We start from the raw sequence: 139,971 nt of genomic DNA on the forward strand, positions 1-139,971 counted from the left end.
TGTTTATATGCTATTAGACCACATATGAATTTAGGAGTGTTTTTTTCATTTTTCAATGATGGTAAGTAGGAAGATATCTATTATCGATAAGCACCACTTAAGTTTTATCCAATAAATATTTAAACGTACAATAATATAATACCTAAACCCACACTATAGGACCAGTGCGACATGTGCAATGGATTGCATTGTGTGAGTATGGACTAGATTATCGTAAGTCTAAGTAAATTTATTTCTCTCTTTTTGGGGCATGGACAATGTGAAACACGCGCGTTCATGTGTGTAATTGAGGGAGAGTCGTGTGAAGAGGTAACAAATTTTTGGTACTAACAGTATAGATATTCCTTCCATTCACTACTTGTCACGTCAGCATCGTATTAAAAATGATGTACGATTCACAGACATTAAAAATCATTAATAAAAACAAAACCATAGTGTGAACAAAGTATGCTACTCCCATAGTAGTAGAACTTCTCTGTGGGGGAGTGAGTTTGAGAAAGTGTGTATGGTGTGCGTGAGAGTGAGAAAGATAGAGAGTGTATGTATATGTGTATGAGAGTGAGAGCGAGAACGAGAACGAGAACGAGAGAGTGTGCGTGTGAGAGAGCCAGTGAGAGAATGTGTGTGCGCACGTGCGCGTGTCAGTGATCGAGAAAGAGAGAGGGAGAGATCGGAGAGAGCGTGTGTGAGATGGGGAGAATGCGTGCGAGTGAGAGAGAAATGTGTTCGGGGAGATGGAGAGAGAGAGATTCGCTAGAAACTTATATTAGAAAAGAAACTTGATGTTTTCTACATATCCATGCAGAAATATATGCAATTCTACAACTTTTTTTTTTAATCTTTTCACAATAACCTGCAGCGATTGCATCAAAATTTGGCAGCTGACACGCAAGCAGTAGTCAGCAAATATTAACTTACTGTGTATCTCTGTGTAAGGATTGAGTCAAGGCACAGGAGGAGGCCCCATCTTGACACCTTATTTCCCATGAAGCTTGCAATAGGCATATAAGCCAGATCCCATAAAGCTAAGTGACTGGCCAAGAATATTAAACTAAAAAAACCACAAAAAAATAAAAAAGAAAAGTTAACAACATTAAAAAAAAGAACAACAACAAACTGTGGATCAAAGCTTTTAAAGTAAAGAGATTGCCTCACCAAATCAAAGGGAAGCCCGCCGAACAGAAACCAGCCAAGCCCGATGCTGAAAACATCCTATTATATTACAGAGCATTCAGAAGTCAGAAAAACAAGCATAATCTCCTCAGCAAGTGCAGATTTCCTTAAACACTCATATTTCTGGTAAGTAAACAGAGGAAAGCCCCAAAAACTTGGTTTATCCAAAGCCAAGAAGCACTTGCCTAGATGTGTTCGCATACCAACTAACTAATTCAGCATCAATAAGATCTTGACAAACAGTTTGAACCAAGCCACTGAGTTTTCAAATTAGTACTCCCACATCATTGATGAAACTTGGTGAAAATGTTGGGTCAAATAAATCCTCTGCATCCATTCAAGGAATACACCCTTCATTCAGGAAGCTCTTTTCCAGGAAGCAGGTATTTGCGCTTTTTCATACAAATTAGGTATGAACTTCTAATTAAAGAATATCATGGCCTTCCACGAGGTGAAGGAAAGATTTCCTCCATGGAGGAAGGAAATCCTGTATTGATAGTTGTCCTCCAAAGAAAGAGAGGGACTTATGCCTAACCCTTGGAAAGCCAGTGTCTTATTATTAGCTCTTTTAACGGTTTTACTGTTGAAGCACTCGGAAGGAAAAAATTCAAATCTTAGATATTAAAATTAGCCATACGAATGGAACATAATATTCTAGTCAGGAGGCGGGTATGTACTTATTTTAATGCTTATTACGACAAACATAACCATGTACTGATCGATAATCGATTTAGTGCAAAATTTAACCACATCAAGATTCATCCAGCTAGCAGCATTTAGTATGCATCTGCAGATTTACATGGAGAAGGAAACAAAACCAAAAAAATATTGGCCATGTCATCTTTACGACTCTGAAAACTAGAGCAGATTAATTGTGAGGAAGACTCCAACTAGTTGGTCCAGATAGACTGTACCCCACATCGCAGTATTGTAGGAAGAAATTCACATCAAAATTTTAAAATCAAAATAGATTCACATGGAACAAAGCAATGCTCACCTTCAAATTACCACAGACTGTTTGTGTCAGTGCTGAATTGAGAGTTGTATTCAGAAATACAAAGTAGTTGATCAAGAAAGCCATTATACAGGAGAGAAACATCACACACTGCAAGCATGAATAAAGGTAAGAAATTAAGAACAAAAACAAGCATGAATCGCTTCGCCCATAAAATCTACAAGCAAGCAATTATTGAGTTCAGAAGTTCAGAATACCAAAAATTTCAAACGAGATTTTGATGGTACAGAAAAATATTAATCATTGTAACTCTTTTAAGGGTACATTAATAGTAGAAAAGAGGAAGAAGAAAGCCATTCATACATATTACATAAATGAAAGAACAGACACATTAGATAGTTTTGCGATATATATTGGAATGGACAAAAACCACTGTCTATAGCTGCTTGTTCTGTAAATTGGTTGACGTAATCCATTTATTTAACAACGAAGGTTTAATACAGTTAACTCAGTTTTAGAGAAAAGAAGATTGCGAGTAAACTCATGTTTCTTCACCAAGTTATGAATTATTATTATTGTTCAAGTGGCCAAGGCATGACTAAAGCAGAGCTTCTGAACAATACAATACGCGAAGCAGGTACCTGGAAGCCCAAGGAATATAGGTAACGAAAATTTAAGGTTGTTTCAATGTCTCCCTTGATTGATATCCAGATTAGCAAAATAGGCCCACATACTAACCCTACAAATATAAGAAAAACCTCTTTGTAGTCAGTTCAGATAAGATGAATCCAAAAGCTTCACAACATTGAGATCATTGTTCAAAAATAAATAAATAAAGACCCTCTTAGTTCTTACCATTGCACCACATTAGGCCAAAGGTAGTCAGTCCACTGGATTTCCCTGGAAATACTTAGAAGTGTCATATAAATATGTCACAACTTCAACGCTAGGTAAATGAGAAAAAAGGAGTTAATCATTATTACCGATACGAGCAATAAAAGCAAGATATATAGCGGTACATATATTTGCAATGAACACCACAGCATAGGAATAGGTGTCAAATGACAAATCCCTGGCTCCAGCCACAACTGCACCAAGAATAATCATCCCCACACTGATGAATCCTTGGATTTATCAAGTAGGAAACCAATTAGCATTGCATATGTGTAAAACTTATGGACGTGAGAGTTTGAGTTCATTACTGTTACTAAAGCATCTAAGATTTTTAAAAGAAAGAAAGAAATCAACTTCTTCAATTGTAGAGAATAAAATAGCTGTAAGAACTCAATATCTCAAAATTTGAGACACTCGTGTCAGATAAAAGCAGCTGACAGTAATGGGAGGACAGAGAAACATTAGAGCATACCAAAGGCATCAACAATAGAGCATCTAATGAATTTTAAAAAAATAATAATAATAAAGCAAGGATGACATGTAAAATATTTTGTAGACTAAAATATGGTTAGACTACACACACACACACAAAATCAAGACACTGCCTAAAAAGTATGGAAGTCTAAAAGAAAGAAAATAGAGCACAAAATCAACAAGGAAAAAGCAAAACTTGAAATTAAAAGAGTCCAACATAATTAGAAGGATAAATTTCTTAGGAAAGAGAATTGGATAATCACCAAATTCACACAGAAAAGGGATCTATACATCATGCTTGCTTACCTGCCAACAACAATAGGTGAATGAGTCTGCCCTGTCAACAAGTACTCAGCAATCATTGTAAATGCTACAGTAGTCCTCCTCAATGTTGTATACATGGGAACATTGATCCCACGCACAGATTCCATAGTGACAATCTTTATCAGGAAAAGAATTGTTAGCAGATTTTACAAGGTTGCAATTTTGCTTGGAATAAATAAAATGGAAAATAGTATACCATAATATACATACCATGTAGAGCAAATATGACATAGCAAGGGGAAGTGTTTGAACCAGAGTCTTATAAGGTACAAGGATTGACTGTCCAGCACTGATGTTGTGCGATTCACCCACTGTGAAAGAAATAATCTTCCAGCGCCGCAGTGCATAGAGAAGTGTGCATGAACACAGAATCTGAAGAAATTTTTTGGAGCAATTAACTAAATGTACAAGGAAAGAAAACCAGATTCTACTCGCAACAATGGCTTTGTCATTTAAAAAATTGGAGGTACGAGAAGTCCAAATAAAAACCTTTGGGGAGAAAAATGAAGTTGCTAGTTATGATATCAAATACAAATATTTTTATATATTAAGCAACTGTCAATAGCAAAAAATTATCACCAATATTAGTATCTAAATTACTTAGAATATAAGGGAATATAAGCTAGTCCATTAGATCAGTTCGGCAGATTTTCTACCTGGAAAAAAGTGATGACATTGGCGCATGGGAAATTGTAAGAAGAAAGAGCTGCTTTGTTGAACATTAGCAACAGAACTGCAGGATCGATGACAACATAAGATAATAGTAATTAAATGCAAACAATCTTATCTCTTATAAAACTACTTTCAAAAGTCGACAACTGGGGGAACAGAAATTTTAAGAAGCACTGAAATCAGTGTTCAAGGCTCCAGGATAGTACAAGCGTGCATCAATTTATAAAAAAGTAAGACTAAAAATCAAAGATAAGAAACTCAAGAACCTAGGGTATGGTAATAATTATTAGTCCATGGAAAGAATGCATACAATGATTATCTTATCTCTATCTAACAATAGGTATTGTTACTCCGACACCGCAACACCCGTGCCCAAAAACAATTGTGATTCCTGGGCGGCAGATTGAAGTCAAAAAGTGATGAAAAGTGTATCACAAATTCACGATCAACAATATCAAATAGACTTCCTATGTTTTTCTCTTAATTGCAATTGCTAGAAATAATATGATCATTGAAATGTCAATCCATTAGCTAGTTTAGACTTCACAGGGATATGAACGGAGAACGATAGAAAAGCTTGGAAGATTAAGAGGCTGCTCAGTATTTAACCCACCCGGTTGGGAAACAAGAGATAGTAGTAATAATTCTTTTTTCTTGAAAACGTGCTTTCCATGCTTTCCACGTTTTCAAATCCAATATTTTACAGAAACATGAGAGAAATTTTATGAGAAATGGAAGGTGACACGGTGTCTTCTTGGATATTTCCCGAAAAATGAATTACAGTCACCAGTAACCGTATTTCTAATCTCCAGTAATATTTAACAACTCCCCACACTTAAAATTTAAGCATGTGTCATACACTTATGCCAATGAATAACTTTCGCTACAGTATGATGTCGAAAACTGCTAATTTAGTCGTGATGCGTAACAAAGTAAGAAAGGAACTTGCATATTTTTCTGGAAGCTTTCAACCTTTTTAAGCGTGGAGTGGGCAGCCTCCACCACTATTCAATTTTGCCATCTCACAAACATTCAAGATTTGATCACACTGGTATTCCACTAAATATTCCTTTCATTTTCCAAGTCCCACCATGCACTCTCTCTCTCTCTTTTTTCTTCCTTAAAGACCCACCACTTGCTCGCTCGCTCTCTGTCACTCGTCCCATCATATGCATATAGTGAGCCTATAAGTACTTTACACATAACTTTATTCTCTAGACCTCTATAGGCACTTCAAAAGTCTTTTGGCACTAAAAGTTGTGAAACTAAATGAAACTAAATGAAGATAATCTCAAATAATTTGGTGTTTCTCTCGCACAGTAAGTCTCACGATCTCCGGTGAAAGTCATCCTCTCCCCGGTTTCTAACATAATCGTAATCAAACCAGTGTGAAGCTACTCGAATCGGAGTAAAGATTTGTCCGAGTGTTCTTCAAAGATCAAACCAAAAATTTAAGAAACCGAAACACACATTGTCGTCCAAACATCGGTCCCACGAGTATGGGAGGCCTTTTACTTTCTAAATACTCTCATTAACAGAGATGTCGATATCTTTCTGTCTTTCTTCCTCCTTCAGACTCGCGCGCATGCCATTGGAAAAGAGACAAACCAGTAGCAGTTATTGCAGTACACAGAACAGAACAAAAATCCAGAGACGATTTCCAGTTTTCATGCAAAGAAAGCACAGCAAAAACTTCCCTAACAAATATCGCACCAGTAATGTAAAATTCAAACTAACAAATCAGATATCGAATCGTGCGTGAGAAAACGGTATACACAAGAAAACAACGAAAACTACTTGATCGACGCTATGAAAGTGAAAGACGAACCAGCACAGGCCATATAAGAAATGGCCGCGTAAGCTCCTCTCTTAGTCATGTCGGATCCTTTCCGCTCGCCTCCCTCCTTCTGCAGCACTGGCAGCGTCTCTGCTCTCTCGGACGCCATAGCTTTCTACCTCCCACGTTCTCAGTCGCCACTGAAATGGCGTCTTTAAATCGGTTTTGACAGAGGAGAGAGAGAGAGAGTGAGAGTGTGGCGGAGTCAGAATGCGCTGGTACAGAACACGTGGCGAACATTGTAGGGAGTGGGGTCCACTCTAACTCGTCCCCCGACTCAGGTATTTCGCGCGTGATTCGTTTTCCTCGGCGCTTTCTGATTTTTTTAATATATATTTCTCTTCCAATTTCGATGCGATTTGATCTTCACCTTTTATGAGCGTTTCCCGTATTTTATCTATTACAAAATAAATCAAAATGGTTAAAATGGTTAGGAGAAAAATAAATTTAACATAAATTATTTTTATTTTTTATATTTTTAATACAAACAAGTATAGGGACGAGGAATGAAGGTTGATATACCAACGATATATTTATAAATGTTTGTATATCAATAATATATATGATAATATTTATTTTCTTTACTGTGCAAGTAATTTATAATCTAAATGTCTCTATGGTATATATGATATGAATGTGCTTTTTTTAGTACAACATGTGGGTGGGATTCGAACTCATGACCCTGAGATCAAAGATATGTGACTTAATAATTTGAGCTACATGTGAGAGATAGATACCTTAATCATTTGAGCTATGCTCGGTTCGACAGGTTGATATATCAATTAGAGACTAAAATGATAATTTAACCATAATATTCAAGGGAAAGTTTATATTATAAAACATAACAAAAAATGGAAGGATACAAAATAAAACATTAAAAATTTAGAAATTAATTCCTTTGAAAAAAAAGAAATTAATTAAAGAAACCACAGAGGCCACGTGTCGAAAGAAAAACTCCTAATAAAAGAAAAAGAGATCAACGCTTGGAAGTGGGTCCCATCGGAACTACTCCGCTCTGAAATCGTAGATACCGCTACAGGGTCCTACCGTCGACACCTTAGCCTCTAAGGAAGCGAGAGAAATAAGAAGGAAAAGCAAGATAGAAGGAAGGAAAATAAAGAACAAGCAAAGAAGTGCCAGCCAGCCAGCGTTTCTCTGAAAGTCGATGCAACAGCAACTGCGGCTCCGACGGCGATGCTAGAAACCGACCTTCACGATTTGTCCGACGATGCCGATTACGCAGCTTCACAGCAACAAGTACGTCGGAGTTTATTGTTTCTCTTAATTTTACGGTTCAATTTCCCGCGCACGAGGCTACACTCTGTTAATTATCTTGCATCGACGAATTGAATTCAGCCGATTGTGTCATTTCTCTCTTTGATGTTGTTTTCTGGATTCTAGGGTTCCGCAAGCATGATGCGGAGCGATAGCGGTCGGGGAAGCTCATCTAGCGAACCTGAAGGTGCTGAGGTTGTTTATTCTAAAGAAAATGTGACAATTCATCCTACGCAGTTTGCGTCTGAAAGGATTAGTGGAAGATTGAGGTTGACCAAGCAAGGATCGGGCCTATTTATTGTAAGTACGACTGATTACAACTTCTTGTTTATTTCAAAAAAGAAATGTGTATTTTGTTTTCATGTGTTTCTGGATATGTGCCATTTCGTGCCTTGTGTTCTGTTGACTCGGAATCTGTTTTGTTGTGTTTAATGGTAGACATGGATTCCTTACAAGGGACAAAACTCGAATGCGAGATTATCGGAGAGAGGTAGCCGTCTTTGGTATTTTAATTGAAATGATGCATTCTCTTATGTCTATGAATTTACTCGATTGCCTACTTCTTAAATGTAGATAGAAATCTTTACACAATAAGAGCAGTACCATTCACGGAAGTGAGGTCTATCCGTCGGCATACTCCAGCATTTGGTTGGCAGTACGTTATTGTGGTATTGTCGTCAGGTACACATATTTTTACTCTCCTTTCTTTTTTCTAAGTGCCTTCCCTTCAGATCTTCTGTCGAATTACCAATTTTACTAGAAAGTAAATGTTAAGTGTTCTTGAATTGCAGTTTAATGTGCTTCATGTAATTTTCTCTTTGGGTCTTTTGTTATCACTTTTGTAATCAATGAAATTGTTTCTTTCACAAAAAAAAAAAAAAAAAAAAAAAGAATTGCGGTGTAATGTTTGGATGCAGTAAGCTCAGATGCCTTCTAAAGTTATACATGTTCAAGTCTCAACTGTCACCTGTCTATTTTTTCTATAAAAAGAGTTCAGAGCGTCTTACAATATTTTAAGGTTAAAGACTTGTATGAGATTGGGTGACCTATGTTCTTCCTTCTTTTTGGGTTTGCAGTGGTGTGTGCTTTGCAGGAGGATCTTGACCACATTTTTGTGGTCTTGTCAGTTTGCACGGGATCTATAGGATCATTCTTTTAAGTGATTTGGGGTGTCATTGACTCATAATAGGGATTGCCGGACGATGTTGGAGGAGGTGTTGTTGTCCTCTCTTTTTAGGATAGGGGAAGATTTTTGTGGTAGACTTATTTTCTTACCACTTTGTTGTAATTTGGCAGGAGAGAAACAAGAGAATTTTTAGGGGTGGAGTGATTCAATAGAATTTTTAAGGGGTGGAGTGATCCAGGGAGTAAGATTGGGAGCTTATTAGGTTTAATACTTCCATATGGGTGACAGTTTTTAAGAGTTCTTTTTTTTTTTGGTATGCCCTTATATATTTTTTCATTTCTCTCCATGAGAGGTTGGTTTCTTATTAAAAAATGTGTTCTCCAAATATTATTGGGTTCATTTTGTCAGAACATTGTGCTGCCAATAAAGTTCTTTACTCTTCTGACATTGGCTTATAATTTTCCATAAAGTTTGTTTTATGCTGCATTCTTGAATGTTGTTTGAATGTTTCAATGAATGAAAAATGCTGCTACTCTTTTACGTTATTCAATTAATTGTTAATCACCTTTCATCTTTTGTCTCCCAATTCTGTTGTCACGGTATAATGCTGTCCGCTTATGTTTGGAATGATTTGCAGGACTTGCATTTCCATCTCTTTATTTTTACAATGGAGGAGTTCGGGAGTTCCTTGCTACTATAAAGCAACATGTTTTCCTTGTGAGGTTTGTTATTTTTATTTGTATAATCTCTTTCTTTCTTTTGTTCTGTCTTCTTCTTCTTTTCCTTCTTCATTTTATCCTCTTAAAAAGAATGCTGCAGAAACATGGCACTTATGAAGTTAAATCTAAGAGCTCATACAATAAATAACTTATGCATGTATGCAAATTTGCATGTGTTTTTAAATAATTAACATTGGATTAACAGACAAAAAGTCACAAGAAGGTTAAAGGAGAATCAGGCATCTTTCTTATTCCTAAGCCCTTGGACAATTAGAAAACTCTCTTAACTGACCCAAAAAAAAAAAAAGTTCCTTTGCTGCTCTGTGGATAGTCCAAGACTGGTCGAATATAAGTCTTTAAACTTGCTGCTGTATTGACAATAAAGAACTCATGGTCTTGTTTTTCCTTTACCTTCCTACAGAGTATGCATCACAAAGTTATAAGGAAAAGAGTCTTTTACCTCGTAAAAGAGGATTTTGGTCAAAAGCATTTCTTCTTTAGTCAGCTGTGATATTGTTATTCTTTAGGAGATTAAGCTTACTTCAACTTAGGGAACTTTCAGCATATGTATTTGACGTTTTTTCACATTTGGAGCCTTGAATTTTGTAGGTGCCTTTGGGGGTGGGGTTTCGACAAAACAAAATTACAAGTAAGATCCTTAACTTGTGGTAATAAAAAATAATGGTTAACTAATGAAAACCTTTAGAATTAGCCTAAAGGTTAATTTAAATGCGCCAATTACCACACTTCTTCAATGACCTATCTTACCCATAACATTATCACGTTTCTGTCCTACCAAACAAGCCACAAGATGGTGAATAATCTAGCTTGTCAAAGCACACGAAACAAAGGATCCAAAATAACTTCCTTCATTATCTGTCAAATGCTCGACCTCTATACAAGAGAGATTCCAAAACTCTTCCAAGAGACAACCCCGTGCTTTGGTAGTAAAAGGACCCCAAAAGATAATTGTATCCTTTGTTCCTCACTTGCACAAGACACACCAGTTTGGCCCAACGACAAAAGTGGATGGGTGCTCTCTAGTCTCTGCTTAAAGTCTATAATGTTAATTCTCCTTGGGGCTTTGAGCCAAGAAAATGTGTAACGCCCCAGGCCCAGGATTCGGATCAGATCCTGGTCCTGGGGCGTTACAAAATGACTCAATCTTCTTCTAGATTTCAATCTTCCACAATGAAGAGAAAAAGGAACCATCGGGAGGAAGAGAAAAAGGAACCAAATGAAAGTAAAAATATTCACAAGAAAACACTTGTGCTTAGAAGTGTCTAACATGTGTCCGGCAAGTATCAGAGTGTATGAGTGTTTGATACACTTCAAAAAATGAACACATTACCCGAGCTGAAGTGTCCGTACCTCATAGGGTGAAGCTATCTCGAAAGAAAAGTTGGATTGCATCTTTAGAAGAATTATTTATACAGGTGGTGGCATTCAGAGAAAATCCCACTTATATTTCTTAAGGATTTTTTTTTGCCTTAAGATATGTGGTCTGCAATTGAAGAGTTCAAACTTTGAATTGGGGTGGTCTGGATCTTTGCGCTCAACAAAATCTTTCATGTTACTATTGCTGTGCTTTGCTTTTTATTTTTTGCTGGTTGGAGTTGTAAATTTTACTTTAAAATGTAATTTAGTTATATCCTTATCCAGTTTTTATTTTCATTTTAAGCTTCTTTATGATTAAATTATATCTGTATTCTTTGTCCATCTCTATTTTTCCAAGTGATCTAATTTTCAGCACGTATGCAGGTCTGAAGAAGATGCAAATACATTCCTTGTTAATGATTTTCAGAATCCCCTTCAGGTATCCGTTGCCTGGCTCACTTTTGACAATTTCCATGGATTGTTTCTTTGTTTCCTTTTTATTTAACAGTATATTTCGGTCTTATCACTTGGATTTCTTCAGATTTTCAACCTTTTTGTGGCATTGCCTTTCTTTGTATTATATCTTTACTACAGCCCTGCCATGCAAGGATACTAATTCACTTTGCTCTCATCTGTAGAGAACTCTATCTTCTTTGGAGATGCCAGGGGCTGTTCCCGGTGCCAGTGGACCAGTTTCATCCATTTCAGTTGATGAGTCTCCATCAAACGCAGACAAGAGGGCTGGTGGGGATTCTCATGATGAAAGGTCCAGTGTTTCTCGGTACAGTGGGAAGCAAAGACAAAAGGTTCATGATCCAGCACGTGACCTCCCAATTCAAATTCTGGAAAAATTTTCTCTTGTCACCAAATTTGCAAGAGAAACAACTTCACAACTATTCCGTGAAAATCATAATAATGGATTTAGTGCTGTAGAGATGGGAAACCAAAATGAATCTTCTCTTGATTCCCCTCAGATACCATCCAAGGGTTTAGAAAAAGTTCCTAATGACAGTCCGGTTGTCCAAGATCCTATCGAGGTGAGGAGCTTTTATTTCAACTGTAATTGCATTTGAACTTTTTTTCTTTCTTTCCATGGATTGCTTTCAGAATGCTAACAAGTAATGGATGACCTGAGGGCCATTTGTTACTTGGGGAGATCCTACTCATAAATCCTGCAGATCATCATGAATAGATAGATATCCACGTCATATTACAAGTAATGCATTCCCCCCGCTGTGGCGTCTGCCTGACTTTCTTGAAGTCAGGTGTTTCCCCAAAGGCTGCAGGAGTTACAAAAAAACCTTCCACTTCGGCCGAAAGAATGTTAGGACTGTAGTCAGAGAAAGAAGATTCCACAGAGGTATTGAAAATGTGGCTGTTCCTTTCTAACCACAGCTTCCAGACCAAAAGAACACCCGGTTGATGTTGACCTGTAGGTCTTTTTTCTCCTCAAATCTGTGATCCACAAAAACTTTAGCTAGGATGAGCCATGGTTCAGTTGAAAGTGCCCAGCATGAAGGACCAATATTTTTTAGCAAATGAGCAGGCTAAAAACAAGTTGGTTTGCAATTCTATATCTTTGTTTTATATGCAGCACCAATTTGGAGATAGAGGGAGGTGAGTGGCTCTCTTCTGAACTATTTTTATTTGTTTCTTCTAAATAAGGAACTGAGCTTTCATTGAGAAGGAGGCTGATTGAGAAAGCTTCACGTGAGAGTTCCCAAAAGAAAGCATTTAACCTTTTCTGGGTATATGCCTTACCAAACAAATTTGGACAAGGGAATGTCCTTGGATATCATGCTGGTCTTGAGAGAGATGTAAAGTGATCATACCATGAAAGTCTGGGAGGATTCTCACTACTCAACAATACCGGCAAGAGGAGATGAGATAGATTAACCCATTTCATAATCTCAACATTCTTCAAGTTATACAAGATAATGCTAATATAAGATGCAGGCAGTGGCAACTGCTGACATGATAATGTTAATATGGATCAGATGTAGCAAGGTTTGACATGATGTGTCCATGGGTTGGTGTAGTGTAGTGGCCACTGGGGCCAATGAAAAAGGTTAAGGGTTTGGAAGGAAGGAGTTAGATTTGTCATGGTGTTGGCTGGTTTAGACACTCACGGATATCAGAAAAAGAAAAAAAAAAAGAAATGGTTAATAATCGATTAAATGCAGCAAGTGTCAATATTAGTGTCTTTGTCATGTGGACTATGGTTTATCACTTATTGTAGTTAATCAAACCAATTACCTTTTTATGGTGAGAAAGTAAGTACAAAGTAATGATATTTTAGGGATACTATCCAAACTCTAAAGAACGAACTTTTCTTTTCTAGAAGTTCTACTCTTTAGTCTGCCTTAGCGATTTATATATTATGATTAAAATTCTGCATATTGATTCAGCAATGAAGCTGAGAGGGGTTCTCTGGCTAGATGAGTTTAGTATGGCTTCTTTTTTTTTTTTTTCTTCCCAGTCGCCTAAGATGAGGAGTTGTATGTGTAATTGAATTGGAGATCTTCCAACCATTCTTTTAGTTTATGGCTACTACATTAGTTGAAAGTTTGTGAAAATCCAGTTGAAGCTACATGAAGGATGGTTGCCATTTTGACAGAACCCTCAGTAATGACCATTTATGTTTTTAGGCATTAACTTGGAATTAAGAAACTCCTAAATCTATGTAAATGAACTTTCTTAGTTTAAACAAGCAAATCCATATAGTTACCAGTCCATTGATGAATAAGGGTCATTATGATTTTTTTAACCACCATGACTTTTCCTGATAGTGTTTTTATATTTTTTCGGATAAGAAATAAAGAATGATGATTAACAATAAGAAAATCTATGAAAGGGGGATGTTGCGGGTCCATGGCTTTTTATGTAATGGACATAAGTTTTATTCCTTGAATATTAATATTTTATAAATTTTATGATTTCAGATGTTATAAGGTCAGGTTTGTCTTGTGGGTTTAGTTAAGATGGTTAAGTTATTGATATCATATCTTTTGGCTTTGTCTTCGTGTAAAAATGAATCTCCTTACTGCAACTATAGTTTGACTCCTCTATATCCAATTGGAGTAGTTGTTTGTAACTTCATCGGATTGGATGGGATCTTTTTGTTAAATTTCATAGCATCATTGAAATTGTTAACTATCCAAGAAAAGAAAATAGTTAAGTTACCCTAAACATCCGTAATTATAAGAGAATGATGTTGCTTTTACCTGATTGTTTTTATTCTAGTGTGACTTCTGTGCCTCGTAAAATAGTTAAGATATAGAAGATAGGCAAGTCTATATATATACAGGTTTCTTATTAGGAAAAAAAGAAAAGTTAGGTAAATTAATCTGAACATCCACAATTATATGAAAATATTTTTGCTTTCATTTATCTTCTAGTTCGACTTCTGGGCTTCAAAATATTTTCCTATCTCATGCATCTTAAATGATTAACTTTTTTTTGTCTTGGGCAGTTCGATAAAATGACCCTAGTGTGGGGAAAGCCACGACAACCACCTTTGGGGTTTGAAGAGGTAAACATATACTATTTTTCTATTTTTTTTAATTCTTTTTATATGAAACTGGGATAAATTTCATTATCAAAAGAAGCTCAAGCTCACACAAAAAGGGAATGAGCTACCGCAAAAAAGAATTCCAGTTGGCAGTAATATGCACAAAGTTATAGAAACAAAAATCTTTAGATAATGGGCACCATGTAGAAGCAAAGATGTTGACATGATCCGAAGAAACTCTCAGTGGTAGCCACTATCCCTTTGAAAACTCTTTGATTCCTTTCCAACCAAAGCCTCCATAAAGATATTATTTACCTTCTGTTGTTAAAGATGAGTAGTATTGCTGTTACTATCGTCTAGTATTTTGTATTTCTGGTTTGTATTCTTTCATTTGTTTTAAACAAAGTTTAATTTTTCATTTTAAAAGAACATTATGCTAAACAAGGACAATAAGGTTTGTATTTGATAGTTCCTCTTGAAACAGGTAGATGTTAGCTAGCACCTATCAGAGTTTGGAATACCACAAAATCATGGCTATATATGACCCAAACAGTGTTATGTACTTGAGTTGAAGTCTTAGATCAAGAATTGGATCAGAATTGATTTCAAGAATACATTGGCTATCATCATCATTGTTCTCTTAAAATGATGGATTGCACAGTAACCTAATTGTGCAACCCTATGGGCTTAACACTAGAATCTCCTTTAACATAAGAAATTTCTTTGTTTAGAATGCGACATAGAAAGTAGGAAAAACTCTGAAATCTAGCAAATGGAGTTATAAGGCTCTCAAATTTGCTTAGCAGCATGCTGTTTGCAGAGTTCCTTCAGCATTGTCCCTTGGTTCTAAATGTTATTTATCTTTGTTGTGATTGTATTGCTCACGTCGAGCTTTTCCTAAGGATTACTGTTATTTCTTTTTTTCTTTCACCTCTTTGGTATCATTGAAAATTTGTTTCTTGTAAAAAAAAAAAAAAGTTCTCAAATTTGCAATTATTGCAGAAATGGAATAATATAAAAAATATTTGGACAAAAATCACCAAGAGGAGATTGCATAAATAATGAGACCACAAGCCTTCCCCCCTTGCCTCATTGATATTTGGAATTTCCTGTTCCTTTCAACCCAAATTTTTATAGCAAATATACCACAAAATCAGAAGCCCTTTTTTATCTTTAGACTTGTGGCCTAGAAACTGCATTCTGAGCTCGTTATTACTTCTTGGAAAAGCCATGAGAGCCAAAAAAGTCGAGGAAACTCCAACATAGATTCAAATAAAAGGTGGACTGAAGGAAGAAGTTGTCTGGACTCTGCACGGTCATCCTTTTTATTTAATTCCATACCTTTCATTTTAACTGTATCATTTTTCTTCATGAACGTACTATACATTATGTTGCATCCATGTGCTTTCAACAAAATATGTTCATGCCTTGTTTTTAATTTTTAGTGGGCCACTTTCTTGGATACTGAAGGACGAGTTCTGGATTCACAATCCTTGAGAAAGAGAATCTTTTATGGGGGAGTAGAGCATAGTCTACGAAAAGAGGTATGTCTTCTAGAACCTCCTTACATAACGAGTGTATTCATAATAAATATTCTGTATATCCTATGTATTTTTCCTACTAATTATAGTTGAAACCATCATGAATTGGCCTAGTGGTCAATAAGGACCGATGTAAATAGTAAAGGGGCTTAGAGGGAATGAGTTCAAATTATGATGGCTTCCTATCTAGATTTTAATATCCTATGAGTTTCCTTGGAACTAAATATAGTAGGGTCAAGCGGTTATCTTGTGAAGTCAAGATTCACGCAAGCTAAAGAAATATATATATATATATAGTTGGAATTAATTTTGGTCTATGGTCAATGTTTGGTGGAATTGATAGTTATGAGTTTCCTTGGAACTAAATATAGTAGGGTCAAGCGGTTATCTTGTGAAGTCAAGATTCACGCAAGCTAAAGAAATATATATATATATAGTTGGAATTAATTTTGGTCTATGGTCAATGTTTGGAGGAATTGATAGTTCTGCGTTGATTTTTTTTTTCCTTTTTATGAAGTTTTGTTTCTTGTAAATAATATGTATGATGTGTAGGTATGGGCTTTCTTGTTGGGATACCATGCATATGATTCCACATATGCTGAGAGGGAATATCTTAAATCCATCAAAAGGTCCGAGTATTTGACAATAAAGAACCAGTGGCAGGTTTATCATCAATCCTCCCCTACATTTCTTTCTTCCTGTTTTCTTCTGAAGCTTAACGGCTACATGATAATTGATAACTGTATTGTGCACAGTTTTGAATTTTCTTATTCATGTTCTATCATATATTTTGCCTTCATGTTGACTTTATACTCTAGATGGTACTCCCAGAGATTGTTAAAGTGTTGAATGAACGATTGTTAGCTTTCTGATTAAGGTGAAAAAGAAGGGGAAGGGAACGGCACATATAAGAAGAGTTGATGGCTGCTGAACCTATAAATATCGGTTCAATTTTAACTAGACAAAAAATGCCATTTTTCTTTGCTGATTTTGTTTCTGAAATTTTTTTAAACAAAAGTGAAGTTTTCACTGATATGGCGGTGAGAGGGGAATAGTGTTTTTTAGGAACCACCAGATTGAGAGGAATGGTAGGATTTTTGGAGGGGTGTAGAAGTCCTGGAAAGAGTTGTGGGAGGTTGCTAGATTTAATACCAATGGGCTTTATTACTAAACCATTTTGCAATTATTAGTTAGGCTTTATTATTTTGGATTTGAGTCGATTTGTTAGTTCACACTCCTTTTAATGGGCTGGTACTTTTTTGTATGTCTTTAGTTTCTTTCAGCTTTCTTGAGAAAGCTTGGCTTCTCATAAAAAAAACATGGCATAAAACTAAACTCCAATCAAATACCTCAAAACTTCCCCAGCTATGACAATAGAATAAGAATAACTACCAAACTTCTTATCTTAAGTACCCCGATAAAGAACATTATACCACCTCCGCCATATCCCTAGCTCTAGCTACCTCATCAAACCATGACTTTACAACATTAGCCCAAATCTTTCTTGCTTTCCCTTTGAGGAAGGTACTGCCAAACAGTTGCTTCACATTCTCTTGTTGGAAGATGACAAACCTACAAAAGTCAAACCAATTGTAAATTTGTAATAAATAATTCTAAATTTTCTGGGAGGAGTATTAGTAGGAAAATATTGGAGATATTATTAAGATATTAGTAGGATATAGTTGTCTGCAAAATTTGGAAGCATTTGTTTTTTTGGGAGTTCAGCCTCTTGAAGTACTTGGATATTGTAATATTTCTTTATCATTTCAATACTATCTTTCTACATTTCTATCAATTTCTATTGCAATTCCTGGTTCTGGTTCCTATCTTCTTATTGTTGAAGAAACAATAAAAAATGAATGCAGACATATGTTCACAGTTCAGTTAATTTAACGAACACTGAGAGGATGATATTGTATACTTCATTCGAGATATCCTAGTGAATAGTCCATACAATCACATTATGTAATAAAATTCCTTTTAAATTTTGATGTAGTGGAACCTGGGTTCCTCGGCATTCTTCGTAGGTTCTCTTGAATTTGTACTAGGTGTAGGTTTGTAAATTATCGTTTCTCCCTTGACCCCAGGTGTAGGTTTGTAAATTATCCTTTCTCACTTGACCCCCTTTTAAGATGTTTAAATCAGGCTTATCTCCTCTCTATCTTTTCTTGCAGAGTATCTCTCCAGAGCAGGCAAAAAGATTTACAAAGTTTAAAGAGAGGAAAGGCCTTATTGAGAAAGATGTGGTAGGTGTATCAAAATGATATACTTTGTTTTCCTTGATTGATCTTTAAATAAATTTGATTTTGTTTCCCATTTCTAAATAGTTTATTTTAATCTTCTTATAAGGTGAGGACGGACCGATCACTTTCTTTTTTTGATGGGGATGAAAACCCGAATGTGAAGCTTCTGCATGATATCTTATTGACCTATTCATTTTATAACTTTGATCTTGGATATTGTCAGGTAAACTTTTTTTGTATGGCTTATAGTTCAGGCATCGAGGACATAACTCATGCTTGAGTGGTTCAATTTGCTAGGGTTTCAGGGAGATTTTAAGTTTTATTTGAAGTTAATTCTCAGTTAAGGGATACCTGAAGTTTTTGTAATTTAAGCTGCTGCCTAATTGTAATGTCGAGATATAGTCAGATCTAGATATGAATTCTTTATGTCAGCAAGGATATAACTTAACTTAGATGTTTGAATTCCTAGCTGCCTACTAAATGCTATGTGGCTATTGTGATATAGGATGATTAGCAGACCAAGACTAATTGGCAAACTATTTTTGCAGAGTATTTTGTATTAGTGTCCATGTTTGAAAGCTTTTGGTAAATTGTATATCGGCTGATTAAAATCCATTGGTTCATCTAGTTTAACTCTGGCTGATTTTACTGCAATAATTTACAGGGTATGAGCGATTTTCTTTCACCTATATTGTTCGTAATGGGTGATGAGTCAGAGTCGTTTTGGTGTTTTGTTGCTCTGATGGAACGCCTTGGACCAAATTTTAATCGTGATCAGACTGGCATGCATTGTCAACTTTTTGCAATTTCCAAGGTTCGCACCCCCCCCTGTGTACCTCTTCATTGCATGCACATGCACATAGAAATTGCGTCATTCTACAATATATATATATATATATAAATAATGGTTAGGTACAAAATTATGCAATGAAGTTGCTTGATTTTAACTTATCGTTTTAAATTTTAAGTAACAGTTATTCTTTGTTTTAATGGAGTTTGATGTCTTGCAATTGTATTTTGCTCTTATTTTTCTTCATAGGCTCTTCCGTTTGATCATGAATTAAACTAGATCTTTCAGTTTATGATCATATTTAATGAATTAAATGAAATTAACATGACCTGAGGCTGACTTAGATCCTGTGGCTGTAGAATTTATTTTGTTCAGCCTTAATCTTTATTAAAGGAGGACATGTTTCAAAGTTATCTTCACCCAGTTAGAGTTTCATGGGCAAAGGGGATCCAGAATCTCAATTCATCTCTTTCTCACCTGTCCTTTTGCTGAAAAGATTTAGAACATCCTCCTCCCCTGCGGCTGGTCCATAGTTCTCCATGCTAATAAGAAGGCTCTTATCACCTATGTGCTCAATGGCCATCCTTTAAAAAAGGAGACAGACTCAATGGTGCAATACCACTGGAGCTTTCTTTTTGTCTTTCTTGGTTTCCTACCAAAAAACAGTGTATTTTATTTCTTTTTGAGATGTTTATTTGCTTAATTTATTTCAATATCTGGTCATGTTATTGTTAAAAATTAAATAGAAAAACAATCAAATAAGCCTAATAATCTTTTGACTCATTTTTTATCTAATGAGATTGACATTCCTAATGAAATTATACCACATAATCTACTCATTCATCATTATTTTTTATATAATACATCTTATTTGTTTATTTTTAAATTTTTATTTATTAATATTTAATTTAATTTAATAAAAAATGTTATAATTTTAAAAAATATATATTTACGTTGTTGCAAGGATTTCCCTATTACAAGGTGTGATTTTCTTTCCTAATCTATTCTTCTGCTATGTTTTTGGCAGCTGGTAGAGTTGTTAGACACCCCATTGCATAACTACTTCAGTCAGCATGATTGCTTGAATTATTTCTTCTGCTTCCGCTGGGTTCTCATACAGTTCAAAAGGTCAGGCTGATATTACCTGTTTTTACATTTTTTCCCTTTTAGACTGGAAGGTTGGGCATATATTTTTTCCCCGGATCAGATTCCTTCTAAATAGTTTGTACAGTTTTTTCTTCATTCCCCTGGATCTGTTTCTTCTCCATATATTCGAGGTATCAATATTTCTTTTAGTTATTTGGGAATTACCATTTAGCATGGGTACTTAGGGATAACTTCCTACGTGTAGTTTATCTGGCTTTCCTCCTATAGAAGAGCCAAGCCACCGCTTTGTATCAGAGGCTAATTTCATACTTACTAAATTTTTCTTCGAGTTGTACCACATGCTAATGTTGTATTATCATTTTAATTTGTTACATGTCTCATTTTATGCCAAAAGACAACTTCTGATAGTAAATTAGTTTTTCGACTGTTCTCTCTCTTAATTGTCTTGCTGTTATTTTCTTCGATCACGTACAGAGAATTTGAATATGAAAAGGTTATGCACCTATGGGAGGTCTTATGGACTCATTATCTGTCTGAACATCTGCATCTGTACCTTTGTGTTGCGATCTTGAAGCGCTACCGTAACAAGATAATGGGGGAGCAGATGGACTTTGACACGCTCTTGAAGTTTATCAATGAGTTGAGTGGCCACATCAACCTTGACGCTGCCATCAGGGATGCAGAGGCTTTATGTGTGTGCGCTGGAGAGAATGGTGCTGCTAACATCCCTCCTGGAACCCCACCCTCGTTGCCACTGGATGATGGTTCATATTACATTCAACAAGATGAAGTCTTGTAAAGATATGCATTCTATACCTTGTTGACTAGCCAGCCATGGAGGTCCAATATTTTGGGAAACTGAATCGCTTCTGTTAAATAGCTTAATTTTGTAGAAAAGTGTGGATTTTTTTAATTTTGCATGGTATTAATCTGTCGTATTATAAAAATGTTCCATGATATCTGATGGGCATTTAGGCTTTCATTTTATTGTTCATTCAACTCCCGCAAGGAAATGCACCAAAGCGTTTCACCTGAACAGGATAAGTCGTTCTGTGCTCCCCAACATTTACCATTTTGTTTATTTGTACATCTAACTGGATATCATCTAATAGAAATATTGATACCTGGAATATAAAGATTCATGTTCAACTACGAACGACCTTGCTGTAATATTCAGTTGATTCCAAGTACCTGTGTTTGTAAATGTTGTTTGGAAAGTGCATTTCTGATTGATAGATAGCAATGTGTTGTGACAAGTAGCTCTAAAGTGCAGGAAAAAAGTACTGTGGAAGTTTAAGCTTTGGCACAATTTACCATCTTACTGGGCGGAAAAGAATAAGGATTTTGACAATAAAGCCTACCTGAAAGTGGGGGTTTCTCAAAACCCTAAAAAATTACATGTCACATTTTCTCTAGTGATGCATTAACACCACTGCATCCAAATGCTTCATACAGGAAGAAGGGATCAAAGAAAGGCTCGTCATCAAAGTTAAATGTCGTGTTATTTGCAGGTACCATTGGAGAGTTCATATAATAGTGAGAACTTGTTATGTCGTCCATATTCCAAGGATCTGTAACTATTCTTTTCTCTTCCTGGTTCCCTCTCTCTGTATCATGAGCCACATTTTTCCCGTTGTTGCTGCATATTGGTGGTTGAGGATAACAAGTCTGATTGATCACTTTCTTCTGTTTCTTATTATTCGCATCATCATCGTCGTCATCATTTTTCTTGTGGTCTTTTGAGTCGTTAGCTTTTCTTTTGTCTTGCAGGCCATTCTTGTTCAAATGGGTATTCCAGTAGTTCTTCACCTCATTATCGGTTCGACCGGGAAGCCGGCCAGCAATCAGTGACCATCTGAATGGAAGAAATATCCAAACATTCAGTCAGTTTACTCTCTTTACAACTGTAAGTATTGATTAAGCTTAAAAGATTAATTCAATATAAACTTACCTGTTGCCTAAAAGTTTATGCATACGGATAATTAGGTCTTCTTCTTCTTTGGACATGCCCCCGCGCTTTATATTAGGCCTGAGGTAATTCTTCCATCTTAGTCTGCAGCTTTTCCCACCTCGCATCAAACCTGATATATATGTAATATTTTCTAAAAAGTCGGTCCACCATTGTCTGTTATTGTATCTCTCTTCGCTATAGAGTTCTGAGAAGGATGAATAAGTTTTATATAGATTATTAGAGATAGTTTTGGGTGAAATTATTTTACCTGATTCCTGGGAGACGGTTGCCCAATTCCCTTCTCCATGAGTTTCCACGTAGTTTCTAAGGATCATATCTTCTTCTGGTTTCCACAAATTTTTCTTAGGCTGTTGCTTCATTGCTTTGCTCTCCTCCTCCATCACTCTTTTTTCCTCTTTCAGGTTGGTGATGATGTAATGTTCTCACAGGGCGTGTAATGATAGCCACTATGATTGGATTCCTATATATGACAGCAAAATGGGCACCCAACAGTGGCACTGTCATATATTACTCGCAGAATGTTGCAACGTTGGCTCGTGCATGCATCATCATTACTCTCTTTGCGCTGGTGGATTGACGCGAGGGCCCTGTTTTGCTAAAAGCATATCTGCCCGCCTCTCAATCAAGACAGGTATCTCTCTCTCTCTCTCTCTCTCTCTCTCTCTCTCTCTATTCTTCAGAGATAGATTATTAAGCCCAGTTTCTAAATATTAAATAATAATAATAATGTTGAAGAGAATCATAGTCGTTTAGTTCGAAATGAAATGGTTAAGAATGGATTTGATTGTTAGTTTGCTTTTAATTTTCTGTTTCTGAAAATGAGGATTGTTTTAATTTGAAACGAATTATTGCCTGATTTTCAACTAGATTTTTCAAAACTTGTTTGTAAGTTTTAGATTTGACTATGATTTGTGAGGGATTTTTTTTTTAAATAAAAATTTAAAACTTAATGGTTGTCGAAGGGAAGCACCATTGCTAAAAAAAAATATTTTTGTTGTTTTTATTAAATGGGCATTTTTCCCCTAGCTTTTAGGTTTAACAAATTTAAGGAAACGTGAAAATTTGAAAATAGGAGGTGAAAAAAGTTGCTATATATACACAGACATTTCCTTTTCATAATAGTTTTAAATTTTTGTTTTATTAGAACTATTAAAAAAATTTATTGTAGTTCTTATATGCATAATATTGATTTACTGTGCAGTTGATATCGCAGTTGATATCATTGTTCACCAGCCTTGCTTTTCGTGAGAATAAAACGAATTATTTTTTAATGTTGTCATTTAGTAAACAAAAATTTATTTTAAAATTTGATGCTTGAACAAGAACTTAATTTGGCTTTCAATTTCCGTAGTTAAATGTGTTAAATTAAACTTTGGTTTTTGTAATTTTCATACTTACGTATTTATATTTTTATTGTTTTACTTTGATTTGAGAACTTTTATATCACATTATGGGGAAGGGAAATATAATATCAGGTTTGACAACAAATGGCCTTAGATGTTTGTTAAATGTAATTTAAAATTGTAATGACGTAAAAAAAACAAAAATTAAAGACGACAATAAGAATAAGTAATGAGGGGGGGAAAAGAAAAATGACGAGAATGCAATTTTAACCCTTTCATTTTTATTGTGGGTGATGTGAAGGAAGGTACTACCTACTACCCAAGAGGCTGAAGTATTTAACAAGCTTTGATGAGTGAGCACTCAAAGAAAAAACAATGCAGCAGCTTTTGGAGGTACAATTTGAAAACGAAAATAATTGAATTGTTGATTGGCATTGGCGTAGTGGTACAACGACAGAAGAGACTGATATGATTTCTCACATTTTTCTGCCATTTTTTCTATTGATTATCTGCCTCTGCCTGCAGGCAATAGTGATTAGTGCAGTGCAGGCTCTCGTAAAGATTCCATATCTGTGCTTTCCTCATCACTCTTATCATTTTTCCTTCTCCATCAGGTACACTACTCACTCCCTATACTGTACATTCACCCTTTGGTCTTGAATTTGAGGTGGGGATTATATGAACATTCACCCTTTTCTCCTCTCGGTGCGTTTTCGGTTTCATCTCTGGTCTTGTTTCTTGTTTCATCTCTGATAGGTTGTTGAACTTTCAATTTTATATATAATTGGTCTCAAGTCACTGAACTTTTAATCTCTCTGAGTTTTTGATTCGGTGTTTAAGGAATCTCTGGTTTGTTTGTTTTTACGTTGTTTAAAATTTACGAACTTATTAAATACAAAATTGAGTTTTTGATTATTAAAACCTGGTTTCTAAAGTTACTACATCTATCTAATAAGTTTTTAGACTCTCAATTTTATATCTTATTGGTCCCTAAGGAATTAATAAATTGAATTTTTAATCTTGTGTCTAATCAATGAGTGGACTTTGGAATTTTAAGTATTTTCCAACTTAATCTTTTAGAAACATAAAATCAAAAGCAAAATGATCATGAGGTAGGTTCTAACTCTTATAAAAATTATTATGACATTAAAATTAAAAGGCAAAAAAAATTATGAAACAACAAGTAATAAGGGATTTCTTTATAACCATTTTATTTATTATTATTATCTTCTGGTATTTGGCTTTATATTTTTTTAAATGATAACTGTCAGTTTTAAAACTGGAAGTAAATTCTAAAAGAAAAAAAAAAGTATGTGAAAATAATTTTTCATTTTTTAAAATCTCTCTTTTTTAAGTACATGCGCCATATATTCTCTCTACCCAACATATCTTTATTTTACTCCAAACATTCTTCTAACATGTCTTTCTCTTTCTTCCACACGTGTGCATACTCACACACATCTAATTTCTCTCTCTAGAGTTTGAAACTATATTTTGGACATGTAAATTATAGTGTAGTTCTATTATTAAAAAAAATGATAATGTGATATTTAAAAATTATATACGGAACAGAACCACTGGTAGTTGGTACTATGACCAAATATTGTTTTTCTATTACTTATTTTTACTTTTCCTTATTTTTCTGTCTTTTCCCACCATCTTTTGTCCCTCGCTTCTGCCAAACAGTGCCCTAAATTTCAACATTGTTATTGGGTCGAGGAAATAGTGTTTGTTGTGAGGGACAGGATTCCTTATTTTAAATTGCCAAAAGAAAAGAAAGAAGAAGAAAAAAAAATTGATTTTAATGTGTCGTAATACACTTAGGTTTGTTTACGTAGGTTTCGTTTGATTATCATTTCGTCCAAGAAAAATGTTTTCTGGAAAAGAATAAATTTGTGAGACTGCCTTTATTTCTAGATGTGCTTTAAATACATTTAAAGGTTTTTTTTTTCTTTTGTATTAACTGTGAATTGATAAATTACTTTTTATTGAACATCCATGAAATCAAGTATGATACTATATATACTATTCTTATTTATGTTTTGGAGCAAATGGAAAATTGGAACAAGAAAAAAGAAACTTGTTTGGGTTGTTTTCAAAATTTAAATTTTGGAAATGTTCCAAAAAAAAAATAAGGAACAATAAATATAGCTAGTTGCAAGATGCTTAGATTTTTTAAAGAAAATTAGAAACGAGAAATAGGAAACAGGAACGCTACCAAACGAGCCCTGAATGAACAATTCGGTCCACAGGATTAAACGAGATTGTCCAGAAGGAAGGCACGGGATGGTACCACGATTGCCAGATTCTTTACTCTATTCAGGGTGAGATCGACTTGTCGGCATGGAAAATTATAGCCAACGGACTGTAAAGCCCCACACACGAAGGGTTTCAACGAGGCATTGAGGGAGTTGGTGGATGAGACGCGAGTGAGGGCTGCCAACTCGCACGGTGAAGGGGAAGTAATGGAGAAGGCGGAGGAGGAGGGAAAAGGGAGAGAGAAGATAGAAAATGGGAAAATTTTGACATGTAAAATAAAAATAAAATGAAAATTATTAATATTGTCTAATCATCTAAAAATTACCAACTCACCAGTGCCACATCAACATTTCGTTAGTATCACTAAATGACCATTTAGAACTATTTTCTAGAAATCAATGACTAAACTGTCGTTTTTTGAAATTTAGGGACTAAATAAAAACCTAATCGCAGATTCAGAACAAGAAAATGTATTTTATCAAAAAAAAAATACTGATTCTTGGGATGGAATTTAGTGTTTGGCCACACCTACAATTCAACACCCAAGAGAAAAAAAAGTCACTAACTTTTAAGTTTTACCAAAAATTGGCACATATTCCAAAGGTTTAGAAATGAATGATTTGACACATTTGGGCCTCTCTTTGGGTGTGATTCCCTTTCACTTTTTCCCATGAATTCCACAATGACATACCCTTTTCTTTTTTCTAATTTTTTTTTTAATTTTTTTGTAAGTTTGAGATTCCCTCTGTGCAAAAAGTTGGAAGGCAAAAATTGCAATGATTCTAAAATCAAAGGTTCATCACAGCCCCACCTGTGATGCTTAAAGTGAGTGCAGTTGAGTCCCACTGCTTTTCTCTCTTCCCCTTCCTCTTCCTCTAACTTTATGTGACTCATTTTGTTTCTGTTTTCTGTCTCCTTGTTGCCTCTTGGATTTGGATTTGGAATTCATTCTCTTTTGATTTTGGGAATAAATCATTTTTTAGCTCTTTGAGTGAGTTTGCCCTCTTTATGCTACAATTGACCAAAGACTTTGATCTATATATGTCATAGTCTTATTATATATGGTTGGATCTTCCTGTGATTTTTTAAAGGATGTGTAGGTTTTTAAGTTCAAGTGACTCCTTTAGCTGTTATTTTGCAGGTTTTGGTTTACCTCTGATTGGAAGATCCTTTGACAACAGAATCGCCATTTCACCAAATATTAGTGTTCTTTTTGTTGGTCATAATCTTCCCAAGTTGAACTCTTTTTTTTTTTCTTTTTAGTACAACACGTGAGGTGAGAGATCGAATTTCCATCCTCTTGGATTAAGTTATATGTCAATTACGACTTATCTATATTTGCTTTGGTTGCCCCAAGTTCAAGTTGAGTCTAGCTCTCGTTTATGACAGAAAGAACTTGTATGTGTGAATGATGTGTCAAGTGGACCTTCCAATTGTCCTTTTCATCCCCATCTTTGTCTTCTTTTTCTTTCTCTCTCTCCCTTTTTTTTTTCCTTTCTTTCTTTTCCTTAACCCAAAGGATTAATGGATGTTTGATGGGAAATATAGACACATATGTTAATAAGGAAAAGAAAAAGGTATTAATTTAGTAAGAGAGAGGAAACAAATTAAATGCCACAAGTTAAGAGTAAGTTGATTCTTAAACAAATGTGAAAGGGACACAACATGGCCATGAAAGTCACAATTCACACCCACTTTGCTTATTTTCAAAGCAAATGTTTTTCTTTTATTTCCCTTTTTGTTTATATTCTTCTTTATTTATATATATTTTGTTATATAGTGAGAGTCAAGAGTCTTGACTTTCCCAACTCAGACAACAAAGGCAATGGTGATGTCAATACAACATTTTTGCATCAAATTTATGGGACAAGTTTTGGTTCTTAATGTAGCTAGAAATTTCATCACATACTTTTAATCAAATTTCCTATAATATAACGTAGGATGCATGTGACATTTGATAACTGGCTTTCTTTAAAATGTTATATTAATATTATTTTCGTCTTGTTAAGGATTCATGGTTAGTTCTTTTATTGTCAATTAGTTTTAAGATAAAATCACATAAATATTAAGATGCTCCAACAAGCTCAAACAAACATTCCGTCAAGAAAAAGAGAGAGATCCAGACAAAATTAACGAGTCTAAAATAACCACTATCTTGAAGGGTCATGGACTACTTCTTTCGTTGCGAATTAATTTTGAGAGGTAACCCAAGAGAGCATGTAATTGAAAAAAAAAAAGAAAAACCACACCAAGCTATGGGTGCAACGCAAGAAGCGGAGTTTATTTACTTTCTTTCGTCACAGTAGTTGGAAAAAGAAAAAGTAAAAGCAGCATTAATACGTCCTACCTAATTAAGTAGCGTAGTCACTATATCTAATAAAGATTCTGTCTTACTCAATTACTAAAAAAAATGGATATACATTTTTTAGAAATTTATCAATTTTCAAAATGTATGAATACAAAGACATAGTGGTTGTGAGAACAAGAAAATGGATTCGAGAATAGATATAGATAGAGAATGATTTTATGAACTAAGGAAATGTGCATGGTACATATTAGGGTTAATTTGTCTTGTTTGATAGCCTTCTCGTATCTTGTATCTTGTTCTTTGTTTTCAATTTTTTTTTAGAAATAGTGTTTAGTAACGGTCATATTTCTTGTTTTTCATTTCAAATAAAAATTTCTAAATTTCTAATTTTGGAAACAACAAAATCAAGTTTATTGCTTTTTATTCTATTTCAATTTTTTTTCAAAATATTGATAAAAACGATATTTAATCATTTTTATTTTTAAAATGCATAAGATATATATAACATGAAAATTTTGAAAATTTGAATTCCATATAAAACTTTTACATTTTTTAGTCTCAAATTTTAGAAACGAAGAAACAACAAAGGATTAACAAGAAAAAAAATAAGGAATATGGAATAATTACAAAATGTAGTTTTATTTTTCTTGATTGAAAATGAATGGACAAAGAAATAGAAACGTTTTAATTTAAGTAGTGTTTCTGTCCAAAAAAAAAAAATAGTGTTTCATGTTTAAATAGTATATGATTATAGAATATTTTTCCCAAGGATCATAAACTTCTTGGCAATACACTGGGATGAGTTTGATTTATTGAATAATTAATTATGCTACAGTAAATGGTACTAATTATAAATCTATTTACATTCATGGTTCAAAATTAACAATTTAAATTATTCGTCATAATAGATTATACTACAACAAACTAGATTTTATGTCATATAATTAGCAACTTTGCATCCTCGGGTGTATCCTCAGGTGTTGGCGTGGTGGCAAGAGACTTGGATCTTGACATCAAGATCCAAATTGAATCTTCTTGTGTTCGAAGGTAAAAAAATAAAAATAAATAAATAAATAATAATTTTAAATACGTTGTTTGACCTTGAAAACAATGTCAAACTAATCAGAAAATAATTAATTTCAATAAATTAAATTAAATGGTCCAATCAAGTTGCAATGTAATTATTATTCTCTTTCATTCTCTAAAAATAATTTTATTGAGATCAAGAACATAAAGTATTAAATTTTCGTGACATTTTTATATATCTATTGATTTGAATCTACACGTGGTCTAAATTGACATTTTCATAGTATCACATAAGAATGGACAAAATATAATTAAATTCAACATAATATCACTGATATGAACATAATATTAATATTAATGATTTTTTTACTTATTTGAAAAAAGTGAAATTACTAATTTAAATACTTGTTGATAATTTTTTATTTTTATAATTTTTCTACAAATACCTCTCAACATCATTATTTTCTCGTTCTTTTTTATATTTCTATAAAATTGAGAGTTAAAGATTTTGACATTTTCATTAGCATTGATATTTAAAAAGTAAAGAAAAAGAAAAAGAAAAAAAAATTAAGAAAGGATGGGTTTTGGACCTCTCTTCATGGGTCAATACATTTCATGAGGCTGATGGGCCCAAATGCATCACGTGCAACTCACGTGCTCTCCCTTTAAGACCTATTTTCTTTATTTTATTTGAAATTAAAAAGGGGTATTTTAACTAATAAAAATAATTTTAATTTTTAAATAAGAAAAAGATGAAACCAACTGAATCCACTCTCGTGACATGATTGAAGTCTGATCCACAAATCCTCACTCAGGTGAATTGGAATTATATGTGCAGATGTTTGTCTCGCTCCTCTATTGTCTCCCTGGATCGTAGTAATCAATACTTCACATACGAGAGATGAGATAACGATGATGTTTGGGAAGAAGCGGACCCACCTAAGGAGAAAGTTTTGCAACCGAAGTGAGCCGAGGAGCCGAACCAAAGAGAAGCTCTCCTTGCTTAGTACGGGCTATATTGGACCTCCTAAGTGAGAGTGCTTTCTTATTAAAGTAGATAGGTCGCCACATTACCCGCCCCATCTTGACCAGAAATTGTGACTTAGTGAGGTGGATTTTAATTGAAAGATTTTGATTTTCGGTGGGAAAAGCACCGCTAATAGAAAAATTGCTTGAACCAAAAAAATTTCTTAAATATGCCTCAAATTTTAGATTAGTTAAACAACAAAGTAAACGCTTGATAATTACTTCTTTTCTTATAAAACTTTTTTAGTTTTTGATGATAAATTATAGTTTTTGATGATAAATTTATTTTTTATATCATGTACATTTTACGGCAATTTTCTAGATAAAAGATAAAAATACTAAAACATCTTTTTGAAGGTATGGAAGGGCTTGAACATAAATTTTTCTCGTATAGAAGTTGAAATTCGAATTCATCACTTTTCTTATCGGAAATATATATCCTAATCAATTAAATTATATTCCAACTAATCCATTAAAAATAATAATGTGACATATTATAGTAACAATAATGATATAATGAGACATATTTGAAATAGTTTTTCTTTTTTTAGTGAAACAAAAAAAATATTTTGATTAAGAATTTTTGTTTTGATTAATGATTGGACAAGCTCCAATGTATAATAATTCTTCATCATTTACTATTTTAAATACAAAGTTGTTTGTTTTTTATAGTACAAGATGCGGGATGTGGATTCAAATTCATTAATTTTTTATCGAAAATATATATCTTAACTAATTGAGTTGTGTTTAAGTTAACATACAAAATTATTTATTAGTGACAAGCTTTACTTATGTATTTATAAAAAATGAGAGCATAAGAACTTATGCACGTTTGATCAACCCTTTGTATCAACAAAACTTTATCAATTTTGTTTTACTGATAAGTTGTATTGATGGTCAACATAAGCATAGTTCAACCGGTTTAAGTATATATCTTGGACTTAAAAGTTATAGGTTCGAATCCACTTCTCAACATATTGTTGTAATAAAAAAAATTTGTAATAATTCCTTTAACACGAACGTAAACTAAAAATACCCACTCATTTTTTTAAGTTCTAATTCCCACCCTAGTATTTATTTTACTAAAAAAAACTTTAATTATACCAACTCTACCGGTATGACTTAATAGTTAATCCACATCTACTTTTTTTTATTAATTCAACAAATGTAGGGATAAGATCGATCTTTAAAATCCATCATTGAAAATGAAGGTTCAATTCTCCCTCCCATATTTGTTGAACGAGAATATGAACCATGAAAATTTAATTAACAAAAGATAAATTGATACACACATTTATTTTTTATTAAAATATCTTATTGTTTAAGATAAATTAAGGTTTAAATATTGATTTCAGCTTTTGTTAGTTTTAGTAAGTCTAATTAAAAAAACGTTCATTTTGATTTCTATATTTTCAACATTTTTCTATTTTGATATTTATACTTTCAATGCGTTCATTTTTGTCATGTACTTTTAAAAAGTGCGTTTTTATCATTTTATTTTATTTTTCTATCCGATCTTTTAATCATAATTTCAACCTGATATTATATTCAATAGGGTTATAATTTTATATTAAATAATTTTTTTACCTAGAATTTGTGTTAAATATATGCATTTCTTTTTAGGAAAACAAAAATAGTATTTAAAAGCATAAACTAGTGGAAAGTTATTTTGCTTTATTCCTTTTAAGGAAGAAAATTAATTTGTAGTTAATAATGGTTGAATGTTGGAAAATGGGAAGTGAGGGAACTAAATAGGCAGAGATGGACCCCACCTAAGCTAGACTAGAGTTATACTAGCCTACGGACAGGCCCACAGAAAAAAACGTGTAGTTTCCTCATTTCTCAACCGCGTGGACACCACGTAATATTCTATTTTTATATATTTTCTTATGACAAAAAACAAAAGCATCACAATTATACACTATAATAATACTTTCTCGAAAAAGGGAAAAAAAATACACTATAATAATACAATTTTAATTCCTATTCTTTAACTTTTGGTTCCGAACATAAATCAACCCGACTGGTTAAAATACTTATTTTCAGTCAGAATGTCATGAGAATGAATCCAAATTTGAATCCCTACCTCACAGTATTGTTGTATTTGAAAGAAAAAAAAAACTTCTGACTTTGATTTGAATTTTGTACCTCGAAGAGTTTTTTCACATCTTTATAACTGCATGTTTATTTTAAATATGTTTCTTAAAATAATTATTGATAAAATTGCCTTTAATTATACATTGGCTGCGGGATACTTGGGGTCGGAAGATTTATCGGTCACGGAGAACCGTAGAACCAATTATTATCCTGCAGGCTAAGAGTTACAAAATTTTTTTATAAATACTTTCAATAATAAATTTGGTTAGTTCCATCGTTTCAAAATTGATTATACTAATTAAGTATGTGTTCTTTTATATTCTTGGAAGTAATTTTCACTCTACCGCTTTAAAGTTTTTTTTTTATTATTTCTCAAGAATTTCTTCAAAAATAATTTGTAAATCAAATGTTATTTATTTATTACAAAACACTGTAGATTTAAAAAAAAAACACTTGTAGTAATCTAAAATTACTCCAGAAGCTATATTAGATACCTTTTAAATTTGTAATTTTTCTTTAAAAAATACTAGTATAAATCATAGTTGCAATTTATTTTCAAAAGAAATTCCAAATACACACTAAATTTACTACTCCATCGTTTTTGTTAATGAGAAGTAACGAAAATATTTCTTGAAATCCAAATAAGTTATTTATGAGAAAAAAGTAATAAAAATAGGAATATCATTTATTAGGATTATCCTTAGTTCATTTTATGAAATTTTGACCAAAATATGACGTGTGCAAACTTGACCTAAATTCATTTTTTAATCAATTTGACCAATCCAACTATTCCTATGAAATTATAATAAAATGTAAAATGAACAAAAAAGAAATTAATAAATCATCTTTTTTCTCTTATCTAATATAATATTACTATTAAGATGTTGATGTATGAAATCACGTAACACTATTATGACACAATCGATGGCTTAAAATATATGTGGACTTTTAATTTCCTTTCAAAAAAAATGTAAAAATAATAGACAAATGGAATTGAAACATCGAAGAAACTTCTTGAAAGGGATTTTTGTTGGAAAAAATGCAAAACTAGACATTCTATGCCAAATGAATAGCCTTTTTTTTTATGTCAAAAGATGATGCTAAAGTGCAAATTGTTCATACTTTCTTGAAAAATTAAATGGTGCTTCTTCTCCCATATGGAAAAAAAAAATCTAAAATCTTAATTCATTATAAAGATCCGCCTAAGGTTTTTGACTTTTTCTATACTAAGTAGATATTGATCTTTTGATGCGTATAATGCCTTACGAGTTATAAAAATAATTTGTTGTGTGTGTCAATCTAATTGAAATGACCTATGATACTGTAATAATATATGATTAAGTTGATAATGGTAGTGCCAAACCGAACATAGTTCAAGTGGTTAAGGCACCTATCTTTATAGATGTTAATTATCGATTAGCTATATTCATGTTAACATTATAATTATTTATTTTAATTGACTGTAAATGTTTTTGGAGTTTAATTATTATAAAGCTGGATTTTAGTCCCACTCAATAATGTAATATAGGAGTCTACACCTTTTATGACAAAAAATAGGAATCGTTTCATATTAATCTCAAATTATTAAAACAAAATTCATAAAATTAAAATATAATTAATATCTAATTAATGAGTCCTTTTTCTTTCTGGGCCCACTATGCCAAAGATTTAGGGTTCTTTTTCCTGTATTTTTACATCATTTGAACAACCATTCATTAAAATGATGATGATTATAATAATAATGTAATAAAAAGTGACCTTTCTATTAATTGCTTCTAGTTCAAGTTTTACCTAAAAAAAAAAAAGGAGAAAAAAATATATTCTTTTTTTTTAATTCTTGTATTATCCCTTTTTTTATTTTTAAATTAACTATGATTTTAATCATACAATTTTCATTGACTTTCTAATTCAACCTCAAACTTAATTTGCTATGCTCCTTCATTTTTTATTCACACTTAATTTTAGTTGTTTAGTTTTTTAAATCTTGATTTCAATATTTCAAATTTATTAAGCTTTGCATGAAAATTTTATTATAAACTATTGAATTTGTTGTTCTAACACCATTTATTATTTGTTTTGTATGTCTAGATTATCACTTTTGTGACAGATACTACATTTGATAAAAGTTGAACAAAATGAGAAGTTAATATTTATGGGTCAAAAGAAATCTAAATCTTTCGGGACCATAATAGTAAATGCATATAAGGACCAAAAAGCTACATAACTTGATTTTTTTTTCATTCTTATATAATAGTTTGTCTAAAAAAATAATAAGTACAACATTATTGAAATTCTATTATTATTTATAATTATTCAATTGTTTTGGTCTCTTTCAACCAAAAAATAATATTTTCAAGCGGTCCAAATTATCAAGAGTGTGTATGAACTGCACAATTTATGAATTAAGTAACTACGTACACTTTGACTTTAATATCCAAACTTTATCAAGCAAATTTGAATTTATTGTCTTCAGGTATGTGGGGAGAAATCAAAAACAAAGCTGCTCATCGTCGAGCCTAGTACGCTTTAGAGTCACGTTCCCATTTTCTTTGGTTAAATGATTTTTGCTTGTACTGTCTAGCTATCTGACCAAGTCAAAAAGTGAGTATTGGGTAGCCTTGAAGCGTTTTTTTTTTAGGTTTATTCTAAGAATATATACATTTTGGAGGAAAAAATAACCTACTACTTCTAGGGAGATGATTTACAATTAAAAAAAAACAATATGAGAAATAAATGTCTAGAAATCTTTATAACCATGAAATTTCTACGCACTAAGTCCTAGTCCTAATTGAATTGACAAAATACTCCAATCACTATCTTCATTAAATTTCTAGTGTACCAAAACCAAATTTTGACTGAAAACTTCAAGCAACTTCCTCTATTTTCCTCCTCATTAAAACAATAAATTAAATTTGTAATTGTGAATATGATTGATAGTTAAATAGCAAATCAATTTTCTCTTTTTTGACTTTGGTAATTTCCAAAGACTTTAAAGACAAATTACCTCCCATATTAAATTAAATTAAATTAAATTAAAATCAATCCATATAATTATAAATATCAGAATTTCCTAGCTTCTCTCGAAGAGAAATTTCCAATTTATTTCATATCCGTTCGAGGAACATGAAACAAACTAGAAAGTATGACAATTGAAAACTCATTTTATCATTATTAGGGGTTGGAGAACTCGTTTCTTAAAAATTTTATCTGGAGATAGATCCAACCAACTTCGTCCATAAATTTATCGATCGTTGATATTCTACATATTAGAATTTTTCTAACAACTCAATTAAATAAAGATGATCCAACAACAAAACAAAGCACATCTAGTGCATCAAAGATGATAACATATTAAATTTTACTATTCAATCTTAGTTAAGATTTATTTTTCTCATGTTATAATAGTATTAAAAAAATAATCTATTTCTAAATAGGAAAAAGTCTTATCGGATTGGTTTAAGTCTTCATCATGGGAAACAAATATATTTAAAAAGTGAGAGAAATAGTTAATTTATTTTTTAATTTACTTACATTAAACTATTAAAAATTTATTTGGTCAAAACTATTTTAGAAATATTATTCGTAAGAACTACTTAATAGCAATCCTTCTCTTCTGATTGGCTGCGGCATTAATTCTCACCATTATTATAATGAACCCGCATGTAGAGGATTACAGTCTACCCTCGTTCTAGATAAATACGAAATGGTCTGATTAGAACCGTTTAAAATGTCTAGCGTCATGCGGAATAGACATATAGTTGTTTTCTCGCGATAAAATGACGAAAGGACAAAACTTACTCCCATGATACGATACGAGCTGATACGAGATGATACGCGAGGTGATGATATTTTGAAAAAGCCTGCTGCCTTATTTTAGCATACGTCTCTTACACGCTTGTTTAATGGGCAAAAAGTAATTGTCACAGAGAGAGAGGACTCTACTCGCGCGATTAGGGAAGTATTGTACTCGCCCGTTTTGCTGGTTGTACGTGTCAATTCATCAACCACAAGTGGGTTTGACTGAATTTGGTATTTCATTTTCATCTTATAATTATGATCTTTTTTCCTTTTTTTTCTTGACTTGTTAATTATGTGTTTTTTTAAAGGGGAAAGAAAAGTTAAAATTTAGCTTCAATATTTTGATTTTTTTAGTTTTTTTTTCTAATTAATTAGTTCTTAAACTTTGAAACAAAATGGTTAAATATCGATTTTTTAAGTCGTTGGAGGATAAAATTCAACATGACACATGCGACCCATCAATTCAACTTGATGAGAAGAAATTTGTATAACCAACTCAAGGGAGAAGATCGAGCTACCTGGAAACTGAGCTGAAGGTCATACCAAACCGAATAACTGTCTAAGTTCTCTTCAAACTAACTTAGAGGATATTGAGTCCAAGTTCAACAGCCTACCTCAAGCCCGACAGCCCGTAACTACCCCAACCTCCTACTAAAGCGGTTTCAGCGGACCTGCCACCCTCCATTTGCCTATAAAAGAGATATCACTCCAATTTCTATTATGAGCACGACCTACCATAGTTCGAATTCTTAATGACTTGAGCGTTGGGGTATTTGTTCCTTCTTATTGTAGGTTACTCATCATGCAGCTTGGTTCTCTGTAGCTCAACTGAGTTGAAAGCAGGTCGATCTATCCAACTCCGCATAATCCAACAGCAACATGAGTAAAGGTTATTAAATATCGTTGATGAGACATTGACATGATAGATCTATTAATTTATCTAACTAGTTCTTTTATAATATGTTGATTTCACTAAAATTTATCTAACAGATGTCACATTAATCATTTTAAAAATCATTATTAGGATTTTTATGTGTATTGTAACTTATTAAAGCGTGATCCAAAATTTGAATGTGTATAGTTGATGATTTGGAAAAAAACAAATAAAAATTATACTTTTTAATTAATGAATTAGATATAAATCGACAAGACATTGAAAAATATCTATTTTTTTTATGTACATCACTTTGATTCGACTTGATTCGATTTCCTCTATTAATTTTGTTTGAAGTGATAGAGAATCCAAGAAACCTACAAATTGATTAAAAACAAGCATCCTTAGCTACCATGGTGCTCGAGTCATTTTCAATTCAAATCTCGATCATTTTCATAAACAAAAGAGTTTCTTTAGAACAATTTGTATTTCTCTCACATTTAAAGTAAGATATTAATTCTTCCGGACATCGTTAATTACCAACTATGCCATTATTATATAGTCACTCTTATTTGTTTTTCAATATATAACCACTTACTAGGAATCTGATTCCACAATAGGACAGTGTAAAAAATAATGATTCCTTACTTTTTAATTTTCCTATGTTTTGAAACTTTATAAATATTTATCTTGCTTTTTTTTTAAATGACATATAAAATAGTGATCCGTAAAAGATGGAAAAGGAAAAAGAAATAAAGAGAATCCAAAATCAATGTATATTAAGAAAGCAAGTGCCCAACAGATTATTGGAAATTTTCTTTATGATATTGGTAAATTTAATATTTTATTTATCTTGTATGGGAGAGCAAAGCATATATTTGGGCCTTAGTTTGGATAGGTCAAAAGACGAAGTGGGATAGTTAAAGTTACTTGACTAATTCAATGTAAGCTTGCTCGATATATGTTGATGGAGATTCAAACTTCTGACTTGTTAGTTGAGAAAAAGTATATGCTAGTTAAACTATATTTAAATTAACTACTTTATATCTTGTTTGTTGTCTTTAATATTTATGATACACAAACATCCATTTAAATGGATAAATGAAGTATGTGTTTATTTTAAATTGTTATAAACAAAAAACCAAAAGTTAACACTAAATTCTAAAATATTTTACATTAAGTTTAAATACTATTTAGTCTCTCTACTTTTAAATTTTGTTTATTTTAGTCTTTATACTTTCAATATTTGTTCATTTTAGTAACAGTAACTTCAAAACTTTCAAAACCTTAGTTTTGGTCAGAAGTGATTGAAATTTTTAATACAATAGTTATATTTCAATAAATTTATTGAGTGAGAAAACAAAAAGATCCAAAACGGTTGATTCATAATTGTACAATGACCAAAATAAATATTTCCAAAGTAAAGAAGAAAGTAGTAAGACATGAAAAAAATAAAAGAATAAAAGTCAAACCAAGTAGGTTAAAATGAAGCGATTGAGCGTGAGTGGTGTTCAATACGACGCCGTTGGGGACGAGGAAGGAAAAAGATTAAGAAAGAGAAATGACTGCCACGTGGCGTAAACTGAGTGGAGAGTTTAAATATTTTTAGCGTCTTTTTCCGTGCCTTATATTTCAACCAAAGGTCCACGTTTCGCATGGCAAATTCTTCTACTCCAATCTTATCTTTCAGCGCGTCATCCACACGCTCCTCTCTCTCTCTCTCTCTCTCTCTCTCTCATCCTTTTTTTCCCTTTAAATTTATATTCAAACAAATCTTATTTGTTTTCCTTTTTTTTTTCATCACAAAATGTGTATTTTAAGATTTTAGTTTAAATATCATTCTGGGTTGATTTATTCCGTTTCGCTTTTGTACTTTTAAATTTATGCAATGATCTATCTTAATAATAGTGTTTATCTTCAATTTGAGGTTATTTATTTATTTATTTTTAAATATGATTGTAGATCCTCTTTAAATTTTAGAAAATATATATTCACATTGTGACATCGTTTTTAATGGAGATTATACTTTTTGAAATTTTAAATAAAAATTTACCTCGTAGTGATAATGGAAAACATTTTTACGATTTATTCAAGTACATAGTCTAAATTTATTTTTTTAATCATTTGATCTAAAATAGAATAGATCTCAAATTAAATGGGCAAATAACTGCATTTTAACCTAAATTTTTTCAATGAATTTATGAATCGGTGATTATTTTTTTTTTCATCAATAATGGGCAGGGTATCAATTTTACCAATTTTTTTTAATTCAATATGGGCGAGAAATCTAACCTCAAGAAATATTAAATATATATATATATATATATATATATATATATATTCTTATCCATTCAATTCCAACGTGCTATTTTTAAGAAGTTGAAGATTTATAACGCTCTAAAAAGAAATATCATTTAATTGATTATATTATATTGAACCTTAAAACTTAATAAATTATAAAGTTAACATATTTGGTGAATTTTTGGTTATGTTGACATTTTTATGGTTGGACGAGGTTATTTATTGGTATCTATATATATGTTGTTTTTTTGTTTTTAGTGTCCCTATCAAAGCTCTTTTGACCGATGGGGTTTGAGACTTTGATGGAGTGGTTTTAGGAACTTTGAATATGTATCCTCATTTCCTTCAATATTTGTAAACATGTGTTATCCAATATTTGTTATAAAAAAAAAAGTGTTATCCAATATTATTATTTTATTTAATTTTAGTACATCCAATATTTTTCTCCATCATATAATTTTTCAAAATTTAATATAAATTATATAATATTTGCACCTACCCGTGTTTTTATGGTAAAATATTGGCAAATTTAAGCTAGAATATGTTAAGAATCTCAGGACCTAACATGAATTTATAATAGATATGGACTACCCTCCTTATTATCAATTGGTTTGAGATGGACCTATAGATATTAATAAAATATAAAAAAATAATTAAAAGGTAAAAATTTGAAATAATTACAAAGTTGGGTATGAATTGTACCATATATCTCACATTTGAATTGATTTTAATAGCAAAATGAGAAAGGAAAATATATTTAATCAACTTGAATATGCGGCTAAAGGAAACCATATTTATAATGTTTTTCTTTTAGATTTTAATATGTCGGCAAGTATAAACAATAAATTGGTCATATTTGACCATTTTGTAATCAGAGGGAAAAAAGCCCATGTTACGTGACTCACGTTGTTTTTTTTTTTTTTCAACTCTCTGTGGGGCAACAACTTTAAATTATTTGGGTTACTCAAAAAAAAAAAAATAAATAAATAAATTATTTGGGAGTGCTTAAAATTCTCTAAAAACAACTTTTAATTTTTCTAATATATATGTATTTTTATCATGCTTGTTCCAATCAACTCAATATCAATCTGTATCTAAAGTAGAGTAGTAGTTTGGATAATAAAAAAAAAAAAAAGAAAAGAATGTCACAGATTAAAAACTTGTTCAAAGATATTTTTGAATTGGTCTATTCCAAAATATATTATTATGGATCGTAGTTGATGTTGAAGCAATATTTGAATTCGGGATGCAATGTCACAAATTTAGACAAACACCTTCACACAAAAATGTGGTATGCTAAGTCTAACATATTCTTAAGGTCTAAGTTAGACCATAAGTTCCCTTGAGTGGAGCAAGGACGGTGGTTGTAACAACATACACCGTACCTCATGCCTCTCTTCTGATTTATAGAGGAACTATCTGCATGTTGGTTCAAGTGAACCAACTCGATCAATTCGAGTTAGCTATGCCGGGTCGAATATAGTATATGATCGAGTGGTTCGACTCGATCTAATCAACTAGGATTTAGTTTGTGTCTCTTCTTTAGACTCACTTTTTAAAGTAAACTTAGTACATTCATCGTAACACATTCTTCTATGGAGATAATAAAATTGGGTCTAAAAAAGTCATGTCATACGACAGTTTAAAGAAATAATTGTAGGGACGGTTGCAAATATATAAAAAATATTTAGCAAAATAGCAACCACATTTAGCTTTTTCAATTATAGCACTTAAAAAAAACAAGGGTCCAATTTTAAAATGACAACTTTACTCAAATGATATTTATCTGTAATATATCTAACTACTAGTATATGTATATGATATATTACTGATATGAGTGTCTGTGCAATATGTATGCGATATACATCTAATATAATACTGGTATGAGTGTCTGATATACTACCAATATAATAAGTGCATTTTTGTTATATTTGACAATTTAAAAAAATAGTGACATATTTTCAAATATATAAAAGATTTTTGCTACCCACCGCAATTTCCCTTTATTGAAACTACAATTTTAATTGTAACTACACTGACAGAGAAATTAGACCATGTGACGATGATTTTAATTTTTGGGGTTTTCATTTATTATACATGTATGTAAACTAACGATTATTGTATAAAATAAAAATAGACTAATTATAATTATCATAGTAAATAAATAATTACTAACTTGAGTATAGTTTAACTGATTAAGAAACATATTTTTGACTAAAAATGTCGTGATAAGTTCGAATTTTCACTCCCACATGTTGTACTAAAAAATGTAATCAATAAATAATTAATTTTGTCAATCCGAGCATAGATTAGTAGATTAAATACCTATTACTATCTTGAAGTTTGATGGTTAGATTATTCATCCCCACGAATTAAAAAAAAAAATTAACAATTAAGATAATATTTTTATGTTTCTTTTTTTTTTTAAATTTACTTTTCTTAATAATACATGTTATCAAATATTTTGAAAAAGGAAACTACATTCAATTATATAGAAAATACCCAAATCACAGTATAAACTTAAATTAATTGTCCATGTATATTTATAAACGGAACAAATGTGCACGATTTTGTATTTTAATTGTTATAAAAATAAAATAACAACTACAATTTAAATTAATTAAAGGTAATAATAAATAGAATAAGAATGTAATCCTATTTAAAATTATTTGATAACTTTTGGATCATGTTATTTGAATCAAAAAGGAAAAGAAAATATATTTTTCAATTATAACCTTGTTGACAAAGTATTAGGAAACTTCTTGTCCATCCCACAATACAATAATATATAATTAACCAATTTTTAGAATCAAGAGTCAAATTTGATTTATGAACTAAAAAAAAAATCAAATTTGATTTTCCTACCAAATTAAAAGTCTCTATGTGCCACCATATATAATGCCATCAATAATTAGGGATTGAAATCTCATTTTAAAATATTTAAATTAACCTTTTCTTTTTAATGTATCAAGTGGTTCAATAAATTGCTTTAGTAAATAATTTTTCGTTTCCAAAATTAGCTTTTATTAATGGCAACAGGGAGGAAAAAGTGAAATTTTTGTTTGAACTGTAATTTGATAGAAAATATATTTGGTTTCCAAATTTAAATGTTGAAAAAACGTATCTGATTTAACATATTATCTCTCTAATCTCTATTTTTCTCAAACATATCTCTATTTTTCTCCAAGATTTATGCCTCTTCCCTAACATTTAAAATTTCATCCCGAGTGAAACATATATTTATTTTAGATTTAAATATTAGATTGATACCTCTACTTTATAAATAATTTTTGATATTTATATTTTTAATTTTATATATTTTAATTCGAATATTTCAAAACGTAAATTTTGGTTGTTGTATTTTTAAAACGTGTTTTTTTTGTGGGTGTGATGTTATGAGTCAAGTAAAGCAAGACTAAAGACGATAAAACTCCGACAAACCAAGTTTAGATATCAAGCGATCGCCTGAAAACTTAGAGGCTGTGACCTAAAAAGTGGACCTAGACCAAGAATCGAGAATAAAAACCCAACTTATGGGCCAGCTGTTTGGCTCGGCTAAGCTGGCTACAAGGTCGGCTCTGCCAAAACCATAGCACTCGGGCCTCGTGCCTCGACACTAAGTCGAGGTATAGCAGCCTAGATGTTTGATTGATCAACCTAGCTGATTCTCAATCTCCCTTTCAATCCATAAAAAAATGCTAAAACTAGATAAATCAAGGGAAAAAGGTTTAGAAAGCCCAACTATACGAAAATAAGAGGATATCCTAAAGAGAATATATCTTATTTTATCTTATCTAAGAAATTCAAAGAAGAGATCTCCGAGAGATTTAAGAAAAATATATCCCAATATCATTAGGACTTATCCTCTATAAAAATGTGAAAACACTCCTAATAAACGTATACTACAAGATCCTATTTTGGGTAAGCTTCACACAAAACTCCATTTTAACCTAGGCATCGGAGTGTGAGTGGATAGCACCAAAACGGTGTATTATTTTGTTTCTTTTGCATGCCATCCCTATTTTGGATTGGTACGGGTCTCTACAATTTAAGTTATCGAAGAAATTTGATGAATAAAATGTAATGCTAAAATTATGATAGAAATAAATGAGATAAAAATTAAAATAAGAAAAAAAAATGATTACCTTTTAAAAATACGATAATCGAAATAGATGTAAAAAATTAAGAGGAGATAAACTCAAATAAACATTTAAACATTTATTTAATTTATTAATATATACTTTTTTCTTAAAAGAAAAAAAAAGATAACGTGGATAAAGAAAAAGGAAAAGAAAAGAAAAAAAAAAGGTTAGATTACATGGTTGGTCTAGAAAAAGAGGGAGGCGATAAGGTTATTTTTGTCATTTAGTTGGGCAAGTGGGTTAAGTTAGAAATATTAGGTGGGCGAAATTACAGCGACTAGTCTTTGAAAATCCCGCAAAAGCAGCCGAAGATATACGCAAGTCCAAGGCTATTTAAGACAATATAAGTAGACTGACTTATCACCCTTTGTGTCTGAACGTATCAACTTATAAGCACACTCACTTATCACACTATTATATCTCATCTCGTTCTCGGTCACGGTATTTAATTTGTCCGATACCTCTGTTTCTTCGCTTCACACATTTTTCTCTCTCTCTTGCAAATCCCTAACCCTCTCTTCTTTCTCTGTATAAAAGCTTCAACCAGAGGAGCTTGAGAGAGAAAGTAGAGCGAGAAAGCACTGGAAAACTCTCCCATTCCTCAGTCTTCGTCGTATTCGTCTCCTTTTTCACGACTTCCGATCTGACTTGCCAATCTCGCGGAGGTATTACGCCTTTTTCCCCTCTTCTTTTGATGTATAATTCGTGATTTTCGACATCTTCGTTTTCGATTTCTCTTTCTGTTCTTTTTATAAAATTGTTGTTGTGAATTTTCGTTGTTTTCTGGGTGTTGTGTCGTTTGGTGTTGCTAATGTTGTTGATCTGCTTGGATAGATCGTTCGGGCGGTTTTTTTTAAAAATTGAAGACATAAATATGTCTTCGCTTAGCAGAGAGCTCGTGTTTCTCATACTCCAATTTCTTGACGAGGAGAAATTCAAGGAGACAGTTCATAAGTATGTTTCGTTGTCTTCGATTTTCCACGTTGTTTCGTTCTGTTTGTTGTCTTTGCTTTAATCTCAATCGCATGTCTGTTGTAATTTGCGCTGTGTTGCTAACTTTTTTTTTTTTTTTTTGGGTGTTGGTGGAGATTGGAGCAAGAGTCGGGGTTTTTCTTCAACATGAGATATTTTGAGGATATGGTTACGAATGGCGAGTGGGAAGAGGTGGAGAAGTATCTATCTGGTTTTACAAAGGTTGACGATAATAGATACTCCATGAAGATATTTTTTGAAATTCGGAAGCAGAAGTACCTTGAAGCTTTGGACAAGTAAACAAAAATTCTATGAATTTGATTTATGCTGCTATTTTTGTATGCCCTTGTAAATTATTTTATTAAACAATTTGTCTTAATGAAAGGTTGGTTTCTTATCAAAAAATCAAAAAGACGTTTAACAGTTTGCTTTCTTCACCTCAACTTTACTAAGGCTAGAATAAAATTGTAGGCGGGACCGAGCAAAAGCCGTGGATATTTTAGTTAAGGATTTGAAAGTGTTTGCAGCATTTAATGAAGAGCTTTTTAAGGAGATTACACAGTTATTGACTTTGGAGAACTTCAGGTATGGGTAACTTGGTTTTTGAGAATGTTCTTGCTCCGACAGCGGACCATTTATTCCTGAACTAAAAATTTATATTTTTCTCTGTTGGAACGTGTTTTCTTGCAGAGATAATGAACAGTTATCAAAGTATGGAGACACTAAGTCTGCTAGGGGTATAATGCTTGCTGAATTGAAAAAATTGATAGAGGCTAATCCACTTTTTCGTGATAAGCTTCAATTTCCAACCTTGAAAAACTCAAGGCTGCGCACTCTAATTAATCAGAGGTCTCTTGACTAATCCTTATTTTTTGTTCTCACTATTTCACGGTTTGGTTATTGCATTAATTTTAAAACCTGAATTTTCTACATTCCTTTTTTCAAATTGAGAATGCAGTTTAAATTGGCAGCACCAGCTCTGTAAGAATCCAAGACCAAACCCTGACATAAAGACCTTATTTGTCGACCATAGTTGCGGACAACCTAATGGTGCCAGGGCTCCATCTCCTGTGACTAACCCCTTAATGGGGGCTGTTCCTAAGGCTGCAGCCTTTCCTCCCTTAAGTGCGCATGGTGTAAGTTTAGGAGAGATTGTGTTGTTTAATAATTTATTAAGCTATCAGATTGTTTATTAGTTTGAATGTTGGCCTACTTTTTGTGTGCTTGTAGCCATTTCAACCTACACCAGCCGCTCTTCCTACTTTAGCTGGATGGATGGGAAATCCATCCCCTGTACCTCACCCATCAGCTTCTGCAGGACCTATTGGTCTTAATGCAGCAGCTAATAATGCGGGTAAGATGTCGATTTTCTTCTTCTTCCTTTTTCCACCACAGGGGGAGGGGTATAGATCCATTACATGCTTATGTTAGTTATTTGCTGCATATGAATGTGATGAATGCATGTAGTCTTTCATTTTTATTCAATAGCATAATATTTCAGTCGGAGAAACGAGGTGCCCTCAAGTCTCAAGTTCTTATCCTTATGATCTAATCTCACCTTGTGATTTCTGATGAAATTTGTTGCAGCTATTTTAAAGCGTCCTAGAACTCCTCCTACCAATAACCCTACTATGGACTATCAAACAGCTGATTCTGAACATGTGTTGAAAAGATCAAGGCCATTTGGATTATCTGAAGAGGTACTGATAACTTCTTTTTTGTATTTTATGTATCCCACAGCATGTAGTCTTTCTGGCTTTTACATTCTACATTTTAGATGGAATCCTAAGCTCTTATTTTCTGTACCCAAAAAAAAAAAAAAAAGAGAAAGGTAAAATTAATCTCACCTCATGGTCCTGATCTAGTTCTGGCTACATCTTCAATTCTTCTTATTTATTTATTTTGATAAAAAATAATACTTTCATTACTATCAAAAGAGATGCAAAAAGGAGGAGAAGGGAGAGGCATCATCCAATCTAAATGTCTTGCTGCATGCTTGAGGTTCTGTGTAAGACATTGTTTGATGCAGTTTACTGAACACAGTTGGTGGTTTCTCTATTGAGGTTGAATATTGCTTGGTTCTGACTCCTTAGATTCTTTGGCCACATGATGCTGAGAACATTTACTTCTTGAATTTTCCTAGGAATCATACTCAGTTCCAACATCAAAGTAGTAGCTCAATACGATTGATTTGGATAGGACAATCCTTAAGCCTGACGTGTACTCAAACACCTTAATTAGATTAAGAAGTTGGTTCATTTTTTCCATCTCCAAAATGGAGAAGAGAAGAACATCATCCACAAACTATGACTGTCTTGAAGGAACCGTCTTTATCAATCAAGAAGCTTTCTATAATTCTACCATCAATGTTTACACTCAGAAACTTACTAAGACATTTTGTAACAAGCACAAAAGGGAAGTTGAAGGGGGCGAGGACCTCCTTGTCTTTAACCTCTTGTAGAGGGGCAATTGAACTTGTAGGTTTGCCTGCCACTGACGATGATGGAGTAACAAGGCTAGAGACAACCTCTCATTCATGTTATTTGATCTACAAGAAAGCTTTTTTCTGAGTACCAGATCACTGGAGTAAAAAGCTGCATTAAGGGACACCTCTTCCCCAATGCCCCTTTGCCTATGGATATTAGACATGCATCCTTAATGCTTTAAATTGGCTTGCTGCTCTGCCAATGGACTCCCGTGACCTTTTTGCAACTATTTTTGTTCACACCCTTTCAATGAGGAGATGGAGATTTTTGGGACCATATCAACTACACATTCTGCGCTCCATTTTTTAGCCTATCTTTTCTTTGTGCCAAGTCCTCTTTGTAACTTCCTTGGCTTGGTTTTTTTGTTTGTTCCCCCCTCTCTTTTGTATTTTTGTATCATCAATAAAATTATTGTTTTATAATAAAATATTAAATAAAAATAGAAAAATAATGCATTCTAGCTTGATTTTCCTGATCTTTATCGCGTTTTAGCAAATGTCTGTTGTAGTGAAATGAACTGATGACACAAAGAACCTATCATTTCCTGCTATGCCCCAAAGATACCTTATGGTTGCCACATTGAAAATACCTTCTATAAGTGGCCCTATTACTTTCCTCATTGAAGTATTCGCTCAATTCATTATGACTCTGATACTATCATCCTTTGTTATTTCTTCCCAATACCTTTCACCACCTTTAGGAATGATTTTTCCTTTGCATGCGAGATAAGATATTGCGTATTACCACCATATCCTTTTTGTTAAGCATGTTCTCAATTAACACTGGACTCTATTCTCCTAAACAAATTTCTTTCCACTTGTCTAAAAATATATTTTTTTGCTAAATATTTTATGGTTGAGAAATTTATTTTTGTTGGTCCTTTGGGAATTGATGATGTATCTTGGGAGCTTTTGAGTTCCTTATCCAAGTAAGCTTTGCTTGCTATTCCAGAAGACAGAAAAATTAGGATCAAGGTTTTTGTTATTGCTTTTGAGCTTGCTTGGTTTATTGCAGGTCAATAATTTACCGGTAAATATTCTTCCTGTTGGGTATGCCAACCAGGGTCATGGACAGAGTTCCTATTCCTCTGATGACTTGCCTAAGAATGTTGTTACGACCTTGAGTCAAGGTTCAGTTGTCAAGAGTTTGGATTTCCATCCACTACAACAAATTTTACTTCTTGGTATATCCCCGTTTGTTTGAGGACAAATATCAATATTCTTCTGTTATTATGTTGTTAAGTTTACTAGGCTTGTAGATGTTGGATGGGAGTGCTTATCTCACATTTCTTTCAATTTATTTTTGAAATTCAGTTGGAACAAATGTGGGTGATGTCATGATCTGGGAGGTAGGTGGCCGTGAAAGGATTGCTATTAGAAATTTCAAAGTCTGGGATCTTTCGTCATGTTCAGTTCCGCTACAGGTTTGGTTTATGTTGCATTGGATTTCCATGAAACACCAAGTGTTAGATTTATGCCCAAGGATGCAATATTGTGGTACTTAGCTCTTTGGTTTTCTTCTAGGCATCTTTGGCCAGTGATTATACTGCATCAATCAATCGTGTAATGTGGAGCCCTGATGGAACGTATTTTGGTGAGTTCAGTCTGTTTTTTCCTTTGTGCTGATTATAGACTCTTGAGAAACTGTTGCTTCATTAGAGAGAATTATTTTCAGAACAAATTAGAAATTGACGAGTTTGGATTTCTCTTCCACATCCAGGTGTTGCATACTCGAAGCATATCGTTCACATATATTCCTATCAGGGTGGCGATGAATTAAGAAACCACTTGGAGGTTTGTGTTGGCAAGAAATCCTTATCAATTTTATGTTTGTACTTCCAAATAAACATTGTTTACAATTATAACGGGTTAATACTGAACCTTTTTTTAGGTAACTTTGGTGATTACATTTTTTCTTTCTTTTATAAATACAGATCGAGGCTCATGTCGGCAGTGTCAATGATCTTGCATTTTCATATCCAAACAAGCAGCTTTGCTTGGTTACTTGTGGGGAGGATAGGGTCATTAAGGTTTGTTTCTCGGTTACACTTAGATGATGTCCACATACAAGTTGGATGTTTCTTATGATTTTTTTCAAAACTTGTAGGTGTGGGATGCAGTCACTGGAGTTAAGCAGTTTACATTCGAGGGTCATGATGCACCTGTGTATTCTATATGTCCGCATCACAAGGAGAGTATTCAGGTATTACTAACGCTTGCCCCATTACATACAATTTATGACATTTTCTGTTAATTGGGACCATTATCTGATTTGTCACAGTTTGTCCATTTTCTTTCTGGAAAGAAGGCTTTCACATTGTTGGAATGATCTGAATATAACTTTCAATTCTAGAATTGGTTCAGGTTGTGAAACTCTGTGGGGTAGCTAGTGAGACCTGGACTCATTCAAGTGAAGCACAAAAAATAATTTCACAAACATTCTTGTAAAAGTGTGAATAAAGTTAGGAAATTTAACTTCCGTTGAAATGTATTTTCTGTTTGTAGTGTTTATTTTTTCAGAGTTTTCTAAAGTAACGGAAACCCCTTCAAACATAATTAAATGTAGAGTGATAGGTTTAAAGTTTAGTCTCCTTTTAATCAAATTTTTACCATGATAAGAAGACAGAAATGAAAAATATTGAATGTTTGTGTTGATTCTTTGGATTGTCCTTTTAACTTTGATAACTGTTCATTTTGTTTAGCACACTGAAAATGGACTCACAACCATATGTACAAGTATACCTTTTAATAGTTGTTTAGAACTTTATATTTCTCCGTATCATCTTAAGGAAGGAGCCTTTTTTTTTTGTTTCCTTGGGGTAGGAATATTTTAATACTGGAGTTCTTTTTCTTATCTTCTTCTCTTTCTAGTTTATCTTCTCAACAGCAACGGATGGCAAAATAAAGGCATGGTTATATGATAATATGGGCTCTAGAGTTGACTATGATGCACCGGGCCACTCATCTACTACAATGGCATATAGTGCTGATGGAACGAGGTTTATATGTTTATTATCATCGTTATGGACATTTTTTAATCTAAACAATACAATGTTATCTTTCCAACCGATAATTTTACTATAATATCTACCCATTTTTATTTTCAACCTATAGGTTGTTCTCTTGTGGGACAAATAAGGAAGGAGAATCATACTTGGTGGAGTGGAATGAAAGTGAAGGAGCTGTAAAGCGTACATATCAAGGCCTTGGCAAGCGATCAGTGGGTGTTGTCCAATTTGATACCACCAAAAATCGTTTCCTGGCTGCCGGTGATGATTTCTCTATCAAATTCTGGGATATGGACAGTGTTAATCTTTTAACAAGTATTGATGCAGAGGGTGGATTGCCGGTTAGTCATGATACAGGCATCATCATTGTCCTACTGATCCTAATAATATGCTTGCAATGATCTTATTATTTTAATTTCCATAATCTGCAGGCTTCCCCTTGTATAAGATTTAACAAGGAAGGGACACTCTTGGCTGTTTCAACGAATGATAATAGTGTCAAGATTCTAGCCAATGCAGATGGAATTAGGGTGCTCCGAACAGTTGAAAATCGTACATTTGATGCTTCTAGAGTTGCTTCTGCTGCTGTTGTGAAGGTATAACATTTCAAATATTTTGTATGCTTTGTTTTCTTGATATTTTCTGTAGCTGTGATTTTATTCAATTATTTTCCTTTAGGCTCCACCAATAGGTTCATTTGGCCCTACTGCTGTGACCGTTGGTATGAGCATTGGAGATCGGACTGCTCCAGTTGCAGCCATGGTTGGAATTGTAAGTGTCAGTGTCTCTATGGCGGATGATCTAGTTAAACAAATTCCATTTAGTTGGTATTACTCTTGTTCATAAGTTTAGTTGATAAATGCTGTTTCTTATGGTTCCATTTTGGCGGGACTATATAGATGCTTGACTATTCATAAGCAGTGTGATATTTGGCGACTTACCTTATCTTGTATTGATAATTTCAGAACAATGATAGTCGAGGTTTGGCTGATGTAAAACCCAGAATAGCTGATGAATCAGTGGATAAATCTAGGATCTGGAAACCTACAGAAATCAACGAACCAACTCAATGTCGTTCCTTGAGGCTTCCTGATAATCTAACAGCTACGAGGGTATGGTTTTTGCTCAGAAGTTTATTTCTTGGGTCAAATCATTTTTAATTGTTATATATTTGTCTGTGTAATATATGTAATTGATAGTAATCTTTAGCTTATATCTAGTGAAAAAGCCTTAAGGATTTCATAGATTCTCCTGGGCTTGTCCATTCAACATCTTTTCCTAATGAAATTAGTCTGTCAAACAGCAGTTGGTCTAAGGGAGGAAAGGAGACTCTTGCAATTATTTATTTCCACCGATTGTTTCTCTTTGTTGTGAATAGCTTGAAAAACTAGGTATCAGGGAAAGGAATGGTGCGGGATTTCAGTTCTTTTATATAATATATATATATATATAACCTCATATTATTTATATTCCTTTTGGACTCTTACGGAAGCTTTATTGGAAGGTTTCTTATATCATATGGGTTGAATCTTGTTTCCTTGAATATCATATCTATGAAATTGATTGGCTTGAAGGGATTTAGATTTCATTTTTAAATTCATATCAGTTACGCTGCATTAAATTGAACAATATAACAAAAAAATTCTTTCAATGGATTATAACTTTTGTGAAGCTCATTATCTCAATCTTCAATTTTGTTGTGATACATTCATAGTTATTTTTTCAGGTTTCTAGATTAATTTATACAAATTCGGGCCTTGCAATATTGGCATTAGCATCTAATGCTGTACATAAATTATGGAGATGGCAGAGAAATGATAGAAATTTGACAGGAAAGGTATAGGTTTCTCAATCATGCAAGATGTAATATTTGATTATTGATTCCCCGAATTTCACTATTTACGAAATAAATTGTTTTTGCAGGCTACAGCTAGCGTAGCACCACAACTATGGCAACCATCAAGTGGAATATTAATGACTAATGATATAAGCGATACGAATCCAGAAGATGCTGTTCCGTGCTTTGCACTTTCAAAGAATGACTCTTATGTTATGTCTGCCTCAGGGGGGAAAATATCCCTATTCAATATGATGACGTTTAAGGTAGCTCACTGCATCATGTACATTATTACCCACCAATCTCTCCCTGGAGGTTTGCGTACGGTCAGGACTGGGTCGTTGAATGCTATTTATACTAGATGCCGGTGTTTGAAGTATCATTGGCTTACAGAATGTCGAAAATAATATTTTCCATATTTATTTACATCTTATGCTGGGAGGAAATGCCTAATATTTCAAGTAATAAATGCAAATACGGCCAAGGTGGTTGTCTGATTGTCGAAGATTTCAACAGTTCTAACAATCTTGAGTTATCTACTGATTTTGCTTGGTCAATACTATGGTCGGGATTTAAAATATGTACTACCTTAGTGGAGCTGTGGAAAATATGGCATGATGTACAGATTTTTTATGTATTATATTTTTCATGTATTTCTATGTTTAAATTAAATGTGTTTCTCAATGCAGACAATGACAACATTCATGCCCCCACCACCAGCAGCAACATTTTTGGCATTCCATCCCCAGGATAACAATATTATTGCTATAGGCATGGAGGACTCTTCTATTCAAATTTATAATGTTCGAGTTGACGAGGTCAAAAACTGTGTTAGATTGGTTTTCTGATTTGCAAGTATAGCTTAGTTTGAAATTGGAGTTTGAGTCTCTGATAATTGTTAGCTCCATAATGCAGGTAAAAACTAAGTTGAAAGGTCACCAGAAAAGAATAACTGGGCTTGCCTTCTCAAATCATCTAAATGTGCTTGTATCTTCAGGAGCTGACTCGCAGGTATGTATTCTGTTCTTGGCTTTATTAGTTTCTGTATGGGGACTTCTGAGAAAGCCTTGTTCCAGAACTAAGCATAGAAGTCCTATGATGAATCACACAGTCCAAAGATATTTGAAAGGAATATCATGTTACTCCAATCTTTATCTTTCGCATGTGTGTATAGTTGACTTCGTAGTCGCATGATTTTTATTTTTTTTTCCCTCTCTATTTTCCCTTTTTTTCCTATATGGCTAAACCATCTATTTTGAGATGCACCCTCCTAGACATTCTCATTTGTCAATCTTATCCAAAAAAGGACATTTCATCTATCAAAAATTGTTTTTGAAATTGATGCAGCAGATTTAGATAAATGCCATTAATGTCCAAGAACAACCATAATTTCTAACCCGAACAAAGAACTCCCCAAAGTTGAATGAAAACCTCTACCCTATTCTATTCCATTTCAATGATATCCAAAATCTCTCTTATCACAATTGGAGGCTAAATATAGCCTTATAAGAAAGTAAAGTACTAATTAAATCTAAAATACTAATATTAGACTTCACACGTTGATGTTAGCATGTATTCATAGGACCGGACCGCATGCATCAGTAAATTATTGGATTTCTCTCTTTGATTTATATTTTGTTAGTTTCATCCATTTTTGCGTTTGGATCTCTTGTAAGCTGTATGACACCTGGTTTTATTTATTCTTTCGTAGTGTTTATTTATTATCATTAATTCATTATTATTTTCTGTAGCTGTGTGTCTGGAGCACTGATGGATGGGAAAAGCAGGTTAGCAAATTCTTGCAGTTTCCAAACGGGCGAACAGCTGCTCCTCTTGCCGATACCCGTGTTCAATTTCATGCCGACCAGGCACACTTGTTGGCTATTCATGAAACTCAGATAGCTATATACGAAGCACCGAAATTGGAATGCCTTAAACAGGTATAGTATGCAGAATGCTCATTATATTCAAGAATCCGGAGCATGCACATTCGATGAATTACATGTTTAGTCCTAAAACTTAGTGAAACATTCAAAATTCAAAAGTTCCCTTTAATATTTTGATGTGTATTGAATAGGTCTTCAACTTTAAAAATATTTCATAGGTCTTTAAATTTTCAATTTTGTATCCAATTAGATCCTTGACATATTAAGCATATTTAACCTATGAGACACAAAATTAGAGGTTCTGTTCAGGACCTATTTAATGCAAAAATTGTAAGTTTAAGAATTTATTAGATATTTTTTAAAGTTCAAAGCCTATTCTAGACACAACTCTGAAAGTTAGGGATTAAACATTTTTTAGTAGTTCATATGGTTAGATTCTAAAATATCATTTTGGCAACTAATTTCCTTCGAACAGTGGTTCCCACGAGAAGCCAGTGGTCCAATCACACATGCAACATATTCTTGTGATAGTCAATCAATCTATGTCAGTTTTGAAGACGGAGGAGTAGGTGTTCTTACTGCTTCAACTCTTCGATTAAGATGTCGAATAAACCCAAACGCTTACTTGCCTCCTAATCCAAGGTGTGTTTATTCATTTTAAAATCGAGATTACTAGACGTGCACCCAATGCAGCCGAGTGGTTATGCACATATTTTTTTATTCTGATGTATTCCATTGTTAATTTATGAGCAGCTTAAGAGTACATCCCCTGGTTATCGCGGCGCATCCATCTGAAGCAAATCAGTTTGCGTTGGGACTGTCAGATGGTGGCGTCCTTGTACTCGAGCCATCGGAGTCAGAAGGTAAATGGGGCACCTCTCCTCCAGTTGAAAATGGTGCTGGGCCAAGCACTGCTTCGGGCGCTGCTGGTCCCGATCAACCTCAACGGTGACATTGATCATAGGAGATGTTTATGATTAGAGAAAAGGCGAATTGCCGAATTAGATTATGTAGATGTAGAATTCTTGAATCAAGCGTGCTAGAGCTTGTCTTATGTGGCATCGTGGCCGACTTAGAGCGAGATGTGGCGTTGTGCAATTGGTTCTTGCCCACCACACTCGAGAGATGTCAAGCTAGTTCTGTGTTTGTAGGCTCAGAAGAACAGACAGAAGATGGGAGGGTTGATTGATGGCCGACAATCGAAGAAATCTGAGATAAACGATGAATTTTGTTGTATCGAATTCGGGCAGACTGTCGTGAAATTATTAATTTCGCCTTAGTTAATTTTTTAATTTTTTTTTTCTCTAGTCTTTTGTGAGAAAAGATATGGTAGATAACAACAATCTGATCTTAATTTTTCTCAGGCTTTCAGTTTTTGTAGCTATCTATTTCCACTGGCTAATTGACCATTTTGTACATTTTATGTGCTACATTAACATGATGACATCCTTTCATTCTCAAAGATATTGATTTACCAAATTTGTGCTCAACTTTTCTCTTCGTATGCATTATAGGTTACTGCTAAATTTGTGCTCAATACTCAATGGGATGAAGAATGCAGAGAGGCTCTTGGTAATGTTTTAACATCACCAAATACTTAACAACAATTCTCATTTTTTAGAAACATCTTCAAAATTGTATAATTGTTTTAGAAACATTATCAAAATTTTGACATTTTCAAAATTATATATAAAATTTGGAAACAAGTAAAGATGTTATTTTTTGTTCCCTTTTTATTTTAAGTTTCATGGTGTTTTATCATTAGTGACTTATAAAATGAGTAAGAAATATTAATAATTAATAATAATATTAAAATTTCAATATTTAATTTTAAAAATAATTTTCACACTTTTATTTTCTGAATTTATAATGTAATCGTTATCTTCCTTTTCTGATTAAAAAAATAAAGAATAAGAAATAATTATTCTTTTAGAAACAAGAAATTGAAATGTTATCAAATATGTCACAAAATTTTTCATTTTCAATTATTCAAAATAGAGTTGGTAGAGAGTGTTAAAGCATTTAGAGTGCGAGAAACAATCTAAATATTGAGATTGAACCAATATTTGAAAGGTTATCTATTCTAGGTAAAAAAATATAGGTTTTCTTTTTACCAAAAAAAAAAAAATTTAAAGATCTCATATATATTTACTAACACTTATAAACATATGCTTTTCAAGATTAAATCGAATAGATGATGCTTTTGTCTTTGAATAACACTTTTAAGGGATTAAGATAAGATGATGGTTTCAAAATTAATAGATGACGGCTTTAAATAGAATAGATGTCGATTTCAAAATAATTGATGACACTTATAAACATGCCATTTCTCAAGATTTAAAGGAATAGATGACGTTTTTGTCTTTGAATAACACTTTAGGATTTTAGATAAGATGACGGTTTAAAAAAACAGATGACGATTTAGAATTAATAGATAACGGTTATCGTATGATTTACCACTAGCACTATTATTATTAGATTAAGTGACTACTAATTTCTACTTAATTGCCATTTGGTTCTAATAAAATTGATTTGTTTTTTTAGTTAAATTACAAGTATAAATTCTAAATATTCAAATTTGTATCTAAAATTTAAAAAGTACAATAAATTATTGAACTTTTCATTTATGTTTAATAGGTCCCCACTCAGCCAAAAATATTGAATAGATTAAGAATACAAAATTGAAAGTTTAAACGTTAAACACTTGACTTATTAAATATAACCAAGAAAGTTTAAAGAATAAACTTATACTTAAACCTAATTTTTTGGGTGGCACGCTTTCCAAGACCCAATCTATCATATCTATCCTCCCACACATTCAAAGAAAACATGTCATTTTTGCCGAGCGAATCAATCACCTATGATAGTCACGTATGATGACGACTAACGTTCCGTAATGTCATGATGTCAGGACGTTTCTAGAAGATTTAACGTAACCATGAAGAACCAAATGAAACTCTTAGAAGTTTAGAGACTAAATTTGAAAAAAACCCGATGTTCCTATGTGGAGATAGTCTTAACAATTCTCCAACCCATTGACTTTGTGTCTAAATAGTAAATATGACTAAACCTAATAAAATGTCAACCAAAAAGCAACCTAGAAAAAATGGCAATTGTTAACTGCCAGAAAATTTTGACCAGTACCTAAAGTATATACCCTATAGTACAGCTATCATATACCTTCGCTTTACATGTGAAACAAATCAAAGATTTCAGTCGATCAAACTTTTTGTTGGGGATATGAACTAAATAGATAAATTCAAGCAAAATGTTTACAAGAAGAACCTGTGAGAATTCAAGAACATGCATCCGACCCGACCTGCATGTGTGTATTGTCATCTAATTCCGCCTTCGGCCGCCCTTTTTCTTTCTACTGTTGCCGGGGGAAGATTCTTTTGCAGGAACAGGCAAGAGCGTTCCTCCTTTTATGTCATCTGAATCTGTTATGTTATCGAGGGTCTTTTGGGCTCCAATGTAGACGGTAAGATCTCTAATCTGTAACATCATAACCAAAAAGAGATAAGTGCAACTAGTAAAACATTGTATGCGTACGAATTCTCTGCCTCGGAGGATGTGGTACCTGTTCTTCCAAATCATGTATTTTCTCGCTCCTTGACTTCAATGAAGCAAGTTCCCTGTCATACAAAGTGTAATCAGTTAGTCCAAGAGTAACTACTGAGGTGAGAACTTGACCCGTTTCTCTCCTTTAACAAAGGCATATTTGGTAGTAATTTTAGCAAAATGGACTAAATTATAAGTAATCTTGCAAAAAGTGTTCCATAATAAATCATAATGTTTATAGAAGTGATTTTGAATTATTAATATTTGATTACTGATTCTGGACTAAATAACACCTCTGCACACCCATGCTCACGTCATTCCTACTAAATATGCAACTGTGTATCCTAAAAGTTATTTAGAGGTTACATTTTCATTGACTCCTCTTGTAAACTCTCATTATTGGAGGCCTAACACATACATGATAAATTCAATGCCTTTACGTATCCTGCAAAATCAAAGGTTGCTGCAGCCGAGAAAAGAAAATTGTGGACTAGAAAAGATTTTCAATACACCAGCTTTATAACTTGAACTAAGTTCACAACAACTGATTGATTATGTATCTTCAAATCATACTATCGGGCAAGGCAATGCTTAAATCCTATAAACAAAAACTGCGAGATTATGTACCTTTCTTCAATTTGCTTTGCCTTAGTCTGCCACATTTCTTGGTTCTTGATGAGCTTGTGATTTACCTAGAGAGGGGAAGTATTTAGAAAAATACATAATTAGCTCAGATGGAAGAGAAAAAAGGATAAGATGGACATTGGCTATGAAAATATGTGATCATTTGAACCGTGAGAATGAGATATTTACAACGTACATCCATAACAGCATTTTTCTCCTTGACACATTTTTCAAATTTGTCTTGAATGTCCCGAGTCTTGGATATTAAAGCCTCTTCCACTGCTTCAGAAATGGAAAGTTCCCTTTTGCTTTTTGCCTCTGCCAGAAGAGATTCATAATGCTGTCAAAACAAAGGCCAAGTAATTGATCACTATATGCCTGCGTGTGTATGTAAATTCTTAATTAGAGCTGAAAAGAAAAACACAGGTCAAACCATGTACTGAAGTAATAAGAATAAAATTCCGTTTATTCCCTCTTTACTTCAAGCAACTAAGTAAGAATTTTTATGAAGATATCACGTGGATGTGCAAACTGTTGGTCTAGGATTACACTCAAACAATCATGCTAAAAAGTCTAAACCGTGATAACATTGTCCAGAGTGGAATGCTATTGATCATTGAATTGGAAGGTTTTGAGACACATTATTGTCCGATTTAAGGACAGCCATATCTGGCCAATGTTGAATCAAAATCCTGATTCTTAAATGTTCGGTATATTATCTGATCCAATGCTTACTTGCTCGAGTCAGCTGAGTTTGAAGTCTGAGATACTTATGTATCACTGGAGTCAGTCTGAGTTACAGATTCATATTTCAGCATTTGTGACACTTTTCGTTTTGTCTCGTCATATACTGAGATTATGTCTCCATGCATGGAAATATAAATAATGCCAAGAACTAGAATATCAATGCTGCCAAATATTTTAATTGTTACTTCAGAAAAATTCTCAGGAAATTTGAAATAATATATAAATGTCTTCCACAGTTCCACGTGAACTAATATTGTAGGCTAAAGATCATATTGAGAGCAGCAAGAGATATCGAACATAAATAAAAGCAATATCACAATAAGGTGGAAGAGAAATTAGAGAAGCAAAAAATCTAAATTAGGGAAGTTGGATTGCATACTTGTCTCTGAGTTTCCAGCTGGGTCGCAAGAAGGCGATTATACTCATCCACAATCTGTTTGGAAATATATGAATTAAGAATATATACTTGTTGAATGTCGAATGAATAATGTGATTACGTAAATGTAATAAATGCCAGTGCGAACAATTTGCATTATCCAATCTTTAGACCAACAAAATCACATGGATTAAACTTTATGATTTCTCCATACAAATCTCAGACCTCAATTACCTAATGGAAACATGTTTATAAACTAGTAAAAAAGAGAATTTGTGACATATATATGCCAAATAAAATGTCGGAAAAAACATACTGCTTCAACTTTACTGCTGTACAGGGCCTCATTGATTCCAGATTCTTCATCATATTCACAAGTCCCACAATCTCCTTCATGTGACACACAGTGCGAATTCATTTCTCCGAACTTACCATCAAGTTTTGACTGGTTCAAGCGATGAACATAAGTGTCACCAACATAATCCCAAATTTGTTGTGTTCTTAAATCAAGAGAATAACAGTGATGCATATTTTTCCAATGCCTGATTGCATGCCCTTCCTTATACCTAAGATCAACATGATGCAAAAAGGTGGTAAATAACATAATAACATCACAATTGTCATCTATTGTTATGACAAAAAAGTGAAGTATTTTCCAGACGGCACTCTTCTTGAATATGTCAACTTAAAATATATAAGAAGAGAAGTCAATATTAGCATGTACCTTCCACATCCTAGAAAGCCACATATCACGCACACCCAGAGATTTTCCATAGTTCCACAAATGAAGCAAGCTAGTTTCTCATCCTGTTGCTGACAGAATCGACAGACCTGATGACTTGCCAAAAATAGAAAGATGGTGTGATTCTCCAGTTTCAATTTAAAAAAAAATATATCGTTCAATTCCAAAAGGCTTCCCATAAATGTCACAACCAGATTGAACTCATACAAATGTAAATTTTTGTATTGCACATTAGTGTTCTATGTCATATCATGAGAAGGTGAAAAGTTCACGTAAAGATAAGTTCATTGACATTTAAATCAGGGTGTACTTTTGGATTTATAATTTAAGAATCTCATAAAAAACACACGAACTTCTACCTCAGCAGTAGTTTTCAGGTTTTTGCAGGAATTTTGCAATTATTTAAATTATAGAATGAGAAAAACAAGTTTCAATATCAAGGCTCCTTATCAGGTGAGGTTCAGAAGAAAGAAGACTAATACAAATACAAAGAGATCAAAGAAGATAACAGAGGATTTGCTCACCTGACAAGATAAGGAAGTCCATTTTGAAATGCAGGGGCAGTGAAATGAATGATCACATAGTGTGCGAATTATTCCGCTAGTATCAGGATCCAGTCTCTCTAACATTCAAAGGGGTTAGTTTAGAAGAATTTGACTATCAGGGCTCAAGCAAATTAAATCAAGCATCAGATGAAATGTGCAGACAAAGGAACTGAAACACTTGACTCACCCAGGCAAACAGGGCAAGTAGGCAATTCAGTACATCCTGCAGGAGGCGATCCAGCTACCTCTGCTGATTCTGTGTACTCGACAGATATCAGAAACAGAATATGACATACCTCAGCCTAAAAATGAATAATATATGCCGCAATATTATATAAGCAATGAGTTCATGAAATCAAATAAACGACTGAAATTGCAGTACTTGTACCTCAGCGGGAGAAAACTTCCTGCCATTCAAATTGCCAAAAAATCCATCGGCATCCATCTGATTTACAAGCTTGATCAAAACACTATATCGTTCTTCCACTCCATCGTTCCTAAAAATTCAATCAGGGGACATCAACCAAGAGCGGAGCATGTGAGAAACCGGAAAAGTAATCAAACTTCCACCAACCACCCTTCTACCACATGCACACTAAATTCCGACGATTCCATCGCCCCAATGTTCTCCTTAAACGTAGTGATTATGATAATTCACAATAAAAGTGAATTTTGTATTCTACTTAACAAGATATTACAATCACTGCCTTTTTCATAGTAGAGGCATTTAAACAGAAAAATACAAACTGAATAACAAATATTAACCGAATATATACCAGACTAACTATTCAGTTATATACATATAATAGTGATGGTCTCACCCAATGCATAGAAGAAGGACAAGCTATTTCCAAGAAACTTCCAACGTAACAGTTACAAAAAAAGTCAGAATCACCAGCTCAATTGTGCTTCATGTTTGCCGAAGAAAAACTCAAGGAGAGAAGCCTTGGAAATAAAAGATTTCAAGTCTTAATTGAGATTCATTAGCCAATTGCCTTAATTAGACGCGTTATTCATAATTCAACATCAAAAGAACCTTCTCTAAGTATGTTTGTGATCGGAAACCAAGAAACCAAGAACTCTCAGCTCCGAGTTGTCTTCAATCAGTAGCATTCGATTCATCGGTCAAAAAGACACAGACAAAAAGAAATGTACGAAAAGGCAAGCAATAGCAAGGGTTACCTAATGAAGAGAACCTCGGAGACATGGTTGATGCGAGAGCCACAGAAGCTGACGAAATCATCGTATGATAGATAGTTTGGAACAGCAACAACAAAGAGGATCGTGGATTGAGAGCTAGGGTTCGGCAACGATGAGTGCGAAACGCTTCGGAATAAGTGAACAACACCTCTTCGTTCGCTGAATTTCACGTCGGCAGAAGAAGCTGTATGGTTTCGTTGCCAAATCGTGCTGGTAGTTGAAGATTCGTCCGCCGAATTTCCGACGGTAAGAGGATGATCGGTGTCCACTGAATGAACTTGCAGGAAAAACATGGCGGAGGCTCCGTCGGAGTCGGTTACACAGAAGAGAGAGAATTTTAAAGGCGCGGTGGCCGGAGTTGTGTGAATTTATAAGCCACCAATAATGCATATTTTTTGTTTTGCAAAAAAAAAAAAGGCTAAATTACAAAAATACCCCTAAATTTACCACTTATTTGAATTATACTCTTGTCCCTTCAAAAAGTTTAAATACTCTTACTAGGGGTGTACATTGGAACCGACCAAATCGATCAAAATGACATCAGTTGGCCGGTTTCACCATCCCATCTATGAGCGGTCGGTTCTTTGCATTGTCGATTCGCCGTCCTCGATCGCGACCCTACCCTTGCTCACTACATAAACTGTTTAGAAAAAGAAAAATAGTCAGTCCATTGGAATCCGACTGTTTGGTCTATCGGTGGGAAGCCACCAAAATGGTCGATAGATTTCCAGACCTGAAAATCAATTAGAACACTGACATAGATTCCTAGCTCTCACCTTTCGTAAAGGTTTTCAAATATACCATTTCACCCAAATTTAGCTAATATTTTTAAGGAAAAATTGACATGGTAGAATATGAAATATTGTGACAACTAAAGTTTCAATTTTATCTTAAAAATTTTATTCCTCACTTTTTAAGACTACTTCCTAGTTTTTTCTTTAAACAACTTCCTCTGTATTTCTTCCTTTTTCAAACTTCATCTACACAAATTTTTACGTTCTTTTTCTAATCATTCTAGATTCTACCATATCAATTATCATTCAAAATATTAACAAAAATTTGTCGAGAGGAATTTTTAAAATATTTAGGGAGGTTTGAGGATAGTATTCACAAAACTACGTGAGTTTTTTTTAAAAAAGAAAAAGAAAAAGAACAAACCACAGTTTTGGGGATTTTTTTGTAATTTAGCAAAAAAAAAGTATTTTTTGATTGTATTTTAGTCTTTAAAATTCGGCAATAAAAGAAAAGAAGAAAGAAAAAGAAAAGCCACGTCATCACCATCAAGCTCGAGAGCTCACCAAGCTGTTGCTTGTACTGGACCCCCAGAAGCCTCTATCAGCGTTCTCATGTCGAACGTCGTCGTGTTAGACAATGGCGGCGGTCTCATCAAAGCCGGCCTCGCCGGCGACGTCGACCCCTCCGTCGTGATCCCCAACTGCCTCTACCGCCCTCTCTCCGCCAAGAAATGGCTCCACCCTTCTCCAATCTCCACTTCCTCCTCCTCCGCCGCCGCCGAAGTCTCCTCCGAGCTCGACCTCACGTCCGCCTCCGTTCGCCGTCCCATAGACCGAGGGTATCTGATAAATCCAGACCTCCAACGCGACATTTGGTCTCACCTCTTCACCTCTCTTCTTCACGTCAATCCCTCCAGTTCCTCCCTCCTCCTGACGGAACCGCTCTTCACTCTTCCTTCCATTCAACGCGCCACCGACGAGCTCGTCTTCGAGGACTTCAATTTTGCTTCTCTCTATGTTTCCGACGCGCCGTCCTTGGTCCACTTCTACGAGGCCAGCCGTCGTCCGACCAGCCTCCTATCCAGGGCACAGTGTAGCCTTGTTGTTGACTCTGGATTTTCCTTCACTCATGCTGCACCAGTGTTCCAGAACTTCAGCCTGAATTATGGAGTCAAACGGATCGACCTGGGAGGGAAGGCATTGACGAACTATTTGAAGGAGTTGGTGTCGTATCGCGCTTTGAATGTTATGGATGAGACCTTTATCATGGATGATGTCAAGGAGAAGCTCTGCTTTGTCTCCCTCAATGTCTCCCGGGACCTGCAGATCGCGAGGTTGTATATATTTTTCTTCTTTCCTAAATGATTTCTGTTGGGTTTGTTTCGAATTCCCCAGTCTGTTTGCTATTTTTATACCCTTTTTTTCCTGGGAAAATGTTGGTGAAGAACTTAGAAACTTAGAACACTACCTATCAGGTTGTAAGGCTAGCTATATGGCTTCTGAATTTTGTTACCCCCATTGAATTTGCTGCAGAGTTTCTTTTATGTATGATTTCTCATGGATTTGTTTCGGGCTGTTTATCTTCTCTTAATCTTAGAATGGTTGGTTTCCTGGTAAATATGGGCAAAGGAAAGTGAAGTTCTTCAGGTTATAAGGCCCTTTGGCTTCTAAATTTGTCACCTTATGAAGTTATCTTGATTTTGTGTTTTTTACCTGTAATTTTAGTAGCTTGGCTGCTCAAAGTTCTTCTGGCTTTGTTTATGCATCTTTCTTGAACAAAAGCTATATTCTGTTCTGAATTTTCTTGTAGGAAACCCGGAAAGGAAAATCTCTTCCGGTGCACGTATGTACTCCCCGACGGCATTTCGTATACAAAGGGTTTTGTTAAAAATCCAGATGAAGCTCAGAGGTACCTCTCCTTGACTGATGAGGCCTCATCCCCTTCCCCGTCATTTGGAGTTAAGAAGGATGTGATTGAGCTAGATGTCTCGGAGAAGCCTGAAGACAGGAAGAGAATTGATCTAACAAAAAATGTAAATTCTCATTTTTGTGAACCAATATCAAGCTTTCCATTTCTGTTAAACTCAATCTTCATGCCTTTTGCAGGAATTTGACTTAACAAATGAACGCTTCCTTGTTCCGGAAATGATATTCCATCCTGCAGATTTGGGTCTGTACCATTTTCCTATATTTTTGGTTTAAAGTATGATCGTGAAGGTTAATAACTTTGGATGAAAAACCAATGCCTCTCCCCCTCTCCCTCTATCTAAGGGACTCTTATCTTGATCAATCAATTTTTCCTATGCTGTATCTGCTGAAGAACTTTCTTATTTTTCAAACATAATTAACAAAATTCGGAAGAATCTAAGAATTCTAGAAACTTTATGAAGAATCCTGGGAAATTTTAATTATTTCGAATAAAAAACTTGTAAAGCTATTTCTTGCTATGTGTATTTCCATTCCATATGGACTTACTCAATCAGTTGCAACAGGAATGAACCAGGCTGGCCTAGCAGAATGCATTGTTAGAGCTGTTAATTCTTGCCATCCCCATCTTCACCCCGTGCTATACGAGAGGTAGTTTTGTTTACTGTGGATTGGTGGATTCATAAATAGGCATCGGTTTCAATCAACTCGAACTGATACTAACCATTGTACTTTCAAGCAGCATTGTTTTGACTGGTGGAAGCACTTTATTTCACAATTTTGCTGAGAGATTGTGAGTCCTAATCTCCTTGATCTGATAGTTTGTAATGTCCTGATTCAAATAAAACAATAATTTGACATTTGATTTCAATTTATCGTCTTAGAGAGAAGGAGCTCCGGCCTCTTGTCCCAGATGAGTGTCAAGTGAAGATAACAACTCAAGAAGAGTAATTTATACGCCCCGAAATGTAGTTCTTTTTAGCTTTTATTCATACAATGCAATGCCTTGACACCATTCGTGCTTATTTGTTGCAGTCCTGTTCTAGGGGTGTGGCGAGGGGGATCCTTACTAGCATCTAGTCCTAGTTTTGAAACAATGTGTGTAACCAAGGCTGAATACGAGGAACTTGGATCGGCTCGGTGTCGGAAGAGGTTTTTACATTGAGTGCTTGAAAGCATGAAGGTAACTCCTAACTTTTACTGAACTAGATCAGTTATTTATGAACCAATTGCTCAATCATTTGCTCGAATGGTTCTTGAGCATTAACTATCGTGTAGATTTTCTCTAAGTTTCTGTGCATAAACACGATCGTGCACAAAAGGAGGAAGAACTAAATGATCAGTTGATCACCCCCTCATGGAGCTTTAGCATCCAATGAAGCAAGGTTGAAGCTAGCTGAAATGGCGGCTCATTCAGGCAGATTAAAGGTGAAATGATTTATCTTTCTTATTACATAAGTCACAACTCACATTTAACTGCTCAATGTTTTGGCAACCGTGAGGATCTTACAGCTTCCAGACTCAGTTGAGGGGAAGGATATGGCCAAATATGGATTTTTTTCCGTCATTCTAATGTAGTTTTTGAAAATAATGTAAAAACAAGTAGTTTCTCAAGTACTAACAAGAATAGGCTACTTTTATTCAATACGAAGAGATAAATCAAGATGATTTTTTTGTAGACTAAATGTCTCAACTTACCAAGTGACTATTTATCCAAAATCTTCTCTCTTTACTTGATAGTAAATCATCTTTAAATGCATCTTTCTCAAAGATGATATATCATATAGTTATAATTATTTCGAACCCGACCTCTTTTTTTACCCCGCCCAAAAAAAAAAGAAGCAAGTTTCAAATATTGACATTGATGGAGATATCACAATCTCAATTTATTGAAGATGTCGATGATATTTTATTGATACTGACGTTGACATTTATATTAAAAATATCGACTCATCTCTTCTATTGATTGATGCCAAACCTTTCAGCTCATTGTAACATCGACACGTCGATGATATTTTATTCCATGTATGTCAGTGAGCAGGTGTTTGTGGGTCAGTTCTGAGCCATGGCAGGGACCAACTTTCTGCTGAGAATCAAGTTTGGATCTGAGGAAGTAGATGCAAAATCTTCACTGTACTGATTGCTGAGGGTCCACAGTAATGCAGTAAGGACTTGTGTATTTGATTCTTGCTCTGGCTTTAGCTTTGTTATTGTATTCCAAGTTCCAACATCTGAATATATGGTCTAATTGCCTCTCACAGCAAAGTTGTCAGTCAAAAGATTTATTTGCTCTGTTTCTCATGTCTACTGAATCTGTTTGGTTTGCTTGTGGAAGCCTGCTGGTGTAAATTTGTCATTAAATTCTTTGTTTTTCTGTCTCTGGATGATGCAAACTGTCACATTAATGCTTGGTTGATCTTGACATTTTATTGTGCCTGTTCTCAAGGAACATATTGATTCTATTTTGTAAATTCAGTCCGATTTTTCAAAAAGTTATTCTGTTTGTAAAGCATGTATAGATATGTATGGGGTTTTCTAATCTTTTGTATTGCAACTATTCTATTTGGCCCCTTTCTAAGAGTATCTCAATGATTTAGGACTTCTCAAATGTCATATTGTACTTTGTATAGGTCAAAATACCCTCAAACGTTACGTGGGAATAGAGATTCGAATCTCCGACCTTTTAGTTGATGATATATGTCTTAACCAGTTAAGTTATGCTCAAGTTGGTAGAAGACGGTCTATCTTTGTATAGAGTAAAAGTTTTTTCTTGAAAATTAGGTTCTTTAAGAATAACAAAGATCTTGTATGTGGATTAGGGGATCTTATTTTTCTCGGCCAACTATATGGTCTCATCTTAAAAACAAGTGAATGAGAAAAGTAGGGGGCAGTGGAAAGGAGAGAAAAGACGTCGTTTCGCTCCATGAATATCGTGAAAATGACATCGTTGTCATTTATGTGAGGTTATTTTTGTAATAACTAGTCAATTGGCCACATGCAGAACTAACTAACGTGCAAACCAATCAATGTGTTCTAAAATGAACATCGACGTATCGGTAGGTGGTTATTGTCTACCAATTGAATTTACATTAATGACGTCAAATTGGTCCTTTTTTTTTCAATTTGTAATTTACAATTTTAAGCCCAAACTATTTTTTAAGCATATTATATTTTACAACCGTTGAAATCAAATTTTATAATTATTTTTTTGAAAAAAAAAAGTCAGAATGGAATCCAATTCACAATACCAAAGACAAAAAGAGACTTTAGAATGGGCGAAGGGCCATTGTTCTTGAGAATGTAAACGACATGTTGGTTGGTCTCTACTCTCTATTCCATAAAATAATGTCGCTTTAGTGCGTAAAAACTTCTAAAACGACGTGTCGCCATCTGTTTTTCGAAAAAAATAAAAAAGAGAAAGAAAAAAAAGCCATTTTATTATTCCCCCGACTGTGCTTCCCACCAAATCAGAATCATAAAGCAGATTCTGATCACCTTATTGGACGGCCCAGATTAAAGATTCGGTACATACAGTCATGTCGTTTTCCAATTAATTGAAGCAAGCGACATGTCGTTTTGCTTATGTTTGATTCTTTTACAATGAGTATGAGGTGGCTATTTATTATTTTCCCCCTTTTTAAATAGACAGGTATTAATTATATTGAATTTAGGATGATTTTTTAAATCAATATTCTTTTAGTGAAGCTATATTCCTACAAGCATTTAAGGAAGAAGTACTATCAGTGCTTCCTCTAAATTACTTAGGACTATTTAACCAAACAAGATCTAAATTTTTAGAAGTGATTTGGAAAATACTTTTTATTTCTCTAAAAATTATTTTAATGAATTTTTCTTTTATTTTTGAAAATTTAAGTAAGTTTTTGACGTTTATTTGATGTAAAATAATAATCCAAGGTAAAATTTTCTTATCAATTCATAAAGTTTTAACAAACACGTTTGTGGTTGAGATTGAAACTACAAGACAAGAATGGACCATTCTGCCGATTTTCTTCGAGCTTCTCTCATATCTCTTGCTCTGATATTTAATATCTAAATGTTCATCAATTTTAAAATTTGGCAAGCCTAATAAAATTTCATTGATAGTCCTTGAACATATCAAGCTACTTTCCATGTTCATCATTTAAATTTAAAATTTTCAAATTTAGTCAACTTTTTATTAAATTTCATGTTTAATCTTACTTCCAACAACTTAAGATTTTCACGTAACGAAATTTGATCCAACGAAGATTTGACAATAAAAAATGAAGGACGACAATGAATTAGTTTAGCTTTAGCTTTACTAGCTCCCTAGAGGCCTACCATTACTATTCATCAATTGGTTTTGATTTTAGAAGATGAAAAAATAACCATGAAGGAAGGGCAATAAATTTATCTTTAGAAAGAAAAAGAAAAATTCTCTTATCTATTATATTGAGTGTACCAAAGGAAAGGCTAATGCAATCATAGAAAGAAAAAACAAGAGTTGACTTCAAATTTGTCTTTATTATTTATTGTAAGGATAAAGAGTTTTAAAAGCCTATTTTTTAGGGGAACAGCAATATAAATATACACAAAAACATCCAAGCTGTTGTATCATAAATTCACATCAAAATGCATGCAATTTTGGAATTACTTGTCTTTGTATATTTATATTTTTAACACGTTGGTCCTTGGTCCACACATATATATATATATATGTGTGTGTGTGTATATCATATATGTATAATAGTAATTACTTTTGGTTTTGACTTTGGCAATCAATCATTACTTTCACTTCCTAGCATTAGGAATTTAATCATTATATTTATGAAAAATACATAGATTAAGTCATTGCCAAAGAATTTTCAAAGGGAAAAAGTGGAAACTAAGATTTTGTTTTCAAAACTTCACTTTTTATCTTGATCTCAGACATAGAGTATAACTTAACTGGCCGCAAGTCATTACTTACCTTTCTAAAAATCGGAAATTTGAATCTCCACATCTTTGGTTGAACTAAAAACACACTTTGAAATGTTCTATTTTTATCTCTTAACTTTTCATAAAAATTTTCATTATATTGAATTGTGTGTTCTAAGTGGCATCTTATCAAGCATGACATACCACATTAAAAAGAAAAAAAAAAGTATTTATAAGACGATAGAAATCAAAACACAAATTTGAAGAGTATGAAGAATTAATAAAACTATCAAAAATGTGAATCCCATGTCGATAAGAAATAGTAAAAATCTTAGGCATACAAGTAAGAAAATCATCTCCATTCATGTCAAACTTTCTAAGTAGATTTTAAAAGTAAAATTATGCAATCTTAAACTTAAAATGAAAGTATTATATTATTGTAAAGATACAAAAAATGCCAATTGCCTTAAAAAGGAAAAAAGAATAAGTAAAAATAAAAGTTTAAAAAAATGGCAAAATCATTTAAAGCATTGATATTGTTAGAGCAAGATAAAAAGAGAAATTAAGGAAACAAAAACTTGCTTAATCTAAATCTAACAACAACGTTGTTTTAAGACAGTTTTGTTTCCTTTGTGGTATTAAAGTGTCACCAATAAATTGTGTCATAGGATAGGACAGATCAATACTAACCAATAAATGTAGTGCTTCAAACACATAACTCAGTGAATATTAACATCTGAAAAATCGTACAGAGAAATTTGAGAGAAATTTCTTTCGTGGGTAGAAGAAGTCCTGACAGACATATTAATTGTTTCTTTTTTTTAAAAAAAAAATATTATTTTTGTGAAAAGTTGTGGTTATTTATTTATTTATTAAAAATTCTATTCCTAAGCTAATGAATGTGGTAAAATGGGGCTCCAAAAGCATAAACTTTGAGTGGATAAAAAGAAAGGGGGGAGAGGGGTTGGTTTGGTGACAATAATGGTCAAAGTTTGGTATTAGAATCTTCTGTTCTTTGTAATGAATATAATTGATGTTGATGGTACTTTCTACAAATTATTATTTGTCTTTCAACCCTTCATATTGTGAGGGGTAAAAATTTTTGAACTCCCTTTTTTGCCCTTTGTGTAATTTGATTGGTTGGAGTTGCATTTTACTGTCACCTATCTTTAAGATTTTGCATACTCAAGCAAATCTTTATGTGGTCCACCTTACTTTGCAAATAATCAAAAGGGCAAAGGAAAGAAAAAAAAGTTTAACCCTGTTTTCGTCCCGACTTTCATGTCTATTCTATTTTGATCTCTAAGCTATCAAATGTTTTTTTGTAGTCCCTAACAAGAACATACGTAGTTCAGTATTAACTTATCCTCTTGAGATTAAAAGTTTAAATCTCCATATTTCACATTTGTTGTACTGAAAAAATCGAATCTATTATATTTTCACAAAGTTCCACCAAATTTGTGTTTGCAATAATTTTTTTGAAAACCGAACTCCTACTTTTAGTGTATATTTATTTGAGGTGAGAAATCTTTTATGATAAAACTTTTTAAATAAAGACAAAACACTATTTCTTTCTCACATGAGATTGTTGTTTTTAAATTTTTAAAAGGTTCAAAGATCATTCTTTTTTCTTTTTTTTTTTATAATTATTATTTGTCTATATGCTCTTAATTTGAATACATAGCATGGCCAATGTACTTTCTCTAAGCTTCCATTTTAATATAGGGTCTAAGGGCTTAATATTTTGATTTCTTAATAACATGTAGTTTAATAAAGATTCATTGATTAATACTTTAAAACTAAAAAGAAAATTCATGGATGAATAAAGCTAACAACCAAAAGTAGAAACATTATATTTAGGGAGAAAAATTAAGAAAAGTTTGTTTTATGTTAAAAGAAGAACATTTCCCTATAATGATTTTAAACTTGTTTTCATTAATATATTCTTGGAATAACAATTAAAGCACACATTGAAATTGTTTGTTGAAAAGATAAATTCATTTACATCTCTAGATGTCAGGTAGATTTTGAGTTATGGCATGAAGAAGAACAATGGCTACACTTAAACTCTTAGCCTGAAAATAACTAGAATGTCGAATTACTAGCCCGAAAATTACTCGTATAATAGCACGATAAATTTTAGTTCTTTTATAAAAATAACTTATTCGATCACATATGAGACAGTTTTTGTTTTCTTTTCTTAAAAAATATACTCGTACCTATTTAAATAGAGTATCTGTTTCCCTCTCCTTTCTATAGCAGCGAAAAACCGGTATTTTACAGATCTACAAAAGTTAGTTTTTCTTTTTCCTCAAGGTAGGTGGAAGTTCGAACTCTCCATCTTTAAAAAAGTAAGTAAAGTTTTAACTAGTTGAATTCTCGTCGTGTCCTATCCCATTAACTCCTCAAAACTTATCGTATTATTCAACAGTATTGCAGACATTGGACATCAATTCTGGTGCACATCCAAACACAGACGTCTCAGTCTTAACCTTCCAAAACCAAATAGCAAACATGCCTACTTTCAAGCTCTACCCAAGTTGAAAAAGGCAAGGGGGGGACATCAAATAGAGATAGGATGAGCTTGCCACTTGGGCAGTTTCAGCTCCCTGTAGATATGGACTTGTCATGAAAATGGGGGGAAAAGATGGAGAGGGAGAGGGAGAATGGCCAAAATGCAAAGAGAGAGAGGAGAAAAAGGAAGAAAAAAAAGAGAGAAAAAACAGAGCTTTGGGGGTCACCCCCATTGTGATTGTGAAGGCTTTTTCAAAGTGGGGACATGAAATGAGACATGAGAGAGTGGGTATGGCATGCAATGTCAGGGCTGTGTCATTGGCCACTGCTCCACTACCTCATTTCTCAATACTCTCTACACTACAACCAAAACCCAGAAGAAGATGATGATTTGGGTAGGAAATTTGTTGGTTAGCTTTTTGGGGTTTTGATTTTGGGTAGAAACCCAAAACTTCTGAGAAACCCATTTGCTCAAAACTTGAGAGCTTTGTAAGGTGGATGTTTGGGGAAAAGAGAACTTCCACTTCACTTTACTTTAGTTTTACTTTACCAGTGTTGAGGAATCAGATGAATTCCGATTCCAAGGAAGGGGAAAATGGAGATAAAGCAACAAAGCAAAGACCCAGAAGAATAAGAAGATGATTTGGGGGTAGAAATTGTGGTTTTTATGAAGATAGATTCAAAGTCCATGAGGGATGGGATGTCGCTGTTTTGGGTGGTGGCCCATGCTCAAGGTAATTGATGTGCCAATTGCTGAATGTTGTGGCAGGGAGATTTTACAGGCACTTTTTGAAGCCCACCCCACCCCCTCCACTCTATTTTCCCCAATAGGTGACACTCCCTATACACAAAACAAGTAGATTGAACATCAAACTTTGGGGTAAACTATCTTAAATTATTGAAGAAGACAAAGAATGAGAAAGCTACCCTCCCTTTCTCTCTCCAGTACCCAGCAAAAACTGTCCCATTGCTAATTGGGGAACGAGAATGGAGGATTAATAGAGAGAGAGAAGAGAAAAGGCGAGAGCAAATGCAAATCATCCAACCCCATCTCCGGTACGAGTGATTTTGGGAGCTGAGAGTTTCGAATCTTTTGTTTATTTTCTTTTCTCTTCGTCGAAGATTTTGTGCTTCCGCTGGCTTAGCCACGGGGGAACGAAGATGCCGCGGCCAGGCCCGAGACCGTACGAGTGCGTGCGGAGAGCTTGGCACAGCGATAGGCACCAACCCATTAGAGGTTCCATCATTCAGCAAATTTTCAGGTTCTGGGTCTTCTTAATTTTGCTGATTTTCTTCCCCTTCAATATTGTGTTTGTTTCTGTTTTCTTTTGTACATTTTGGTGAATTGCCCACCATGTGTTTGATCAGGGTTGTCATTGAGAATCATAGCCCTGCTACTAAGAAGAACAAGGAATGGCAGGAGAAGTTGCCGGTTGTTGTTCTGAAAGCTGAGGAAATCATGTATTCTAAAGCTAATTCCGAGGTATCTTCCCTTGACCCTTCTGGGTTTTGCTCACAATTCGGATCTTGTTGTGTTTCAAGTTTGGGATTTCCTCCCCGTAATTGCTTACTTCTTCTTGCTTAGGCTGAGTACATGAATCTTGAGACACTTTGGGACCGTTTGAATGATGCTGTGAACACCATAATCCGAAGGGATGAAAGTAGTGAGAGTGGAGAGCTTTTGCCTCCCTGTGTTGAAGGTAAAAACATGGTTGCATTTTCAAGTTTTTGGATCTAATGGTGAAAGTATGCTCTGTGTTTCCTTTATTGGAAATGTATTGGGTTTGGTTTGTTTTTTCTTTTGTCATCCGTTTCTGTAAACTCAAGCTGTTATTGTTTTGTTTTGCTTTGTTTCCTTCTCTGTGGTATTCAGCTGCGCTTAACCTCGGTTGTGTTCCGGTACGAGCTTCTAGAAGCCAACGCCACAGCAATCCGAGGACTTATCTTACTCCAAGAGGACAAGAACCCACATCTACTCCTGCAACCACAATGGATAAAGCCACGGATGAAAGACGCCTCCCAATATCGTCATTACACCCAAGCAACCAGTTGAACTTTGCTAGAGTTGCAACAATGAACTCCAATATTTTTTCTTCCGAGCGTAGTAGCCAAGTAAAACAACACAACAACCCTACCATTCCAAGTAACCCTGCTTTCTTGATTGAGAATGCCCCAGTTGCTCATAACTATTCAGTGACTGAGACGAACACCCCGGTTAACTTGGGATCTGTTTATCCATTGTATTATGGAACTCGTTGTCAAACTGAAGAGTCCAACTTAGGCTCCCAGATCGCTGTAGATGCCAACCAACGGACTATATTTTTGGGTAGACCGATCATACCAAGTGCCGAGCCTGCTGAGCATTGCCTTCGCTCGTGCAAAACTGGAAATGCTATGAGCAGATTCCCACCAGAAATTATCACAGCCAGAGAAGAGAAGCTACCAGACACAGAATGTGATTTATCTTTGAGGTTGGGTGTACCTTCCCAGTCATGTGTGAGCACTAGGAAAACTTGGGCTCTTGAAACTGGAAACGTTGGTCCCAGCAGTTCCCATGAGAGGACCAAATTCCATGATCAGACCGTATGCACGAATAAAGAATTCAGTTTTTTCCCAAGCAGAACGGCACTCGATCCCTTTGATTCCTACTCAAATATGTGGAGTTCCGACATTGGGGGTCAGCATCCAGAATCTTCAACAAAAAAACGCAAAGAGCCCTTTAGTAGCAATGAGGAGGATGAGCCATTTTGTTTGCGACCTGAGGTTCCATCTAGTTGGTTTGACCATCGAACTAAAGGGTCAGGTTGGTAGAAAGTTTTTCAATGTTGTGGCATATAATATCGGAAATCTTAAATTTCCCATAATGTTGTATTGTCACTAATGAGAACTATTCCTTTTGTAGCTTTAGTCGAAATTTTATAATATTTGAGTCTCAACTGCACAAAACTATATAATTAGGTCAGGCCCTCAAAACATGTGAGGTGTGACTTTGAGTTGAGTGAACCATTAACCATTAACCATTAACCATTAACCAACATGGTTAGAACAGAAATCTGAATAGGTACGATTGCTTCATGTTAAGCCGCATAACTAATACAACAATAGAAGTGAATTCCCTCTTGAGGTTACCACTTTCTTTGAGCTACATGAGAAGTGTGATTCTGTGCTCTGTATGCTCGTTGCGAATAAGATCATTTTTAGTTCTTATAATCAATTGAACTCTTTCTTGTTCACCTCTTTTTGGTATTTTGAGACATTCTCCCTTCATTTGACCCAGTAAACTGGACAGTTCCATGCATTGAAACTTGGGGAGCAGGGTAGGAAAGTTATCGCTTGGCTGGCTTTTCTATTTTGTCATTTGTTTCCATATGAAGAGAAATAGGAATCTGTATACCCGTTCATTCATCAGTCTGTGGTAAAGTGATTCAAATTTAAAATCTAGATATATATGTGATTATGAGTTCAAACTTCAGTTGTCATTTATCTGACATATGGAATATCTCAGGAGTTTTTCTATGCCAAATGTCACTGGTGGTTTTCTTATGGAATTAGTTGTGGTGTGCGTAAATCTTATCGGTCACCCAAATCATCAAAAAAAGAAAAGAAAAAGAAATATATCATTATTTTTAATTATTCAGAATCAGATATCCTGCTGTATCTTGTAATTTTTTTTTCTTCAGTAAGACTATCTGTCTGTCCCATTGTTTTTTTAATTTTCCAGGTTCCTTTCATCCTAATAAATTCTCATTTTAATATACACTCACAGAAACACTGATATATGCACATGTAAATCTGTGATCTGCAGAGAGTTCAGAATCACCTTGCTTAAATTAACATATATTATTTTCCAGTTACTAGATTTCTTGTTATTTATATTGAAAGCTAATATCACAACTCACAACTGCAATTCATTTTTCAAAATTTGTTGACTCATTTACTTACTCTGAATCGTGAAGAGAATACAATTTGTGTCATGGGATTAGGTTTGTGTCATGGGATTAGGTTTGTTCTTATCAAGAGAATCTAAAATTATTGCTTTCTTTCATTGAGGATGTCTCATAGCTCAATTTGAGCTGCTGACCTGTTTGTTATTGATTTTTTCTTCTTCTTCTGGAGTTGAAGTTGCATCTGCAGTGGTGGAGAGTGAGAATCTGCTGAAACCTTACTTTTAAGTTATTGTATCAAAATTATTCTTCTGAATGATGAGATTCTGTATTAAATAGTTTGTATCAATAAGTGAAACTGTTTGTCCATCTGTGAATGAATGATATATATATATATTGCCTTTCTGCTTTTCATATAAGAATTGATCAGAACATATTAGATTAATTAAATTCTCATAGTTTGATTCAAATTCAACTGTATACATTTACCTGTTCTCCAAAAGGCTAAAAAGGAGGAAGAAAAAGGAGGATGACAGAAGGCACAGTAAACTTGGAAAGTGATATTTTTTACAGGTGTCTGTCCTTTACTCCAGAAGAATTATCCAATTGTCATTTTTCTTGTAAATGTACATTGCCTTTAATGAGAAATGGATATGAATTTGCCTGACTTATGACAGACTCATAATTTTATATGATCTTCTATCATTTTGTCCCTGATTTCTTTGAATCTTCCGGAGTCTTTATCTTTTATTCAGTTTAATTTGATCTCCCAAACCAGGCGATTGGGTGCAAAATTTATTTGGAAACTTTGATCCTTAGGTACTTTAACAGGTTTAGTCAAATAGAGCAAGAGCTGCACAAAATATCTTCTCCTGTGATTTCCTTTAGCTTCAACCTACAATCTTATGCTACTCCCTGGCTACTGAAAAGAAATAAACAGACATATTTGAGGCGATAAACACGTCGTGATAGATCCTAGAGTCTGCTGATTTAAAATCTCTGTTAATTTCTTTTTGTCCTACAATCTTATGCTACTCACGGGCAACAAAGAGAAAGAAACAGACATTATGGAGGTTGTCTGAAAAGGGAAACATGTCATAGTAGATACTTGGTACCTTTGGCTTTCTATAGTTTGTGAGTTAAAACAACCTTATTTGAACAGGATATGGTATACTATTGTGTCGTTGAGTTCTAAAGAGTTTGCAACTTAAAAAACTTTGCAAAAATTCATTGTTCTACCCTCAACCTACAATTTTTGGATTCCCCCCACCCGCAAGACAAAGAAAGATGCAAACATTATGGAGGTTATTGAAACAGAGAAACATGTCATATATGGGAACTTTCTGATTTGAAACTTCTGTCAATTTCTTTACTACCAACAATGGCTCATTCTTCTTGCCAATAATTGAGAATGAAACTGAAATAAGAATTCAGGAATGCTTGGAATGCTTGACAAATTGTCTGATCACTTAGAATACATATTTTTATTCCCAAACAAGGTACATTATGACTGATGTAGAGAGAAGCCAAGTTGAGAGAACTTGAAGTCTTCTTATAAACAAGTGAAGAGAATGCTGCCTATGGCGAACGTTGCTGCAGATAAAGCATTTGCGAGGAGAGAGGCAGGAGCAGAGCTCGGGGCTGGTGCTGCTGGTGTTGCAGGTGTTGTTGGTGCTGCTGGAGGTGCCGAGTTCTTAGATCCAACAGTCACGCTCAACTTCTGCCCCAACGAGCAGTGGGGACCGACCGTGCAGATAAAGTATTTAGAGCCAACAGTCTCCAGAGGAATTATCACAGGGCTGGTGCCATTAGGTGTTCCTGAACTGGTACAATTTTCAAACCCATCCTTTGTTACTTCAAGCACACTATGCAGTCCAGTCCATTTGAATTCTGAAAACCAAAGAGGAAAAAGAAAAAAAAACCATATTTACATATATATCTCAGGTATCTGTTTATGAGGGTTTGACCATTCATGCAGTTAGAACAGAACAGAACAGAACTCAAATTTGTGAAAAGAAAAAAACCCAAATTGTACAAGAGGGAGCTCATCAGGTGATGAAGAGGATCCTCTTTAGTTCTGTACTGTTTGATCTAAATAGTTTCATCCGAGTTCAATGGTGCCTTACTTTTACTCAACTTTCATTAGAAACTATTAGAAGTTTGTTTGAAGTTCAACACAAATTGTATAAATACAAGTAACTGTACTAGATAGGGTCGAAATGGGTCGAAAAATTGTTAGGAAGTGCTCGTCTCATTCCTTAGATTTGTGCAACGTAGAGTTAAGAACTTGAGCTTTGGTACGTGAATTCGTTTATACTAAGCTCTACCATATTACTGATTTCAAGAGCTATGTACATAGAACTCATAAAACTCTCGTTTTATATTCTATAACTACTTTTACGAATCGTAAACTCACACACCAACGTAGGAGATATGTTCAAGTTCTCGTTACTTATGTCTGTGCACAATCCAAACACATAGGCTGTAGATTTAGACTTTCCAGCTCTAGATTTCACAAACTCAAGCATTTAGACCCATGAGCCGAACTTCTACTTAGAGTTATTGAAAAGAAATAATTACTTGAGGAAGTAGAAAAGCAAGAAATTCTGTTAAAAGGAGTTGCAAGAGAGAGGAAGAAGACTGCCATTGTCATTAGAGAAGGGTTCAAGAGGTTCTTATCTTACCAAGTTTGTCACCAACATTGAAGGTCTTATCGGAAGCCCACGTGGTGTAAAACGACATCTCCTGCGGAACTGCCCAACCTTTGTCGCCTCCAACTTCATGGGTGATGGCTGCAATTCCGGTTGCAGCCATGGCTGCACTCGCAAGGGCAACCACCCACCAAATCGAACCCATTCCAATGGTCATTTGCTCCCGCTTGCTTTTGTGTTCACAAGTCATCCCTGCAAAGCTCTCTCTCTCTCTGTTTTCTCTTTCTCTTCTCCATGCATGCATTTATGTGAAGCTGAAGATAGAAGAGAGTATTTTTGGTAGAGAAGTGTGGACATGGTTTGATTATGTTGAATATTATTCACAACCACAACTTTTTGTGATGGAAACTTGACCGAGCTCTCAGTTTATTGTTTGTTTTGATATTTTTTGGGTTTTAGAAATAATGAGGTGATGAGCTTTGGATAGATTTTGTTTGAGAAATTTTAAAAAGGCAGCCATTGTCATATTTGTTTTGTAATGTTGTTCAAAGTTTAAACACCACAACTAGAGATTTTCAGGTCCAACTTGGGCAGTAACATCCAAGAAACAGATATTTTCAAGGCTGTCTCTTTTTTCAAAATTAATTAAAAAAATGGTTTAAATCTTATTTTGATTGGTAGGTTTTTCAAAATTTTTATTTGGTTCTTATCAATCGATATCATCCTTATGGTTAGTGAGTGATAAGATTAAGACATGACATTTTGTGCATAGACATACATCAATTTTTTATAAAAATTTAACGCTAGTCACCAAAGACAAAAATTCTTGATAAGACTTAATTAATGAACAATAACTAAAAGGAAAGTTTGAAAAGTATCATTGCCAAATTGTCATAAATGATATAAGGACAGTAACTAACAATGTAATTTAATCTCATTCTAATTTCTAGCCACATTTATGATGTCATTGATGGGCAAGTTTACAGCTAAATTGGACCTATAAATGACTTTTAACCTTTTATTTGTTTTTTACTAAATTTTAGAAATTCTGAAAATAGTTTTACAAAATCATTGACAAACCATAAAAAATTCTCATAAGCTTTAGTTTCAATTATACCTGCATCGTTTTCATCTTTTCTAGCTAAAATCAAAATAGTCACTTGATAGCTGGATTGGTATCTTGGATGTTTGATTTGAGAGAAGGTAAAAAAGAGCACAAGATGAAGTGCAAATTGTACAAAAGTTAAGAATAGCAACAACTCTTCGGAGGATGATTAAGGAAAAAATAGTTCTATTATTGTGAAAGAATGTTGACATTGGTAACATCGTATGATAGAATAAAATATATCATTTTACTACAAACTTGATTTAAGAATAAAAAATAGTAAATATGAAATGCGAAATTAAATTTTCTTCTCAAACTGCTTTGATTTGACTTTATCTCATTTTCTTTTTTTTTAGGTCTAATATTTGTTCTAGAAAGTTTTGGTTTCCGTGGTGAAGTAAACTCTCTAAATTTATGATCAATCCTTCCCGGATAAGTAAAGTAATTTATTTTTTAGACAACTTACAAATATTAAACATTAAAATGAAAATGTTTTAAATTACAGTGGTATAATTGAAACCAATCCCATAATCGAGGGGCATTTATAAAATTTACCCAAAATCATTTATTGGAAAAAAAAAGTAAAAACAATAAAAAGGTCATGGAATTATGGAAGTGGACTTTGAAGTTTTATTTTTATTGTTTTTTCTAGTCAAATGAAGCAGTCGTGTCGAATTAAAATACGAAAATTTCTTCAATTTTCCCACAATCCGAGAATATGAATTCATACCAGCTATTATAAAATTTCCAATCTGTTTACATCAACCAATACAAAATTAACCATAAATCTCTATAAATTTCAAAAAAGAATAAAAAAAGGACAGTTTATTTATTATACTAATTATAGACGAAAAGAACCTTAAAAAATCTCTTTAAAAAATTTTGAAAATGACGAAATCTAAATTCTAAATACTAATAAGGCCACGTCGGCTAGTACACCAGAGCTAGGGCGACGGCGAGAAGAGCGGCGGAGAAGGCGGAGGCTCGGAGCGATGAGGCGGCGCTGGGAGGCGGCGGAGCAGTGGTAGGAGATAGATTTGAAGGGTCGGTGTTAGAGGGAGGAGATGAAGCGCCGCCGCCGGTGACGTTGACGGCGAGCTTCTGACCGACGCCGCAGTGGCCGGCGAATGTGCAGATGAAGAAATGTTCGCCGGCTTCGGAGAGAGTGATTCTGACCGGCGGGTTGGTGGAAATAGGGGAGCGCGGCGATTCGCCGCTGCAACGGTCGAAATTCTCTCTTGTGACCTCCGCCACGTCGTGTGTTTGAATCGCGAAGTTGAACTCTGCAAATTCAACGGAGAAGATGAGCTTCTTATTATTATTATTTTTTAATAATATTCTTAACCTTTTTTTTTCCTAATCTTTTGAAAATATAATTTTTAATCTGGTGTCTAAATAACCTCCACCAAGATCGCTACATATCATGAACCTATTAAAAAAAATTAAAACAAAAAACCAGATGGACTCCACATTGAAATTTTAAAAATTTAAGAATTTTTTATTTTGGTGTTTTAAACTTTAAAATGTTAAATTTCATCCTTACACATTTAAAAATAATCGTTATATATAGTCTCAAAACTTAGCACCCTATAACTTCAAAATAATCACTATAACTTTTAAAAACAGAAAATTAAAAAGGAAACCGTTATCGTTAAATTTTGAAAGTGGAATAAAACGAAATTGAAAATTTCCATTTTAGAGAGAGATATAGAAGAAGTTCTTGAGAGAGAAAATTTGTGGGTCGTTACCGAGAACGTCGCCGACGAAGAAGCTCTTGTCGCGAGCCCATGACTCGTAGAAGCTGGCGCTGGACGGGACGGTCCATCCCGACGAGTCTCCGACGACGTACGTCATCGGTTCGCGGGAAGGAGCCGGCGACGGCACGACAGATGATGACGGCGACTGGCTGGGTCCGGGGACGGGAACGGCGGTTGGTGCCGGAGACGGCGACCGGCTGAGTCTGGGGACAGGAACGGCGGCTGGTGCAGGAGACGGCGACCGGCTGGGTCCGGGGACAGGAACGGCGGCTGGTGCAGGAGACGGCGACCGGCTGGGTCCGGGGACAGGAACGGCGGTTGGTGCCGGCGACGCTGTCGCTCTGACGGTGACGGAAAGCTTTTGGCCGCCGTTGCAGTGGCCGGGAAAGTTGCAGATGAAGTGGTGGTCGCCGGCGGATGTGAGTGTGATTCTCGCAGGACTGTTGTTCTCGACGGAGATCGGATTGCCGCCGCTGCAAGTATCGAAACCACTCCTTGTCACTTCCGCTACGTCATGTCGTCCGCTTGCAAAGTTGAAAACTGCACCAAATTCCTCCACCTTTAGCTACATGTCGTTTCGATTTTCTTTTTCTAATTTAATCAAAGGCTTCGCTTTATTTCTTATAGTACGATAGCAATCTCTAAAACTTTTGGCTAAATTACAAAATAATAATGATAATAATATTTTAGAATTTTAACATTTGTTTAAAAGATAATTACTACCCTTGACTTATCTTTCAAAAACATTAACATATATTTAAGTATTTTTTTTAGAACGTTATGAAAGGTCAATAATATAGAAATTTTTGAAAGAATAGATATATTTTTAAAATGAATGACAAAATTTAGATTTTCTTTTTTCTTGTAATTTATCTAAAAAAGATTTATTTCCTTTCCAAAATTTTTTCCATCATTTTTATTTGAGTACTATATTACATTAAAAAAACCATATATCACATGGAAAAGAAAATTAAAATATATTAATTTTTACCTTAAATTTTTAATTTCATCCCATTAAACTTTAGACTTAGATATTATCTTTAATTTCTGTCGATTCATCCACTAAATATTTTTACTTGAATAACGACAAACAAATTTCTAAAAGCTTACTAGTTTCAAATTAAAATCAAGCATGACATAAATTTACTAATTTCAAATTAAACCAAACTCAAACTTACCAAGAACGTCGCCAACCACAAAAGTTTTAGTGGAAGCCCAATCAGAATACGAAGTAGGATTGGGCGGGACGGTCCAACCCAACGAATCACCGACAACATAGGTGGCGGCAGAAGATCGCTGCCACAAAGCCGCTGCCGTGAGGAGGAGGAGAACCGCCATCTGGTTGAATCTAACTGCCATAGTTTCAAGTGTGTTAATTAAAATAAGCTCAAGGTTTTTTGTGCCTTTGGTGGAAGAAAGAAGGGGGCAATTTTGGGTATTTATAGTATTTGGAACCTCGCATCTCAGACATTGGTGGAAAACAGGCCGTTGGATGAAGGACACGTGGGAAAGAAATGGACGGCGATTAAGTCCGCAGGTGGAGGTGCGGAGAAATTGGACTCCGCCGCGTTAGATTTCTTACCGAACACAGTGGTCAGAGTCTTTGACTTTGTGCCGTTGACTGGTCATCGGCTTCACATGGAGAGAGGTGGGTCCCGTTGACTGGTCAAATGCACATTAAACATTTTATTTCATGCCATAATTATTATATAAATTCCACCACCTCTTGTTTATCAACTATGAAATTTGTGAAATAATAAAATCATTTTTGTTCTATTCTTTTTTATTGATTTTAATAGAATTGGTAGAGATGAGTCATTTCCCATGTGTTGTATTTGTATATCAATTTCAATAAAAATAATATATACATAATTGAGCTTTGGAAAATAAAAATTTATAAATGATTTGTTATCAATAAATTGATTGTAATTAGATTAATTATGTGAATGGATATAGACTCTATATAGTTTGAATAATAGGATTTTAATAGAATTGGTAGACACGAGCCATTTCCCATGTGTTGCATTTGTATATCAATTTCATTAAAAATAATATTTACATAATTGAGCTTTGGAAAATAAAACTTTATAAATTATTTGTTATCGATAAATTGATTGTAATTAGATTAATTATGTGAATGGATATAGACTCTATATAGTTTGAATAATAGGATGTCTATTTATTTTATTCATACTTGATTTCTGGTTTTATAAAATTAAAATAAAGTTATTAACGTCGAGAATTTAATCGTTATTATATATGACAAATCTCTCGCTTATTTCCTCTCAGGATTAAGCTCGTCCTTTCTTCTAAAAACCTAAAGTGTCATTCATCAAGGTACAATAACGACCTTAGTCTTCTAAATAGAGTGTAGAGGCTTTAGCCCATCATTCATATTTCAAAATTCGTATTGTGTTTAATCTCTATCATAATTATCCAAGCGTTAGGCAAATTTGAGAATTGAGATATAATTTCTTCACGGGACATATTCACATCTCCTTTTGTTGTCACGCACTTGATTTAATTGTTGGAATCGTTTTGACATATACCATACATTAGTCGAACTTTTCAAAATGAATTTTTTTTATTATGTCCAATTCCATGTTCCAAAGGAGCAATATGAAAAACCAAAATATAATTATCTATAGTGGGATTCACCTTTCAAAAAACATAAGTCTAATTGAATTGGTTAAAACATATATTTACAACTAAAAAAAGTCCAAATATCTCAATTAACCATTTCTGAAATGAAAATCTCGTGAGTTGCAATCAGGTTTCTTTATAATACTTAGAATATCCTTTACATCTCGTTTTGAAATAATAACTTTTTTAAGACATAGCGTTCCTTCGATTTCTAGATTAGATCTTGTCAAATTTTAAGTATGTTTTTTCAAACGTAGGTCACCTAAAGTTCTGTTACATCATCCTTGCGTCGCAACCAAACCATAGTAAAAGAATCTTCAAGAAAGCATAATCTAAAAACTAGATTTACAATCAAACACGAGTTATTACACCAAAATCATTCTTTTTTACAAACAATTCTTACCATTTAATCTATAATCAAATAAACTCAAACTTATTAAAACTATGAATTATGCATCCTCGACCTCGTTCATATCAATATAAAATCAACTAAATGTGATGGAAAAAAAAAAGGAACAAATGTATCAAATTTTCAAGTCGGAAGGAAAAGGGAAAAAAAAATACACTGAGAATCCGAATAATGATAAAAATCCAAGTACACACAAAATGAATCCCACTAATTAAATTTCTACAGCCACGGCGTGTCTAGGAATTAAATCAGAGCTATGAAAATTGCCAACACGGCGGAGAAGAAGATGCCGGAACCGCCGAGCGAGTGGGCGGAGTTGGGCGGCGGGGGAGCGGTCGTCGGAGTTGAAGGAGCGGTTTCCGGGGGTGGCGCCGCGGCGTTTTCCGGAGGTGGGGTGGCGGTCGGAGAAGAGGCCTTCGGTGGCCGGGCGGACTTCGGCGACGGCGACGGCGAAACCGGAGTGCTGGGTTTTGGGGAGGGTGCAGGAGCGCCGGCCGGCGGCTGAGAAGATTGGGCTCGGACGGTGACAGAGAGCTTCTGGCCGGCGTCGCAGTGGCCGGGGAATGAGCAGATGAAGTGGTGGTCGCCGGCAGCGGCGAGCGTGACCCTCGCCGGACTGGTTCTCACGACGGAGATGGAGTTGCTGCTGCTGCAAGAATCGAATCCGGCCTTCCTCACTTCCGTCACGTCGTGCCCTCCGGCGGTAAAGTTGAAAACTGCACAAAATTTAAAAAAATAATAAAATAAAAAAGCAATCAAAATCAATAATATCGATAAAATATTTACATTATTGGTTTCTTTTTATTATATAATTATTAGAAGATAAATTTATTACAATGATTTTATTTTTTAAACATTTAAATTTTTCTGAAAAGTGACAAGAGAGAAAAAAAAATTTACTAGACTAAGATGAATTTTCAGTCAACTTCCTCCGTGCTTTAGATCTGGTCTTTGAGACAAATTATTTTATCAATTAATAGAAACCATGATATTATATTATTTAGGCTAAATTTATAAACAAAAAAAAAACCCCTAAAACTTACCGTATGTTTAAAAAATGCTCCTCCATTTCAAAAATTTTAATACTAAATCTTTCCTAAAGTCAAACATTTGTAATATTTACAAAAGAGTTGATAGGACAAAATCAAAAACAATCTAACGAATAATTTGATAATATGGAAGATTAGAATAAAATTAGGTAGACAAAATTTTCAAAATTTGATAGACAATTAAGGAAAGCTTACACGTTAATTGTCACATTATTCTAGATTCTACCATTATTCTAGATTCTACCATGTGAATAGATTTGGTGGAAAATGAGCTTAGAGGATTAGACCACGTTGGGAGTTCGAATCTCAATCGTTACCGAAAAGAAAAAGTGCTTTTTGCTTGGGGTAAGAAAATCATGGTCGGAATAACTATAAAATTTGAGTGTAGGTATTTTTTTGGAGATGGAATGACCTTCCTGTTAAAAATATTAATTAAAAGAGAGAACTTTTTTTTTTTTTCCCTAGTGGAGATCAAGAGAATTAGCTAAGTAAATATGTAATTGAAGCTAAATAATTAATTGCAGAACACAAATATCTGAATAAAAATTGAATTGAAAGGGGAGGTACCAAGAATGTCGCCGACGAGGAAGGTTTTGGAGGAAGCCCAATCGGAATAAACAGAGGGATTAGGAGGGATGGTCCAGCCCAGCGAATCGCCGACGCTGTGGGTGGCGGCCGCCGAGCACCGGAGCAAACCCGCCACCGTCAGCACCACAAAAACAGCCGCCAACTTCGATCTCGCCGCCATTGTTACTGCCAGCTCAGCTGTGTGTAGTGTGTTCTCAGATCGCCGGTGCTTTGTTTTCTCTCTCTTTGGGGAAGCTGGAGATCTGAAGTGAAGAGGTCGGTATTTATAGGGGCGGGACACGTGTCGGTGGATGGCTGAGGGGGGGAGATGAACGGTCCAGATAGAATAACAATCAGGTTGCCGCGTGGGGGAGTTTTGAGGTTGGAGGTTTTAGGGTTGACGAGTCATTTTGTATTTTTATTTTTATTTATTTTCTGGGGTTTGGATTTTTGTGAAGTTTTTATTTGGGGGTGTATGGAATCGGAACAACTTTAGCGGGGGAGAAAAGCGAATATTAATGGGGAGAGAGAAAGTGGTGGGAAGCTGCGTTTTCAATGGAAAAAAGATAGTTTTTTTGAGAGAGAGATGTGTTGCTAGCTGGTAGAATGCAAGTGTGCATTTCTTACAAGAATATATCGAAATTATTATGAAAACTTCACGTGGGGCAGGGAGGGAGAGAGAGGAGAAAAAAAGAAGGAACCTAATCAGCTAGGCTAAGCTATGAATATGAATAAATAAATGAATGTCGGGCTCTTTCTTTCAGTGCTAACCCCAAGAAATCGCAAAAGAAGAAGCAAATCAATCAGAATGGAGACATGGAGAAGAGGCGAAAGAGAGATTTTCAATCCTGCAAGCTGCAAACAACAACAGCGAAAAATCTATTGCGCACTAGCTTGTCTCCATCTTCGTCTAGGTTAACGGGACCTTATAGGGAGAGTGGAGCCTCAAGAAGAAAATAAGTGAAATACACTTGTTTGTGTTTGAAATAAAAAAAAATGAAATTAGTTGAGGTGTGTTTAAGCGGGTCCGAACACTCATAGACATTAGAAAAAATGATTTCTATTTCGTTTTTTAGTTTAAAAAAACCGTCACTTTTGATTGTTAAAATTTAAATTTAGTTTCTGTTTGGTTAGTGATATGTTTTGGTACTTAAAATTTGATATAGTTTTTAATTGATCCCTGGGTTGAATCGACCTAATGGGATGGGATGATGATATGAACAATTGACATATGTTGACTGGACATTAAAAAATTCCTTAACATCGTACTGACGTGTCCAAATATTGAGACAAAAAAAAAATTATCCAATTTATTTTTTAGTCCACCATTCATATTTGGAGAGGATCAAACTTACAACATTCTAATTCGAGATATATGTCAATTAAATAATTATCATTAAACTATAGGGTCGAATTTGTAGATTAACTTCTTTTATAAATGGAATGGAAAGCTTTAGAAAAGCTTAAACTTTATGTTATTTACATAGATAAAAGTAAGTTTATTTAGCCAGGATTTAGGATGTATTGAAGAATGAGTTTAAAAGATTTTGGTCCATTTTAAATTTATTAAAGTTAGTTAGTTTTGAATTTAATTGCTGAAATTGTTGAGACAGGCAGGAGGTTGGCCAACGAGGCGCGGACTGCGGAGGACACGGCATGTGATCAACTGGATTTGGTCAACATTCGACCATATTATTAAATTTAAAATAGCATTAAATTCAATCATACTTATTTTTTATTTTTCCAAATCAATCAATTCTTATAATCAAAGTTTGTTATCTAACTTAAATAATACTGTGATTAATACAAAACTCAAATACAAAAACTTCATACTACAACCCAAAAAATACTAGAATCCATCCTCTTTTTTCTTTAAAATTTAATTTAATGGGTGTAAGCAAAAGATTTTAATCACTAAAAAAATAATTCCTAATCCACTTTACTATTATTAATTTTCAAATATTTTTTATTTTTATACTTTGACCCATTTAGATTTCTATTTTTTAAAGTTGGATTAGATGAACTATATACATATTCTGATTTCTTTGTAGTCACATTAGATGTTTTTTAGCCTAGATTTTAGGAGCATTTTGTTTAGTTAATTCTTTTTAATATAATAAATGTGGAGCATGGCTATTTTGAATCTTCGTCTCTATTGTAAAACTGTACTTATGTTGGTTAAAAGCTTTTTTTTTTTTACTTGTTGGATTTTATGGCGAGTAATACTCCTCTCAAGTGCTCTTTAGTTAACATGCCTTAACAGTAAAAAATTGTTGCTACCGTGAAGTAATACTCTTTTGTGGCTATCTTCAGAAATTTGTATAGTTGGATTTTAAACATTTTTTGACTTGATTTTGAGTGCTATTATGGAATTGGTATTGCCTTTTAGCCAAAATAAATGCCAAATCAACCGATGGATTTAAGGGAGAAAAAACCAATATTGAAATTTACTTTTTAACATTAAATCGATTACCCGAAAGAATCAGTGAGAACTGACAAAATCTATCCCAACAAAATTTTCTCCTACTTTTTTTCTATATAGTTCAATTTTTTTAAAACTAATCTACAAAGATATTTAGAACTAACTATCGAGGTATGAAAAAGTTTTGTAAATCTGTGCATATTACTTGCTGATTGCCTGGTTGAGAATGAGTGAGAAGAACATGCTAGTAAGCCTCAAAGCTTTTCCAAAAACAAGAAAAGAAAACGATCAAATTTTTATTGTCTCGAACCTGTGATGCGAAGTCAGGTGATTCTTCTCTCATAAAAAATATTTCAACTTTTGAAATTTGAGATTTCTTCCCTCTTCAAATCAAATTTTGATGGTGGTAAATATTCAACCTTCAAAGACAGATAACATATTTCTAAATACTTAAAAAAATTTTTAATTCATTGTTAATTTGTGAGCAACCTCGAGTAAGCATTTTATATGATTAATACAACCTCAAAGGAAAGAATTTGTATAAAATACTAAATATATTATATTATAAATACAATTTTTCTTAAATGATTCAAAGTCCCATCCTTATAATTAAATGTAAGACTTAATAAATCACCTACTTGACATGGTCAATTATTATTATTATTTTTCATTACTAAAAGCCATATTGGGTCAATCACCAATGCTGATGTGTAAATGTTAATTGTTAAAATCACAACATTTAGATGCATAAACCTCTCTCATTTTCTCCAAATATATGACCAAATCAAAATGATAGGCAATCTTCTTCCAATTGGAGACATCCCCACTTGTCATTTTATTAGTTGATTGACCCTTTTTTTCTTTACCAATTTAATTCATTTTGCATTAAACTTCAAGATATATATGAGGGAAAAAAAATATTTTATCCAACTTAGTGAATGACATTATGACTTATCTGACCAATTCTGAGTTCGATCTCTCACCTCCACATGTTGTACTAAAAAAAATAATAAATACCTTTTAAGGAAGTTCCCAAATGGTTGAGAGATTATTTTTCTATTTATCTTTAATCAAAGATCGGTTGAGTTTGATTGATAGACTATTTTAATGTGTGCATCTTCATAAGGTGTGTTATCTCGTTTCACCCATCCACATAAAAAAAGAGATATTAAATTAATTAATCCACACATTCAAAGATCAACTTAATGATTGTTATTATTTGTAACATTCTTGTAAGAATTATATTGGTTACTAACCAATTAATAGGAATAGGAATACGCATCAGTCTTCAAAAGTATAATATTAGTTTAGAAGATATCTATTAGCTAAGCATGTTAAATATTATTCTTCTCAAATTTTGTTTGTTTATCTTTTTATATGAGAAATTCCAAAATTTGATTATCAAGCAAGAATTTATTAATGTCGCCAAACCATAATGTACAAATAGTTAAAAAAAAAAAAAGAAAAGAAAAGAAAAAGAAACATAATGTACAAAAATGTTGAGGACGAAGAAAAATCTCATCAATGGAGAACAATGCTGATAGAACAGTGCCATCTCTGCTCGGATCGCTCAGAGAAAGAGTGCCGAGGCCATGGCAAAGACTAGGAAAGCACTCAAACAGCCGGCGGCAGCGGCAGTTTTCGATGCGGCGGAGGTATTCGGAGATGGACCCAGAGCTCCGCCGGCCGGGGAAGAAGGAGAGGCTGCAATGGAGGGTGATTGTGCAGTGCCCGGAGGAGGAGCGGTGGAGCCGGAAGTGACGTGTCCGGTGATATTGATCATTAATTTCTGCCCTAATATGCAGTGTTTTGGATGGGTGGAGGTGTAGTAATGACCTCCTTTGGCGTTCAGCGCGATGTTCGCCGGAGTGAAGTTGAAAACAGCGAGAGTTGAAGTGATGTTGCAGGAATCGAACACTTCTTTTGTCACCACCGCAACGTCGTCGGATCCATTGAAGAAATTGAAAACTGCAAAATCAATTGAAATTCAACGATGGGTTTTATTTGTCTACACGATTTTGGGAGTCTCTTTACTGAGTGCCCACCTAGTGTTTGATAAATTGTGTCAATGAAATCTACACTTCTTATGGTACCTAATGTGTCGCCAACGAAGAAAGTCTTGTTATAAGCCCATGAGGCATAGAAGATGGGACCTCCAGGAGGAATGAGCCATCCTACTCCGTCGCCAACGGTCTAGTTTCTCGGCCCTCTTGGAGCTGGAGCAGGAGTCGATCCGGGATATGCAGTGACATTGATGGCCAACCTCTGTCCTAAGATGCAGTGCTTGTCCAAAGTGCCAATGAAATAGTATCCCCCCAGTGAATCCAATGTGAAATTGGCTGGACCAGTGGCTTTATGGCTGATCGGATTGGTTGAATTGCAGGTTAGGAATGCTTCCTTTGTGACTCTAGCTACATCTTCTTGTCCAGTTGTGAAATTGAACACTGAAAATATTTCACAAAGACCATTATGGTTAATCGCATGTCTTAAGATCTTCCCATATGGAACTTTTCCCTGATAGTTCCTAGTTTATTTGATTAACAAGAGAAGATTGTCAAAACAAATAAGAAACAAAGATCAGAGATGATCTAATTTAATTGTCAATACCATCCGACTTGTTTCCGATGGTTTTATGCAAAACTCTCCAACTGGCCTTGGACAGTTCTGAATGTGCTCAAGGCTCAGAAAGTAGTCAAAACAAATTAAAGGGCCGTGTTTTTGGCATGTCCAAAATGACTTTTGTTATTGTCAAAATCACTTCCAAAATCACATTTGTTATTGTTAAAATCACTTCCATTTCCATTGATCATGATTCGCAAATAAAAAAATTGATTTTAAAAGACTTAGAATCACTTTAAATTGATTTTTAAGGTATCACTTGGATGATGATTTTGAAAAATCAATTATATTTAAATCTCTTTTTTCAAAATCACTAATTTTACCGTCACTCCCAAACACACCTTAGAGATGATGAGTTGAAACCACCTCCTGACAATCTAACGTTGTAGGATCAGGTGGTTGTCACATGAGATTCTCAATCTATGCACAAGTGAGCTCGGACACTCATGAATATAAAAGAAGCGAAGCAAATAAGAAGAACTAAAGATTAGCTATGCAAAACCATCTGCCTTGTTTCAGACAGTTTTTACCTATGCAAAACCCTCCAACTTGCTTCGAACAGTTCTGAATAAAACAAAAATTCAGAAACTGCCATAACTTTTGACACTCGGAATTCTAAAGGATCCAAAATCTAAAACAAGTGGATACACAAATTACATAAAGAGATAGACAAGTGCCTGTATGCTTACACAAGATATCACCAACTAAGAAGGTGTGGGAGACAGCCCAAGTGGCATAGACAATGGGGCCACCGGGGGGAACCACCCAGCCCAAGCTGTCTCCGACCACATGGGTGGTCCTTGCGGTTGTGGTCTGTACCAAGACAGAGGATGCCACTATGGCTAGCACAAGCAGAGCCAGTGTTCTAGCCATTGCTGTGCTTTAGAACTTCTTTCTATCTGAAAATGTGAGAGATTACCAAGTCAGAATGAAAACTAATCGCCTGGTTATTACTGATGTTTTTATATAGAGAATAGAGATGGGTAGGAGAAGTTGGAGGGTAATGCTTGTTTGTTTTGATTATTTAATTTTTGCTTGCTTCCATGTCCATCTCTTGCTCTTTTGGTCGGTTTTAACTTATGTTTAGAATTCAAAGCCAGTAAACTAGGCTCCATATAAGTTTTTTTCCCTAAATAAATAGAGTATCAGGGGGGAGATTTCACACTAATACCAGCTTTGGAGTGACAGCAAGGATTTTAGTTTATTAAGTTTTCTGCATGACTTAAACCGAACACCTTGGAAGGCATCTCTAAACATCCCAAATCTTTACCTCGGAAGTTCCATATATAGTTTGAAAAGTAAAAAAAGTGAAAAAAGAGTCCCATGATTCATTGTAATGGACATAATTTCTCTAGTTCATAGGGATTGATGCTTTGTTAGTGTTATTCAAATATTGACATATTAGCGCATACATAAATTGAATCAAAGGACTCAAAGTTAACGATAGTCTATATTTTAGTTAGAAAAATAGTAAGTATTGATTTTGATGTTCTTTTGTTGGGACTTTCCAGGGAAGGTGTTTTTGCAAATTATAGTGAAAACAAGAGTTATAGCCTGGCCAAAGGAGACTAATATACAAAGATGTATGATGCACATGGCATTTGTAATGTCAACACTCAACATAGAACATTAATTAATTTACACATGAGTCTCAAATACTGCATTTTCTGACCATTTCTTTGCCTCAAATGACAAGTCTATAGAAAATTTGGAACCTGCTTTTTTGGTCATCATTAGGCATTTTCTAAGAGTTTGATGAAATGGTCTTTTGCCAATTGTCTCAATTGCTTGTTTGTTGAGAAGAAACTTCTACTCTATCATACTGTACATTCACCAGTTTTTATTATATATATATATTTTTTATGACAAATGTTTGAATCATTGACATACATTTGGAGATCTTTTGTTGGATCCTTCTATGTTTAGAGTCGGAAACTCATAAGATATAAAATGGTAATGTTGTTGGTAGATGGCTATATAAATAATAATAATAATTTTTGTTTTACTATATTCTTTATTCTGTTACAATTTTTTTGTTTGACGATTGATGGCACTTTTTTTCCCTATTGCTGTTTGCCCACCTTATGTTTCTAATAATTTACCAGGATAAGAGGTGTTATAGCATAATTCTAAGGACTAACTACTAAGAACTCATTATTACGTTTAATATGTTTGGTGACTATTTTTTGGTCAAAATATTTAATATTTAATATGGTAATTCTGAAGTGCTAGTATTGTTTATTGCGTCGCATTAGGGACTCAACTCATGGTATCGATAGGGTGAGGTAGGATTGGGGAAGGCTTTTCTATCCTGATTCCCGCTCCATATATAATTGCTTGTTAAATCTAGAATCTTCATCTTGTCAATTTGAACATAGCTCAATTGGTTTAGACATACATCCTCGACCAAAAAGTCGGAGATTTGAATCCTCACCTCACGCATTGTTGAACTAAAAAATAACGTTGGAATCCTCGTATTAAAAAAATCAAAGACAGAGGTAGAGATTCCATATGAAGAATTTTAAATAGTGCATATCTTCATAGGAACTTATCTTTTTAAGAATAGACATTAAACCAATAAAATGTTTAGTATTTGATCTATTTTTTTAATTTTTTCAATGTTAATAAACTTTCTAGCATTATACCAAATAAAAATTAATACTTATTCCTCTTCTCAAAATTTAAAATGAAGAAATTTTATTTCTATTTAAATATTCTTTAGGAGTGTTGCTTTGAGCATGGTTTAACGGGTTAAAAAGGAGTATCATGAATATTAATATAACCTGGTAACCTATCTTTTTCTTAGGGGGCTAGAAAGCCTTTTCGAATTGAAAAAAAATTAAAACACAAATGAGAGTGTTTTAAAATATATTTTTTAACATGCATATTTTTAAGTTTACATTAATACATAACTATTAAGTAAAAACTTTAAGAAAGAAAAAAAGAAAAAAAGGAAAACCGAAGAGAATATGAATCTCAACAGCGGGAAGTCTAACAATCCATAATTACTAGATAGAAAATGGTCATTTATAATTTGTCACAACCCCATAATTTTTTAGTCAATAATTCAAAGAGGCACAAAAATCAAGTCATAAGTTCCAAACAACCCATTAATTCTTTTTAATAAATAGTGTAATCTTCAAAATGATTTTTTTTACGCTATCTTCGAAGTGATTTGAATGCATTGAAACCTTCGTAAATAACTATAATTAAACTTTAGCGTCATTGGAAGAAGATGACAGTTTTGGTTGGAGGTTTATTTAGATTGACCAAATTTTGGAATTAGAACAGTTTTATAAACCAGTAAAGAAAAGGATTTGCTGCCAACATGAGCTAGCTCAACGATGATTGACACCTGTCACGAATTTGAATCTCCTGCCTCAATTATTGTTCTAAAAAAGAAAAGAAAAAAAAAAGAAAGGATATGCTTTACCCTTATTAGTCTACTCTGCATTTATTACTACTATACCATTCATAACCTGTTTCAAAAACTTGGAAGAGAGTGATTGATTCGTGAGATAGACTTTTATAACTCGAGATTAAGAAGTTCAGTCCACATTTGTTACGGTTTTGCTTATCCCATGGTACGAGTTTATTAATCCCACATACTACGTAAACCTGCATTATTTTTTTATACTATACATACTAAACCCGGATTACAAAAACCCAAGTTTCAACAACTTATTCTTGGGTACAATCCAAAAAGATTTCTCCCAAGAATTATTTAAAAAGATCAAGAATGGTTTTTCAAAACTATTCTCAAACAAGAATTAAAGTCAGAAATGGGGCTTGTGGATCGGGGTCGGTTCTTGTGGCAGGAGGGTTTCTTTGCTGTCCTGTAGGACTTACGGGCTGAGAGAAATAGCATGATTTTAAGAGGGGTTGAGAGATCTTTGGAGGCTTGAGCTCTTGTTTGATTTCATGTTTCCCTTTGGACCTCGATGTCCAAAGTCTTTTGTGATTACTTATTAGGTTTGATTTTACTAGATTGGTGTCCGTTCTTTTAGTTTGGCTCCCTTTTATCGGGCTATTTTTCTGTATGCATCCCTTTTGTATTGTTTCATTCTTTTCCTCGAAAGTTCGGTTTTTTTTCTTAAAAATATATATATATATATATATATATATATATATATATATTTTTTGAGCCAGATTCATGAGGGGAAAAAATCCTCTAAGGCCATCTCCAACAAATAAGAAAGGGCAAATTAAGAAGAAAAAAATTCAAAGGAAAAGAAAAAGATGTGACATTGTGTCCTTTGATCTATATATATTCTATTGGTAACTATATGTTCACTAAAGTTATGTCAAAGGGAGAGAAGAGAAGAAAAACCCAACAATTGGGAAAGGCACAATCAGCTGGAAATCATAAGCATATTTTGCTTTTATTTTGCCACTTCCATTTATGATTCAATAGCTCCATCTCAAATCTCAACCTTGTGGAAAATTGTGAGTTTAATTTATGCAAGAGGCAAAAGAATAAACAAGCAAGCAACTGTACCAAGTGTATGGCAATGTACCAGCAGAAGATGTAATGCTTTTGCCTTCCAACAGCTGCTGCAGGTTTGCCTTCCTAACTTAACACAATAACTTCTCTGACATTCTGCATTCCATTTTTTATCTCAACAATAGAAGTAGCGTCATGGCAGGGATTGTTAACGAGAAAATGCGGTTCACTAAAAATCCTCGAGCTTGGAGATCCTGTTCACATAAGCAATCAGAATATGCAGGTAAGGATGATGTTTAGTACAAACTAAGACAGAAGTTGGATTAGAATATGGTAGCTTTAGGCCTCTGTTTTCTTGTTTTTGTTTTGGAGAAAACTACAGATATGATTTTGAAAATATTTAAGGTTAGAATCACTGTTAGGCCCTTGAAGTCAAATGTCAACACAAAGTCCAACACATGGACAATTAATATTAAATAGAGAGAGAAATAACATGTAAGAGATTTGAACTCGAGACTTTTTATGCTGATACTGTGCTAAATCACAGCTAGGTCTAAAAGTTTAAGCTCATTAATCGTTTCAAGATTTTCTGTAGTGGTTTGGGCTATTTTGCCATTTTAAAAATTATTTTTAGGAATTTGGAAGGGACAGATCGGAGAGACTCTGTAGAGCTTGAAGAGGTAAAAGAGAGTGACGAGCAACAAGTACCTACCCCTGTCAAAATGAGGAAATTTTTAAAACCTAATTTCCTCCCTAAATTCTATGATCCAAATGGCAGATGAGTTTCCACATTTATACCTTTTCTAATTTGATGTCTACCAGTTGATTCAATATCTAGTCTACAAATCTATTCTAACTATGAACGAATTCCTACAATTTTAGGCTCTTGCGTCTTGTGGTGAAAGGTTTCACACAAACCTATAGTATCGATTACCTCGAGACGTTTGCTCCCGTGGTCAATATTATGCACTTAAAATAGTGATTTTAAAGCCAATGTAGAGTCATTTCAGTTGATATATAAAAACTAAAAGTCATCAGTGAAAACAGACCAAATATAGAACAAGAGAAACAAAATTTAAGAAACAACTGTTCAAATATATTTCTAGGGAATTTAACCATCTTCCAAACAAGTCAAATCATAGTAAGCTTCTTGTGAAAATTGGTACAATAAGCTTCGCTCTTCCTAAATATAATACACAAGAACACCAGCTTTTGTTTTGTCATTAATCATGTTAGATTAATTAATTTGTACAAGGGAAGGGAAAATCATAGTTCCAACAAACATAACATTCTTCATATGCTATGAGAAATTACATACCTGGAGCGATAAATAAGATGAATCTGCAGACGAAGATTTAAGTCCATGAAATCCAATATCGTATGATATGGTCCCATCAGCTTTGAAAAGTCCAAAGTTTCTCTCGGAAGTCGGCCCCGGTTTCATATTTTCGTTAAATGTTGCAAAAATGTAAGCCTTCAATACATTCTTTGGCCTGAAGGGGGTTCCTTTCTTCTTCGCGAGCCTCTTACGGAGGTTGTAATTAAATATCCTTGCATTATTTGCAGTTGCTGCAGCTTCATTTTCGTCCCCATGGGAAGCCCAACCAGTCTCTGTAACTATGACTTCCATCTTCTGATATCCAGCATCTACCAATGCTGCATATGCAGCATCGATCTGAGCATCGAGCATGTTGTCATAATGTAGACCAGTTTTAGGATCAGAAATTCCCTGAGTTGATTCAAAAAGTGCATAATTGATATCAATATTCTCTGGGTCGCTCATATAGGCTAGGAAGGGGTAAGCATTTAAACAGAAAGGCGAACCGATCTCTGAAAAGAAATCCAACAAAGGCTTCATGTACTGAACAACATTCTCTCTAAATATACACGAAGAAGGTGGAAACGAGTTCGAAAAAACAGCCTGAGAATGCGCAGTCGTGATCTGAACAATACCATCTAAGTTAAGCTTCTTCACTGCCTTATAGATATTCTTTGCAGCACCCAAGAGTGCTCCCCATAGCTCCAAATCACCCCCTCCTAGTACTTCATTTCCAATGGCAATCCCACAAATGTGAGTCTGAGGAAGGAATGCCTGGACGTTCTCTTTGACCCAGTTCATCGCCCGGTCCTCACTCGCACTCATTTCTTTCAAGAAGCCATTCGGGAGACCGACCACCAATTCAAGCCCCGTCCCACTAAATGCCTTAAGGACCCTGTGATCAGCATCATAAATCCTAACATTCTTTATTTTTGCTGCTTTGAGAAGCGAAACAACTTCATCAGGTGAAGGAATGTTATCAGCAATCCTTCCATAATTTATTCCATAAGTTCCAGTAAATGCTTGTACTGTCATTGTCAAGGAGGCTGGAGAAAGAAAACTAGACATTTCACTACAACTTTCTCATGTGGATGACTTAACAAGAAACCTCAGATTTGTAAACACAGATAAATTTTACTCTCAGTACTAAAAAAAATCTTCAAGAACAAAAGAAACATATAATACAACTTAAAGAAGCAACCAAATCCAACCGAGAAAAAAAAAAACTCTTTCCAATTGAAAACATCACATGCGAAGAAGTGGAAAAAAAATAGCCCATCAAATAAAAAATAGATGCAGGCACAAAGTCAAGAACAATCTGAAAACTAGCCAGTCAAAACTTTATTTTAAAGAATTCAGGTTGTCAGTGTCCTATATGATAAATTGACTTTGCTGACTAAATCAAGCAGAGAAAAATGGAGAACGATCCATGGAAACTGCAGAGTATAAGTCCAGTGGAAGCAATCTTGAGAAATAAAATACAATCGAACGATCTAGAAGAGAAGGAATCAAAAGAATGCCTAAAAGAAATCATCAAAATCAAACTAAATTAAACAAAATCATTCAGCGTTAGAAAGAACCCAAAACTCAAAACCCAAAACCATCTGATTACTGCACATAAAGAAACGGAAAACAGAGAGAGAGAGAGAGATAGATTACAGTACCAATGGCAGAGAAGACGACCCAGAAACTAGGAAGCGATTGAACACAGAAGCAGAAGCATTGCCTGGCCATGGAAACAAGAAAATCGCCAAAGAACTTCCTCTCAGAATTTGATCAGATGGCTTAAAAGCCAAGCAGAAAATGGGGGATTTCTTTCAAAACGTCCCACGGATTCTACTCACCTTTCCGCCGGCATGGCATGAGGAAGAAGACGACCCAACAAAATTAACACACATAGACGAAGACCCTTTAAGTCTCTAGTCCAAAACCTTATGCAGAGTCTGTTGGCAGAGAATTTTCATAGGAGTGAGAGAAAAAGAGAGATGTGAAAAGGGTTTTAGGGAGTCGTTCTCAGTGAATAATAAGGGGTTTTGATTTGGGAATTTGATTGGGAGTTGTGTGATGCACTATGAAATTTTCAGGCTAAATTTCATTCTCTAAAGTCTTAACGCGTAAGTTTGAAGTTTGAATGAAGATTGTCTCATCCCATGTACTATGCAACAAATATTGGTTGAAAAGAAGGGAGAAAAAAAAATCACGCATTTGATTTGAAAAAGAGTGAAAATTACACTTTTGGAGATTTTTCTATTCGCACAAAAATTTGTTCTTTTCCATTCATTATATATATTTTTGGTTATTCAAATAAATTTTGGTTTTTTATATGATATAGCATTAAAAATATGAAGATTAAGATTCCTTTGATCAGGAATTATAATTCTTAAAATAGGTGGTCGATGGATTTGAACTCATTCTATTTTAATCAACCCTAATCCCTTTTACCAATTATGGTTATTTTGATAGATAATATTATTAGATATTATTTGAATTGGATTTATTATTAGGAGTTATATTATTTGATTTAGATTTAATGATTTTACTGTTATAAATAGGTGGGTAGGATTATAAGATGGAGGAATTTTAATTGAATGAAATTATATTTTTTGTTATTCAAATTTAACATCACACTCTTTACTTCTTGTAGGTTTGTATATGTTTTTCCAGGTAGATCTTTTGCCGTAGCTGCACCATTGTTTGAAAAGAGATTATATATATTGAATGAAACATAAATTCAAAAAATAAAACATCTATTTTTTTCTTTGGATAAAATTATAATTAGATACATTTTAATGTAAAAATCTTCCAAATTCGGGATTTGAAACAAAAAGTTAAACTACTATACACAACCATTTTTCTTTATTATGTCTTATGGATAGGAGTTTCAATTATTTGTCACTTGCGTCTCTATTTTAATTCATAAACTTATTTCCTACAAATTTATAATTTTTTCTTCTCGTCTTCTCGTAAAGAATCTAAACCTAAAACAAATTCTTTGGGTATAATTCATAGTCAATCAAAGTTGTTTGGTTTGAGGTTAGGTGGATTGATTCAGGTTTAGTGGTTAGAAATGATGATCAAATCATAATTCAACAACTGCATAATTATCTATTTCTAAGTTGCAAACCCACTAAAACATATGGTTGAAACTTGAAAAAAAACATGATTTTGTGGTACACTTTATTTATGTAATTAAACGAGCTCGGAAGTTTATTTACTAAGCTAGTTAATAAGATTGATCAAGTTCACAGAATTTTATGAGTCTGAAGGCGAGCATAATTCAAGTATATATGTTCAAGTTAGTGGATGGAACGCGTGAACCAATGATGACTTGATGAACCAAACTTTAACGATAATTTGTTAATATAAGTGTGAACATTGAGTTTGGAAAAATTAAATGTTTTAAGGGAGAGAAACGATGGACAGGAAAAACTTTTTATTTTCCAAACAATTTTATAAAACTTTTCATTTTCAATATTATCCTATACCATAAGCAATTTTATAAATATGCTAAAAGGCAATTATTTTCTATATATATAAGTTAAACTTTATTTCCATGGATGTTCATAATAAGTGAAGTTGATCATGATTCAAAAAGCATAATTTTTTTTAGTAAAAAAAGCATAGATATTACACTCAAAGAGAAAGCAATAAAAGATAATATGAAAGCAAATTAAAAAGTGGTTGGAATGCATTGCAATTCCAAGTTGTACTAACACTTACACAAGAACATGACAATGGCTATATTATTTGTTAACAAACATGTAAAATTGCAAAATCTCTCTTAACAAATGGAGATTCCTTTTTATGATCCATAAGACAACTCGAGTGATGAGATGACAACAAATAGTAACCATCGTGAGTTCGTTCTTTAATCCAAATAGGCTAAGGTAAATCAAAAAGATTTAGAGAGAATGAGTGCAAACCTATGATAGCATCCTTTCTCAGAATTAATTTTCTATATATTTTCTTGACAACCAAAGAAAGAAACACATAGTCCAGGTATGGGTAAACCGGTCCGGACAACTCACGATTATCCTTCTCCCCCGAATCCCGTAGACAATTGAAGTCGTTTATGTGAGAAAAACTCGGAGATTTGTAATTTAGCATCCACATAAATGAGTGTGGAAAAGCCATAGAAAGTGCCCAAATTGCATCATCTGACTGGAAAGGGTTGAAATGAGGTGGCTTTGAATCAGTTAGATCAGTTGCATCAGAAAGCAAAAGCACCAAAAACCAAAAGAAATAACCTTTTTGGGCTGCCAACACCAATGCTGCACCTATGCAAATATGGGAATCTCTCTCTCTTTTCTTACACTTTTTTTCATTTGTTTACAAAAATTTCCACAAATTAAAGTGCTGAGTCTCTGATGAGTCCCTTTTTGCATAAGCTTCACACCAACCAGCCATAATTTTGGACTCAAAAGCAATCCTTTTGTGTTCTTATGATGGACCTAATTAATTAAGTTCATCATTCTATTTGTATCTTTTATCAAACAAATCATATATTTTGTTCGGAAAAGATTTGGGTTGCTAACTAGTCACTAATCGAGCTTACGTCCAGCTCGTGATCGGTCAATTTTCTTTTTTAAGTGGGTCCACCAACCACTGAGAAGACTACATAGAACGTATACTTTCATCTTATTTTCAAAAGTTTTTATATATGCTTGTCTACTTTGTGTTAGAGTTTTGATGGAGTGAAAACAAGGTGGTAGAATCTAAAAGGGTGTAGTGTCTTTCGCTTTCAAGAATTTGTATATGACATTCCAAAAGTTATGGATGGAAAATGCATATTCATAGGGTCGGGAACAAATAAAGTCAAGCATCTATAGATGTAGAAATCCTCTAAGTAGGTAGAGAAAACTTGGAACGTGCATTAATTGACAAATGGGCAGTGTAGTAATAAGCATCAATAAGAATCAAACTCTTAATTACCTTGGTTTTGCAAGAAAAATGGATGGATGTGTTATTTTTAAAGAAAAATCAAGCTTCCATTAAGGAAAGAGAAAAGTTGTGCTGTATGAAAAAAGTAATAATAAAATAAATGCCCACTATCAAATGAGCTTATAAAAAAAAAAAAAAAAAAGAGCTTTGAGAAATATAAGAGACGCATAAAGTTATAAACATTCTTTGGAATTGACATTCGTAGAGAGGCATGGAACCTAGCCAAAAACCACACCTCCCTGATTCTAAGGGATTCTTCAATCTATTTCAAGTTCTACAAAAGAGCAAACCATGTCTCGAAGGGTAGACGATACAATATAATACCTTCTCTATTGAAGGTGCTTTCCGATCTATGTTTCTTTGGAGCGAGAGGTTAGGCAGGTACGTAGTATGGGTCCTCTGACTTCCAACTATGTACTGTACGGTTTTTGCGAAGCGAATGAAAGAAAGTTGGTGGAGAAAGTTCGATGCCAACGACTTATGTAGTAATGTTGTACCAAAGACTTTCTTTCGATTGGTTGAATAAGGAGGTCGTTCAATTGATAGACGAGAACTGTTATAAATCATACCCATGCATAAAAGTTTCCAAAAACTATCCCACATGACTGATGACCACAGAAAACATGACCCAAAATATTTGAATCACTCCTACGTAAATAATAATACACATAAATGGTAATAAAACACACCAATGTAGCCCCAAATAGCAATGATGAGTAGAGTACAATGTTAAATAAGTTTATTGAATCAAAATCAACTTTTCCAATACTCTATATTTATTGAACCATGAAAAGAAAACTATTTCATTGTGCAACGACTAATTAACAAATAAATGGTTAGTTTTGTTAAAATCATTAACGAGAGTAACAAAAATGTACAAAAGCTCTATTTTCTTTTTGTCGTTTCTTTGCCCTTTTCGAACATGTCCACTTTCTTCCGTACAACTCACTAATTTTATTAGTGAAGAAATAATACATTTCTTAAAAATAAAAAGTGACATTTCCTTATATCTCATTTATTTTAGAAACATAAGCCTTTGGAAATTATTCTTATTTCTCATTTTTAGAAATGTTTTTTATACCATTTTGAAAACTTGTTCTTATTTCCCTTTTTTCTCCCTAAAGATTACTTTATCATTGTTTACCTAACAAAATTTTGAATATTTAATTTAAAAAATTAACTTTCATATAAATTTTTTACTTGTTTTAATTGAAAATTTTAGAGAATGAAACAAAAAAAAATTACCAAACATATTTCTTTTTTCGATAAAAGAAAATATGAAACCTAATTTTATTTATTTCTTGATTGAAAAAAGAGAAACTAAACACAAGGAAAAAAATGACATAAAAATAGATGGAAACCAAAACCTTGAAGAGAAAAATGAATGGATCAGATTACAGAATCCACCAACCTTATCTCCTAAACTTCCAAGCACCCAATGCCTCTGATTTTGCCCCCAAAAAAAAAAATATATATATATATATATATATAATAAAAAAACCAAGAAAAATGAAGTAAAAGAGGGGAAAAAAAAGAATTTAAGGGAAAAAAAGAAGGGAAGAAAAGAAGAGAAAAGAAAAGAAAAGAAAAAAAAGAGATAGATGGCACCAAGGCTCCTTTCAACAGCAAACACGTTCCATTCTTCTTCTTCTTCTTCTCCATTGTCAAGATCAAGATTTGGTTGCCTTCACTGCCATAATAACGCCGGGCGATTGATTATCTGCAAGGGAATTAATGACCCACCATCGCAAATTCCAGCTTTGACCAAGAGGACCCTCTCAATATGCTTTGTTTCCACCTTCATTTTCCCTCTGGTGGGTCGAGGCTCCTCCGATGCAAATGCTGCGATTCTTGAAGCCGATGATGATGAGGAGCTTCTGGAAAAGGTGAAGAAGGATAGAAAGAAGAGGCTCGAAAGACAAGGGGTTATCAGTTCAGCCAACAAAGAAACAGGTTCCGTATGCACTCTACCTGTTTGTTTTTACTTCTCTGTGAACTCAAAATTTAATCGTACTCGGAATATTTTCTGGTTTTCAATTGGGTTCTTGCTGTTCTTTGAGTTGATTTGGATTAAGGAGTGTGTTCGGTTCATTTTGCGTTGCTATGTTCAGTTCATTTTGAGTTACAATTTTTCTTGCAACTGTAACTATGAAAATGTGCAGCGCATATCACGAATCTTTTTTTGTGCCAGTGATTATTAAGATTGTTTATATGGTAGAGGAGGATTTTGAGACAAAATTGTTAGGAAAGCTCAATGGAAAACAAGAAAATGAAACGATGTCAATCCAATTACAAAGTGTTTTATGCGAATCTAGCCCTTCAATTGCAAGAAACATCGAAGTCAACAATACATGAATGAACTTACAGCAAAGTAGAAATATGGGGAAATGGGAGGAGTTATGGAGAAAAACAAGATGTATATAGATTGTCCGTGGGCATCCATAGAGATTGTAGTTATTTTTCCTGTTGAAAAATGAAAAGATAAACCCAATCATAAAGATTTAATATTGATATTCTTAACATAACTTTGAAGGGTATTTGATTCATCGGTTGTGTATGTATAGTCTAGAGTTGTAAGCCGAGCGTATGCGGGTGATGTAGACTTCCTTATTCCCTAGATTGTAGGTTTGCTAATTCTATAGGCTACACAGATCCAAAATTTTCAAACTCCCTCCAAGCTATGTTCTCACTTTTGCAAATCACAAACCCCCAAGCCTGACAATGCTACATAAAATCAGGTTTCTATAGCTCAATCCTTCTTTGTATAACTCAATATAGGCTATACAAAATCAAGCTTTTGAACGCCAACGCAAACCTAGACTCACTACAAATGAGTCAAACATTCCGTAGGAAGTTCAATATGGTTTTGGTTTTTGAAACCATTAGTTTAAGTTCATGTGAGTGGATTACAAGGGTCATTGCAGTCAATCATGGAGTTAATCATAAGCTTGCTTGGCTATGAGAATGTCTCTTGAATAAGCCGAAACCTTGCCATAATGATCTGGTCTCTTGCAGCATACCTCCAGGAAGTTGTGTACAAGCTGAGCAAAGTAGGCCAAGCCATTGATAATAATGATTTCTCAACAGCAAGTTCAGTTCTTGGGGGTAGTAGTGATGCAGATTGGGTTCGGAATGCCAATTCGGCCTTCAACAAGGTGAGCAAAATATCTATAACGAATTTAGGACTGTTTATAACTTTCTGGAAGTTTTGATTTTTGGCTAGAATATACATTTTATCCCTGAACTTATTGTTTTCCAATAAGTTTTCGTACTACCCTCAAACCTATCAGTTGTTTGTCCCCAACGTGTACAGACAAATGATTGTGAACATGACATGATGTGTTACATTTGTCAACATGATGTGAAATACCAAAATTCATTGTAATTACTAATTAGTGTCTACGTTTCTCTCTTAAAACACATCAATCAAGCTCAATGTATCACATCCTATACTTTTCACTTTTTCAAATGAGGTAAAACTAAGAATATTTTTCAGGAAAACGATTCACTGGTCTAAGATGTCTTGAAAATTGAAAACATGCATATAATTTACAAAAAAATGTGTATGTTAGCCTAAATTAATTGAACCAGTTCCTTTGATGCGATAAGCCGAATGAGAATTATCACAACTTAAATTGTTTGTCAGGTTCATGAGTAATTAAGTGATTCTTTGAGGAATTTCTGACTTTTGCGTAACTTCTTGAGCAGCTGAGCTCAAGTCCTGAAGAGAAATCTGAGGTGGACACATTCAATTCCTCTATAGCTTCGTTAATCTCATCAGGTGGGTCATCTTTTAAGAAATTATGCAGAAGCCAAGATAAACCAGAACGTAAAATTCTGCAGGATAAAACTACTAACCCTCCACAGAGTTCTAAATGATATTACATTTTTGCATTGCAGTTACTCAGAATGATGTTGAGTCCTCCAAAACTGCCTTTGTAGCATCTGCCAGTGCACTTGAGAAATGGACAGCCTTGGCAGGGCTTATTGGACAGCTGAAGGGGCTTTGAGTTGAAGACAACCTTCTGCATTGATATCATTTATTCTAAAATTTGACCTACTCCATTTCATAGTCTCCCCAGCTACTTTCCCCCTCCCAAATTCATTGCAGTTAAAGGTCAAGAAGCTGATTTTCTTGTCATCTTCTCACTGAGTTTTTGTTGTCAATGTTATTTAACTTTGAATCATTGGTTAGTTTGAATGCTATTGTTAATTTGCTCAAGGAGATCAATACATCTGTTTATGAACAAAGTAAAATATCAGTCCAGTTAGCAATATTCACCTCAAAACTGGCAGAAATTTAGATCATTCAAATGGTAATGGGCAAAATTCAGAAGTAGGTACAAGGAGTATCCAATGGATGTTTTCCAGTTGATGATGGAACACTTGGTGGAAGGAGACCTCTTGGATTCTAAGTAGAGACTTATTCACTAATCTAATCACATATGAACCAGAAGTAAATACTCTGAAATTTTTGCTATCAAATTCTCTTATATGAATGATTAGTGACTTGTTCATTCAAGGAAACTGGACAGTTCCAACTGCAATCAAAGCCATAGAATTAAATACTAAATTAACTGAAAGAACTTCAATCTGAACCCTATATGAACCATAAGGATCAAACAAGGGTTCCAACAAAATCAGCGGTATGGATAAATCTCTACCTTACACAGGTTTACATTACAGTATCATAGTACAAGCATGTTACACTTAATTCGTACAGAGATCATTATGAGCTACAACTTTTATTCAGTACAAGTGAACAACAAGCGATGGAACATAATAACCTAATCTATGATCGTATGGATGGATGTTTCTGTCAATAATTAGATTACTACAATTAACCACATCAGAATTACAGAGCTACCCGGCAATCTGAATCTTTTGGAAAGACGTATGAAGAGGCCAAAGCTGAAAACGTGATATCGTTTTCAAGGCTTTACCTCACCAGCATCATTCTTGTGATTGCCATTCTCAGTGACTTCTTTAGTCTGGTTTGTCTCGGTATGTTTCTCACTGTTTTCTAGAGCTGCAGCTGCTTTGTCCTCGATTTCTCCTTCTAATTCAATATCCTGTTGATTGGGTTTCTGTTTCTCCTCTAGTTCAGATTCCTTTACATCAGATATAACAGTGTCAGGTTTGGCAGTTTCACCCAAATTACTATCGTTCTTCTCCTCAATTTGTGGTTGCTCGATCTTTTCTTCATGTTTTGCTCCCTCCAGATTTTCATTGAGGTTTAGTTTAGAGCTGTCAGGTTCCTTCTCATTGAGATTTCTTTCCAATTTTTCTTGATCTGATTCAGCGGTTATCTTATGTTCTTCGGCATTATTATCCGCATTCAACTGGTTGTCAGATTTCGCTGCCTCTGCTACGGCAGCTTCATCTTTTGTTTTCTCCTCATCTTGATTTTCATCTTTTACCTCAGTTTCCTTCTCATCTTGATTTTCCATCTTATCATCATTTTTTACCTCAGCATCTGCTATGCTCTCATATTTTCCAGCATCTTGGTCGTTAACCTCTTTCATCTCCTCCAAAACTTCTGGTTCAGCTTCCGTTTCTTTGAGATCTTTCCTTGAGACTGACGTTCTTTTTCTCTTTGGGTGCTCACTTTCCATTGGTGGAGTTGCTTTAGCCTTTTCACTTATCCTTGCAGACCTCCTCGGCGTCTCACCGGTGCCCCAATCAAATTCAGCAGATGCTGGGCCACCGGGGTGTGCCTTCAGGTACTGTTCCAACTTCCTTTTGTTGTTGATCTCCTCCCCTGTGGGAGTTGTGAAGATGACCTCTTGTTTCTTAGGGGATTTACCTTGCTTGGGGAAAAACTGCCAAATATTCATATCATTAAATCAGTCGCAGCTAATAAACCAGCAACCCAGATCCTATTCTTTTGTTATTAATATAAGATATTAGAAGTTAAAGAATTGTAAATATATAGGTTAAGGTGGAGCTGTTCGGCTAGTATATAGATTTATAAGTCTTCTGTTGAGAGAGTAAGTGGGTAAAGGACAATCAATAAAGTAGATCTTTCTCTCCATGTGTCGTTGCACGTAAGAAATCTTTTATTAATAAGAGAAAAATACATCCAAGTAATCCAGAAAATCAGCAGTTTCTCCTCCCCAATGAAGGTGATAAAAGTTCTCGCTCATTGTTATGAATTACAGTATTTAAAAATAATAACAACCAAACAAAACTATCTAGAAGCTAAAAGTACATTCTTTTCACACACAAGAAGTTACTGTCACCCTCTAATACAAAATTCTCCCGTTCCTCTTCAGCCATAAGCTCTAGAGTAAAGCATTAGTAAGTACTCCACCAAAAAATCTTCATCCGGTCTTTAATAGGAAACCCGAACAGCAGCTGAACCAAGAATTCTTTCATAGATCGAGGGGAAACACCAGCTCACATCGGGAAAATGAAAGACAAGAAACAGACATAATTTTGGAAAAATCAGACTGCATTAATATTAGTTCCTTATGTTGTCACCATCGGTATTGTTACATAAACAGCATCAGTGAGGATGGAGGACTTAAACCTTGAGCTTTTCTGTATAAGATCAAAAGAATTAACCTTCCCAAGATAAAGATGCCAGAAGAAAAATCTCAACAATTTGAGAATTCTAAATTTCAAAATCTTAAAAAACACATCCCCCTGGCTAGGAATCTGACCTGCTATGCCCATGAAATTAACAAGAAAAGATGCTCAACTCCTCTGCCAACCACCATCTGCTATCATGCCTACTCAGGGCTAAATTCTGTATTTTTTTCATCTCTAAACTAATTATCCACCTCCATCCTCCATCTGAAAAAGGTCTAATGAAATGAATATCCCGATAAGAGATTTTATTGTTTTTGTAAGAATATAAGGCAAGAGTACGAAGTGGCCAGCCACTTGAGATGCTGTCAGTTCTCCATCCTACTGGAATTACACTCACTCTACTTTCCCTCCTCTTCCTTTCCTAGATCTATGTGGCTATCTGTGCCTTGTACCTCACTTCTCAGCCCATTCCCTTAACTAACTAGCAGGCTTCCCCATCCTCTTGGGCAACTTGCACTCATACGGTTGTTTAAGCAAGAACTTCAAGCTTGCATTGATCAGTATAATTGTGAATCACCGGCTCATTAGGTATGGAGGCCATATTTGAATGGCAAAGATAATTATCATGAGTTCCCTTTAATGTTATGGGCTTGTAACCACACCTTCCTGATAAGCTTGGTGAAATAGGCAACAGGGGTATTGCATAAGCATAGCCTGTAATCTTTGGTCCAAAGCATCAGTTTCCGCCATGAATAGTTTAGAGAAGTCTGGTAAGGCAACCACAAGCACAATGGATTTGACTCGCATTCTGTTTATTGTTGGGTTAGGGGCCATGCAATTCAACCATAATTGCACATGTTTTCAATGCAATCATGTAATCCTGGTTCTTTATGGATGGAGGGCCGTGGCCAATTATACATATTTTGAATTTTCTGGTCATGAACAGCCACCTTGCTCAGACAGGACTCACCTAAATACTCAATCTGTGGCTGTGCAAAGGTGCACTTCTTGGCATTAGCCACCAGCTTATTGATCAAGGAGTCTAAAACAGAGAACAAATGCTTGACATGTTGCTCTAAACAAGTATGTAATGAATAAAAAATGGAACAAATTTGCAAAAGAACTGTCTGAATAACTCCATAAGAAATTTGAGAGTTGATAGGTCATTGGTCAAGCAAAACAGCATGACCCAAAATTTTGTAGTGCTCCCCATAGGTCCAGATCGCAGTTTTATGCACATCCTTAATCTTATCAAAATCTGATTACACCTTGATTTAAGATCAATGTTCAAGATAAAGACAACTGCTTCATGTATGAGTGGGAGAAGGCAATTTTAGGCACATTAGGCTTAAGCTAATATTGATGATACCTAATTCAAGGTCAATCTTAGAGATGACAACAGCTCCATGTAATTCATCGAGTAGCTCCACGACTACTGGACTCCACGACCACTGGAATGGGGAATTTAATCCAACATTAACGCACTATTCAAGGCTCCATAGAGTCACTGCATAATCACTAGCCACTGTCTTCCTTTCTGAAGAGTAGGACTGGACTAGAGTAGGAACTCGTTTTTCTTTTTTTGAGAACTAGGAGTCGGAGCTTTTGCTGCCCCATACTCGGACTCGGGAGAAATCAATAATTTTTTATATTTAGAGTAGAAACTACCAGTAGCTTCTCCTGCACTAGATTCTTGATTGCATACGTTTGAAATTTGAGATGTAGCTAAGGACATAAGTTGACAAGGTATAGCATTACCTTTGAGACAATCACACGAACAACTTTTGTAAGGTGGTAATTGCCTAGTTGTTATAATACCATTGTATATTGATGCAAGATGTCTTTATTAAGACCAGGTATCTCTAGTTCTGACTTCTCTTCAATGGAAGCTATGTTGTCTAATTCTAGAAAAATCCCCAGCCCTTCCCTTTTAATCATCTTCGTCTTGCTTTGAAGATAAGTTAGGCCACGTTAACCCTGTATAGTCTCAAGAGAAGCTACAAAATGGAATTTCATTGTTGAAGTTGTATGGTTGACTTTTCTGGCTCCCAATATTCCAAGCCATTTCATCCCCAAGATCACACAGTCACATACATGACATCACAATCTCCTTGTTTTCCCCATTGATCGTGAAATTTCCTCTGTAATCTTTATCATCTCTAGCTCCAGGAATTAGTTCATAATTTACTTCATTGCATCTAGTCAAGATTTCATGTTCGTACTGGCGACCATTTTGTGGACTATTCAGGTACCACCATGATGTGATAAAGGCTTTTATTGTTTCTAGAAGAATATGTAAGGTAAGAGCAAGGAAGTAAGTCTGAAAATTGTTGACCCTGACTCCTACTGGAATTCTCCCTTCAGTAACACACTCTACTGAGCTTCCAACTACCTTTCCCAAATCCATATAGTTATCTAACCATTTCTTAACTTATTCCCTCAACCCACTAACAGGCTTACACATCCTGTAGTTGAAATTCCACTTCTGACTCCTAGCTTAGGTCTTCATTTGCTTTCCATTAGTATTAAGTTTTCCTTTGAAGAAGTATGAAACTTATCTGATCACAAGGAGAATACTTTTTTATTGATGATGCTGATCGGAATTACAGAGGCCAATTTGTATAATGACGTTCTGCAACTATACAGTTTGAACAACTTGATAAAAGTAACAGAATCTGATTTAACCACTCTTACTAGAATTAAACAGTAGTTACACATTGATTCATATATTGAACCAATAAGTGAAGTATCTTAGGGGCTTATCAGATCCAACCAAAGTGTTGCACATTCTAGACCTCCCTGACAAATCTACCCTACCTAATGCTAAAGATTCTTCATAATTGGAGTTTAAGACATCCTGCCTCGAGATAAAACATCCTCCTAAAATCTCACCCATCCTTCTCTCTCATCTTTAATAAATAAGCACGTCTTAAATTGATAATCGCCACATTCTCCTCCTTCCTTTCAAAAGGAGCCCAAGGACATCAGAAACTGAAAAAAAAAAGAGAGAGAGAGAGAGAGAGAAAGAGAGAGATCCAATTTCTATATGCCAAAGAATAGAGTTTGATAATAGAAAAACAGAGATGATATATATGTATACGACATCTCAATATTATCCTCAAACGGTGAGGTTTCATCAACAGAAACCCTCTAACTTTCCATTCCATTATAAGCTTGAATATAGTCAATTTACTCCATTTCTGCAACCCCCAAAAGGTTCATATGAATAGCATCCAAGATAATGGATCTACTTCTTACTCATAACATTGCATGAAAAGAGCTGAAACTATAAACGGAATACAGGAAATCCTTTGGCAGGCTTATATGTCTAAGAAAACGATACATTTTTTACAAAATGAAGGCTATGAAAGTAAAATTGGTTAGATTTTTTTTTTTTTTTTTTGAAACAGAATATAATTGATTAGATAACTAGCAATCAACAGAAGATATGATATAATTAGGGAAAAGAAACCCTACCACATGGATTTCAGTGACTGGCAGTTGATGCACAATAGAGCCAACAAATATACATATAATTAAAAAGAATAGCACTTTGATTGGTACCAGTAAAAAAATGACCCATATACCATAAAAGAATTCACCCCACAGATGTTTAACAATCGCAGCCTCATCCTCAAAAAAGAACATCTCAAACATTGTGGCCTACTATCTCGCGCAGCAAAAATAAAGCACCAGAACTAAATCAAATTCTCATGAAGTAACATATCAATTAAACACAGCCATATTAAAACGAAGTGAAACAGAAACTGAAGACCAACAATTTCCAAATAATTCTCCAAAAAGAAAGGAGAAAAAAAAAACAACACTGGAAACCTAAATCAACAGGGGAATTAAACAAGAAATTTGATGATTCAACCTCCCAAAAAAACCCTAGCTACTATAAGCGGTGAATTTCCACCAAAGGAGCCCTAAGAACCAGGGAACAACCATTCCCAGTTGATAATTCAACATCAAGAGCAAAATTAAGTAACAAAAAACAGAGAATTCAAAAGAAAATTAAGGTCCCGAAAAAGAATTGAAGTAAGAAGAACACCTTTTTCTTCCAGCCAGGAGGAGCAGGAAGTTCAAAGGACACAACCTCCTCATTCGCGCTGTCTTTCTGCACTGATGCCGCCATTTTTCACCTACCCACATGGAGTAATGACGATAAATTTCACTAAAATTGCTCATAAACAAACAATTACTCAAAAAAAAAAAAAGCTGGTGAGACAAGGAAAAAAAAATCCCTTACTCTGGTTCTCGGCTTTTGGCTTTCTGGGTTCTTACACATAAACATAAACTGGAGAGGGAAAATAGATTTACGGAGAAAAGTTTGGTAATGACGGAGATTGTACTTCTTTTATATTCAATGCCTCTCTCTCTCTCCTCCCTCTCCCTCTCTCTCTAGAGAGAGAAATCCAGAGTCTCCAGTTGGGCACTCGGAAAAATGACGGTGCTTTCTGGAGCTGACACCTGTCCGATTTCCGTGCTCCTTAATACTTGGCAGTTGGCTTCTGTTTTTCATTATTTTTCTTTTCGGTCTTATTAAAATTTAAAATGAAATACATTTTCATGTTATTAAATATCTAATTGTTTAATTTTGGTTTACGTTGACTACATTATCCAATAAAAAGAAAAGGGAAACCACAGAAAGCAAAGCCATGTGATATGTAATTTAAGTAATAATAAAAATTTTATAGTATTAAATAGAGGGATCTCATCAAGTTGATCTAAATGATATAATAATTTGTAAATTTAAGCATATGTTAACTCGTCCTATCACATATATATTTTTTTATCAACAAATTGATGTTCTAATCTTCATTTCACTTGTTGTCGGACTAAAAAATGCAATATATTAATTTCATAAATATATATTTCTAACTATATAATTAATTATAATTTATCTCATACTCCTCCGTTGGAGATGATTAGATTTCAATTTACGCCTACGGATCTTGCAGCTCTGGTTCCCTGGGTCCATGGTCCAATTCTCAAGTGGATGGAATCTCTGCTCATTTTTCAAATTTATAGAGTACCAAGAAAAGGAGGGAGGAGGGAGAAATAGAAGAGTGAAGGGAAAAAAATGTCACGCATCATGTGTCAACTGACAAATGTCACATCAACATTTCGTTAGTGACACTAAGAGAAGTTTGACTCCAATAATCTTTTAAAATTATTTTTTAAAATTCAAGAGTCAAACGGTAAGTTTTTTAAACTTAGAGATCAAATAGAAAGATGTACACCGACCAAAATTTTATTTTATCCTAGTTTTTATTTTTTAAAAAATGGATCAAGGTAAATTCTAAAGAATTTAGGGCACCTCTATATATTTTTTTTTAATTTTCCTTTTATACACAATTGGGGTGGTGAATTGGGTAAAGCTTAGTAATGCCATCTAGATAGGCCCAATGCTTAAAAGCCCACGTTGAGATGGGCCTTTTTAGGTCTTAGTCTCTCTCTTGTCTTAACAAATTTGAACATATGGATAAATATGTAGGGATGAAATGAGAAGAAAAAAAAATCCAGTACAAAATATAGCATAAGCTCAATATTGCATAAATAATAATTTTAAAAGATGATTGAAAATATAGTATAAACTAAAATGTATTTTGTTACGATTATATTAAAATATCCAAAGTCAATTTCAACTATGTACATCAACAATTATTTCTAAAATCATGTTAACCAGCGATTAATGAAATTGTAACGAAAAGAAAAACTATATTGCCAGTAAGTCTTGAAAAATGAGGCACTACCTGAAATTAGTCAAATAACTAATATTATTGTAGGTGTATTTTTTGAGGATTATAAATAATGAAAATAACCCTTGATTTCGACCTACTATATAAATGAAGTCATTTGAATTTTTATTTAAATTGACTTGTAATAAGGTCGGGTTATTGAAAGTTTGCTCCGCGGCAATTTGTTGTTCTTTTGTATTTTTTTTCATACAACATTTTCTTTTTCTAATTATTGTTGAAAAAGATATAGATTATACTTTAGCTAAGACGAAATAACTGAGGCCAGATTTGACAACGTCCTTGTTTCTTCTTAGAAAAACAAAACAAGGTTTGATAACTATTTTTTGTTCTTTATTCGTCCTTTTTCTATTGAAAATAGAAGCGGAAATATATTTAGTACTCATTGTAGATTAAAAAAATAAGTGTTATATGAAATTTAAATTTTCAAATTATAAATTCAAATTTTTTATGTTATATTTATTTTTTTATATAAATAATTCATCTTAGAAATAAAAAATGATAAAATTTTTATGTATCTAAAAAAATTGGAAAAAAAAACAGAGATAGAAACACTACCAAATGGGTCTTAAAATATTAATTCAGTTTCAAGTTTTTTATTCTCTTTCCGTTTGTTTTTCATATGTAGATTGAAATAATTAAACATTTATTATAATACTTTGAATTTGGCCCCTATATCCTACAACTACAATGTGTAGGTTGCCTATGCTATTGCCTATACTTGTAGGGCAGGGCCAAATTCACATGACAAAATTAAAAAAAAAAGATGTATATTGAATTTTAAAATACTTAGAATTATATATATATATATATATATATATATAAAAGTTTTTCAATTTTGTTCCTAATGTTTAATTTCTTTTTAAATTTTATCATGCATTAATTTTTTTTAATGGTCTACTTTCTGTATAACAAATAAATTAATCGATTCGATGAAGTTATATACTATATGCTAAGTCATATATTAATGTAGGCATATTTATCTTAAACAAAAAATAGAGAATTTATAACTCTCTGATCAATAGGAAGAAGAAGAAAAAAAAAAAACTTATGATGAACATCTATTTGAATCGATCATAAAATGTATTTTAAATACGTTTCATCATTTTGTTAAAAAATTTAAATATTTTGTGATAATAACACTTTAAATAAAAATATACCAAAGAGGGAAAAGATTAAAATGGTATTTATTGAATTTCGACTGCCCAATAGGATAAACCACACTGAACTTTTTATTTCCCATATTATTCTCTTCAAAAACTGATTTTGATCATTTTGATCTCTTTTGAATATTGTTTTTATTCTACCTTCAATTATTAGTTTTTTTTTTCTTATTCATTGATTGGTTGGTAGCAACTTTTCCATTTTATGGGAAAACACTGTCCATATCAAAGATAGCTAGCCAGCCACAAAACTAGATCAAATCATTCAACTTGACCCCTTCCATGTTTTTGGGATTATTGTTTGGTTAAAAATCATGCCCATTTATGAAATTTAATTCAATTCAATGTCGTTTCATCAATTTTATTCACTAATAATGTGATTCTCGATCAGATCCATGAGAGTAAAAATTAATCATTTATAGATAGAGAAAGTGAATCTAGATATTAATGTGACTCTTGATAGATTTTCTAGGCAAAAGAATACATGAAAACTAGTTTTTAAGACCGTGTAAATTAAAGTATAGCACACAAATAAAGAAAGTTTAAAAGAATGGTAATATGGTATACATTCTCTTTTGAAACACCAACCAATAGAATTATAGTTAATTAAAAACGTTATCTTGACCTGAATTATATAATTAGTCTCGATTTTGTAATCCGTTGGGATATATATTTTACCTAAGAAAAATTTTAATTCATGGAGGAAATTCCTTTCCATCTTAAAATGTTTTGATACATTATCCAAGAACATTCAATTCAAGTCACTGAAGAATGTCAAAAATTATGAATCTTAATTTTAATCCTTTGGGATAAGGTCTCGTTACACATTGGAAGTAATCGTTGGATCTGATAAAAAGAAGAAAATATAAGATGGATAATTTGAGTGGAGGCCACTTTTTTAAAAAGCCAAGGGATCATTACATTATTGACCATAAATATCAGGAAAAAAAAAACCCCAAAATTTTAAATGTCGAAAAAAATATCATAGTCTCAATTTCTAAAAACGTAGATGGATATTTCTAAAAGGATTATCAATATAAAAAATCATTGAAATTTTATCTTTTTAAAATAAAATTTTGTAACTTATCGTGTATTTATTTATAAATGATATTTTATTAATATTTTCTAATACTTCATCCGATTTCTTTACGATAACATGAAAATATTGATTTACCGTTAAAGAGACCTTATTGAACATATTGAAATATTGATGATTAATACTTTACAAAATATTTTTTTGAGTTCACTTTTATTATTTCTGCTCAGACAATGAGCTTTGAATATCTAATTAGCCATTTTTTCTGATGAAAAGTTTATTTCTAATAGTCATTTTGAACAAATATTGTTATTTATACATAATATACATTATGCTTCCCACATGTCCATAGACTATATTGAGTGTGTAGAGAGGTGTAGAAATTGAAAGGAAGGCAAAAAAAACATCATTTAAGATGGAGACAATTGCTCTCTTCAAGGCCTCATCATATATATAAAAAGAAGGTTAATGGTCACAATTTGAAATGTCATAGGGAGTGAGGACAGAATGTTCTCCCATTTCACCACGCCATTTCCCAATATTTAAAGAATAGCACGCTGTTAAAGGTATTTTTGGGAGCGATGGTAAAACGACCCCCTTTAGAAAAAGTGATTTAAGTGTAATTGACTTTTCAAAATCACCGTCCAAGTGATATCACTTTTAAACTTTCTAAATTTTTTTTCTAATTTGTCAAACATGATCATGATTTTGACAATGGTAAAAATACTTTTAACAACGCTAAAATTATTCTCAAACACACTCTAAATAAATATAATCCTATTTCATATATATCGACTTATTTATTTATCTAATTAAAAAAATATATGGATCATCTCACTCATATTTTGGACTCAGTATAAATAAAAAAATGGACATCATTGAAAATTTTCTTATTTGTTTAGGCATATACATTCATGAATCATATATATATATCATATTCTAGTCGTCCCAAATATTCTGAAAATTATATATACCCCTTAGCATACAAAAATGCATGTGTAAATCAAGTTCTATTTAATTAACTCTCTGAAATTGAAAATAGAATGTTGGCGTGACATTAAGAAAAAAACTCTTAAGAGCAAGCCATGTTATTGGTTAAATTTTATTTTTTATTTTTTTAATAATATCACATTATGAATACGAGTTGAAATTTGAAACCTACCGCCTTCTAAAAGTTAGATATTGAAATCCCCACTGTGATGTTCTTGAACTAATAAAATAAAACATGAAGAACGAAGTAAAAATTGTTTTATATATACTTTGGGACTACATAATCACACGAAAAAATAGTTAGAATATCATTTTGGTCTCTAAAATTTGATAAGTCACTCTACGTTCAAAGGTCCAAATTTAATCTCCCTATTTTAATAAATCTTGAAATACATCCCTCAGTTAGCTTATGGTTAACTTTTTCTTAAAAGAACTAAGTCCTTCGATATAGAAATTTGAGAAATATGTTCACATTGTATCTGTTTTGGAATGAAAATTCAGAATGTCTTTTTAATAATATTTAGTTGTCTACTGACTACCATTAAAAAAATGATGAAAATTAAGATAGATGAAGGTATAAAAAAGAATAGTTTATTTCTTTTCTTCGAAACATAAATAAACAGCTGTGAATTTTAAAGATGGTTAAGTGCGGAAAGATACCACTTACAGATAAGTATCTTTTTTTTTTTTTTTGTCAAGTTAGACGAAAATTAACCTCAAACAACGATGATGACTAAATTTAAAATTTATTAAAAGGCATAAACGAACCATATTTGGATATTTTAAAAGTATAGAAACAAAAATTGAACAAGTCTTAAATTACAAGGCTAAAACTATATTTAGTAACTGCATTTAATGATAAGAGTAAAATTCTACTGTTTAATTAAAACAGATGTTGAATCCTATGTACATGTTACTATGTAAGTGAAAAATAAGACACAACTTTCAAGCTCATTAATGTGTTGGGCTGTACAATATGCCTCTTGAGGACCCATTATGCATTCTCATTTGCCCTACCCCCTTTGTCTAATAATTGTTGTGTTTTATTGTTTTACCAATTTATTCATTTCTTTGGGTAAAATGCAAGTAATGGACATTTCTTTCCTCTTATATCTAGGTTTTGGTTTTGATATATACAAGCTAAGATTATAATATGGTTCCAACACTTTGTCTATTTTATGTTAAGAAAAAAAAAAACTTGTCTATTTACTCTTTTGAATTTCTTACCAAATTTAATTCGTTTATAAATTTTAAATTAAATTATATACCTGGGTAGCTCTTTAGTTTTTTACCTCTATAATTGAGGGTACCCACGTCCGTCCCAAGATTCGAACCTAGGCGACATAAAGACTTTTGGTATATTAAGATCGCCCAAAAATTCAAATACAAGACCTTATGTTGGGTTGATATCACAATGCTTCGAGGGTGGTTATACTAGCTCCAATATTTAGTTTGGGTCATTAAGAACTATGTCAAATTAAGTAAAAATTTATCTATTAGTCAACTTGAGTATAACTCAACTAGTTATACAAACATAAAGTAATATTCTACGAGATCAAAAGTTTGAATCTCTATCCCTACCCATTGTTGATGTACTAAAATAATTCTAATGGGTCTCTTTAACGAGATTAAAGACATAGATTTAAAGAAACGGTAAAATAAAAGTTTAATAATATAATTGAAACTTTTTAATGTTTCAAAGTGTAAGGATTAAATTGATAAGTTAACCTCTCTTTTTTTACTAATGATATGTGTCTTATTTAATTTTTGTTCCTTTTCCCCCCTAGGTTTCCTTCTTTCTCATGAAGCATTATATGTAAAATTTAATTGAAGTAGTATTTATGTATGAATTTGAATCTCTTATACTCCAAGATAATAAGAACATCCATTATTGTTGCAATATAATAGGCAAAGTTAAAATTGAGGTTCCATTTTAATTAGAAGCTTGATTTGATTATATATATTTGTCTGGTTGAAGATGACAAGAGATGAAGTAGTTTTCAATTGATTTCTTCCCTGTTCTAGGACCACCAACAAGAGGGGCTACCTAGCTTATCAACCATGGCCCTCAGCAATTTCCTTGGATAGTAGTGAAGTAAATTTCTCCACTTGTGCAAATTCATATATTAACAAATTGAAAAATGAGGGTGAAATCGAGCATAGTTCCGCGATAATTGACATATACTTCCAAGGTTGTGAGTTCGATCTCCACCCCACATGTTGTACTAAAAAAACAAATTGAAAAATGAGAGACAGAGAAGCTAATTTCAATACAATACCATAGGGATGAAAATTCGAATCCACGACCTTTTGATTGGAGATAGTTACCTTAACCAGTTGAAGCTAACTCAGATTTACTTGTATGACTTAATTAATATTAGTTGGGAACTTACCATTTGTACTGTCCAAAGCACATAAGATAGCTAAATCGATTAAACATTTGTGTCTTCTCTCTCATCAATGTGAAATTTAAATATTCCAGCCCCTATAGCTATTTTTATTTTAGTTCTTTTAGTTTTAAGAACTAAATTTTAGTCCTGTAAAAAAAAAAAACCTAAATTTTAGTTCTCCATCTGTAAATAAATTCCATATTAAGTTCTAACAGTTATAACACCCCCTTGTTATGACACGTGGATAATAAATAGAACACTTAAAAGAAAAAAGTCCACATTTTCAGTTTTTTCTTTTTTATTTTTTGGAGAAAAAAAAATGTATGGTAGGGATGCACTAATCAAGGACATTACTAAATGTAAAAAAAAAATATAAATAAAAAGACTGAAATCAGTTGTAGGACCAACTGCAAATTTAACCATCATGGGTTGGTCTATTATTTCAAAGGAGCCAAACAAGTTTATAGAGAATGAGTTCAGACTCCATAGTGACCACCTAGAATTTATAGAGAACGTAGATATTACGTTCAAAAAATAAATAAATAACAAACATGAGAGTTTGGTAAAAATTGAGGGCAAAATCAATTAGAGTGCGTTTGGTTGCTAATTTGGAAACAAAAATATGAAAACAAAATAGAGTTATATTTTTTTGTTTTCAGTGTTTTCAGATATGTGTTTGGTAGTAGATTTAGAAATTTAATATCAATTTAAAAAATTGTTGAATGTGTATTTGGTAATATATTTGTAAATTATGGTAGTTACCAACTAAATATTTAATTCAATCTAAAATAATATTAACATTTTTTTTGTTATAAATGGTGTATAATTATTATTTTACAATATTATATAATTTATAATCTATATGTTTTAATTTTAACAAGAATAAAATGAGTGTATAACATGAAATAATATATCTATCCAAGTTTTTATTTTTTTAATATAATTCTACATTTTAAAGTTTCAAATTCAAAATCTGGAAATAGTGAAAACATAAAAATATTGTTTTCAAAATTTTAACTATTAGAATCACATAATCCAAAAATAGTTTTAAAAAATAAATATGAAAAATGCATATTCCTTGAATCTATACGAAAACAAGAAACAGAATCCAAATGGTAATTTTTAATTGCTATAAAATATGAGAGTGTACTTTGTACTTGCTTTTCAATTTTTGAGGGGATAGAATAGCAAAAGTTCTATTTCTTAACAGTAAGCTTTTAATGATCTAAACAATTCAATGAAATGATCATCACTGTTCTAATCTAAGTTGTATTAAGGTTAATTAATGTGTTGTCATAATCAAACACTTGCACTTAAAAAAGGAGCAAAATATGGCCTAAGAGACACATGTTTGTTCAATCATTTATGTAATAAAATCCATTGCCCAAAAGTTATTCATAAATGCTTGTGGAAATGTTTTGAACATCAAATAGCATTAAATATTCCCAACTTCCTCTAAAATGTAAAATTACTAAAAGTGATATATCTTCAAAAAAAAAAAAAATTAAAAGTGATATAGTTATATGTGTTAGATGTAGGGTAAAATCTAAATTGTTATAATATTTTATATTTTTTTATAGATTATACAGAAATATCATTTCATCTCTCATTTTAGGTTTAAATATTATTTTGGTTATGTTATTTTGATTTTGGTCCATGTAATTTTAATATATTTTAGTCCTTGTATTCTGGACGTTGTTCATTTTAGTCAATTTACTTTTAAAACATCTATTTTGGTCTCTAAATACTTTTAAAAAATTATCATATTGGTTTCTATTTATAAAATTTTGATACAAATTTTATACACAATGAAAAATTGTACCTTTAATACAAATTTATGACAACATTTCAAAACAATATTTTTAGTAAAGTTTCATGTTAAAAATTTGATTGAAATAAAATTAGATAAAAATAGAAACGAACTTACTAAAATAATAGCTTTTAAAAAGTAGAGTGACCAAAATGATCGTTTCAAAAGTATATGAACTAAAATGAACAAAAGTTGAAAATACATAGATCAAAATAAAGTTGAAATAAATTAGATAAAAATAGAAATGAATGGACCAAAATGATCACACTTTATTTTAAAATTTCTTTTTATATCAATGAGTGTCCGTACCAGCTTATGCATATATCGACTAATCTAATCGTCGTCGGACATCTAGTTGCCAAAGAAATACATAAAAACCCTTTGGACCAATGAACCAACCCATGATATGATTCACCTTTTAACCTTTTTTGAAAGTTTCAAATTCTATACCTTCAAAATTTTTAAAATTTTATTACACATTTTAACAAAGATTGTGGATGCAAGATTTAAAAGAATATTTAGGATAGAATTTTAAACCTCAAAGAAGTGATCTTTATTTTATCTCGGTTATAAAAGTGACAGCTACGTTGAAATAACTTCTCTTCCTCGTAAACCGTAGAACAGTAAAAATATAAACGAAAGATAAGTCATATCATTTCACCACAATTATCCAAATCAGAACTTTCAAATATGGCAATACAGCCAAATCCTCTTTCTTTCTTCTTCTTCATCTTCTTCTTCTTCAAATCCAAAAGCTCCTTTCACATCATATCACAGCAACAGCCCATGGCTGAAACCAACCATTTTTATTTTCCTTATAAAATACTATAAGTACTCACCACACTTGCATCTCTCTTTTTTGCCTTCTCTGGTCCCAGCATTATTTTCCCTGCCAGCCGTGGGCACTACTGAAACCCCATAATTTTCCTCCCAAAAAAAATATTGCTTTAATTCCCAACCCATAATTTCCCACACTAGGAAATACCAAAAAAAAAAAAAAAAAACTTGAACATTCATTAGGATTTACCCCAAATTAACGTAGCATAGCTCAGCAGTTAAGACACTTGTCGTAGAAGTTAGTATAAAAAAGTATTTTGCATTTTGCATTTTGGGTATTTATGTAAAATTAGTATAAAATATCAATAGAGTGGTTTTTTTTTTTTTTTTGCAGAACAATCTTGTATTTGCTCTTATTTCTTTCTCTCTCCCTAACTTTCTGCTCTCTCTATCTAAGCACAAGCCTTTTTCTCTATATATAAGCCAGAAGTTTTACTGTTTTATGATACATATAGAAACCAGAAGAAAGAAGAAGAATATATTTCTTTGCAATCTTGCCCTTCTCTCTCTCTCTCATTTGGGGTTTTTGCTTTTTTTTCTTTTTTTGTGCAAAATTTTTCACACTCTGCCAAAATCCTTGTGCTTGTTCTTCTCTTTTTCTCCTTAATTTTATTATTTTTTTTGGATCTCAATTCATCATGTCGAGCTGCATCAATAGTCAGCAGGAGCAACTCTGCTACATCCCTTGCAATTTTTGCAATATTGTTCTTGCGGTATATATCCTCCACTACAGAGAGATCTGGTTTTTTATGCTTAGTTTTTTAATTTTATGTCTATGTTTTTTCTTTTGTTTTTCAAATCTCCCCAAAAAGCCCATTTCCTTGCTTCTCTATTTGAGTAATTTTACTTTCTGGGTTTTTGTTTTCCATTCTAAGCAAGGCCATTCTCTTGAGCTCCATAGAGAGAGAAGAGAGGGAGTTTTTTTCGGTTTTGTTGTGAAAATTTGAACCCCTAATCTCAAAAATGTTTCTAATGTCTTAATTGATTAAGTTATGTTCGGGCCGAGAAGGGTATAGGGATCTTAGTTCATGCATTTATCTCAAAAAAAAACCATTTTTCCACTAGGGTTTTTAATTTTTTGTTTGTTTGTTTAATTTTACCCACTAGGGTTGAATCTTAGTGATGTATGGAGAAAATTAACATCTGGATTCTCTTAATTTTGCTGTTTTTGTGCACTCTCTGATCCTTATTTCTTCAGAAAAGTATTTAATTGATGAGATTTTTCATCACACAGGTGAGTGTTCCATGCAGCAATCTGTTTGACATCGTGACCGTCCGATGTGGTCACTGCAGCAATCTGTGGTCTGTGAATATGGCCGCCGCTTTCCAGTCTCTCTCATGGCCAAATTCTCAGGTTAAATTTCAAAGATTCTATTTTTATTTTATTTTTCTTTTTCCTTCCACCTTAATTTTAGGGAGAGAGATCTCGAATGTCTGAAGCTCAGCAGCGGCCTTGGCGGGGGAAAATAACCTAAATTTTTTTTAAAAAAAATTCAACCTTTTTTAATTTTTTTCTTCTGGGTGTGTTTGTTTTCTGATATACTGTTGAAATTATAATAAATGCTTTTGGGAAAAAAAACATGTTTTTGACTGATTTCCAACATGGGTTGAAACCAGTGAGAGAAACGGAAAACCCTAGACGGTGGTGCGGCGGCGGTGGCGGCGGTGGCAGCAGCCGCCGCCGCCATAACCCGTAACCTATTTTGTGCATCTTTTTGTAGAAGGGAGTCAGGAGCTGTCTAGTGGAATCAGAACTAGGCATTTTCTTTCTTTTGGTTTTCTCCCAAGAAATTTTTTTCAAACTTTGAGCCACTTTTCTTCTCTTTTTTCTTTCTTTTTTCTCCTCACATTTATTTATGTGTGTGTGTGTGTATATATATATATATATATACATATATTTGGTTGATTTGATTGATTTGTTGTTGGTTTAGGGCTCTTAGGTATGAATCTCTCACGTCTTTTCCAAAGCTTTTGTCTTCTACTGTTGAAACCAATAGATCAATGAACTGATGGTTTTTCATCTCTTCTCTTGGATTTTTGCACCCCTTTTTCCAGTTCTCCTCATATTTCTAATGTTTTTCCATTCAATTTCAACCTCTCCCCCATCTTTCTCTCTCTGGAAAATAATTCTCTCTCTCTAAATATCCTAATTTAAGCATCCCCTACCTAATTCAATTGTTTTTATTCTAATTTAAACATAATTCAATGATTAAGACATTCAAAACGACCTAGATCTGTTTATGATGAATCTCTCCACTTTCTTTCTAAAACCTTATTTTGTTTTTGATTTTCTGAAAGTTACAAAACCCATCAAGCCAAAATATATATTATGAAATGGGTTTAAGCGTTTAATCCACATCTCTCTAGTTAATTCGATCTGAATCTGTCTTTTTTAATCTCTCAAAAACACAAAATTTTAGGGATCAGGCCACACCCACAGCCACGGTGGGAGTGCAGCTGATTACAAGGTTGAATTGGGCTCATCGTCAAAATGCAACAACAAGATGAAGATGAGAGCAACAATTAAAAACCCTACAATTGATCCTGATCAAAGGGTCATCAACCGACGTAAGTTATATAATTCATAAATATTGATATGATATCAGAGTCCAACAAACAATCGGTCCAAAAAAAGATGCAAGATTATATTATGAAGATGCATAATAAAAGACGTAACAAAAGTTTATAATATATATGAGATATTCCTCTTCTAGCTCATTAATTAATTTTGAAAGAAACCTATCCATATTAATATATACATATATATAAATTAAAAAAGATTTGATTTAATTTAATTTGTCACCTGAGTTGTTATTTTCTTTTTTCAGCTCCCGAGAAGAGGCAGAGAGTACCTTCTGCATATAACCAGTTTATAAAGTAAGGAAAAAAAATTAAATATGGATTTTGGTTTCTCTCTCTCTTTCCCTCTGTTTTATTTATTTATTCAAGATAATAAAAAAATGAAAAAAGAAAAAATATTTTTCATGGGTCATTTCTCCTTTTGCGTTTGAAACCTGACAAAATTACCTAAAATTCAGAGAGGAAATCCAGAGGATCAAAGCAAAAAATCCAGATATTACCCACAGGGAAGCATTCAGTACTGCTGCTAAAAATGTAAGTACAACACATTTAATTTCTCTTTTTCATACCAATTTTTATTTTTTTTTTAACTATGGTTTATTACAAAGGGATTCTCAATTTCGTTTGTATCACAGAAAATATTACAATCTTTTGGGTATTCTATTGACTTCTTGCTAATTTTCTTTCTGCAATTGGCAGTGGGCACATTTCCCACATATTCATTTTGGCCTCATGCTTGAAACCAACAATCTGCAGACCAAAAATGATGTAAGTATAAATGGTAATTATATCCACCATTTTAAAAAATACCTACTTTTGATTATCATTTATTTCCATTTGTTCGGTTTTCTGCAAATTTCTAAACCTACAAGTAATGTTAAGATATTCAATAAGGGAATTAAACTTTGTCTATGATTAGTTTCAGAGGCCTATCTATTTAGGAATTCTTCGCAAGAATACGAGTAAACACAATGGTTGTCAGAAAGGGCTTTATGAAAAGGGTTTATTATTTTGAATGGTTGAAGCATTTAATTGATTTTTTATTTGGTTTTTATTAATTGCTTGACAGGGATCTGAGAAGCATCTGATGTCAGTGCCAGGGCTGCACTATTGATTATATATATATATATATATATTGTGAAGAAATGATGATCATCTTGACTTCAAGATTTGATCTCAAAGCCAAAACAAGAACCTTCTAGAGATATGATCACTTGAAAATGGTATTTTTCAAGGGAAAAAAAATTAACAGCATATGTTTTCCTTTCATTTTCCTTTGCTTTCTATGTTTAATTGCAATTAGTTTATTAAATTATTAAGGGAATGTTTGTCTGAATGAATGAACTAAATCTGCCTTTTATTTCTTCCCTATGTAATGTGTCTGATATCTTTGATATGTATGTATCCCCCATTTCAATGGGGAAGTAAGTTTAATTAATAGAATATCTCTGTTCAATAATATGCTGTTCTCTATATCCCTTTCATTACAAAATATGATTAATGATTCAAAAATGAAAATTGGAAGAAAAATCAAACTCAACTGTTCTATTGGGAATGTTCCAAATGATTAACTCGAAATCAAATCCCATCTGTATAGCTAAATACAAAAGTGACCGTGTGATCAAGGTTCCAGGTTCAATTCCACACCCTAAATTTATTAAACTAAAAGAGCTAATTATTAATTACTTTATGGGAGTCGGGGTAATTTTTTTATTAGATATATGAAGCTTCATCACGTTAAAAAACTAAAACAAGCACTATTAATCGAATGAAACATTAAGCCAACCCTTTGGAAAAATCGTTTGAATACAATTTGAAATAATTTTTCTTATTGTTATTAAAAGTCAAATTTGTCAAAAAACTATACGAGCTAGAGATCATATACAAGTAATCAAAATTATTTCCCTTTGTCAACCAAAAACTTTGATTTTTATGGGAAAAGGCCAGGTGGGCTTATTGGGGTAAGGGTTAATAATTAGAAAGGGGTAAAAAGGAGAGGGTATGATGATATTATTGCATATATAACAAAAATATGCATAAGCACTGCTCCCATGGTCAGTTTTATCTTTTGCCTTTGTATGCTTTTCATGCAATGAGGGAAGCCAAAATAGGCACACATATATAGATTTTGAATCATTCTGATGTTCCTATCGAAATCGATACCATATCACGTGGTAAAGAAGACTAATGTCGATGTAGATAGAAAGATTGAGGTCTCAATTTTATCAAAATATCGATAGATAATTCTGAAAAATTATAAAAATGAGAAAAAAAATTCAATGTTTGATATAAGTTAAAAACTTTTCTTATTAATATTATAGACACGGTAGTGATATTTTGACTGTTTTGCTAGTTGCCAAATAAGTATAAATATAATGGAATAAAAAAAGAAAAATATTTAGCTCCTTACCAATGAGAACCAATCTTGTCCTCACTGTCATTTTTTAGTACAATATGTTGGAATGAGGGATCAAATTGAGATATATGTCAATAATTACCGTTGAGCTAGGTTCACTTTGGCCTTCTCCTCACTGCCATTAATTAATGTTTTAAAAAAATAAATTAATAACGAGTTATCAAACTTTAATAGCAGTAGAAACAAGATTTTGTCCTCGAACTAAGTATTTTTCATAAATAAATTAGTGCATACAAATTTAGATATGCAATATATTCAAAATTAATTGTGCCACATTTTTTAGATGAGAGAGGTTTCTCCCCTTTTCTAGCCAAACCCATATATTATTGTTGGTTTTGAGGTTTTTTTTTCGCGGACTCTTACTCCCAACCAAGAGTAGTTTCTTAAATAATTATTACCATTCAAATAAGATTCAAACTTAAAGAATAATTATTTAATACGATTTTTTCCCACACTTTTTTATATCAAATAAAAGAATACAATATATTTCAATGTCTTCAAAAAGTTCTAACTGATTGATGGGAGAACGACATAAAGTATAAAGTATAGTACCACAATTATTGGTTGCAACAATTCTAAACACATTACGACGTTGTTCATACAATTTTATGGTAAAATACACAACCCAAACATTGTATACTACTGATTTTTAATTGTTTTTTCATAATGGAATAATTAATGTTCTATGCATTTGATCTCCAATCAGCAAACAAGTGGGACTTTAGCAGCAGCATCATATCCTTCATTAAGTTTTCTTGACAATCCATTTTTCTTTTTTCTTGGAATCCAAACAATGAATAATTGAAGGAATCCCCACAGGGAACCAGTGGATGGAAATGCATTTTGTATTATTGTTTTTTTTTCAATAAGCATCTCCATTAATTCAATCCAAGGGGAATGAAACTCAAAAGAAACTAAATTGAACCCAAAAGAAAAAATAGAAAGAAGAAAAAACTTTAGTATGCATTAAGCCATCACTAGCTACATTCTATACCTTGTCCAAAGAATCAATGTCTTCCAAAAATGGAACATCTCCATGTTCTCAATTCTCGTCTCTCAATAACGGTTTGATCGATCAAATTCACCTAACACATATATATTCAGTGTACATAAATTTCGTTGTTTATAAAATTTATTCTATGTACTTATAAAAGTTTCAATTTTGATCGCTTGGTACTTCAACGGTTAATCTCTGGTAGGATCCTTTGTTGTAATTAAACTAGTTGTGTTGCAATATATAAATATATATATGAAAAGTTGACATGACATTGATGTTGTTGATATGTTTTAACACTATTAAATCAAAATATAGGAATGAAATTGAAAATTTTGAGAGTATATGAACAAAAGTGACACAAACGTAAAGGAAAAGGAAGGAAAGATATAGTTTAACTTAAATTTTGACAGTCAAACATGAGCTTTCTTACTCAGTACTACGAAACACGTCATGTTCTTATCGAAAGGAACAATTCCTATCCTTCGAGGATTAGATAGAGTGATCGAGAAGATGAATAGGAAATGCAGGGAGAGTCGTTTTTCCAATGGAATAACAAGTGGGCTATGAGCTAGAACTTTCTTTTAGAGTTGCTCATCAAATGAAGCAAAGCATCACTATCTTTGTTCACAAAAACTTGAGCAAGAAAATGAAATTTGTAAGATTGATGGGGAAAAGGGAGAGAAAGGTGTTTTCTTTTTCCTTTCAAAAGCCAAAATCCCGGAAAAAAGATTGTGTTTTTTTTCTGGCCAACCAAACACAATATTGGACTGTAACTCATAATTAACTATGACCTATGTGAAAAGGATTTTTTTTTTTTTTTGGCTAAGAGGAAAAAAAGAGTTCTTCCCAATTGGACCACAATCTTCATCTTGGGGCACCTGGAATTCCATTTTCATTTGCCAGAGAATCACCATTATTAAAGGCAAAGGGTCATATATATTATGCCTTTTGCAGATTGTATCAAATTTTATTCTAAGTGTATATATTTTTTTGTTAAATTTTTGTGTATATATATATGTGTAAAGTTTGAATTATACCAGCTTAATTGGACTAAAAACTTCCCTACCATTCTTTTTATATATATATTTTGAAAAAGAGAACCATTTCATTAGTAGTACTGAGTAAAACACAAAAAGGAGGTTTTAGAGAAAAGTTCTCCAGTTAAAAGAAATCATAAATTACCAAAATTTTTATATTATTAAAGCTGTGGATTAGGGTTAGCCAAAATTAATTTTAACTTTGGAAATTAATATGTATATGAGCGATGTAGGTATTTGAAACTAAGATCATATGTTTGCTATTAAGTCGATGATAGTTTAACTAGTTAAGACATTTGTCTATGATTAAAAGGATAATAAGTTCGAACCTCCACACCTACATATTGTACTAAAAGAAATCGTATGTTTGTTTTTTTGGTGGCTAATAACTTTCCGAGAGTTAAAATATAAAATCAAAGGTATCTTTATGACCTAAAATTGAGTATGAAAGAGAGAAGTTAGTCAATTTCAAATTCTAGAACGAAAATCACATTTTCTTAAAGGAATTTGAATTTGTTGTCATATATAACATTCAAATTAATAATATATAACTATGTTCAATTCCTCTACCTAAATGTAAGGAAAAATTAAAACATTTGATCTATTTATCCATCAATTTTTTTTACATATATAATTGCATTAAAAAAAAATGGTTTGGTTTGAAAACTATACTTTCTTTAACTAAAATTATTTGGTCAAACTTGTCTTGAAATGAATAACCTTCTTTAAAATTATGATTTCTGTGAATATTTATTTTAATATATAGAATAGATTTTTTTAGTACAATACGGAGGATCGAACTCACAACTTCTGAGTTAGAGATATATGTCAATTATCGCTGAACTATGGTCGCTTTGACAAATAAAATTAATACTTAAGAGTCATATGGAAGTAATTAGAATGGAAAAGATAAGGGAAAGGGAATAAGAGATATTTGTGTTTGAATTGTTTTTGGTATTTAGAAGTAGAGTCTTTGAACAAACCTTCATTAACATTTTGAACAAAAATTGTCGGCAAAATTTGGAATTAATGTGGCAATTAGCATCCCAATTTTACTCGATCAAGTTTTCTTCCCTCCATTGTCAAGAGAGTTTTTCCTTCTCTATTGTCTACCTAATTTTATCATAATCCCCCTTTTCAAAAAACAATATCTTCTCCCACATCTCCTCTTTTATTATACTTAATTCAAGAAAGCTTCCACGTTAATTGTCACATCGTTCCAGATTCTACTACCTCAAATTTTCATTCAAATTATTAACCGATATAACTTGCTCAAATGGCATTTTGAGACGTGTGTGACAGATCAAATACTATTCAAAACTTTGAAATGATAAAAGGTATTTTTTAAAGAAAAGATTCATGGTTTTGGGTAATTTAAATATATAGATAGTTGGAAAGAAAGAAATAAAGGAAGAAATTGGATGGTGTGAGATGTGTGGTGAATTGTTCAGTCTGATCATAAAACATGTTCTGACACTTAGAATCTGAAACGTCAAATTCAATCCTCTTTCGCATTCATTTCACTTCTCTGTCATTTCCATCTCTCACTTTCCCATACCTCATCTCTCTCTCTCTCTCGCTGTATATATTAAATATATAATATATAAATATATATTTATATATACTTCTCTCATAATGTATATAATGTGTTCATGTGGGTTCTTTAAAAACGAAATAAAACTATTTATTCTTAAAGTGTTTGAATATATGAATGGGAGTTGAATTGAGTTTCCATCATGATTAGGGTTGGGGGAAGTTGAAATGTGTTTATGTGGGTTGGTTTTTCTTTGAAAAGGAAATAATTATATTTTTGTTTTTAGTGTTATTTTAATATTTTCTTCGCAATCGATCAGGTTTATAGGAAAAAAAATTTTATAACTTAAACTTAAAAAGAAAGTAATCTAAAAGGAGAAACAACTCTTTAATTTTTGGTCTTATTTTGTTCTTGTCCACAGTTATTTATTGAGCGCACCTAAGCTTAATTATTATCTGTTTGGTAATATTTCTATTTTTGTTTCTTAATTCTTAATTAAATTTTAGAGAGGTAAGTCTTCAGTAATTGTTACTGTTCTTTTTATTCTCATTTTAAAATTTTGTGTAAAATTTTAGAAACAATCCAATCTTTCTTGTTTATGGTTCTTGTTTTTGTTTTCTTTTCTTTAAAATATGAATAAAAGCATTCATTTAATATTAGAAATTAAAAATACAAATATAACATAAATTTTTTTTAACATTAAATTTTAAAAAAATCATATAAATATTTTTCTTTCTTGATTTAAAATTTTAGATAATTAAAAAAAATGGTTAACAAACATATTTATGTTTTTTTTTTCAATAAAAAAAACAAGGAATAGTCATAAAACAGAATCATATTTTTCTCTATTAAAAAAGAGAAAATGAGAAAGAAAAAACAAAAAATGAAAAACAAGAAACAACAACACTGTCAAACACGCCTCAATTTCTATAATTTAGGGTTGGAAGGTTGAAGTTTTGTTTAGGTGGGTATCTTATTTATAAAAGAAAACTATTTATCTTTTGTGCATTGTTTTGTTTTTTCCATCACAATTTCGTGGGTTTGGTTTGTATAAATCAAACTTATGTTTAATATAATTTTATTTTGAGTGTTCTTTCCTTCTTGCCCCCATAATTATTTATATTTCTATAATTTACGGTTAGGAAGCCACTAATACTTGTGTTTATGTTGGGTCTTTATTAAGAAATAAATAATTAAGTATCTATTTTTAGAATTCTTCTCCATTAGTTATCTAGACCCTAATATAATTAGAAGCATTGATTCATGGGTGGATTTGGATATATACTCTTAAAATTAGTAGGAAATCAAGCTTACATTTATTTATTTATATATATATAAAAAAGAGTGTTTCACTCAAAGCTGAGGGTTTGATCCCTGATTACAGCTTTCTTAAATTCGAGTAGTTTTTGCGATAATAGCAAATTTGATTAACATAAATAATTATAAATGTATCAATGGTATAGGTATATCAGTGATGAGATATATAAATAGCATATTTTATTAATGATAAAAAAATGATTATCAATAATATATTTTGTCAAAGATGAAAGAAATTTGTAATATTTCAGAGGATGGTGATTCTTCTCCCTCTTATCATACATGAATGGTAACTTTCCGTTTTAGATTAAGTTAAGATGAAAAATATCAAACTTTCAAAAAAAAAAGTTGACTATTTTTGTTATCGAGTTCAATAATTGTGAGGTAGAAATTGAACAGATCTTGGTAATAAGTATTATATATATATATATATATCCATTGAACTACGTTCGTATTGACTAGAAAATTTTGAAAATTTTTTTATTTTATGTTATAATAATTTATTTATATAATTGATGATGTGAACCCAAATATTGATTTTTTTTTCTTGGGGATGTACAGCAAAAAGGTGAGATAGGGAGATTCGAACACACAACATTGTGGTATAAAATATATGCTTTAATCAGTTAAGCTATGTTCAAGTTAGTATCTTGATTGACTATAATATTATAGTAATCACCAATTTCATACGTGTCATTCTCTACTTCTCGCTATATTTGAAATTATTCTTTTAAACTACTATTTTGCAATATTTAATTTCAATTATTATATATAGTCATTCCTTCATGTTAGAGAGAGAATTGCAACGTACGTATACTTAATTTTGTTCAAGTAGAATATAAAAATAAATTAAAAAACAATAGCACCCTATTTTTTAAAGTACGAATAAAAAAATAAAATCTCTCTATTCAACCTATCGGTTAGTAAATCTTCCTCACTCGTGGGTTTAGAAATTAGATAAAATAACATGGGATTAGAGTACAACATCCACCCTTCTAATATCATGTTAAACTACACCCAAAACATAGATTATAATATATTTAATTTTTTCTTCATACTTTAACACTATTCACATATGACAATTTATAAAAAGAATTAGGAATAGTTGCAAAATGTGCCTTTATGATTTTTATCTACAGGACAACCTATTAAACTACTATTGAACCAAAAAATTTACTCAACGAGTAACGTGTCCAGCGACGAAGTCTAAAATATCTTCTAAAATATCTCGTCTAGATGGCATCTCTCGTCTGGTTAGTGTTTTCCACCACGATATATAATAATGCAAACGAAATATGGGATGGGAATTATATATCATCTTAGCACAAAAGGATAAGTTCTTTTTGCAACACATCTCTCCCTACAGCATCATGTTCCTTAGCTTGTGTATAATTCATTTCCATGGTGCAAATTTGGTCAATGATCTTCATATCCTTTTATTTCTTCATATCCATTTTGCCACGTGGAGAGAGAGAGAGAGAGATAGAGCATGTGGCTCTCTTTGGCCCTTTTGAGTTCTCAAAAATTATTTAAGAGGTTGGAATAATAATGTATTTAGCTCCCCATATTATGTAGTGTTGAATGGGTAAATTTTATGGTACTACTACTAATCACCATCTGCCACATCAACGTTATAGGATCTATAAATATTGAAGAATTATTAATAACGTAAAATTATAATCTGAATAGGAGTAAATATTTTCGTAGTATCGAAAATTTTCCTAAAATTTTATTAGGGGACAACATATTTTAGACTTCCATTGAATGGTGTTATAACATTGAATAATTTCTCCAGAGAAGAGGATTTCTAAGAGTGGGAGGGAAAAGGCGAGAAACATTGACGCCTCTCGTTGCCATTTGAGATCTCTTTGAGAGATTGAAACAACGTGGCTCACAGTTCTATATTCTGTAGGAGAGACTTTAAAAAATGACATATTGTTTTGGACTTGTATCAAACCGTCATATAATCAAAATTTGAAGAAATTGCCAATTGGGGTCTTGAGATTTTTTATATATCTTTCCAAGAAAGAACAAATTATTCGAGACTCTCGAACAACGTGATTGTCAATTCTATATTCTAGACCGATCATTTTGAACTTGTATCAAACCGTCGTATATAACATTGAAGATGAAATTTGGAAGAATTTGCCAATTGGGGTCTCTCCCCAAAAGGTTTGCCATTTGGGGTGTCTCCCAAAAGAAGAGAGAGAGAGAGAGAGAGAGAGAGAGAGAGAGAATTGGCAGTTTGCCATTTGGGGTGTCTTCGAAAAGAATAATTAGGTGAGTCTGAAATGTTAATGTGTTTGTAAAAAGGCTGCTAAAAGTCAGTGTGTGATACATTATCCCAAACACAAACACAGTTTTTTTTTTTTATTGTTTCTGTTATTGGTATGATCAATCATGCATGTGGTCAGATCACAGTACATCTCAACACGTCTTTGATGAAAAAACACAATCATCTCTTCAATTTTCATGTTCCATTCAAACCTATCACAAACCCGACAAAAGATTCTCTCCATATTTACACGATGGTAGGATGCTATTGTCAACTTTAGACATAAATTCTAGTCATTTTTCTTTTGATTTTAGCCAAAAATGCTCGTAACAATTAATAGAGATCGCTTATACCCAAGATCTTACTCTCATTCACTAACATAAGACTTTTTGTTGTATTTTCCCAACACCTTTTAACTAATTAATTTTTGTTTTTAAGCCAAAATTGTTAATTTAGAGCGTGTTTAGTATAACTTCCTAAATACTTTTTAGATCAATTTTAAAACTTTTTTCAAGGAGGGTTATCTGAATAGAAGTGCTTCCAATAAAAAGGAGGTGAAACTCGTTCTAAGTTTATTTTTTTAATATGAATCATAATTTCTTTTCTTCTTATTTGATCTATTGGTAATCCTAACATGGTTTTAGAAGCGAGGACAGACTTATGGTACATAAGTAAAGGATACAACATATTCAATATTTAAATAATTAATCTTTCTACTGAGCCAATGCCCTGAGCATAGCTTAATGGTTATTACACACTTATGCCTTCATTTAGGTTGAACGTTCATGATGACCGACTCCTACAAATCGATAACAAAAAGTAATCTATAATAACGCGTAAACACATTGTTGAAAAAAAATCGGGTAAAGCGAAAGAAGCAAAACTATGTGAATTCAAGGTCTAAGGTTTTTAGAAGGGAGGTCCCATTGTTCCAACATGATGATCCTATTTTAGAAAGGGTGATGAGTTTTTTAATTTAGTTTTATGATACCCAACTCCAAAATTTGTGAATATGTTCACAACAAGAAAATGAAGAAGTATCACAGAAGTATATAAAATTTGCTTTGGTTCATAAACATTTCAACCCTTCTCAAGTGATGAATGGTAAATCTATTTCTATATCTAAATAAACTCTCCGTTGGCTTGAATATCAATTTAATTCAAGATCAAGAGCTCATATTTAACTTAAATGATTATATTCTTACTCCTTTTCTTAGAGGTTAGAGGTTCAATCTTTCATCCTACACGGACATGTGAACTCCCGTTTCAAAAAGCTTAGTCGTCCCCCTTCTATCTACCTACACATTATACCCACATCTAGGTAATTGTTCTCTACTTTTTAAAGCAATAGTAGATTTTCACTATTGATAATAACCAAATACTCTAGTAAAATTTCCATTGTCATACTCTTTCCAAAAAAAAAAATTATTAACATAATATCTTATATAAAATTTTATCGATATTTTTATAAAATTGAAATCCTCGAAGTCTTTTCGGAGAATAATTAAGATGAGGACATTGACTTTGACTATTGAACAACTAGTTTGGTCTAAAGTTGAACCCCCGCCATGTTTGAGTCAAGCTCATCTTCTCTATGCCAAATTTTATCTTCAAATCCTTAATTTGGACTCATAATGCCAATATATAGTCCAAGTAGCTAAGTAGTGTCACTCTTCTTTACAGGCTATAGGTTAATGAAAAAATGGTGTGGTCACAAGAGGCAAAAATCAAAGAGGAAATGTATGCCTACTCATTCAAATGCTCTGACAATAGGTCATCTATTCTTTCTTAAGACCACCTTCAAATTTGTTGAGGCTCATCACACACTAAGTAGATTTCGAGTATCGTTTTCTTTTTTCAACGATCATAAAATCCACCACCTTTTACATATTAAATAAATTATGTATCATAAAAAACTAAATATTATAGATAAAAATGATATGTAGCTCCAGAGTATATATTAATACAGTATGGAAGAAGATCGTGGAGTCTTCAACTCTGTCGATATTTTCTCAAGTCGTTTGTCCGAACAAGAAGTTTGCTCCTCATCTTGAGACGAAAAGTTATGTTTCAAAATCCCCTTCAATTCCAGAGGTTAGCAAAAACCTATATCTTCCAGCATTCAGTTTCATACCTGAATGATTCTCAAAGGATATAATTTTTATGAGTGTATTTTGGTAGACAACAAATTTTGATCATGTTGGTTATGCCATTATTGCGTTTAATTACCCCGACGAAAATAGGACTAATATTAAAATTATCCCTTTCTAACAAATTCTCTAAAGTATGCCCTGTATTGGCTGTTTTGAGCATGGTTCTTGGACTTGGAGTATATATCATTCTTCATTCTCATCTTACAGAATCTAACATAACATTCAATTTGATGAAGTCTATCAGACATAACTTTCATTTTTTGATCCTTGAAAATTGGGAGGGAGAGGGAGATGAAGATTCGTTGCAAATTGGGATACACCTCCAAATAGAAATTTCTTTCATCTGTCTATACAAAGTGAATTTTGAGGATCCAGATGGTGAGGGAAAAAGAAAATCATTAGAGCTTTCTGTAAACAAACTAACTAATCATGCTTTCATGGCCAAACAAAAACTAAGTAATAAGATCTATGTACTGTAGATGAGAGAGACTAAGAAGCAGCAGCTAAAGGAAGGAGTTGAGGCTGAACTCCAAAAACAAAAGGAGGTGAACTTGGCTTGCCAAAGCTGTCTACTCTATCTTCTACTTCTTCATTGTCCTCATCTTCCTCTTCTTCGGCATCCCAAAGGAACCGTGCATAGGATGCTAAAACGTAACTGCACCAATTAAACATCCCAAACTTGATGAACCCCACAAATTCATTAAATATCCCAAACATCAACAATTTGCAGAGTTAAACAGAAATGATTCACAAAGAGAGAGAAAACTCTCTTTCTTTTGCTCTAGAGACAAGATTTTGCAGATCAAGTTTTCAGATTCCCACAAAATATGTGCAGAAGTTTATGTTTACATAGCTTTAGTTTATGAAAAAGCAGAATCATCTGATTTTTTTGATAATTTTCTTGTTGTTCCTCACCAATTATCAGGGGAAGCTTTGGTAGCTTGATCATAGTAACTCTCTGCTCGGGAGGCATCCTTATGATTCTCCCATATCAAATCGGCATACATGGATAACACATCTCCATCGTTCGGATTTGCCAAGATTGCTTTTCCACAATACTCCTCAGCTTTTATCAGGTCTCCACAAACCTGTTCAGCACAGCAAATCAACACATTGCTGAGAATGAAACTAGAACAAGTCGCAGGTCTTTAGCAAAGTTTCTTTCTTTTATGCACAATCCTATAATAGGAAAACAATGGTTCAAAGTATACTCCAAGGCATTTCACATTCTTATAAGAACTTCTGAATCAGAAACAATGGTATTCCACTCAAAACACAGGTAATTTCCTTCTATCAGAACCATACTTGAGACTTGAGAGTTCCCTATATCTCATAGCCATTTGGGAGAAAAACAACTTTCAAACGGTGTTAACAAGCTACCATAAACTTTATTGTGTATTTTTTCTTTTTAACACAAATGGATTCCTAAAGTTAACTTTTTTCATCTCCCAGCATTTCCCACCAGGCCTATTCTAAGATAACAGTTCTGAAACAAAGATCTTAAGAAAAACATCAGAGCAGGCAATCTAGATTCCTAAAACATCAAGAGAAACTATAATAAAGGGTCAAATTTTGGCAAAAGCTCCTATTTGAGTCAACAAGAATTCCACTTCCCCCCTTCACAGTGAAGAGCAAAATGGACCACCATCTCTCATTTACATCTCTAACCACAATTCCTGAAGAAACCAAATCTATAGCAAAGAATTTCAAGTAAAACTGAAGACTATCGAATTTCAAATCATGTACCTCCTTCAAGAACAGAGCATAATTGCTTAGTAATAACGAATTCTCAGGGTTCGCCTCTATCATTTTCTGATAATACAAATCGGTCCTGTCGTTCTCATGATTTGAATCCCAAGAACCAGAGCAACCATCACCTCCACCATCCGAACCACCGCCACCACAACCAACACCGCCCACTCCGCCTTCGTCCACACTACAGCACAATCCCCCATCCAAAAACGCCATTCTCGTACTCTCCACAGCTTCTTCCCTCTCCTCAATTTCGTGAAACCGCCGAAGCAATTCCATCGACGGAGTATTCTTCTCCACCGGAAGGTTACTCAGATCGGATTCTGAACGAATCCGCATCATCTTGTGATTTCCCGAACCACCGATCATCGGATGCGGCGGCGATGATTTCGAAGAAGCACAGAGTGAGACGGGTCGCGATTTAGGGAATTGGAGGACAATTTCAGCCTCCGGCGAAGTTTCTTTCAACTGGGGTTTCCATGAATTGAGAATTGGAGTGGACGCACTTCTGAGAAGCATGATCAAAGAGAGAAATTGTGAGAAAGAGAGGGTTTTAGAACTATACAAAACCCTCTCTCTGTCTTTCTCCGCAACTGAGAGGGAGAGTTCTGTGGATGATATTTTATAGGAAAGAAGTGTAGAATTGAAATTGAAATTAGGGATCTATTTGGCAACTTGACTTTAGAAAAAATCGTCATAATTAAGTATTGATTTTTTATCTTATATATATTATTTTGATATTGATTATTTATCTTATATATATTATTTTGATATGTGTGAGTGTTTGGGTCGATTAATGCCCACCTCAACTAATTTTATGGAATAAATGTTTAATCCTACTATTAATTGCTAAAGAAACTCAATATTAAATCATAGGTATGTGGCTACCATGATTTTTTGTCATATAACAATTTAGTTTTTATAATTTATAAATATATTTGATCATCGATATATTAATTTATATATATAAGAAATTTAACAAAAAAAAATTCACGATAAAAACTAAATAATTATAAAATTTAAATTATAGAGATTAAATGGTTACCAATTTGAAATTACAAATATTAAATCATTGACTAAATCGTTACTTTATATTAAAATATAATGACGAAATATATTTTTTAACTGATAAAACAATATCGATTCACAATTGACTCCAACAATTATTAAGAGAGACTAAATCAAACTTGGAATTAGAACGATTTAACAATTTGCCAAACGTGGCCTAGAATTTTCAGTTGGCCATGGCCGGGAAATAAACGCGGGAAGTAGTTGACGGTTAATTCTACACGGTAGGCCACTGAGCCCTTACCATGGTCCCGCACGTAAGAACGCATCCAGACCGTTAATTTCTGGAGTGCTGGAATTTGGACGGTCCTCATCGTGAGAAATGAAACGGGGTGATTTAACGCCGTGAGCAAGTTGGATTGAATTATGAACGCGTGAATCTCACGCTCCACTCGTCAGATTTTTTTTTTTTTTTTTTTTTTAAATTTTGGATTTTTATTTGGATGGCTGACTTTAATATTTAAAATAGCTTCCTATTATTGTGCTGTTTTCGCTTTTAATTAAATAACTTTCAAGTCCCAAATTTTTATTTTGATTCCTAAAGTTTAAATAAAACGCTACTCAAAAGTTAAATTAATGGTGAAATTAATAAATCTACATGTTGAAATATATTGGTTCTTTTCAGTTGTGTTTGTTGTTTCAAGTAAAATTTGTGAGCTCTTTTTATGACTTGATTTTGTGGGTAAGTTCAAATATTGGTATGGTTCGGTTTGGCATGCAAGTGACTCGATTTTAACATAGTTTTGTGACGTAGTAATTATACCAATTAAGGTTAATACAAATAATTTCTAAATTTAAGATTAAAATTAACTAATTAAGCTATGGGGGTAAAAAAATGATTTTTTTCCTTAAATTTTAGCATTAGAAATCTCAAATGACCTATTTTGAATTTGAATTGGACTTGATACACGCGATTTAAAAATTAGAGTAACTAGATATATACCTTCTATATATATTATTTATTTTATGAATAGATGCGTATATAAACAAGCATTTGAATTACGTGTAACTGGTAAGATGTTGGGTTCAATTTAAGTTTTTATTAGATGATTAATAGAAATCATTAATAAGGAATAATTTTTTTTTTTTTTTTTTGGGATATAGGGAATAGTTTCACTTGATAGAATATCCTCCAACACATAGAGGAAAGTTGTTGGCTCTTCAGTTGTTGGAAGAGTCAAACTTTTGCAGCAAAGTCTAAATATTCATGAATTTGAGAAAGGGCAAAGCCAAAAGCAATTTTGATTTCTTTTCCACAGGGACATGCTGTTTGGTTGAAATTCAAATATAGGCC

General features: G+C 33.3%; 15 protein-coding genes, 1 long non-coding RNA gene and 1 pseudogene across 24 annotated transcripts; 7 read left to right on the forward strand and 10 right to left on the reverse strand.

Annotated features, from left to right (window-relative positions):
* Positions 1-735: 735 nt before the first annotated feature.
* LOC111013051 (UDP-N-acetylglucosamine transporter UGNT1) lies at positions 736-6,490 on the reverse strand. The gene is made up of 10 exons (XM_022287409.2): positions 6,321-6,490; positions 4,477-4,553; positions 4,031-4,192; positions 3,803-3,936; positions 3,112-3,242; positions 2,984-3,028; positions 2,770-2,867; positions 2,171-2,278; positions 1,156-1,212; positions 736-1,051 (listed from the first exon to the last, which is right to left on the reverse strand). The coding sequence occupies exons 1-10, from the start codon at positions 6,436-6,438 to the stop codon at positions 977-979; spliced, it is 1,005 nt and encodes a 334-aa protein (XP_022143101.1). The 5' UTR covers positions 6,439-6,490; the 3' UTR covers positions 736-976.
* An 887-nt stretch (positions 6,491-7,377) lies between these two features.
* LOC111013050 (RabGAP/TBC domain-containing protein) lies at positions 7,378-21,170 on the forward strand. 2 transcript variants are annotated; one of them, XM_022287407.2, is made up of 15 exons: positions 7,380-7,586; positions 7,731-7,904; positions 8,043-8,094; positions 8,178-8,285; positions 9,368-9,452; positions 11,211-11,265; positions 11,465-11,863; positions 14,299-14,358; positions 15,783-15,881; positions 16,431-16,541; positions 18,053-18,124; positions 18,228-18,344; positions 18,786-18,935; positions 19,939-20,039; positions 20,493-21,170. In XM_022287407.2, the coding sequence occupies exons 1-15, from the start codon at positions 7,524-7,526 to the stop codon at positions 20,815-20,817; spliced, it is 1,971 nt and encodes a 656-aa protein (XP_022143099.1). In that variant the 5' UTR covers positions 7,380-7,523; the 3' UTR covers positions 20,818-21,170. The 2 variants fall into 2 exon arrangements, with proteins under 2 accessions (XP_022143100.1, XP_022143099.1); XM_022287408.2 differs by lacking the exons at positions 19,939-20,039; positions 20,493-21,170 and adding an exon at positions 19,271-19,521 and having other exon boundaries at positions 7,378-7,586.
* Positions 21,171-21,381: 211 nt separating this feature from the next.
* MYB82 (myb domain protein 82) lies at positions 21,382-22,466 on the reverse strand. 3 transcript variants are annotated; one of them, XM_022287411.2, is made up of 3 exons: positions 22,238-22,466; positions 21,970-22,099; positions 21,382-21,873 (listed from the first exon to the last, which is right to left on the reverse strand). In XM_022287411.2, the coding sequence occupies exons 1-3, from the start codon at positions 22,368-22,370 to the stop codon at positions 21,420-21,422; spliced, it is 717 nt and encodes a 238-aa protein (XP_022143103.1). In that variant the 5' UTR covers positions 22,371-22,466; the 3' UTR covers positions 21,382-21,419. The 3 variants fall into 3 exon arrangements, with proteins under 3 accessions (XP_022143103.1, XP_087983773.1, XP_022143102.1); XM_088127647.1 differs by having other exon boundaries at positions 21,970-22,174; XM_022287410.2 differs by having other exon boundaries at positions 21,970-22,466.
* LOC111013054 (uncharacterized) lies at positions 21,618-24,145 on the forward strand. Its single transcript, XR_002601640.2, has 5 exons — positions 21,618-21,924; positions 22,005-22,052; positions 22,392-22,621; positions 23,635-23,726; positions 23,859-24,145. It is a non-coding gene; the product is annotated as an uncharacterized LOC111013054 (long non-coding RNA).
* A 19,499-nt stretch (positions 24,146-43,644) lies between these two features.
* LOC111013014 (topless-related protein 4) lies at positions 43,645-54,842 on the forward strand. 2 transcript variants are annotated; one of them, XM_022287332.2, is made up of 26 exons: positions 43,645-43,829; positions 43,999-44,118; positions 44,253-44,432; positions 44,608-44,721; positions 44,827-44,985; positions 45,095-45,272; positions 45,367-45,490; positions 45,724-45,836; positions 47,637-47,805; positions 47,936-48,045; positions 48,146-48,215; positions 48,342-48,415; positions 48,556-48,651; positions 48,729-48,824; positions 49,493-49,620; positions 49,736-49,970; positions 50,061-50,225; positions 50,308-50,400; positions 50,595-50,741; positions 51,356-51,466; positions 51,553-51,732; positions 52,156-52,284; positions 52,382-52,477; positions 53,218-53,406; positions 53,828-53,994; positions 54,106-54,842. In XM_022287332.2, the coding sequence occupies exons 2-26, from the start codon at positions 44,039-44,041 to the stop codon at positions 54,302-54,304; spliced, it is 3,402 nt and encodes a 1,133-aa protein (XP_022143024.1). In that variant the 5' UTR covers positions 43,645-43,829; positions 43,999-44,038; the 3' UTR covers positions 54,305-54,842. The 2 variants fall into 2 exon arrangements, with proteins under 2 accessions (XP_022143024.1, XP_087983430.1); XM_088127304.1 differs by lacking the exon at positions 50,308-50,400.
* A 1,453-nt stretch (positions 54,843-56,295) lies between these two features.
* Positions 56,296-61,503, reverse strand: BRIZ1 (zinc finger (ubiquitin-hydrolase) domain-containing protein). The gene is made up of 11 exons (XM_022287533.2): positions 61,130-61,503; positions 60,336-60,444; positions 60,135-60,249; positions 59,927-60,024; positions 59,385-59,491; positions 58,977-59,226; positions 58,664-58,717; positions 57,734-57,877; positions 57,541-57,605; positions 56,933-56,987; positions 56,296-56,847 (listed from the first exon to the last, which is right to left on the reverse strand). Exons 1-11 carry the CDS (start codon positions 61,438-61,440, stop codon positions 56,692-56,694), a joined length of 1,464 nt encoding a protein of 487 aa, XP_022143225.1. The 5' UTR covers positions 61,441-61,503; the 3' UTR covers positions 56,296-56,691.
* Positions 61,504-62,392: 889 nt separating this feature from the next.
* ARP6 (actin-related protein 6) lies at positions 62,393-66,185 on the forward strand. Of its 3 annotated transcripts, none has more exons than XM_022287552.2 (9): positions 62,393-63,215; positions 63,692-63,914; positions 63,988-64,051; positions 64,374-64,458; positions 64,550-64,600; positions 64,692-64,754; positions 64,843-64,990; positions 65,086-65,235; positions 65,842-66,185. In XM_022287552.2, the coding sequence occupies exons 1-7, from the start codon at positions 62,494-62,496 to the stop codon at positions 64,970-64,972; spliced, it is 1,338 nt and encodes a 445-aa protein (XP_022143244.1). In that variant the 5' UTR covers positions 62,393-62,493; the 3' UTR covers positions 64,973-64,990; positions 65,086-65,235; positions 65,842-66,185. The 3 variants fall into 3 exon arrangements, with proteins under 3 accessions (XP_022143244.1, XP_022143245.1, XP_022143246.1); XM_022287553.2 differs by having other exon boundaries at positions 65,849-66,185; XM_022287554.2 differs by having other exon boundaries at positions 65,098-65,235.
* Positions 66,186-71,444: 5,259 nt separating this feature from the next.
* On the forward strand, positions 71,445-75,806 carry LOC111013076 (uncharacterized). Its single transcript, XM_088127344.1, has 5 exons — positions 71,445-72,479; positions 72,586-72,700; positions 72,803-72,917; positions 73,091-74,020; positions 74,495-75,806. The coding sequence occupies exons 1-5, from the start codon at positions 72,379-72,381 to the stop codon at positions 74,536-74,538; spliced, it is 1,305 nt and encodes a 434-aa protein (XP_087983470.1). The 5' UTR covers positions 71,445-72,378; the 3' UTR covers positions 74,539-75,806.
* A 600-nt stretch (positions 75,807-76,406) lies between these two features.
* LOC111013077 (umecyanin) lies at positions 76,407-78,068 on the reverse strand. Its single transcript, XM_022287447.2, has 2 exons — positions 77,786-78,068; positions 76,407-76,991 (listed from the first exon to the last, which is right to left on the reverse strand). Exons 1-2 carry the CDS (start codon positions 78,054-78,056, stop codon positions 76,654-76,656), a joined length of 609 nt encoding a protein of 202 aa, XP_022143139.1. The 5' UTR covers positions 78,057-78,068; the 3' UTR covers positions 76,407-76,653.
* Positions 78,069-79,532: 1,464 nt separating this feature from the next.
* On the reverse strand, positions 79,533-82,015 carry LOC111013093 (blue copper protein). The gene is made up of 3 exons (XM_022287465.2): positions 81,793-82,015; positions 80,606-81,154; positions 79,533-80,140 (listed from the first exon to the last, which is right to left on the reverse strand). Exons 1-3 carry the CDS (start codon positions 81,971-81,973, stop codon positions 79,788-79,790), a joined length of 1,083 nt encoding a protein of 360 aa, XP_022143157.2. The 5' UTR covers positions 81,974-82,015; the 3' UTR covers positions 79,533-79,787.
* Positions 82,016-83,756: 1,741 nt separating this feature from the next.
* On the reverse strand, positions 83,757-85,552 carry LOC111012995 (blue copper protein). The gene is made up of 2 exons (XM_022287315.2): positions 85,283-85,552; positions 83,757-84,382 (listed from the first exon to the last, which is right to left on the reverse strand). Exons 1-2 carry the CDS (start codon positions 85,461-85,463, stop codon positions 83,910-83,912), a joined length of 654 nt encoding a protein of 217 aa, XP_022143007.1. The 5' UTR covers positions 85,464-85,552; the 3' UTR covers positions 83,757-83,909.
* Positions 85,553-89,274: 3,722 nt separating this feature from the next.
* LOC111013013 (early nodulin-like protein 9) lies at positions 89,275-91,839 on the reverse strand (annotated as a pseudogene). The gene is made up of 3 exons (XR_015792916.1): positions 91,013-91,839; positions 89,798-90,148; positions 89,275-89,672 (listed from the first exon to the last, which is right to left on the reverse strand). The product of XR_015792916.1 is annotated as an early nodulin-like protein 9 (transcript).
* A 2,841-nt stretch (positions 91,840-94,680) lies between these two features.
* Positions 94,681-98,205, reverse strand: LOC111013168 (glucan endo-1,3-beta-glucosidase 11). 2 transcript variants are annotated; one of them, XM_022287564.2, is made up of 4 exons: positions 97,930-98,205; positions 97,750-97,811; positions 96,086-97,131; positions 94,681-95,021 (listed from the first exon to the last, which is right to left on the reverse strand). In XM_022287564.2, the coding sequence occupies exons 1-4, from the start codon at positions 97,941-97,943 to the stop codon at positions 94,938-94,940; spliced, it is 1,206 nt and encodes a 401-aa protein (XP_022143256.1). In that variant the 5' UTR covers positions 97,944-98,205; the 3' UTR covers positions 94,681-94,937. The 2 variants fall into 2 exon arrangements, with proteins under 2 accessions (XP_022143256.1, XP_087983957.1); XM_088127831.1 differs by having other exon boundaries at positions 97,750-98,205.
* A 4,343-nt stretch (positions 98,206-102,548) lies between these two features.
* Positions 102,549-105,248, forward strand: LOC111013158 (chloroplast thylakoid lumen protein). The gene is made up of 4 exons (XM_022287551.2): positions 102,549-102,979; positions 104,042-104,181; positions 104,735-104,807; positions 104,927-105,248. Exons 1-4 carry the CDS (start codon positions 102,628-102,630, stop codon positions 105,034-105,036), a joined length of 675 nt encoding a protein of 224 aa, XP_022143243.1. The 5' UTR covers positions 102,549-102,627; the 3' UTR covers positions 105,037-105,248.
* Positions 105,249-105,675: 427 nt separating this feature from the next.
* On the reverse strand, positions 105,676-111,980 carry LOC111013157 (uncharacterized). The gene is made up of 3 exons (XM_088127362.1): positions 111,813-111,980; positions 111,615-111,705; positions 105,676-106,848 (listed from the first exon to the last, which is right to left on the reverse strand). The coding sequence occupies exons 2-3, from the start codon at positions 111,696-111,698 to the stop codon at positions 105,958-105,960; spliced, it is 975 nt and encodes a 324-aa protein (XP_087983488.1). The 5' UTR covers positions 111,699-111,705; positions 111,813-111,980; the 3' UTR covers positions 105,676-105,957.
* Positions 111,981-121,878: 9,898 nt separating this feature from the next.
* Positions 121,879-125,587, forward strand: LOC111012965 (axial regulator YABBY 5). The gene is made up of 7 exons (XM_088128332.1): positions 121,879-122,261; positions 122,783-122,902; positions 123,969-124,116; positions 124,377-124,425; positions 124,587-124,662; positions 124,828-124,896; positions 125,198-125,587. The coding sequence occupies exons 1-7, from the start codon at positions 122,187-122,189 to the stop codon at positions 125,240-125,242; spliced, it is 582 nt and encodes a 193-aa protein (XP_087984458.1). The 5' UTR covers positions 121,879-122,186; the 3' UTR covers positions 125,243-125,587.
* A 10,568-nt stretch (positions 125,588-136,155) lies between these two features.
* Positions 136,156-138,232, reverse strand: LOC111013150 (uncharacterized). Its single transcript, XM_022287543.2, has 3 exons — positions 137,604-138,232; positions 136,773-136,945; positions 136,156-136,512 (listed from the first exon to the last, which is right to left on the reverse strand). Exons 1-3 carry the CDS (start codon positions 138,126-138,128, stop codon positions 136,347-136,349), a joined length of 864 nt encoding a protein of 287 aa, XP_022143235.1. The 5' UTR covers positions 138,129-138,232; the 3' UTR covers positions 136,156-136,346.
* Positions 138,233-139,971: the final 1,739 nt, after the last annotated feature.

Source organism: Momordica charantia (assembly GCF_013281855.1).
Source record: "Momordica charantia cultivar OHB3-1 chromosome 8 unlocalized genomic scaffold, Mcharantia_2.0 BLBB01000008.1, whole genome shotgun sequence".
In the NCBI taxonomy this organism is placed as follows: Eukaryota; Viridiplantae; Streptophyta; class Magnoliopsida; order Cucurbitales; family Cucurbitaceae; genus Momordica; species Momordica charantia.

Excerpts from the sequence above, each read along its gene's own strand:
- LOC111013014 (XM_022287332.2), top strand. The coding sequence starts at position 44,039 with ATGTCTTCGCTTAGCAGAGAGCTCGTGTTTCTCATACTCCAATTTCTT. Across the intron at positions 45,491-45,723 it reads TGCAGCAGCTAATAATGCGG|CTATTTTAAAGCGTCCTAGA; the intron begins GTAAGATGTCGA and ends AATTTGTTGCAG. Across the intron at positions 49,621-49,735 it reads TATAGTGCTGATGGAACGAG|GTTGTTCTCTTGTGGGACAA; the intron begins GTTTATATGTTT and ends TTCAACCTATAG.
- LOC111012995 (XM_022287315.2), bottom strand. The coding sequence starts at position 85,463 with ATGGCGGCGAGATCGAAGTTGGCGGCTGTTTTTGTGGTGCTGACGGTG. Across the intron at positions 84,383-85,282 it reads CCTCGTCGGCGACATTCTTG|TTTTCAACTTTACCGCCGGA; the intron begins GTACCTCCCCTT and ends AATTTTGTGCAG.
- LOC111013050 (XM_022287407.2), top strand. The coding sequence starts at position 7,524 with ATGCTAGAAACCGACCTTCACGATTTGTCCGACGATGCCGATTACGCA. Across the intron at positions 9,453-11,210 it reads CAACATGTTTTCCTTGTGAG|GTCTGAAGAAGATGCAAATA; the intron begins GTTTGTTATTTT and ends GCACGTATGCAG. Across the intron at positions 18,125-18,227 it reads GCCTTATTGAGAAAGATGTG|GTGAGGACGGACCGATCACT; the intron begins GTAGGTGTATCA and ends TCTTCTTATAAG.
- LOC111013150 (XM_022287543.2), bottom strand. The coding sequence starts at position 138,128 with ATGCTTCTCAGAAGTGCGTCCACTCCAATTCTCAATTCATGGAAACCC. Across the intron at positions 136,946-137,603 it reads ATGCTCTGTTCTTGAAGGAG|GTTTGTGGAGACCTGATAAA; the intron begins GTACATGATTTG and ends TGTGCTGAACAG. Across the intron at positions 136,513-136,772 it reads AAAGCTTCCCCTGATAATTG|TTACGTTTTAGCATCCTATG; the intron begins GTGAGGAACAAC and ends TAATTGGTGCAG.
- LOC111013093 (XM_022287465.2), bottom strand. The coding sequence starts at position 81,973 with ATGGCAGTTAGATTCAACCAGATGGCGGTTCTCCTCCTCCTCACGGCA. Across the intron at positions 81,155-81,792 it reads TGTGGTTGGCGACGTTCTTG|TTTTCAACTTTGCAAGCGGA; the intron begins GTAAGTTTGAGT and ends AATTTGGTGCAG. Across the intron at positions 80,141-80,605 it reads CTTCGTCGGCGACGTTCTCG|AGTTCAACTTCGCGATTCAA; the intron begins GTAACGACCCAC and ends TTGAATTTGCAG.
- LOC111012965 (XM_088128332.1), top strand. The coding sequence starts at position 122,187 with ATGTCGAGCTGCATCAATAGTCAGCAGGAGCAACTCTGCTACATCCCT. Across the intron at positions 122,903-123,968 it reads TCTCATGGCCAAATTCTCAG|GGATCAGGCCACACCCACAG; the intron begins GTTAAATTTCAA and ends ACAAAATTTTAG. Across the intron at positions 124,663-124,827 it reads TCAGTACTGCTGCTAAAAAT|TGGGCACATTTCCCACATAT; the intron begins GTAAGTACAACA and ends TGCAATTGGCAG.
- LOC111013077 (XM_022287447.2), bottom strand. The coding sequence starts at position 78,056 with ATGCATGCATGGAGAAGAGAAAGAGAAAACAGAGAGAGAGAGAGCTTT. Across the intron at positions 76,992-77,785 it reads CAATGTTGGTGACAAACTTG|AATTCAAATGGACTGGACTG; the intron begins GTAAGATAAGAA and ends TTTGGTTTTCAG.
- LOC111013076 (XM_088127344.1), top strand. The coding sequence starts at position 72,379 with ATGCCGCGGCCAGGCCCGAGACCGTACGAGTGCGTGCGGAGAGCTTGG. Across the intron at positions 72,480-72,585 it reads ATCATTCAGCAAATTTTCAG|GGTTGTCATTGAGAATCATA; the intron begins GTTCTGGGTCTT and ends GTGTTTGATCAG. Across the intron at positions 72,701-72,802 it reads ATTCTAAAGCTAATTCCGAG|GCTGAGTACATGAATCTTGA; the intron begins GTATCTTCCCTT and ends CTTCTTGCTTAG.
- LOC111013051 (XM_022287409.2), bottom strand. The coding sequence starts at position 6,438 with ATGGCGTCCGAGAGAGCAGAGACGCTGCCAGTGCTGCAGAAGGAGGGA. Across the intron at positions 4,193-4,476 it reads ATGTCATCACTTTTTTCCAG|ATTCTGTGTTCATGCACACT; the intron begins GTAGAAAATCTG and ends AAATTTCTTCAG. Across the intron at positions 1,052-1,155 it reads GCGGGCTTCCCTTTGATTTG|TTTAATATTCTTGGCCAGTC; the intron begins GTGAGGCAATCT and ends TGGTTTTTTTAG.
- LOC111013157 (XM_088127362.1), bottom strand. The coding sequence starts at position 111,698 with ATGGCGGCATCAGTGCAGAAAGACAGCGCGAATGAGGAGGTTGTGTCC. Across the intron at positions 106,849-111,614 it reads CTCCTGGCTGGAAGAAAAAG|TTTTTCCCCAAGCAAGGTAA; the intron begins GTGTTCTTCTTA and ends AATATTTGGCAG.
- BRIZ1 (XM_022287533.2), bottom strand. The coding sequence starts at position 61,440 with ATGTTTTTCCTGCAAGTTCATTCAGTGGACACCGATCATCCTCTTACC. Across the intron at positions 60,025-60,134 it reads TACTTGCCCTGTTTGCCTGG|AGAGACTGGATCCTGATACT; the intron begins GTGAGTCAAGTG and ends TTTGAATGTTAG. Across the intron at positions 59,227-59,384 it reads GGCTTTCTAGGATGTGGAAG|GTATAAGGAAGGGCATGCAA; the intron begins GTACATGCTAAT and ends TGTTGATCTTAG.
- LOC111013168 (XM_022287564.2), bottom strand. Across the intron at positions 97,132-97,749 it reads GGTCGTCTTCTCTGCCATTG|CCTCCTTGACAATGACAGTA; the intron begins GTACTGTAATCT and ends TTCTTTCTCCAG. Across the intron at positions 95,022-96,085 it reads CATCTTATTTATCGCTCCAG|GATCTCCAAGCTCGAGGATT; the intron begins GTATGTAATTTC and ends TTATGTGAACAG.
- ARP6 (XM_022287552.2), top strand. The coding sequence starts at position 62,494 with ATGTCGAACGTCGTCGTGTTAGACAATGGCGGCGGTCTCATCAAAGCC. Across the intron at positions 63,915-63,987 it reads GAATTGATCTAACAAAAAAT|GAATTTGACTTAACAAATGA; the intron begins GTAAATTCTCAT and ends TGCCTTTTGCAG. Across the intron at positions 64,052-64,373 it reads ATTCCATCCTGCAGATTTGG|GAATGAACCAGGCTGGCCTA; the intron begins GTCTGTACCATT and ends CAGTTGCAACAG.
- MYB82 (XM_022287410.2), bottom strand. The coding sequence starts at position 22,370 with ATGGAGGAGGAGAGCAAAGCAATGAAGCAACAGCCTAAGAAAAATTTG. Across the intron at positions 21,874-21,969 it reads CATAAACTTTTAGGCAACAG|ATGGTCACTGATTGCTGGCC; the intron begins GTAAGTTTATAT and ends TCTTCCATTCAG.
- LOC111013158 (XM_022287551.2), top strand. The coding sequence starts at position 102,628 with ATGGCACCAAGGCTCCTTTCAACAGCAAACACGTTCCATTCTTCTTCT. Across the intron at positions 104,182-104,734 it reads CCAATTCGGCCTTCAACAAG|CTGAGCTCAAGTCCTGAAGA; the intron begins GTGAGCAAAATA and ends CTTCTTGAGCAG. Across the intron at positions 104,808-104,926 it reads AGCTTCGTTAATCTCATCAG|TTACTCAGAATGATGTTGAG; the intron begins GTGGGTCATCTT and ends TTTGCATTGCAG.